The sequence below is a fragment of the Leucopleurus acutus genome, assembly GCF_964270905.1.
Source record: "Leucopleurus acutus genome assembly, chromosome: 1".
Taxonomy (NCBI): domain Eukaryota; kingdom Metazoa; phylum Chordata; class Mammalia; order Artiodactyla; family Delphinidae; genus Leucopleurus; species Leucopleurus acutus.
Genome location: NC_139142.1, coordinates 171,652,457 through 171,793,955, shown reverse-complemented (window position 1 = coordinate 171,793,955; position 141,499 = coordinate 171,652,457). Strand labels below are relative to the sequence as shown.

Below are 141,499 nucleotides of genomic sequence, written 5' to 3'. Positions count from 1 at the left end.
TTGAAAAGAGGCTTAATCTCACTTACAGTAAGAGAGATGCAGGCTGAAACATCTGTGGAAACTTACTTTAGACCTAAATCAGATTGGCCAAGTTTGAGAACATTTGATAACCACTGCGCCAGAAGGACAAACCCTGTGGGGGATTTGGGCACGTGTGTCAGAACCACAGACATGTGTGTGCTCCAGCCCAGCAATCCCATTTTCGGACTTGGTCCTGTATGTGTTCTCACATGCATGTGCAAGGATGTCTATCACAAGGCTCATGGAAGCACTGCTTATGATTGTAAAAGGGTGGAAACAACCTAAATACTAGCAATAATAATATTAATTAAATTATAGCACATCCCTAATATGGAATTATCAGTCATGTTTTTAAAAAGGTGTATATGTAGGTCTATGATATATAGCAACCCTCAAAGTATATAACAGTATACTTCATGAAAAAGAGGAAGCTAAAGAGAGTGTGTGTAGAATCCTTTCATTTGTGTGTGTGTGTGTGTGTGTCTGTGTGTAGAAGCATAGAAATTAATTCCTGGAAGGATACATAAAACATGGAAACTGGTGTCATGGGTTCCTCTGGTGTTTATTGGTGTTACAGGCTAAATGTTTGTTCCCCACCCAAATTCATATATTGAAATCCTAAACCACCACTGTGACGATGCTATTATGAGGTGGGGCTGATGGGAGGTGATTAGGTCATGAGGGTGGAGCTCTCATGAATGGGATTAGTGCCCTTATAAAAGGGGCTCCAGAGAGCTCTCTCACTCTCTTTCCACGACACGAGGACACAGAAAAGGCCACCGTCTGCCATTGGAAGAGAGCCCTCACCAGATCCCAAGCACACTGACACCCTGATCTCCTGCCTCCAGAGCTGTGTGAGATAAAATGCTATGGTTTCTCAGCCACCCAGTCTCTGCACTCTGTTACAGCAGCCCGAAAGGACTAAGGCATCTACAGAAGGGGTCTGGGGTCTGGGGTAGGTGGTGGGAGACCCGTTTCCCACTCTCTTCTCCTTCATCTTGTTTTAAAGTTTCACTCTGGCATGAAGTGCGTTTTCGGATTTTTATCCATCAAAGCCTTGCCTTTGGGAGGCCGCCTGCCCCAACTCCCCTATTGCCTGCTGTGGGCCGGAAGTGGGGTCTGCCTTGCTGCTGGGGGTGGGGTGTGGGGGATGGGGTGAGGGGTGGGGGGCGGGTGTCCACATCACCTGCCCTGGAAAGGCAACACACAGCACAGTCAGAGCCCCAGCAGGAAGGACCGGCCAGACTTGCAGACACTTTTGCAATTGACTTATTTTCTTACCAGCCCAAACCCCAGCAGTTACCTGGAGCATCGCTCCTGGGTCCCCAGATCTGATGGCCAGAGCCAAGGTCCACTTGAGATGCAAAGCGGGTTCATACTGATGTGCCAGGAAGGCTGCTATCCACTTCACAGGTGGAGCTCCGAGACGGAGGCAGCACCCTGAGTGTGGGGCTCTTATGGGGCCAACTCAGAACAGGATTCGGCCTTTTTTCACTCCCTGTCCCTCCAGGAATTAATTCATAAGAGTGCTCATGAGGGGTCTGCATCCCCAGGGTGCAGCAAGTCAGCCCAGGAATCCCTTCCAGAAGGTGCCCTTCCCTGCAGCTCCCTTTCCTCTCACCCTAGGCAGGGTCCCAGTGGCTTCAGGGACCTTCCCTTAGATTTCCACCCCTCTCACCCCACTTCTCCTCCTTCTTCCCCCACTCATTCCCCTGGCTGGGGAGCAAAGACCTGCTACCGACCAGGGTTCTTGGCCTGCTTAATCAATAGAAATTGATCAGAGGTCAGACAAAAATTCAGGCAAGGCTTTACTGGGGCCCCTGTTGCAGCAGTGAGGAGCGAGGACAAACAACATGTTCCCTTGCTTGTCCGCTCCCCGAAGCGGGGCGAGCTGGTTCCTTATACAGGGTGAGGGTAGGGGCGGGTCCAGGGCTCAGGCTGGAGGGTTGGCTTAGGTGGTCTGCCCATCCCCTTGGTGGTGTTGTGTGCAGGGAGCATATGCAGTGCCCTGCTTTTGCTCCTGACCCTTCAGAAGTGGCAGTTGGGTTTTTGGTCTTTTTGTATGTTGTTGTCCAGAATTTGCCCCAACTGCGCATGCATGCAGTTATTTTTATTCCCTTATAGTTTCTTTGTATTTTGTTGCTAAAGGAGACAGACGTTTGTCCAGGTGCAAGCACTGAAGCAAAGGGTCCCAGGTCCCAGGTCCCAGCCTGTCTCAGACCCACCACACCTTCTCCTTAGGAGAAGGACACTGCAACTAACAAATGCTTTTCTTCTACCACACGATGCACATTAAGCTTGTATTTTCCTAAATTAGCATCTGACAATATCCAGGTCGTTAAATGAACCACCCCAAAGCTTAATGGCTTTTCTGTAATACATTTGAAATATGTGTACCCACCGTGGCCACATACTATTCGAGGGGCACAGCTGTGGGAATGAGATGGGCCTGTCCACGTGCCTGGCCAGGCCTCCAGGCATCGGAGGCTCCAGGCAAGGCTTCCTGCCCCGACAGCCCTGGCGAGGGGTAGGAGGTGGGCCAACCTGGGTCACAGCAGCAGGCCCAGGCCCTGCAACATCCCTCAGCATTTCCTGCTGCCGCCCCCTGGGCCCGCCCTCTTCCAGGGGCCTGCTGCAGCAGACAGGTTAAACCGCCAAAAGCACAGAGCAAGGGCTGCTCTGCGAGCCTCACCTTCCGTTGCGTGGTGAACACACACATCTTTCCTACTAAAGTCAGACATCATTTCGAAGGTTGGAGAAGGTAACTTGAAAAGTAGGTGGGTAGACGGCCTAGAGCCTGCTCATCCTTCTTTCAAACTGTCATTAGCCGTACAGGTCTCAGCTGCCGGCTCACGTTATTACCGTTGTTATTTTGCATTTGCACGTGTTTCTGTCCGCGAGTATGGAGGGAGGGGGCCGACAGCAGCCTTTGGGGAGGCTGTGAAACAGCCAGTGCAGCATCCTTTCTTGGCACACTCAGCTGCGTGGATGGGCAGGGGCGGGGACGTGTGGAGGGGACAGCGTTCCCTGGCTCGGTGCACTCAGCGCGAGTACTCCACATCATCCCTGGGTGTGGCTCCTCTTCCTGGGCCTGTGTGGGAAAAACAGAATGTGCACTGGGGAACAGAGCTTGCCCGAGGGGCTGCCATCATGGCGATGGTACCACCGTGACCTCATCTCTACCTCACAGCAACCTCGGGGGAGGGAACCACAGTTACGTCCATTTTCCTGATGAGTAGATTGACATGCGAGAGAGGTGGGGCCGAGAGGAGGAGGCTGGGACCTGAGCACCTACGGGGGGTGGGGTGGGGTGGGTTCTACTGCCAAGAATCAGGCCCTTCCACTCGTCCACTCTGGAACCCAGGAGCCCGGGCAGAGGGATGCAGCTGGCTCTACAGGAGGTGGGATGACATAGGGGTGGTCAAGGCAAGAAAAGGAGTTGATCCAAACTCTGTCTAGGAAGCCAGTGGGACCCCAGTGTTCCTCCACTGCAACCTCCAGACAAACCTGGAAGTTTGTTCTTTGGAGAAATTGGAGAAGGGTGGCTCTGGGCTCAGGGACCCCAGGGACAGAAGAAGGTAGGCTGGGATTCTGGACTGAAAAGAGCTGGGGTATAAGAAGAAAGAATTCACACTAAGAGCACTCACAAAAGCACCTTCCCAACTCTACCCCAGGAAGAGAGCAGCACGACCTCTGCACTCCAGGGAGGGCACATGTCCCTAGAGAAGAGACCTGCAAATGCTTACCTATGAGGTTGCTCAACAAAGAAATCTGCTTTACCCACCAGCCTAAAACTCCCTCCTCCCAACAAATCTTCAAAGAGCACTTTAGTGTTGCTCTCTTGACTATGAACAGGTTGCCCATGATCCCTGAATATGTGAATGAAGCTGCCAGCATAAAGCCAAACAGAAAAAATGCACTCAGAGGAATTAGGGAGAAGGCAGCAGAAGAGAAGCTCGTAATGAAACTATCATAATATTTTCAGGGATATTTGCATCCAAGAGACAAGATCAATATTCTGTAAGGAAGGGGTCATCAAAGCCCATGAAAGAGGATTCCTAATAGATGGGGTAGAAGGTAGGGTGGAGGAAACCTCTAGAAAAAGACAGAGATTGACAATAAGGAAAAAAAGACAACTAGAAGGTTGGTCCAGACGATTCAGTGTCCTACTAATTGGAGTTGCAAAAGGAGAGAACAGAGAAAACAAAGGAGAGACATTTGCAAGAAACAATACAAGAAAATTGCCAACTGAAGGGTGGGAGCCTCCAGCTAGAGAGAGCTCATCAAGTGCCAGGACAAGGAGCTCTTAAAATTCCACACCACGATGTGTTATTATGAAACCTGAAAGCATCAGGAATAAAGGGAAAATCCTACAAACTGTTGGGTTGGGAGCGGGGCGGGTACAGCTTAATACACACAAAGGTTTAAGTATTACAATGGCATTAGACTTCACAACGGTGGAAGATACAGACAATACAATGATGCCTTTGAAATTTTTAAAGTATTTTCAACCTAGATTTCTACATCTAGTCAAATTATCTTTCAAGGATGAGGTAGTATAAAAGTATTGCTAGGTGTGCAACATCTTTACATTTTTACTTTCTGTATATCCTTTCTTAGAGAGATACTAGAGGATGTGCTCCAGCAAAACAAGCATGTAAACCAAGAAAGAGGAGGACATGGGGCACAGGAAGTAGGGCACCTAGCTCAACAGAGAGGCCAAGAGAAGCCCCAAGGTAATAGTTTGTACCACAGACCAAGAGAGCAACTGTTGAGTTCTGAGCACCAAGTCGGACGGCCTGGGAGGGAGGCCTCCAGGGAAGGAAGAGCTGCTAGATTACCTGATGTGTGAGAGCGTTTGAAACAACAGTTGATAGGAGCTTGACAGAAATATGGAAGCATTTGGGGGAAAGTTAGCCATCAGGACATTGAAAATAATGAAAGGCGGCACTTACCTCCAGTGTGGTGGGAGGGGCAGATTATAAGAAAGGAACATACTGGTCATATGCTGTTTGGCTCTGCAATGAGCAATAGTCCTGGTAATGTAAATACTGACTATTAATTTAAGCAAAAATTATGATCTAAAGATACGTTAGGATGATGGGTAAGGGAGGAAAGTGGGAGCACAGTGGAGTACAAGTGTCAAATCCTCCACAATTATAATAGAGAGTCAAAAACAATTTCAAGATATAATACATTTTTTAAAAGCACATATCCTTATTTTTTCAGAAGCAAATAAAAAAGAAGAAAAGCCGTGGTCGCTAGGGAGTGGGACTATGGGATGAGAGAGAGAGGCAAAGGACAGCTGCATTTCATCACGAGCCTAAACTATTTGAATTGTGCACTACACGTGGGGATCAGTTTTTCAAAACTGGGACTTGAAAACTTGGGACTTCCCTGGTGGTCCGGTGGTTAAGACTCTGCGCTTCCACTGCAGATGGTGCGGGTTCGATCCCTGGTCAGGGAACTAGATCCCGCATGCCATGTGGCGTGGCCAAAAAATTAAGGAAAAAAAAAAGAAAACTTAATCCGAAAAGGAGAAGGAGGCTCCCATCGCTGGCCCACTGTCTTAGCTGGTGTGGTACAGAACCGGGTGTGGGGACAGGAGTGGGGTGGGGTCAGCAGCAGGAGGGTGCAGGAGACTGGGAAATTGGGGCATTTATCCAATGGAAGTGGTCTCTGTCTGCTCGGTGCCTAGGGTAGAGCAGTCCTGGACCTGAGCAGCCCGTGGGAGACCTTCCCTGCCCTTTTCTGTAGGAGGTCTCATCAAATTACGGCAGTTGGATTTGTTGGTGGAATATTGCCTCCAAAGAATACGGGCCACTGGTGCTGGGACGCAGGGAAGAGGTCAGGACTGGACAAGGAGAGTGATGGTCCTCAGGCAGTTTGAAGAAAGTAAATGGTGACATGGCTCCCCTGCAGTGAGATGAGAAGGATGGAGGGGAGAAGAGTTCCAGTGTTGGGAAGAGTTAGGAAATGGGGCTGAGCCATGTGTGGAGAGGGGAGCAAGGTCAAGTTTCCTTCTCAGGCCAGGGGTCAGGACCATGAGGTTCCCTGGTTTCCCTGGAGCCTTGCCCTTCCCTCTGTCATGGTCAATGCTGAGCCAGGGTCAGAGAGCTATAGCGGGAGGGGGCGGCTGGTGAGGAGAGAGAAGTGGGGAGAAGGAAGGTGGGTACACTGCTAAGAGAGAACGGAGCTCCCAGCTGACTCAGCAGAGCCAGGAGACAGTCGGCTAGTGTATGAGTTACCTTCTCTGTGTGACAAACGATGACCACACACCTGAACAGCATTATGGCACACAGGTTCTGAGGGTGAGGAATCTGGGAGCAGCCCCCTGGGTGTTGTGGTTCAAGGACCCTCATGAGGTTGCCCTGGCAGTGGTCTCTGGAGGCTTGACTGGTGCTGGAGAATCTGCTTTCTAGGTCGCTCGCTCAAGGGGCTGCTGGCAGGAGGCCTCAGCTCCTCACCACGTGGGCATCTCCAAAGGGCTGCTCACAGCCTGGCTTCTCCAAGAGCAAGTGATCTCAGAGAGAGACACAGAGACAGAGACACAGAGACAGAGACAGACAGAGTGCTCTACCACAGAGGAAGCTGCAGTGCCTTTTATGACCTAATCTTGGAAATGTCACACCATCACTTCTGCCCTGTTCTATTGGCCCTGGCACGGTGTGGGAGGATTCTGCATGAGGGTATGAGCACCAGGGGGCACGATCCTGAGCGCTGTCTTAGAGGTTGCTTCCATGGACGGTAATGGGAGATGCACTGATTGGATACCTACTGTATGGGAGGCTCTGTGCTTTCCAGAAACTGGTTTTACCACATCACAGTTTTGCTACCATGTGGGTTGCCTAAGAGTTAGTCATGGCTCCGCACTGGACACTATGATGCTTCTTAATAAATGTATGGGATTGAAGGCGGTGCCAAAGCAGGACCGCCATATCCAGAGGAAAGTGCCCATCCTTCCTACTAGGCAGGGGAAAGGGAAAGGTTCAGATGATTCATCTCATAAGATGTTCTCGAGAAAATCTATTATTTGCTTACATTGATCCTGCTTTAGACAATGGTGCTGACCCCAACTCAGGGTGCAATGGTTATGAAAGGAATTAGCAAAAGACAGAGGCCTGTTGCCAGAGAAAGATCTGTGAAGGATCGGGCTGTGGCTGTGACCCGCTCTTGAAAGAGACACCAGCTCCCAGGAAACTGACGCTCTTACAGGAATTCCAATTCTCTTTCTCCCCCTGCCCCATACCTAATTTTAATACAGTAAGTCCCTTGCATACAAACCTTCAAGTTTCGAACTTTCAAAGTTGCAAACGTGCCCCCGTATGCCAGCTGCTGTACCGTACTACTGTACTTTTCAAGGTACTGTACTGTAAGATTAAAAATGTTTTCTGTATTTTTTGCATTGGCTTGTTTTTTATGTATTATTTGTGTGAAAAGTATTATAAACCTATTATAGTACAGTACTATATAGCCGATTGTGTTAGGTGGATACCTAGGCTAACTTTGTTGGACTTACGAACAAATCGGACTCACGAATGCGCTCTCGGATGGGAACTTGTTCGTATGTAGGGGACTTGCTGTAGTAGGATCATCAGCTCACATCTGCTTCACCCTTTTCAGCCTTATCTTATTCACATTCCACATGAAAATCCCATGATGACCGAAGATGGGTGGCTTTGTTAACTGCTTGTCACTGCACAGAGAGGCCCGTGCCGTGAGCCCACAGGTGGGGGACAGTGAAGAGAGCTGGGGGCTGTGGGTTCCCCACGCTCCTGACTCTGGCAGTGGCATTTCACTGATGTCCCCGTCCTAGGCTCTGGGGACAGCACACAGAGCTCCAGTCTCTTCCCTGTGGAGCTTATGGTCCTGCGGAGGGGACAGGCATTAGTCCAAGTACCTCACAGATAAATTTGCAATTACAAATGACAAATGCTGATATGAACGAGAGTGCAGGGTGGAAGGAGGTAAAGGAGCCTGGCTTGGCTGGGGGCCCAGGAAGTACCTCAGAGGAGGAGGGCAGGCAGCAGGGCATAATTCCCAGTTGTCACTAGGATCAGATAACAAAGAGGTCCCAACCCTCTCATTTTTGCTCAGGCTAATATTAGCTTCAGAGACGTGTGAATAATTTACTTTTTCTCACAAGTGTTGTTCATACTTAAGGGTCAAGAGTGAAAGATCAAGCCCCAAACTGAACAATAAAGACAACCTTCAGGGATGTATTTCTGCACCAGCCAAGGTGTCTTCTCATGGGAACAGCAGAATCACCCAGAAACAAGCATCTAATTATAGCAGTGCCATCTGTGGTGCCAAAATAAGGATGATTATCAACACTATCTTTCAGGTTTTTCACTAAGTCAGAACAATTTGCTAAAAATAATCTGTACTGTATCCGCAACGCCCCCAAACAATGTGTGTTTTCCCATCACCACGGACCCGGGGACCAGGGGAGCATTAGACGCTGCTGGCGGCCTCGTTCTTTGGTTGGCTGGGTTTCATCCCAGGCTTTATCACTGGGTCAGTGGAAGATGGGGTGGACAGAAAGTTAAGACTGGCTCCCAGCCAGCAGTGGAGGGCCACACTGATACCAGGATGGGCGGGAGACCTCGACTGAAGGCCTGGGCGCATCTCCCAAGGGCCTTCCAGGGGTTTCAGGGCCAAAGGCTGGTCCTCAGTTCCTGGAATCCTGCTGGGTCCAGGGATGTCAATCCCCCACCCCCACCCACATGCACACATAAAGGCTATAAGTCAGACACCAATTCACTTGTGCATGGGAAGTTTCCCTTCTAGGTCTGAACACTTATGTTCCCCACCCAGGGCACCCCTTCCTGGTGTCAGAATTACAGTGAAGTCTATAGTGCCCAGTGAGTACGGGCCCTGAGCTCAGAAAGGCAGGAGTGGTGATCATGACATTTCATCCTGGTCATAGGGCCACGGTTGGCTTGTATAGAACCTTCATGTGAATTAGAAGAGAGGGGACCTAATCTAATCCAGGACCAGTCAGAAGAGTAGGTCATGCACTAGACTTCACACCCACTTGCCTCCTCAGAAGGAAGCCTTTGAGTAGTGTGCAACCTTCATGGCCCCCTGTGGTTGCCACGGATGTAAGACTTCATTTATGCCCCACAGCACAATGGCCTCTTCAAGTCAGAAGAGCCCCTGCCTCAGATGCAGGGAGTCTTTTCCCTGAACAGGGCAGGATGGACACAACCAGTGCTGGCCTTTGGATTTTCTTAGTGTCTAAGCAATGGAGAGTTTATGTTGATTTGTAAGTTTTTAGGTTAATAATTTGCAAACTGTATCCTGGGGCTCTCTGGCATTTCCAGGAGGTGCTCAAGGCTGATTGAGAGGAGGGGCAGGTTGAGCAAAGAAGGTTCTGGACCTCCCATCCCTGCTTCAACCAGGAGCACGCTCTCTGTCTCTCTGTCTCTGTCTCTGTCTGTCTCTGCCTTACTTTTTGGACAACTATGTAAGATTTACTCTGGAAAAAGAATTTCATAGGACAATTGTCTAATTATTTTCTACTCAGGGGAAAAATCTTTCAAGAATGAAGGTGAGGGCTTCCTTGGTGGCGCAGTGATTGAGAGTCCGCCTGCCGATTCAGGCGACACGGGTTCGTGCCCCGGTCCGGGAAGATCCCACATGCCGCGGAGCGGCTGGGCCCGTGAGCCATGGCTGCTGGGCCGGCGCGTCCGGAGCCTGTGCTCCGCAACGGGAGAGGCCACAACAGTGAGAGGCCCGCATACGCAAAAAAAAAAAAAAAAAAAGACTCAGGGAGTTTATTACCAGATGACTCTTATTGAAGGGAGTTCTGAGAAATGTATTTCAAGAGAATGAAAGAGATCTCAGATGGAGGCTTGAGGTGGAAGAAAGGACATGTAAGGGTAAATAAATACAACCATTGGTTTTACCAGCAGTGTGAATAATACCTGGTGGGATTGGGAAAATCAGAATAGAATTAAAGTTCTAGACAGGAAAACACACATGTCAAGCATGAGTTACATGGAGTTCAAGTGTCCAAGGTCCTTGTTCTGCTGGGTGGAGCATAAACATATTGAGTTCAGATTTTTATATATTAAGAATTCACGGGTGAAGTGTGAAATGGTGGGTGAGATGGGTGAAGGGGGTCAAAAAGTACAAAATTCCAGTTACGAAATAAGTAAGTCCTGGGGATATGATGTACTGCATGGTGACTGTAGTTAATCACGCTGTGTGGTGTATTTGAAAATTGCTAAGAGAGTAGATCTTAAAAGTTCTCATCACAAGAAAAAAAATTGGTAACTCTGAGTGATGATGGATGTTAACTAGACTTACCATGGTGGTTATTTGATAATATATACATATGTTGAATCATTACATTCTACCCCTGAAACTAGTGTTTACTTTTGTTCACCACACGTGAATACGAGTTGGTCCTCCTGATGGGTATGGAAAAGATGAAATTCATCAGGTCAATAGCTACAGGCCGCGGAGTGAAGGCTATATTAATCTGGTTTCATAAAGAAACTCCAATAGGGGACAGTGGCTGCAGTTGGACTATTGCGTGGTCAGTTTGCGGTAGCCCACTGTCACCCACCTGACCTGGGTGGTCTTTGCAGGGAAGATACTAGTGATTTAAATTCTAGTCAATTAAATTAAACACTAGTGAATTAAACTGGGGTGGTGATGGGCACCACCACCTTGAAGTTTTTGAGTGGCACTACCCTCTGATAATCCTCCTTTCCACCTCACCCCCAATGTAGTATTGTCTCTGAATTAGTATCTTACCTAGAGGGGGCCAGTTCCAGGGCTGCCACTTGGCCTTCCCACATAGCCCCTATTCTACAGGACAAGGAACAATTTGTGGGTTCTGCTCACTGTTGAGTGAGTTCATTCTAGTCAAACATTCAAGAACTCGGGACATTAGCAGACGGTTCCCTGGGCCCAGGGAACACACTATGATGGATTTGAGCCAGGAATCCATTTGTTACCTAACTCCCATGTGCCCTCACCCTAACAGGAGGGCCTGACGGCACTACAAGTAGCAGTATCACCCCGGACCATATCCCACCAGCCTTGCAAACCTGGTTAATCCCCTTTCCCAGGACGCAGTTCCCAAAGAGACGGCCACAGGCCCTTTCAGAGAAGGACTGAAGGAATCACTGCTGTCTACACTCACTGTGGGACTCAGCCTACTCTTCAGTTGATGGGGTCTATATGTGAAAACCAGCTCAGGTCTGGAAAATAGGCAGAAGACCATGACTTTCCATAGCCTTCTGTGAATACATCTCTTTTCTTCTTGAGATATAATCCATACAACATCCAATTCACCATTTTAAAGTGTACAACTTAGTGGTTTTTAGTAATTCACAAGGTTGTGCAACCATTGCCACTATCTGATTCCAGAACATTCCCATCACCCCTGGAAGAAACCCTGTACCTGTTGGCAGTCAGACTCAGTTCACCCCCTTTACCACCCCCAGCAATGATTAACCTACTTCTCTCTGTATTTGCCAGAATACTGGGCATTTGATACAATTGGAATTATACAATATGCAACCTTTCATGACAGGTGTCTTTCCCATTGTGTAGCATGTGACAGTATGACATTCCTTTTTACGGCCAAATAATGTTTCTGTGTGTGGATATGCCACATTTTCCTTATCCAGCTGATAGACATTTTTTTGTGAATCCATTTTTGACACTTGTGATTATGCCTGTTCAGCAGTACCTTAGATGGTTGCCCGTCTGTTTTGCCCCTAGGAACACCTTGTGCTATAAGCCATCTCCATTGCATGGACCTCTGAAAGTAGAACGTCACCCCCTTCCCCCTCATTCTGACCTCGTAGCCCATTATAATAATTATGGTCATCACACCCACTTGAAGAAACAAGTGCTGCAGTTACGGGCTGCTGCTGGTCCTTGCTGTTCCAGGGGTCTGTCACCCCCACTGCTTCTAGGAGCCCTGTTCTGTGATCACACCTCCTACCACGAGCCCTGGCTGCCCTGCCGGAGACAGCCTCCACCGAGCTTCTTAACGTGGCCAGCACCTCCCCCCACCAGTGAATTCCTTACCATCTTGGTAAGTGTCCTCCAGACCTTCCAAGGAGCAGAGTCAGATACTGGGTTTTCCAGTCTCATAGAGTTGACCAATTCTTTTTTGTTTAGTTTTGTTTTTTATTGAAGTATAGTTGACTTACAATGTTGTGTTAGTTTTAGTTGTACAGCAAAGTGATTTCATTATATATATATATATATATATTCTTTTTCAGAGTCTTTTCCTTTATAGGTTATTACAAGATATTGAATATAGTTCCCTGTGCTATACCGTAGGTCCTTGTTGTTTATCTATTTTATGCATAGTAGTGTGTATCTGTTAATCCCATACACCTATGTTATCCCTTCCCACCTTTCCCCTTCGGTAGCCCCAAGATTGTTTTCTCTGTCTGTGGTCTTGCAGGCTCCTTCCCTGAGCTTTGATCTTTCCTCCACAGTCTGCTTTGCAAGTTCTGGCATTGCTTTCCCACTGCCATTCTCTTTAAAAACTAGGCCATTCACGGCTTTTCTCAAGCTTCCCAGAGCCATTCCAGAAGGAATCATTCTAGGACGCATTCCAGGATGTTGAGTTCTGTGTGGTGGCCAAATGCTCTCGTATCAGTGGATCTCTCTAACCTGCTTACACTTTTGTCCCCTCAGATGAACCCCCAGGTCTGTACTAGGCAGGTTCAGCAGCTACTTTGGTGTATAATTCGTCTCCTTCCTGCACAGGCCAGCAAACATCAAGGCCCAGATCAGAAAGGGCAGGGGCTGACAACTGGGATAGGGAGATTGGGACTGGACAGCCTGGAGCCCCCAGAGTCCTCTGAACTCCTCCAGGGCTCCCTCGGGTTTCGCTCCCACTCGCCGAAGACAGAGTCCCCGTCCGTTGCTTGAAGACTGCATGCACCACACAAGTGCCTTTTAAGATCATGCCAGCTTCCGGGGGACCAGCCCCACCTCCCCTCCTGGGCACCAGACCAATAGCTAGAGCCTGGCAGCAGGCAACGCAAACCAACTGGCATGACTCAGCAGAAAGGGCCTTTACTAGAAGGACACCAGGAAGCAAGGCTGCAGAACCAAGCTTGGAAAACTCCCAGGAACCAAGGGAGCGTGGAGTAGGCACACGTGCGCAGCCGAACTGCAGACCGGGCCAGTCAGGGTGGTGCTGCTGCCCTACCATCTGGGGCAGCCCACTGCCCGGCTGGGTACCAAGTCTAGGCATCCCTTCATGATGTCGCCTCTCACGGGGAGCCCAGGCCTCATGCGGGAGCATCCCCCGGGTCACAGGCCCGTGTGCCCTGCTGGGTGGGTGGGCTGGTGAGGAAGGATGGTCTTGCTACTTTGGCTTCAGAAGTCACCTCCCACCAAACTCCCACCATGGGGCACTCCCTGCCAGTGCAGGAGGAGATTTGGGTCATGGTCAGGAAAAGACAAATGTCCCTTACCTGCGGTTAGGTGAGAGGGACGCAGGTTCGGGGTGCTGGGCTCTTCCCTCAGAACTGCTGTCAGAGCACACGCGTGTTGGCAACACCAATTTTTTAGAATATGACCCTTCCTTGGGAGAATTTTGATTCAGTGAGACCATCCGAGATGTCCTCCAAAGGAGTGAAGCTCTATTGTTACAATGTGGGAATCCAGCCAGTGGGTGCAAAAGGCTGTGAGTGAAAAATACCACCTGCCGTATCAATAAACACACGACGACGTTGCAGCCATCAAGCCATCACATTACAGCCTCCCAGATGCTGAGCCCTGAGGGAACTCAGGATGGAAAGAGAATGCCCACCATCAAACCATCAGAAACTGCAGCCACCCCTAACAGTGCACCCTGAGGGGGTTCAGGATGAGAAAGCAGAGGATACTGGCCCCAGATAGCTGAGGTGCACATCAAAGGAATGATTTCAGTGAGCCCAGACTCTTGCCTCTTCCCATACACAGACAAGCACTAAATTCCTTAACTTGAGATGCTGGTTTTCTTTAATTAACAGTAACCTTTTGATGTTCTGAAACTTGGTCTTTGTTGCAAAAACTCCTATACATCCTGGTTTCCACCCCACCTCCTGCCCTTGCCTCTTTGGAGCAGTTCCTTAGATTATCTGAAATGCTGGGTCCCTGGCTTAAGTCCTCAAATTTGTCCACCAAATAAAACGTAACACTCAACTTTTAAGTTGTGCAACATCACGGTGCTAGCAGGGCTGTGTTCTGCTTCTCTCTCCTTAGAATGTAGGCGAGCATCTCCTCCCTGAACCCTCACATGGTCTTCCCTCTATGTCTGTGTTCTAATCTCCTTTTCTTACAAGGACACTAGTCACAGGAGATAAGGGCTCACCTGAGTGACTTTGTTTCACCTTAATTACCTCTTTAAAGTCCCAATCTCCAAATACAATCACATTCTGAGATCCTGGGGGTTAGGACTTTAATAGACCAATGATGGGGAGGTGTTGGTTCACCCCATAAAAATGTAAAATTCAATTGTGTCCTTGTAAAAGGAATATTGTCGAACGGTTCATCTTGCATCTTCCTTTCTGGGCTCCACACTGTCTGTTCACTGAAGCTCCCTTGGGCCTTCTCAGACAGCATTCTTCCCTCCTTGCTACACAAGTTCACTACCTACTCATGGTCAGATGCAGCGTGGAGATATTATTCTCACTAGGGTGTGAGGGGTTGCTAAATCTTAGTGCATGCTCCCTTTTGCTTTGGAGGGAAAGAGATAGCATCTAGAGAATGTAGTTTTAGGACCAGAGGGAGGTCAGACTAAGGAGGTGAAGATGGTCTTCAGTAATCCTCCACCTTCCTGCCTTCAGCCACTGCCTGGATCTCAAGAAAACAAGTGGGGTTTCTCTGGGAAGCCTTTCTCCTCACTCCTTCACCACTTCACCTTTCACCCACGCCTGGCTCTGAACACCCCAGGCAAGGCACCAAACAGTGTGCTGAGTAGAGAAGCTTCTGGAATGCCTTACCTGCCCTGGGCCATTCCAAATTGACCTTGCAAGGCGAGGCAGAGGCACAAGCTGGCTGCCCCTGGGCTGCTCTTGTGTAGCCCCTGTAGTTTTAAAATTAGCTAAAAGTGAGAAGTTTCCATATTTAAGAAAATTGGTTTTCTAGACTGACTAGAAAAACTGGAAGACTTGGCGTTCCCACAGGCAGCTACTGGCAGAAGCCCTGGGACAGAAGTCCCAGATTCAGCAGCAAAATTACCAATACTTTTAATTTTATGCTGTTTCGAGGTGGTTTATTATACGGTGATAAATAAATGATACCACAACCAAAGCTGTCTAGAACCACCCTCCCCCAAATCTTGGCAGGTCAGGGGTGACCCCTCAAAGTGCCCCATTCGTGTTGGGGTCTGCCGAACTCCCCATGCAGTAAAAAAGCAATGACAACATCTGCCCTGTGATCCACCAGCCAGGAGAGAAGGAAATTAGGGTGGGCAGTCTCCACTCCAAGTCCTGGGCTACTGCAAGGCTTCTAACTGGGTGTGGGTCCCTGCCTTCCCATGTGAGGGGTCTGATGGTAAGTGACCCAGAAACACCCACACCCTTTTTCTCCCCACCCCAAGCCTGCATAGCCAGCTCTGAGCTGGGCTCCTGTGTTCAACCTAGTTCCAGGGGCCGGCAGGCACTCTCCTGTCTCTCCTTGCCGGTTGTGATCAGTTCTCCAGCAGCACCATCAGGCCCCGCAACCCGAGGTGTTTGCAGCTTCCCAGCCCTAAATTGGTAGAGGCCTGGTCCAAAGGCACGTCCGTCTTTCAGTACAGTCTTTGCTGTACTGTCCCCTTCTGGAAGGTCTCGTGTGGCCTGTCCACCCCCTGAATGGATGTAGTTGTGAAATCCAGCAGAGCCCAGTGTGCGGGTTCCGAGGTCCGGATGCTGGACCCACTGGTCCTCATTTGGATGGCGGTGCTTCTTCCCTATGATTCTGGCCAACACTGCACCTGCGGGGCTGCGGGGCTGACACATCTGAGTGTGCTCCTTCTGTGCGTATCCGGTGAGACAGAGCTTAGAGGACGCCAAGAAGTGAGCACCAGGCGATGGCCTTTGTTTCCCTCTTTTCCTGCAACGACTGGTGTGTCCAGTACCTCCAAGGTCCGGGCCTCGTTCTCCAGTTCTCAGCTCCATCCCATGCCCAGGACCGAGGCCACTCAGGCAGCCTGGGGCCACGACGGCAGGGTGGCCACCTGCACCCACACCCATCTCAGATCCTGAGAGAGAGGACCATGCAACCTGCTCCCTTGGGGCAGAAGTTGGGCCCCGTGGCAATAGACAACCTCAAGTCTCAGGCTCATGGAGCCAGTCCTGAGATGTGGGTTTCTCTCCGTACTGTTTTAGAAACAGTCTATTTTTTTTCTCTTTATTTTAAAACTGAGATATAATTGGCATATAACATTATATTAGTTTCAGGTGAACAACATAATGATTCGATATTTGTATATATCACAAAATGATCACCACGAGTCTAGATAACATCCATCACTATACGTAGTTACAACTTTTTTCTTGTGATGAAAACTTTCAAGATCTAGTCTCTTAGCAACTTCCAAATACACACCACAGCATTACCAACTATAGTCACCATGCTTTACATTACACCCCCAGGATTTATTCATATTATAAGTGAAGCTGTACCTTTTGACTCCCTTCACCCATTTTACACACACCCCGCACCCTGCCTCTGCCAACCACCAATCTGTTCTCTGTTTCTATGAATTTAGTTTGTTTGGGGTTTTTTTTTTAGATTTCACGTATGAGATCATAAGGCATTCATCTTTCTCTGTATGACTTATTTTACTTAGCATAAAGCCCTTAAGGTCCATCCGTGTTGTCACAAGTGACAAGATTTCCTTCTTTTTTTTATGGCTGGATAATATTCTGTTTGTGTCTATTGAATTTCATACCATGTGCACATGTTGTCTATTCAAAGAGTTTTCAAAATAAATATATTTAAAGTCAGATTACAATAAATGCTGGAGAGGGTGAGTAAAGAAGGGAACCCTCCTACACTGTTGGTGGGAATGTAAATTGGTGCAGCCACTATGGAGGACAGTGTGGAGGTTTCTTTTTTTTTTTTTTTTAATAAGTTTTTTTTGGGGGGGTTGTGTTTTTTAAATTTATTTATTTATTTTTGGCTGCGTTGGGTCTTCATTGCTGTGTGCGGGCTTTTTCTAGTTGTGGCGAGTGGGGGTTACTCTTGGTTGAGGTGCACGGGCTTCTCATTGCAGTGGCTTCTCTTGTCGTGAAGCATGGGCTATAGGTGCCCAAGCTTCAGCAGTTGTGGCTCGCAGGCTCTAGGGCACAGGCTCAGTAGTTGTCACGCACCGGCTTAGTTGCTCCGTGGCATGTGGGATCTTCCCAGACCAGGGCTCGAACCCCTGTCCCTTGCACTGGCAGGTGGATTCTTAATCACTGCGCCACCAGGGAAGTCCCTGGAGGTTTCTTAAAAATCTAAAAATAGAACCACCTATGATCCTGCAGTCCCATTCCTGAGCATATATCTGGAGAAAAACATAATTCAAAATGATCTATGCACCCCAATGCATGGATAGTAGCACTATTTACAATAGCCAGGACATGGAAGCAACCTAAATGTCCATCAACAGATGAATGGGTAAAGAAGATGTAGTATATATATATTGGGTTGACCAAAAATCTCGTTTGGGTTTTTCCATAAGATGTTACGGAAAAACTTGAATGAACTTTTTGGCCAACCCAATACAATGGAATATTACTCAGTCATAACAAAAAGAAAGCAAGAATGCCATTTGCAGCAACGTGGATGGACCTAGATATTATCATACTAAGTGAAGTAAGTCAGAAAGAGAAAGACAAATACCATACGATATCACTTATGTGTGGAACCTAAAATATGATACAATGAACTTATTTACAAAACAGAAATAGACTCACAGACTTAGAAAACAAACTTATGGCTACCAAAGGGGAAAGGGGGGGGAGAGGGATAAATTAGGAGTTTGGGATTAACATATACACACTACTGTATATAAAATAGATAAAAAACAAGGACCTACCAACTAGCACAGGGAACTCTACTCAATATTCTGTAATAACCTATATGGGAAAGGAATCTGAAAAAGAATAGATACATGTATACATATAACTGAATCACTTTTCTGTACACCTGAAACTAACACAACATTGTAATCAACTATAAATCAACTATAAACCAATACAAAATAAAAATTAAATTAAAAGAATAAAAATAAAGTCAGATTTTTACCAACTACCAAACTCTGCTTAGATATTCCTAAAACGAAGGGTTGTTTTTTTTTTTTTTTGATTACACAAGTTTGAAGAACTCAGCTAACTTGTGCCCTTCCTGGAGTGTCACATCAGCGTATTAAACTACTGAGAAAATCTCAGAGAGTTAAAAAATCATGTTTAAGGTGCTTAAACCCGAATTTTCCAAATTTGTTCAAACAAGTAACTATTTTTCCATAAATTCTCTATAAATAGTCCTGGCTAGAAATAGCCAGCTGTGTTTTATGCCACAAGGCTCAGGAATAGCCCCTTGACAACACAGTGCCAATCACACATCCTCAAATACCAGGCGCAGGTCCAGACGTGGAGGACACACTGGGGCAGGGAGGGAATCTATGATCTTGGGAGTATGGAAAGAAGATACTATGCAGAGAAAAAAAAAAACCCAACCTACCCCCAGTCTTCCCAAGCGCAGACCTCTCATTCCTTCATTCCGGATTCAATCATTCATTCAACAAACACAAGGTTTACGGCCCAGGTGCAAATAGGGTACATCCTCTGCCCTCAGGAAACTGTCTCCAGTGAGGAAGATGTGCAGAAACCAGCAGCCTCAAGGCACTGCAGTGTCGTGTGCTTAGCAAAGCCTTCCGCAGAAAGCTGTCCATGAACCCCACACAGAGGATGAGCTAGGACACCAAGTAGAGGGGTGTGGATGGCGCCCCAGCCCCTCCGGAGAGCAGCACTTCATGCAGCTGAGAGCGGACCCATGGGCACAGGTGGGCAGTGCTGGCAAGTGCGTTCTGAGCTCTGTCCTGGGCTCCATGCCCACTGCGTCTGTGTTGGTCCTTCTAGGAGGCCCAGCTGGAGCTCAGAGGCAAGAGGGAAGAGGAAGTGTCTGCTTGGGTAGGACAGCAGTAGTAGCAGCAGTGGTCAGGTGATTATGGACCCCAGGACCCCTGGCAGAGGCAGCACCTTCACAGGAATTGCAGCCCTGGCCATGAAGGGGCCTCCACCCAGACCCAGGACCAACATCCCCAGCTTCTCCCCCAGCCCCAGCTTCTCCCCAAGCCCCAGCTTCTCCCCCATCCCCAGCTTCTCCCCCATCCCCACCTTCTCCCCCAGCCCCAGCTTCTCCCCCCAGCCCCAGCTTCTCCCCCAGCCCCTGCTTCTCCCCAAGCCCCAGCTTCTCCCCCCAGCCCCAGCTTCTCCCCCAGCCCCAGCTTCTCCCCCAGCCCCTGCTTCTCCCCCAACCCTCTCCAGTAGGGCAACAGAAGGTGCAAGCTCTGGGCTCTAGCCTGAGGGTATCAGTGTTTCTTTTAAATTGTTTTTAAATTTTAATTTTTTAGCAAACAAAGCAATGTGTCTTTTAAAAATTCTAATTTCTACAAGTATATATTCTGCCATATTTCTGGCTCCACATCCAAGATTGTAGTGTCTAGAAGCACACTGAGTCCTTGCAGCTTCCTTTCACAGAGCAGTGTGAGTGTGATGTCCAAACGGAAGTGCTTTGGCTCCCGCTACCCAGACCCCTGCTCTAGTGGTCATATTCATTGCATAGAATATTGAATGATCTGAAACCATAAATTATTTCATGAATGTGGCTTCCTAATATATGTCTGTGAGACATAATTGTTCTTTTCTGTCACTGTTTCAGCCCCTTGTACTCTCACTGTGAACCAAACTGGAGATAATAACATTGAATCTATTCACTTTGCCTAGAGCTGTTCAAAACAGCACACGTAGTCACCCCAAGACAGCTAAGTGCCTGGCATGTGGTTCTGTAACTGGACGCACTGCAGCTCACCAGGCCGGTGAAGCTTACACCCAGCATCTTCTCTCAGACAGAACAAATCTGGCTCCTTTCGCCACCCACAACTCCACTCCTTCGTAATTGAACATCACCCTTAGCTACTTTTTGAAGGCGGTGTGTGCCATCTGTCACGTTGTGAGGCATGATTTTTGCTTCTTGCCATCATCTGGGGGATGCCAGAGCTGGGGGATGCTCGGCATATTAAAGGATGGAGAAACTTCAGAGGGAAATCTTTTCATGTGTTTGCTGTGAGCACGTTCATTGGTTAAGAATGCTCATACTGTGGAAAGAATTCCCAAGAGTTATTGGTAAATTCTCAGGTATATAGGAGCTAAAGAGATTCCATCGTAGGAGTCAAGTCCAGTTCAAAAACAAATATTGTGGCTGCGGTACTAGTGCTTTTTATACCTGATACCATCCCTTCTGCCTTGGGTTTGCTGGTCCTCTCTTTCTCCCTTTCACTCTTCCGTCCTTCCACGCCTTTGTAACCAGTTCTTTGTCTTACTTTCCTCAGTGGCAACTACCTAGAGTGGTTTCCGTTTTTCTGACTGTACCCAGGCTGATTCAGCCAAGCCCTCCACGTGGGGTCTGTGATGGGGTTAGTCACCTGTCTGAGCTTGAATACAGGGACAGGCTCACTGCAGGTGGACAATGGAACACTTCATCGCACCATATTGGTGGTACTCAGTCATTGCCCAGGGCTGCCTGGGAGGAGCACCATTGAAAGTTAGGCTTGGAATAGGACAGTGCCACGGTGCTTGGCCATATGGTAAAATGGATGTCTACAAGGACTGGGGGCATGGCAGTTCCCTGAAGAGATTACAAAGAGGAAGATGAAGATGAGGAGGAAGGGAAGAAAGGAAGGGGAAATGGATAAAGCAGGCTGACTATATTAAAATGAAGCACTGCTGTTCAAAAGATTCCATGAGAGAGTGAAAAGGCAAGTCACAGCTGTGAGAAGATGTTTGCAACACATATATTTGACGAAAGACTCATAGCCAGAAGACATAAAGAGCTCCTAGAAATCAACAGAAGATGGCAGACAATCCAACAGGGAAAAGTGGTTGAAGGCTTGGGGGGCTGCACTTTACAAGAGTGTGTCCTAGTGGCCAATAAACATATGAGAAAGTGCTCAACTTCACAAGTCATCAAGGAAACACCAATGAAAACAGCAGGGCTTCCCTGGTGGTGCAGTGGTTAAGAATCTGCCTACCAGTGCAGGGGACATGGGTTCGAGCCCTGGTCTGGGAAGATCCCACATGCCATAGAGCAACTAGGCCCGTGAGCCACAACTACGGAGCCTGCGTGTCTGGAGCCTGTGCTCCACAACAAGAGAGGCTGCGATAGTGAGAGGCCCGTGCACCGCAATGAAGAGTGGCCCCCACTTGCCACAACTAGAGAAAGCCCTCGCACAGAAACGAAGACCCAGCACAGCAAAAATAAATAAATTAATTAATAAACTCCTACCCCCAACATCAAAAAAAAAAAAAGAAAGAAAGAAAGAGTATTATTTTAAAACAATAAAACATCAAAACCAAAAGAAATGCCCCTTCACACATGAGGATGTCTGGTGGGAATGCAGAGAAATCAGAACTCATATACCTTGCCAGTGGGAATGCTAAATGATGCAGACACTTTGGAAAAGAGTCTGGAAGTTCCTCAAAAGTTAAATATAGAGTTACCATTTGACCCAGCAATTCTGCTCTTCAGTATCTACCCAAGAGAAACAAAAATATATGTCTACACAGCAATTTGCATATGAATTTCAGAGCAGCTTTATCCATAAGAGTCAAAAAGTGGGCACAGCTCAAATGTTTTAAAATGGTGACTGGATAAACAAAACACAGTCTACTCATGCAATGGAATATTTCTTGGCCATAAAAAGAAATTAAGTACTAATACATGATATAGCATGGATGCACCTTGAAAATACCAAGCTAATTGAAAGAAACTAGTCACAGAAGACCACATATTATATAATTCCTTTTATAGGAAATGTCCAGAATAGGCAAGTCTTTAGAGACAAAATAGATTCGTGGTTGCCAGGCGCTGGGAGGCATAGGATGTCGGGGGTGATAGCTAAAGAGTTGGGGCTTCTTTTGGGGTGATGAAAATGTTCTAAAATTGTGGTGGTGACTGTATAACTGTACGAAGAAACTAAAATCTATTTAATTGGATACTTTAAATGGATACATTATATCTCAATAAAGCTGTGCAAGAAAGAAGAGAGAGAGAAGTGAAAAAAAAAACAAAAACAAAAACAAATAAACACCTGCACATCAAACAGGCTAGAATGAAAAAGGCAGATTCCTGAGCATTGCTGAGGGTCTGGAAAAAGCAGAGCCCACACACTCCTGGGAGGAGTAGAATCTGGCATCATCACTTTGGAAAACAGGTGTTTATCACCGAAGCTGAGTACAGACACATCTACCACCCAGCAGCTCCACTCCTAGGAACGTATGCAACAGAAACGCTTATGTATGTCACCAAAAGACATGTAAGCAGCACTTGGCAATAAGCAAACACGGGAAACCACCCAAATAACCATCACCAGTAGAAGAGATAAGCAAATGCTTGTATCTGCACAAAAAGAACCTTCACAGCAAGCAGTGTGGGCAATCTACATACAACACACAACGTCGATGAATCTTATACACACTGAGTTGAATGAAAGAAGCCAGCTCCTACCTTAGAGTATAGACTGCACGAGTTCATGCAAATGAAGTTCAAAATAGGCAAAACCCTTTGGTAGCAGTAGTTACCTTTTGGGGAGTGGGCCCTCAGGGAAGCGTCTGGGTGCTGGCCATGTTCTGTCTTTTTTAAACTGATTAATTGATTTTTATTGAAGTATAGTTGATTTACAATGTTGTGTTGGTTTCAGGTGTATAGCAAAGTGATTCAGTTATACATACACATATATCTATTTTTTTCAGATTCTTTCCCTTATAGGTTATTACAAAATACTGAGTGTAGTTCTCTGTACTATGCAGTAGATCCTTGTTTATCTATTTTATATACGGTAGTGCGTATCTGTTAATCCCAAACTCCTAATTTATCCCTCCCCCACATTCATGTCTTGATCTGGGTGTGGATACACAGATGTCTTCACCTCTGTGCCCCTGGCTGTACACTTGGCGTTTGTGTACTTTTCTGTATTTATGTTATAGTTCAATAAAAAGTTTACCAAAATTTTAAAACTAGGAAAAGGAGGACGGAAAATAGTCTATACACAGCAAACAAGAAAGAGCATGTCCCATGGCAGCTGGTTTCCGTTTCCATAACTAGTCCTGAGGCCCTTTGGTGGCCAGGACCTCCCAGGCTCCAGGGCCGCCCAGGTCCACACCGCAGCTGATGGAGCCCTTCACCTGGGGGCTCGCTCAGCTTCAGCTGGGAAGGCTTGTCTCCCGCTTTGGTTGTGGTTGGACCTTCTGCCTGACTCTACGGTTGGACAGGGGGCCCTGAGAGGCGCCCCAGAGCCTCCCGAGACTCCCAGACCGGTTCTTCCTGCCCCTTGGTGATCAGGATGGATACCCTCCAGGCAGTAGAAGGTCCCCCTTCTTCGCCTGTTGGTGAAGGAGCCTGAGGATTCCAGCACAGCCGGTGTCCGTCTCCACTGCCCACTCAGCGGGACTCTGGTCTTCTGTACGCGGGGAGGGTTGCCCCACCCACCCCGGGGACCGAGGCTAGCAAACCAACGATGCTGCAAGTTGCAGGGGTGGGCAGCAAGCACTCGGCGAGGGGCTTATTTGGTGTTACACTTTGAGGAGTCCCCTCCCACGCCCACCCCTGGATCCCTGGGCTCGTAGGAGAAGCAGCAACACACACGGCTGCAGGGCATCCTCAGGACAACACCGGCCCCAGAGATGTGGGTTCCTGCTGGTGCCAAAGCTATGTCTTCAGCAGGCTGCTCACCATTCTTCCAGGCCAGCTGCTTCTGGAGTTTTCTATGCATTTGCCTGGCACTTTCTTTCAGAAGTCCTGAGCCCCAGGAACCCTCTCAGTCCCAGCAAACCAGAAGGCCGGTCACCCTAGATGCCTTCCAAGCCAGAGTCCCTCCGGGGGTAGGACCAGATCTTGGTGGTCTCTGTGCGCCCTTTGCCTGGCCCACTGCAGGCGCCCAGGCTCGCAGGGGGAGCAGAGCAGCTCTGCCGCTGGGTCTGAAGAGTCAGGAGGGCCCCCCGCTGGTGTGACCCCGAGGAGTGGCAGCCGTGACACGTGTCTTTGCAGGACTCACGAATCAGGGCACCAGCCACCTCTTGTGTTTCAGGGTCGTATTCTGTGCATTTTGCTAACTTGGGCGGTTGCTGTAACAGGAGAAAGAGAAACGAACGTTTGAAAGGTGATTTGCAGACTTTGCAGGGCTTTCCCCGGCATTGTCTTGGATGTGACCCCAGCTCTGTGAGATGAGCAGTGTTGAGGCCAAGAAGGGTGACACAATTTTCTCAAGCACCCCGAGCAACCCCCTACCCACCCGTGTTTGAACAGTTTCCACCGCCTTCTCTGAGACTGGGCCCAGAGCCCCTCCCCACCCTGTGTGCCCGGGGCCCTGCACACAGACCTGCTAAACACCTCTCTGTGTAGGATGAGTCTGCCAGGGCTGCAGACTCGGTGAATTAAACAACAGAAATTAATTTTGTCACAATTTTGGAGGCCGCAAGTCCAAGAGTAAAGTGTCAGCAGGGTTGGTTTTCTTGGCTTCTTGGAGAAGATGGCCCGTCTCCTCCCCGTGTCCTCACGTGGTCGTCCCTCTGCGCGTGTCTGTGTCCTAATCTCTCCTTTTCATAAGGACGCTGGTCAGATTGGATAAGGCCCACTGTGGTGACCTCATTTAACCTTAATTTCTTCTTTAGAGACCCCATGTCTAAATACGATCACATTCTGAGGCACTGGGGGTTGGGACCTCAACCTCTGAATTTGGGGGGAGGAAACAATTCAGTCCATCACAGCCCATTTGGCCTGTAACAGGCCCGGATAGCACAGCAAGCTCAGGGGACTGAGGGTGCAGCCGTGGTTGCAGAGAGGGAAGGGCCCTCTGGGAAGAGGGAGCTGCAGGTGTCTGGAGATGCCAGGAAGTATGGTCTTGGGGGGAGTTCATTCATCGGGGTGGGGGAGAAGGATGAGCGCAGTGCAAGGCACCGGGCAGGACGGGTGTGTCACGTGCAGAACTGACTCATCTGTGAAGCTGTAGGCAGGCTCTTGACGAGCAGCACAGATGTGGCAGACAGCGGCCCAACCTCCCTACCTAGGCGTGTGGCATGTTTGCACAGCACGGGGGCTCTTGTAGGATTCCAAGCAGGGAGAGACATGGTTAGAGTCAACTAATCCGGACGACGCACTCACCGTGTGCACGAGGTGACTGTGGATGGGACCCAGGGCTCCGGGTCTCCACTGGGCACTGACAGCTCATGCCACTCCGGACGCGGTACTGCAGAAAGTGAGGGCTTTAGAGTCGTGAGCGTCTGGTTTAAACTTCCTGCTCAGCCATCTACCGGCTATGCGACCTTGGGGACTTGATCTGCTCAGGCTCTGGTCTATTCGTTCATAAAGATGTGGGTTATTGTAGGGATTCATTGGATAATGTAAGTGACCTGACACATAGCAGAAGAGCTGGTACCGTTTGCCTTATTTTCCTTTCGCTTCTCTGCAAGTTGTTTCCTCCGTCAAACTGCTGGTTCATGAGAGGACCTGCATGGGCCAGTGGCGGTAGGAAACCAGGGGACCCCTGACTGTGGTCTGTGCAGCTGGCCCAGGGAGGGGCGAGCTCTGGGCCCCTAGGCCTTGCAGGAGTCCAGGCAGAAGGAGGCTTCTGGAAGGGGCAGGGATGGAGGAGCTGTCAGCCAGCATACTAGGCACATCCTTGACTCTGCTCACCACCAGCCCCTCCATTTGCCACCCAGAGCAGACCCCCGGGGAGGCTGGGGTGCCCCCTGGGACCCAGGAGGTGTGCACTGTTGAGGAGGAGAGGTGACAGCAGCCTGGGGGAGGAGGGTAAGCTCTGTGTTGAGGGAGGGAAGACCTGTTTATTTCTCAAATGGGCTCTGAAGGTTTGTTTGGGGTTCATGGAGGGAAGGAGGTGAGCACGGCAGACGCTGAGCGCCCTGGTGCCCTCTGCCTGCCGTCACCAGGGATGCCCCCGGCATATTTAGTTTCAGGTAAGATTTTGTTTGGGGGGTAAAATAGTTCTGCTTGTAAAGACAGTAGTGTCCCCGGTGTGACTTTGCCACCGCACCAGCCCCACTGATTGGCCCAGGAGACAGGAGCCAGACCCAAGCCAGGACCACCAGAGCCCCTCTTCGGGAGGATGGAACTGGCCCCAGGAGACCCCAGCTCATTTTGCAGAGACGTAAACTTGAGGGAGATCTGGGGGCCGTCATTTTGTACAGTGGAGTCTGGGCAGACCACGCCCTGCAGAGAGAGCCCCTCTGAAGGGGTGAGGAGACCCTGTATCCCGAGATGCCCCAGGCCGAGGTTCCCGAGGCTGCTGCACCCTGCCCTTGGGCTCTTAGAAACTCCAGTGTGACTTTCTTGCCTTAAGTTCCTCTTTTTGTGTAAAGCCAGCTAGAATTGGTTATTTGCAAAAGACCTAAATCGTGCATAGGCTTTTTTTGTTTGTTTGCAGAATTTCTCTTGCTCTAGAAAACCTGGCCTAAGCACGAAGACCTTGGGGACTGTGGAAATGTTTATCCCGCAGCTCATTCTATAGTGTCGGCGGCATCCCTCACCCGGCGAGATTGAGAACCGGGGATTGCATTTCCACTTATAAGGTGACTGTCCTCCCAGGATCTCTTCACTTACCCCACATTGACTCCATCACTCAGAAAGGCCCACGTGAATCCTCCTAGAAGGCCATGGCAATCCCGCCTTCAAATGCTGCCAGCACCACTGGTGCAATCTTCCCGGACCTCTGGCCTGTGCCTGTCACCCTCGGCTGGGGACCTGAAAGGGTTCCTTTATACGACATAATGCTCAGATTCCTGCCCTGCACCCTCCGAGCTGCAGCCACCCTTTCTGCACCGCTCCTTCTCCCTCCCCCCACCCAGCACAGCTTCCTGCCCTCTCCAGGCCTCCAGAACTTCCCCCTGCCCTCAGGCAGGCTGGAGATCTAGGAATCAGTTCTGTCCCGTGGCATCTGGCTCCCGTTCCTCTTGGCGCCACTGTCCTGGCACGGAGCCGAGGTTCCCCAAACGCTGGCTGAACCGAAACCCCACTGTTGTAGCAGGTTTCTGAGCTGTTCTCTCCTCTGGTTCCATCTCCCAGTCACGGGTGGGATGGAAGATGATGGCCCAGGTGGCGTCTTCCCAGCAGACCCTCCCCGGCTGGTCGGGCGTTCTACTGGGGCAGCACCTGGGCTCCCGGGCAGCCCCTCTCTGGGCCCCGTCCCATGGCTACCTTCAGGAACCCTGCATGGGGCAGCCTGAGGCTTAAATTTAGCTGTAGGCTTAGGATCCAGGGGAAGACCCTGAGGAGTGAGACCCAGAAACTCTGGGCTTTGAGAAGGAGGGAGAAGGGGGCTGTGAGGTCCCGAGCTTGTGGTGGCAGCTTCAGGGAGCCCCTTGTACAGTCCCCAGGCCTCCAGCAGGGGCGCCCTGCCCTGGACAGAGCACTAGGGTGGGGTCTCGGAGCACCGCAGGGAAAAAAATCCTGTGGGTGACCCTATGTGACACTGGGGGAGGAGAACCGCACATTTCAGGAAGTGCTCTGCACCCTGGCTGGTTACAAAGAACTGATACTGAAGACTCCAGCCCAGCTGACTGCTGCAGACCCACCAGACCCCACCTTCTCTCTCCCTCTTTGCAGACTCTGGGCCAGAGGGGTTGACAGGGAGAGAGTGGCAAAGGGGCTTTTGGAGGCCCGCACAGGCTCAGAGAAGACACCGCTCAGATCACAGCCCGTGGGTTGCGTGCACCCTCGCTGAGGAACTTGCCCTCTTGAGGCCATGGGAACAGGGGAGCAGGGGTCAGAGGATGCTGGCCCCCTCCTCTGCACTCCAGGTGCTCTGAGCAGTCAGGAATGCATCCCCTGCGAGAGGCAGACAACCTGGCGGAGGCTTAGGGAAGCTCTTTTCCTCGTAGCAGGAGGCCCCGGCAGGCGGCCGTGGCAGTGGTCCAGGCTCCCTCTTTCAGAGCATCCTCCAGGCCTGTCTCTCCCACCAGTGAGGACTCCAGATCGGGCCCACAATTGAGGAGTCAGGGAGGGGATGGGGCTGTCCAGCTGCGTGGCTCTGCTTCTATCAGGAGGCCAAAGACTCCCCAGAGACTGTGGTTAGTGTCCCAGGGCCGCCCACTGTAGGGAGAGCTGGGAAAGTGGAATCACTCAGAGCACAGCCACCCTGAACAACACCTGGCGTGGGCCAGGATGCTGGGTCCATCGCAGTGTGGCCCCGGGGCCACAGCCGGGCAGGGAGAGGTCTGGTCGCGGAGCTGGAAGACCTAGAGAACCCTGGGGACCTGCGGGGTGGGTAGGGCAGCCCCAGGGAGCCGGCAGGAAGGTCTGGGCCGAGGTCAGGAGCTGCCTCCCAGGCAAAGAGGACACCCTCTCCTGGTGTGGGAGCCCCTGAGGGCCGGCAGGGACGCAGGTGTGCAGGGAAGCCCTCGAATGGTGCCAGGAAGCTCATCAGCCCTGGGTGCTGGGCCCTCTCCACAACTTCCAGCCGCCCTGTGGTGACCTCCCCAGTCTCAGAAATGAGTCCACAGGTGGTGAGCACCTGACACCTGGAGGGCCTGCCTCCCTGGGGGCCCCCCGGGGCCGGGGGTGCGGTGAGGGATGAGAAGAGGAAACAGGGCAGGGCTGATTTCCAGGACACCGGAATGGGGGCCCCGGGCAGCCCGGCCTGGTCGAGGAAAGGGGGTGCCAGCCCAGAGCCAGGGTGCCTTCTCTCATGGAGACGCTGGTACCATGCAGTAGGTGATAAATGTCTCTCCCAAGAGCGCTGGCCGCTGTGATTGGCGTTCACCATGTCTTAATCTTTCTAGAACCCTGCTCAGCAGCCTCCCCCTCTGCCCAGTGCCTTAGGAGGACACTGGGGTCTCTCATTCCTTCGCTATGAACAGGCCAGGAAGGAGCCCAGGGACCCAAGGGCTGGCACGGAGCCCCCTCCCAGCCCCCCAGTCCCCCCACCCATCAGACGTGTTGATACTGCGGAGAGAGGCCTGGGTTGGTCGTTATGCCAAGAAATGAAATATTGCTTAACCCCAAGGAGAAACCACAAGAAGAGAAAAACAGCTGCAGTTGGGCCCGAGGCTTCAGCCTTCATATCGCTGCGTGCGTGGCAGTTTTGTTTACCTTAAAGGCGAGGAGAGAAGGTTTGCCAGGGTGGTACTGCTTTTCAAGTCCCCAAAGACCCCCGTCTGATGGGAAAGAGTGTGGACCACGGGACGTGGGCTCTGTCCTCTGGCTGAGGCCGGAGAGGGGTGGGCGGCAGAGCGGCCCCAGGGGTGCTGCTGACGTTTCACCACGGGGCGCCTGGGTGCACTGGGGACCCGAGGCCGCTATTCTTGAGAGCAGAACTGGGTCCCCAGGAGACAGGACACACCCGGCTGGTGGGGAGGTGGGCAGAGGCGGCTGCAGAGGGTGCCCCAGAAGACAGAAGGTCTGGGAAGGAGTTGCTGGCACGTCCACAGAGGCCCCTGTTTTGTGTTCGTCATCGGTGGTAGGGCCCCCCATCTTTTATCCTGGGGATCTATAGGTTGTTGGGGTCACCAGGCCAGGCTGCCGATCACAGGCTCAGCACTGGCTCTCCTCCTTCCAGAAGGAGGCCTTCTGGTTCATCCCCCTGCCCACTACCACCCTCCACCCCAGGCTTGGATCCACTCTGTTTTCTGCAGGAGACAACGTTTCAGGAATCGGGGACACTAGGGGGGGTGGGTGCTGCAGGCGTGTTGAGGGCCCAGCCTCTGTCAGGACGAGGAAGTGAACCCCAGCCTCCCAGGGAGGAGCCAGGCACCAGAAGACCCCAGCCCCCAGGGCCCCTCGTGTCATCTTCTGACCTCTCAGTGATGCCAGAACAGCTGTCCCCTTTCCCAAGGCCAATGTCTGCAGGCACCCCTCCTTTCTCAGCCCTGCCCAGACCCCTGAGACCTGGTGGCCACCCACCATGCAGAAGCTGCACCGCGCACACCCCAACATGAACATACACGGAAATGCACACACGTGCACAGGGGCACACACACACACACGCACCCGGGGGCCTTCCCTCCCCCGAGCTGTCTATGCTTCCCCCACCACAGAGGCTCACTCTGGTGGGGTTGGCATTTGTGTTTCCATATTAACATCTCATGTCCGCAGTCATTTAAGCTTACGGTCCCCAAGAGTGGTGGCCCCCCAGGTTCCCGGCCGAGTTTGATCGGATTGACTCCCTGCCCTCTGCCCCAGGTCCCCTCTCCACTGGACACCTTCAGTCTGAAGCCTGGGGGTCAGAGGTGGTGAGGGGAGGGGGCTTGCCCACCCAGGTCTCCAGCAGCTTGGCCCCGAGTCCGGCTGCCGTGCGTGCGTGAAGGTGGCCCTGATCTAAACTCACGCCCCGAGCTACAGACCCGGGAAAACCATGCCAGTTCAGGAGACTCTTATCAAACGCCTGCTTCATGACAGATTCAGGCCTGGAGGGGTGGAGTCCGGTCCTGAAAAAGTTTTCTCTCTGCGGAAAAAAAAAAAAAAAAAAGGAAAAGGAAAAATGGCACTTTAATTCCAGGAGCATTTTGTAAGAGCACGAGGGCACTGCGCACTGGGCCTCGCTGCGCTTCCCTGGCCCGTGCCGGGAAAGCGCCCATCCCACCAGCACGCCCATCGCGTCGCCTTCAGTTCCGTGACCGTCACCCGTGACAAAGCAGCATTCTTTTATGTGTCACCAATCCTTGCAGAGACTACTTAAAGAGGGGAGCAGGGGACACCCGCAGGATGCGTGCAGGGAACAGTGAGAGTGAGACCCCAGCACCTGTCTCTCCCCCCACCCCCGGCAAAGATAAGCAAAGCCGGACCCAGCCAAAGCCAAGGCGGGGGATAGGCTTTGTTCAGGAATAACTATTGCAGAAGGCAAGAGGGCCCAGAGTAAAGGGAACTCAACTTCGGCGAAACGAAGGGCAGATTTTTTAAAAGCTGGAGTGTGTTGGGGCAAGGGCCCAGGCCACTGGGTTTGTTAGCTGGTGCATCTCCGGGCGAGAAAGGAATTTCTTGTGTCTTTAGGACTAGAGGCAGCGGTGCAAGTTAGAGCAAGGTGCCCACCCACCGAATGGGACGCTTACCCTCCCAGACAGAGGGCTGGCAGGGTGAGGTGACTTCCTGAACGTTTGCATTCTCGAGAGACAGCTCCCACATCCTGGAGGGGAAAGTCCTGGGTGGTGGGAGGTGGACATCTCAAAGGGCAGGACAATCATTGTGAAGTAACTGCTCTCACAGCGGGTAGGGGCCTCTCTGTCTATCACCAGGGTTTGACCGGGAGAGACCGATTCTCCTGGGGGCACTGAGTTTTCTCAGGCAGGAACTTGAGGTCTCATCCTAGGCTTGCAGCCTTGAGCTGAGGTTTGGTCAAGTCTCTTAGTGTGTGTGACGGTGGGGAGAGTGGGCAAAACTGTGCTGAGAGGGCTTCCCTGGTGGCGCAGTGGTTGAGAGTCCGCCTGCCGATGCAGGGGACACGGGTTCGTGCCCCAGTCCAGGAAGATCCCACATGCCGCGGAGCGGCTGGGCCCGTGAGCCGTGGCCGCTGAGCCTGCGTGTCTGGAGCCTGTGCTCCGCAACGGGAGAGGCCACAGCAGTGAGAGGCCCGCGTACCACAAAAAAAAAAAACAACAAACCTGTGCTGAGAGTCTGCAGTTTCTATGGGCCACAGTTAAAGCCCAGTCAGAGCGGCTGGCTGGGCTTTGGTCGGGGGGAAAGTCTTTGTCACCTCCTGCGGCTGTTGTCCCTGTGGCCTCCTCCCCTCCAGGGCACTGTCTCGCTTGCTGGTCACCTTCTGGGCCCCACTGCTCCTGCCAGACATGTAATGGTGCACAGGAGCCCGTGGGGAAGCTCAGAGAGCGCTGTCCCAGGCATGTGCATTAGTTGGGCCCCCGAGACTGCAGTGTGGGCCCCGATGCTGGATCATAAGCTGAGGAAATGATACCTTTACGCTTCACCTGCAATCCTGCCCTCTCCCTCAGCACCCTCCCCTGCCCTTGCCAGGGCACACACACACCTTTGCACACCACCTGAGAAGCTGGGCCGCCCCGAGGCTGCCATGCTGTGAGGAAGCCCTACCCACGCAGACAGGCCACGTGGAGACTACCAAGAGCTGAGCGGTGGGCAAGCCTTCTCGGCCCTGCCAGCTCAGCCCCACTGCCAAGTGAACACTGTCAAAAACGGTGATCCCAGTCAAGGCTAGGTGACTGTTGCGGCTCACGGAATCCCGAGAATAATAGAGAATTGTTTGGGGAGGTGGACTCTATGCAGCAGAGACATTGCAGTCAGGTGGTGTCCTCTGGGAACGTGAAAAAGGTGACTCATCTCCACGCCACCTTCCAGAGAACTCTGTCCTCCATGAGACCAAGGGGCCACTCTCAGGGCCACACTACAATCTTGGCTTTTTTTTTTTTTGTGGTACACGGGCCTCTCACTGTTGTGGCCTCTCCCGTTGCGGAGCACAGGCTCCGGACGCGCAGGCTCAGCGGCCACGGCTCACGGGCCCAGCCACCCCGCGGCTTGTGGGATCCTCCCAGACCGGGGCACGAACCCACGTCCCCTGCATCGGCAGGCGGACTCTCAACCACTGCGCCACCAGGGAAGCCCCCAATCTTGGTATTTGAATCAGAAGTCAGCTGTAAGGGAGAAGGGGGAAGGGAGAGCTGGGGAAGAGGAGCCTGAGCAGGGGATGGAAGTGGGATTCCCTAGAAACTAGGGCTCAGAGATCCTCGAAAGAGGACTGGAATAATGATGCTGGAGTCGGGAGAACTCTAGAATTCCCGGGAAGCTGGACAAGAATAAACACTGGAGCCTCAGCCTCGGAATGACTCAGGAAGGCAGTCCCAGACTGTCCCCAAGCACAGCACGTTCCTCCCCTGACCCAGGGCCCCATACGGGGGTGGGGAGAGGAGCCGGCTCAGGGCCCAGGCAGGCGCGACAGGAAAGAGGACTGGCTTGAGGTGTGGAGACAGCTGGGAGAGCCAGAAAAGAGCTGGCGTCATGTCCAGACCTGGAAGCACTTAACCAGCAGACAGCTCCACCGCCAGTTCATTTCCAGCCCGGAAAACAGATACCACTCCAGTTATTTTCAGCAGAAGGGATTTAGTGGTGGGAATTGGTGACGAAGGTGTTGGAAAGGCCAGAGGAGCAAATAGGTGACAAGCGTGTGTCACTCAGAAATCCGGAAGCTGCTCCCACCCAGCACCTGGATTTGAGCTTCTGGAGGTGCCACCTCAGCCCCTGAGCAGTGACCCCCAGCCCCCATCATCTCTGTGGCTCAAGCTCCTGGGGCCACTGTCAATGTCACTGCAAGGAAGCATCACCCACCGCCACCATCGGAGCTGCAGCCAGCAGCAAGCCGGCTCCTCTCTGCCTCCCACTTTGTCACCGCCTTCCAGGGCCTCCCATTGGCAGCTCCTAACCCAAACTGGCTGCAAGGGCGTCTGGGAGTTGTAGTTCCCTTGAAACACTGAGGGGGCACCAAGGGCAGGAATAGAGCCCACAGATCCCCCGGCACAACGGCTGTCAGTTTAACTCAGTGGCCCTTGATTTCACGTTGACATTCTCTCCTCCTAGCTGTAGATGACCTGTGCCCTTGTATTCCCGTGCACGGTCAGAACAGGGCCGGGCACTCTTGAAATCGCAAGATGAGTCTGAGTTCCCACCCAGCGGTGCTGGAAAGCTCCAGGGTGGTTGTTAGTGGACTCCTCACGGGGCAGGGGTCTTCTGTTGGGATGTGAACTTGGTGCGGGCTGGAAGCTGGTTTAGCTCTCCCAGAAGACACTAAAACCATTTAAGTCTTGCGAGTCGATCTTCAGAAATAGAACATATTTAAGAACTCAAAGGTCCTTACTTCTTGGGAGAGCAGGCTGCTGAGAAAATGAACTTGTGACCTGGCCGAGGTCGAGGCACGTCTCAGGCTGACGGTTCAGCACAGGGGCAAAAGCTGTGCACGCAGCAGATGGCTGTCTGAGGTGTCCCCCTGGGCGGGGCTGGAACTGACGCAGGCCTTGGGGTCATGGGAAAGAGGCAGGCAAGATGGTTCTAGAACGGACCAGATGCTTCGCCCTCTGTGACGGCACAAGGCTGAGGCCTGGACCGGCTCCTCCTGGTGATGGTCTGATTCGAGGATATTAAAGCATTACCGCCTGCCTGGCCCTGGCATCTGCCGTGGGGGGTGGGAGGGTGAAGGCACCCTCTCTGGAACACCTAGCCCCGCCCACCCTGCTCCCTCAGTCGTTGCTGGTCAGTATGGGGAGGAGGGCGTGTCCATGTCAGCTCCCCAGGCCCTGAGCCCCCCCGGCCCAGGGCCTGGCAGGGAGCTGCAAACACAGGCGCGCCGACCTCCAGGTCATAAAGCTCAGTCAGGAGGCCCAGATGTGGCCGGGCTGGCCTGAGAACAAGGGACTGGTGGGCTGCTCACCGGCTTCACCCGCCAGGATGGCCCTGGTGGTCCAGGTTTCAATCCCAGCTCCAGCCTTCCTAGTTTTCTGCTTCAGCTTCAGAAACCCCAACTGCAAAATGGAGCTACTAACAATACCAAGGCCAGTTTGGAGGATGAAACGGCCTACAGGCCCTGCGGACTCCATAGCAGTGGGCACGGCTCGAGAGGCTGGTGCCGCACCTGTGATCCCCGTCCTTTGCAGAGGGTGGGAGCAGGGGGCCTCCCAGGGAGGAGACGGGCCAGCTCGGAGGCCGGTGGGGTCGGGGTTGGGGTGCTCTGCCTTCCAGGAGCTGCAGCCCATTCGGTTTGGCAGAGCTGGGCAGGCCCAGGTTCCGGTAAGAGAGCTGGCTGCCAGGCCGAGGACTTTGCACTTGCCGCTGTAAAGGGCAGTCTCAGGAGACCTCCGCAGAGGGCTGGGCTGTTCCTGGCAATGGAAAGAAAAATTAAAATTAAACCGCAGTGCTTGGGAGGGTGTGGCTTTTGGTAGAAGTCCAGGAAGGATCCGGACGGTGGGGCCGCCCGCCTGGGTGTGGCCGGGGGTCAGGAGTCCCGTGCATCCTGCCCCAGGGCCCCTTCCCTCCTGAGCCCTGGACACCAGCTCACTCTGGTAGCTTCCAGACATGCCCCACGGCCCCAGGCCCTGCCCTCACTGGTGGGGGAGCTCAGAGCCACATGTGGCGGCCAGAGCTTTGGCTCTGTCTAGGAACCTGTGTGCACGCAGAGGGGCCTCACGCAGCTCCCCGCCGAGGGAAGGACACCCTTTGGGGTTCAGGACCAGTCTGGAGGAGCCTCTGCGGCCGCCCTGGAGCTCCCTCTGCTCTGGGAGGACATGCAGGCCCTGCCCTGCCCCCTCACCGCAAGCTGCAACCCCGTCAGACGGTCCCTCGGAGCCCAAGCGCTGTGCTGTGCTGCACTGTGAAGCCTGCCCGGGCCGCCCCTCTCTGGCCAGGCCTCCGGCTGGGCTCCCGAGCCCGGCAGCTCTGCTCAAACAGAGCCCTCCTCCGGGCAGTGGCTGAGAGCCATGGTTTTGTTATCCTGTTTCCTCCTCACGAAACCCTGGGGTGTACGTGCGGATCCTGATCCCATTTTCTAAACCAGGAAGCTTCGGTTTGCAGGAGTTACCCCAGCGTCCGTCCAGCTCCTGAGGCCCATCAGCCAAGGAACAGGGATTTGGACCCAGACCCAGACCCCATCCTCAGCCTCCAGAGCGGGAACTGCCTCCCAGGCCTGATGGAATCTGGATACCTTAGAAGGGTGGTGGGCGAGGTGACCCCACAGTGCCGAATCATGTGCTCTCGGAGGGAAGAGAGGACCCTCCCCCGCTGCCCTGACCGCTGGACTGGGGACCCATGAGGGTCACCCTTCTCTGCTGCCGGTCCTGTACCCCTGTGCATCTATGGGCCTCAGCCCTGCCCTTCGTGCAGATGCAAAGGCCCTGCTACTCCCCCCAGAGACCCTAATTCTGTCTCCAGGGCCACCCGGGACAGGGAGCCTTCCCTGCAAACCTGGGGTGTGTGAGGCATCCCTCCCACCCGGGGCTCTCCCTCATCCCTCGGGCTGTTCTTCCCAGGGCTGCTCAGGCCACGTGGGCTCGTTGCCCCGGTGATCTGGGACGTCTTTCCAGGATGTGGCCACTCTGAGCCCTAAGTGTCCAGGACACTACAGAGAAAATGCTGGGCAGAACCCCTGAATCTTTTGGATAAAATGAACTCGACGCCAATGTGTGAACACCAGGGAGTTCCCTGGTGGTCTCGTTGTTAGGATTCAGCGCTTTCACTGCCATGGCCCAGGTTCAATCCCTGGTTGAGGAACTGAGATCCTGCAAGCTGTGCAGAGCGGCCAAAACAAAATTAAGTTAAATTAATAAATTTGCAAAACAAAAAGAGTAAAAGCTGACATTAAGGAAACATGCATCTATTCATTCTTTTAATGTTTACTCTAAATTTCAAAAGATCTCCCTCTAAAACAAACAACAGAAAGGCATCCTGGGTGCAGGGCCTGGTCCAGGGGCGCTGGGGCCTGGAGCCCTCCCCTTGCAGGGCTGCCGAGCGTTTAGAACTGCCCTCTGTCAGCCGCTGCCTCCTTGGTCTCTCTTGGTCCCTGGCGGCCACAAGGCCCCAAGGACCCCACTAGACAGGAGGCCAGGCCTTCCCAGTGCCCTCACAGGTGGGGTTTAAGAGGGCTGGATGGGTTTCTCATCCTATCCTCACTGCACCTTATGAGGTGGGGTGGCAGCTAGAGGCCTGGCAGGAAGTGGGGGCACACGCGAGAGGGGATTCCAAGAGCGTCGCAGGTGGGGTGCAGAGGACCAACGGCCACGCCGCCCCCGGGGCTGCCACAGCCACAGGTGATGTGAATGCACTGCGATCCCTTCTCCCCGGGCACCTCCTGTCGGGGGGGCGCATTCGGGGACAGGGTCCCAGAGCAGGTGGAGAAGGAGTGGTGGAGGAACTCCTCCTCAGTCAGCCTCATCACCCCTGCTTCTCAGAGCCCTGAGGCCTGGAGGCTGAGGCAGGTGGGTGGGCTCCCCGCAGGGCCGGCCACTTCACCACACCCCGTGCTCGTCGCACCTCCTGCTTCGTTCCCAAAGGAACAGGTAGAAACAGTTTCATTATCCTAATGTCTGGCTCTGGAATTCCCCACCGGAAGATGCCATGGCCTGATGAGTCCCAGGCTGCCAGGCTCCTAGCTGCTCTGAGCCACCTGCAGAGTGGTGGGGGAGGGCGGTGAAGGAGAGGCTGGTCCCCCCACTCCCGAAGGCCCAGGCCACAAACAGGTGGGGCAAGGAGGCTGGGAGACCTGGGCGGGGCGGGGCAGGAATGCTCAGCGTGAGTGTCTGAGGCCCTGTGGGCCCAGCCCATCCATCACATCCACGCTGCTTGGGGCTTGTCACGTGAGGGCTCGTGGAGGAGAGGGGCTGCTGTTCCCATCTGCGCATTTATAGGCAGCAGGGACAAAGCCGGGCTGATGACAGAGGGGCCCAACAGAGCACAGGTCCTGGGACCTCAGGAATGTCTCAGCGTCAGCAGTGAGCTCCAGGCTGTGCTCTCATGGGGCGCCTGGCATGGGTCTTGGTTGCCACTGTACAACCTGAGTCCTATAGGGACCCTCCGCGTGGGGCCTGTGCTCCGAGATCAGGCTCTGGGGCCCACACAGGCAGGGCCCCATTTCTACTGGCTGTAAGAGCGTGGGGCTCCGCCCAGCTATCATGTTCAATGCTTCCCCATCCAAATCTGTCCCCAGACCCCCTGGGGTCTGCCTGGTGGATCTGCAAAGTGTTCCCATCTGCAACCAGGCCCCTGCTCCCCTGCCAGACAGGCCTCCACGCCGCCTGCCACTGGTGCTGTGTGTTCAGGCCCTCACACGGGGACCATCTCCAGCACCCCTTCCTCTCTCCCGACCTGGGGCTGCTTTCCCATCGCTGCCTCTAGTGAGCAGACTGCCTGGACCCCTTCGCCCTTCCTGCAGTCCCAGCACGCCTCCCCCCTCTGCCAACTCCCACCCACCCCCGGCATGAGTGATTTTTATCCGTTTTTTAGATTAGCCAAAAACAACGGACTCTATTTGTGATGAGCTTGGAGGACAAGCCGTTTGTAAGAAGAACTCAGTGTACATGAATAGTCCGTTCATGAAATGACCAGACAGCCCAGGCCCCTTTGGATAAATGTGTACTGCTGTCCACCCAACACAAATGCGAAGTGTTACTGAGCCTCCCCTCGCAGGAATGGAAAGGACCACATTCCCAGCACTTGAACAGTGTTCATCTCTATGCTAGACCGGTCCTCTGACCTGCTGCTGCTTAAAGAAGTTGGGCTTTCATGGACTAGAAAGCTTGGGCTGCTCTAACGGAACAGCACAGACTCTCAGCTTAAACAAGAGAAATTTGGTTTCTCTCATTCTGGAGGCTGGAAATCCAAGTTTAAGGTGCTGTCGGGGTTGGTTCCCCTGAGGCTCCTTGGGTTGTAGACAGCTGCCTTCTCACTGGGTCCCCACATGGCCCTGCTCTGAGTATGGGCAGAGGGAGAGAAATCACTGGTGGCTTTTCCTCTTATAAAAATACCAGGGGCTTCCCTGGTGGTGCAGTGGTGGAGAATCTGCCTGCTAATGCAGGGGACACGGGTTCGAGCCCTGGTCTGGGAGGATCCCACAAGCCGCGAAGCAACTAGGCCCGTGAGCCACAACTACTGAGCCTGAGTGTCTGGAGCCTGTGCTCCACAAAAAGAGAGGCCGCGATAGTGAGAGGCCCGCACACCACGATGAAGAGTGGCCCCCGCTTGCCGCAACTAGAGAAAGCCCTCGCACAGAAACGAAGACCCAACACAGCAAAAATAAATTAATTAATTAAGAAACTCCTACCCCCGACATCTTTTAAAAAAAAAAAAAAATACCAGTCCTCGTTCGACCTTGACTCCCTCCTTAAAGGGCGCATCTCCAAACACAGTCACGTGGGTGGTTAGGGCTCCAACATAGGAAGTTGGGGGTGGGGACGGTGGGTGGGACACAACTTAGTCCATAACATCGTGATAATCTACCATCATAGATCTAGTTTTTTGTAGCTCCACACCTGTGAACTAATGGGGATATGACAGGGGCCACCACCCCTGAATTACTGGATTTTTTCGAGAGTGGCACTCAGCTCTGCCATCCCCCTTGGGACGTGGTACTATTTTTGATCTCCTATCCTGGCCAGGGGAGGGAGCGGTTTCAGACGCTTCCCCTTGGCCCTCCCCACTCTGATAGCTCTTGCCGAGAGATTAAGGAACCCACATGGAGGTTCTGCTGACCACCAAGAAGCTGCATCTCAACGATCCGATCAGGATGTGGGGAAAGACGCAGGGGACCGCCGGGAGCCTGACCTGAGCCCTGACCCCACCTGCTCCTCCCCACAAGGGGGCCGTGGTGAGCCCCCCCAGTCTCCATTCGTTAGTATCAATTCAGAGCCTGTGTCCAACAGTCCTAAAAAGTCTCCCGTGTTCCCCTCCTCCTGGGCGTGGTCCCCCAGTGAAAGACCGGGAGTCGCCACTGCCTACAGCTGCTGTGGGGTGGCAGGGCCTCCTGCACAGAGCTGGCCTCTCCTTCAGGCTGGGCTCCAGGTCTGACTACTGGCTCAGGCATCATGGTGTGGCTGCTCCTGGCCCCCTGATTGTCCATCCCCAGTGTTACTTACTCTATAAATTAAGCAGTACCCTCGTCGACTGCCCATCCCACTCGCCTCTGTGGGTCATGCTCGGCAGGCCCCCAGCTGCTGCTCTGATCTTGGAGTCACTGAGGTCACTGCCTTCCCCTTGCTTCTGACCCCACCATCTGTCCTCTGTTCCACTGAGACCCTCTCGTTCCCATCGCTGTGGGGTCCCTGCAGCAACTTCCACCACCAGCCCTGACCCACAGGGAATGCACACAGCAATGCGCTGTGCCCCTCACCAGCGCCCTGCTTGTCACTTTGGGTCTGTCAGCCCCTCCTGGGTTTTCCAGCCTCACTCTGAGCCTTTGGTCCCGTGCGCACAGCCATGTGAGCCGTCTTCCCTCCACGCCTTCCAGGAGCCATCCCAGGGCACAGTGTAGCACTGTCTCCTGGGGTCCTCGCTAGGGCACGAAGTGCGAATCTCAGTGTACCCGCATGGACGGCTCTCCCTATCCGCGTTCTGCCCTCCTCACCCCTGCATCCTCAGGACCCAGTCCTGCCAGGTCCCACCTGAGCCTGCATGACTTTGGCATAAATCCCCTCCCCGCCCATTCTGACACCTGCTCCAACACGGATGAACCTGGAAGACATTATGCTTAGCAGAGATAAGCCAGACATGAAAGGACAAACAATGGATGATTCCACTTATGTGAGGTCCCCAGAGCAGTCGAATTTATAGCGGAAAGTAGACGGTGGTTTCCTGGAGCTGCGGACGGGGGTGGGGGGGTGGGGGGGTGGGGGCGGGTGGGGGCGGGTGGGGGTGGGGAGGGCAATGAGGGGCCTGTGTTTCATGGAGACAGAGGTTCAGTTTTGCAAGATGAAAGGGGTTCTGGAGAGGATGGGAATGATAGTTTCACAGCAGTGTGAATGTACTTCACACGGCTGAATTTTACACTTCAAGGTGGTTAAGATGGTAACTTTATGCTATATGTGTGTTTTACCACAATAAAAAAACTAAAATTAACAAATTCTCCCCTCCCTCAGCAGGTCCACGCCTCCCCAGTCGGGCTGCACTGGGATTTAACTCTGCAGTCAGGTTGCCAGAGGGAGGGAGGGTGGAGGTAGGTCCCCAGGGAGCCATTGTCTGGTGAGACACCTGCCAGGCGGGGTGGGCCTCTAGCAGGATGGGAGTAGGGGTGAGCACTTCCTCCTGCAAGGGAGGGGTCGCTCACACAGTCCTGCATGCTCAAGGGATCTGCAGTTCAGGTTCTCCTCTGTATGTACCCAGACCTCTCCCGCCACAGCCGTGACCTTGCAGAAGTCTCGCTCCGAGGCCGAGAGCTCCACCACTCGTAGGAGGAACTCCTGAGCCTCATTCATCCTTTCCTTTATCCCCCAAACCTCACCACCCACCAGATCAGAATTCCTGAGATGCTCCAGGGAGGCCCGCCGGCCTTCACGTTTTGGGCTGAATTGGTCTGTCATGTCTCTCTTCCACAACCAGTGGTCTCAGAGCAGCCTGCCCCCTGCCCCTGTGTCCCTCACACCCCACCCAGGCAGCCAGCAGGTCCCATTCCCTGGACTGCGTCTTGGCTCACCCTTGGTGAAAAGGCTGCGGCCCCTGGGCTGTGGCTTGTTCCATCCACCGCCTGCGCCCGAACCATCTGTGCCAGGCATCGGCAAGTGATCCCATGTAAAGTCTTCTTACTGGGAGACGTACCCCGAAAGTGTAAAGAAGGGAAGAGGGCAGGACTGGGCAGAGGGGCGAAGGACCCAGGATGTCATGACACCTGAGGCCTCAGCGGGCCCTACAGTCACCCTGGGGCCTCTGCAACTGCCCCAGACGGGGAAGGGGGCTGGCTTCTGTACCCACTGTGTCAGCAGGTCATTGGCCCCGGGGGCCATCATCTTGGGTGGTTGTTTTCCCAGGGAGTCTGTTGGTTGGGGGCTCTCCAGAAAGGATCTGGACAGAGCTCCCTGGTGTGTGCTCCCATCCCATTTCCAGTTCAGCACGGCTTTCCCGCCGCCTTGAACTTGACTCTCCATGCTGGTGTGGACTTGACTCTCCACACTGGTGTGGCCGCCTCGGGCTGCCTGGGGTGAAGGCTTGACCCAGACCCAGCAGCCTCCCAAGCAGGGCGCCCAGCACTCTTAGTCTTAGAAAGGCCCCAGCAGACACAGCCAGCTGGGAGGGTGCCACCTCTGCACAGGCCCCGCACTCAGAAGGGGCCATGCTTAGGATTTAAGGCTCTGCAGTCACCCTTTAGAAATTCTTTTATTGTTTTAAGAAGATTCCAATTATTTTATTTATTTATTTTTATTTTTGGCTGCGTTGGGTCTTCGTTGCTGCTGTGTGCGGGCTTTCTCTAGTTGCGGTGAGCGGGGGCCACTCTTCGTTGCGGTGCGCGGGCTTCTCATCGTGGTGGCTTCTCTTGTTGCGGAGCACGGCCTCTAGGCGTGTGGGCTTCAGTAGTTGTGGCACGTGGGCTCAATAGCTGTGACTCACGGGCTCTAGAGTGCAGGCTCAGTAGTCGTGGCGCACGGACTTAGCTGCTCCGCGGCATGTGGGATCTTCCTGGACCAGGGCTCGAACCCGTGTCCCCTGCCTTGGCAGGCGGATTCTTAACAACTGTGCCACCAGGGAAGTCCCTTGAAATTCTTCATAGTTTTATCCTTGAATCTGCATTTTGTAAGGGAAGTCAGTGGGGGTTCTCAGCTGCCCACTCTCCGGGGGGCCCGGATGGGGTACAGGGAGGGTCAGGCACACACACCCCACACACAGATGTGCAGGGCAGAGCCTGCCTGGGCAGCCCCGAGGGTCTGCACTCACTCCACGAGTGCAAAGTCCAAAGGAGTACAATAGTAAAGAGAAAATGTTAAAAACCTATGACAGGTTGAGAGACCTGGAAGAAAGGCTAACGCTCCCCCCCACCCCGCCGCGTCCCGTGCCTTTTTTTTTTTTTTTTTTTTTTTGCGATACACGGGCCTCTCACTGTTGTGGCCTCTCCCGCTGCGGAGCACAGGCTCCGGACGCGCAGGCTCAGCGGCCATGGCTCACGGGCCCAGCCGCTCCGCGGCATGTGGGATCTTCCCGGACCGGGACACGAACCCGCGTCCCCCGCATCGGCAGGCGGACTCTCAACCACTGCGCCACCAGGGAAGCCCCCGTGCCTTTTTGAACAAAGGGCCTGCGCTTTGGTTCTGCGCTGGGCCTGCTCTCAGCTCTGCCCCGCAATCTTCAAGTCCCACGCCCTTTCTCACCACCAGAAACCCAGGCTCGCTCTGCAAGCTGCCAGATGCCGTCAGCAAGGTCCCCACACCTGGCCAGAGAACCTCATCTTCTTTCCAGGATGTTCCCTTCTTCGTCTGGAAAAGGTGTGGACCCTCTTAATTCTCTGAGCCCCAAACCTACGAAAATGATTCCAGGGCCCAGTGCTCTTCACCTGGGGAGAGCGGGCTTCACTTGAGCTCACCAAGGATTCCTGGGCCATTCCAGGACAGTACGGATGACTGATTTGGGAAACCTTGCAGGGAAGCCAGCCGCATCCCACCCCACCAGTCCTGTTCCTGCAGCTCCAACGGTGACCAGATTGGTGTCGACACCCCCATGCTACCCCCGCTCCCGCCCAGACATGCTGTCACGGCAGTGGGTGCCTACTCAGAAGCGGTCTGACTGTCACCTACTCCCTGCTCACGGAACTGTGTGTTTGTAGTTCATCGACTGTGGGTGTTTCCCTCAGGGTGTGACAGATGATACGTAGCCCCCCCAGTGCCAGAAATCCAGACAGGGTTGGACTCTGCCTGGAGCTCAGGGAGTCCTTAGGACGTCCTCCCCACCCCCTTCCCCATGTACCTGCCGCCCAGCACGCAGAGCCCGCAGGCCCCTGGGGCCCCATCTACGCTGTTTGTTTGGGTGAGAGCTCTGTGTTTGTAGGGCCAGCCGTGCAGCAGCTCTGAGCAGAGAAGGCGGTGCCAAGCGGGTAGCCAGCAACAGCTGGGCACACGCTCCGGATGACACATGCCAGGAGGGGGTGGGGGCAGGGAGGCAGCCCCGCTCCGCTGTCCTTGGGGAGCCTCCTCCCCAATCATCCCTCCCTCTGCTCCCCCGGGAGGTGAGAGAACACAGGACGCCTGTCACAGATCATGTGCTGGGGAGAAACGCCCCCGCCCCCCCAGACCTGAGGCCGGGGAACGGGGGCGATGAAAACAGCCTTTGTCCTGGGCCCTGTTCCCTGCACACTGGGCTTGTGTTTCTTGCCTTATGACAATTGGGTGAAACATTAGACTGGAGCATCAATTATTCAGATTTCACTGCAAGGTCAGAACAGCAGCCCGGCCTGCCCCCGCTCAGAGAGATGGGATGCGAAAGCCCAGGCAGTCAGTTCCAGGAAGGAGTCTGTGAGGCTTCAGACAGACTCGGGCTGGCTAGGTGTCTGAGCCCCTGCACCACCAGGTCTTAGCCACCCACCAAACCCCACCCCTGTCAGCTCCAACCTCCTCTGCCAGCACCCGCCAAACTGCCCGTCGGCTTCTCTGGGCATTTGGGTGGCAGTGAACTCCAGAAAGCATGATTCCATCTTCAGACTCAAGGGGCTCAGGCCCCAACCCCCCAGCCCCCCGCCAGGCACTGACTCACCTGTCTGGTTCCCTCTGTTTGCTCAGGGCCCCGTGCCTAACCCCTCACTCTGCCACACGGCCCATCCTGTGTCATCTTTGCCCCTTCCCAAAGTGTCATGGATACAGGTGTCACCCACCTGTCTCCTTTCTAATCCAAGAATTTAAAGCCCTCAGTTTCCCTCAAAACACTATTTAACTGTATCCTGAGATTTTTGATAGGTTGTGTTTTCACTATCATACCATCCAAAAGACTTTCTAATCCTCCCTGTCATTTCTTCTTTGACCCATGGAATTTTTAGGAGTATCTTGTATAACTTCCAAGTATGTGGTGATTATCCAGACATCTTCAGGCCATTGATTTCCAGTTGAATTTCACTGTGGTCAGAATACTGCACTACTGTACTTCTTCCAACCCTCTTAAGTGTACTGAGATCTGGTTTATGACCCAACACATGGCCTGTTTGGTGAATGCCACTTGTGCACATGAAAATAACGTGCCTTCTACAGTTGTGCGATTAAATGTCAATTAGGTCAAGTAGGTTGATAGCATTGTTCAAGTCTTCTGTATCCTTAATGCTTTTCTGGGTATCTTGTGTTGAAATCTCCCACTACAATAAGACACTTCTCTATCTCTCTTTTCAGTTCCATGCGTTTTTGCCTGGTGTGTTTTGAAGCTCTCTTATTATGTGCGTATGCATTTAAGATGCTGCCTTAGTTGGCTGGGCCTGCATCATAAATATCATAGACTGGGTGGCTTAAACAACAGACATTAATTCTGGAGGCTAGAAAGTCCAAGATAAGGTTCAACAGGGTTTGGTTTCTGGCAAAGCCTCTCTCCTTGGTAGTCTTCCCCTAGGCTTTTTATGTGCCAGACAGACAGACAGAGACAGAGTTCTGGTCTCTTCCGCTTCTTATAAGGTCCTATTGGATTAGGGCTCCACCCTTATGACCTCACTGAAACTTAATTGCCCCCTAAAGACAATCTCCTGATATAGTCACATTGGGGGTTAAGGCTTCAATGTATATATTGGGGGTGGGACACAGTTCATCCATAGTAGATGATTATGTCTTTTTGATGAATGGATATCTTTCTTAATATGAAATGTTCTTCCTTATCTGGTACTAATTTTCTGAAGTCTACCTTATCTGGTATTAAGGAAGCAATTCAAATTACCTATGATTAGTGTTTGCATAATACGTATTTTTCCATCCTTTCACTGTTTACCTCTCTGGGGTTTATATTAAAAGTATATCTCTTATAGATAACAATATTACTTGGGTCTTTTTAAAAATTCAGTACAACATTCTCTGCCTTTTAATTTAGTTTCTTCTTTAAAATTATAGTTACGGTTGGCTTTAAATTCTCCATCTTGCTATTGTCTTCTTTTTGTCCACCTGTTCGTTTTTTCTTTCCCTTTTTTAGATTTGTATTTCTAACTATTCCATTTAATCTCTTCTATTGGCTCATTAACTATACCTATTAGCTTTATCCTTTTACTAGTGACTTTAGATTTATAATGTCCATTGTTAACTTTTCAAGTAATATTCTAATTGCTCAAATAAGATGTAAACCTTAAAATCATGGACACTCATCTCCCCCTTCCATCCTTTGTTAGCAGATACATTACTTCTACATAAGTAATAAATCTCACAACCCATTGATATTATCGTTGTAAACTGTCAACTCTCTTCTGAAGAAATTTGTTCTGCGCCAAAACGTTAACACTTCCCTGGCCCCGAGCACTTTAAAGACATTCATTTGACTGTCTTCTGCCCTGCATTGTTTCTCATGTGCATTATAAACTTTGTTCTCTGTACGTAATGTGTCTTTTACTCCTGGTCGATTTTAAGATTTTCTCATCACACCTTTTTAGTGATTTGGATGAAATGACCTTTGCTGTGATTTTCTTCGTATTGATTCTTCTTAGGTTCCATTGCATGCTTTAGATTTGTGTGTTTGTATTTTGCATCAAATTGGGAACGTTTTCCATCACTATTTCTTCATATATCTTATCTGCCCACGCCCTCTCTGAGGATTCCAATTAGAGGTAACTTTCACTCCCTGATATTGCCGTACAGGTGAGTGTGTTCATGTCCCTCAGCTGTTTTTCTCTCTGTGCTTCAGGGTAGTTTCTGGACTTCAAGCTCACTACCTTTTCTTCTGCACGTTTCATCTTCTGTTAAGACCATCCAGTATTTGTTTTTCAGATTTATATTGTTAACACTAACACACAGTAAAACGATCTTTTCTTTTCTTGGAGTACAGTCCTGTGCATGTTAATACATGTGTAGATTCGCTTAACCACCACCTCCAGGATACAGAACAGTTTCACGTCCCCCCAAATTCCTTTATGCTGCCTTCTGTGGTCAGAATCTCTGCCCACACCTAAATCTAGGAAACCCCTAGTCTGTGCTCCTGCCACATATTTTTGTCATTTCTAGAATGTCATATAAATAGAATCACACAGTATGTAACTTGTTTGCACTGGCTTCTTTCACCCAGATTAATACCTTTGTGGTTCATCAATGTGGTTGCATGTATCTGTAATCTGGCCTTTTTATTGCTGGGAAGTATTCCATTGTAAGAATGCTTATCCATTCATCCACTGAAGTATATTTGGTTGTTTCCAGTTTTGGGTGATTAAGAAAAGAGCTGCTGTAACATTTTGTGTACAGGCGTAAACCTAAGTTTTTACTTCTCCAGGGAAAACTCTTAGGAGTGGGATTGCTGGGTCATATAGTAAATGTAAATACTTAAATATATATGAACCTGCTAGACTGTGGCTGAACCACTTTACAGTCCCACCAGCAATGACTGCATCTTCACCCACACTTGGTATTGCTCAGTTAAAAAAACTGGGTTGTTTCTTAGTGTTGAGTTTGAGGGATTGCTTTATATATTCTGGATATATGTCAGAGCTGTCACTTACAAATATTATCTCTAAGTCTGTAGCTTGCCTTTTCATTATTTTAATAGTACCTTATGCAGAGTAAAAGTGTTAACTTTTGGTGAACTCCAGTTTACATTTTTTAAATAGATTATGCTTTTGATGTCATGTCTAAGAACTCTCTGCTATATTTACTTCTAAAAAGCTTATAGTTTTACATTTAGATTTATGATCAACTTTGAATACATTTTTTACAACATGCAAAGGTTAGATTGAGGTTTATTTTTGTACACGAATGCCCAATCGTTACATTATTATTTGTTCAAAAACCTACTTTTTTTCATGGAATTGCCTTTGCACATTTTCCAAAAATCATTTGGAAGAAAATTTGATACATGTGCAAATATATGGAAACAAAGCAAAACACTCTTAAATAACCAAAGGGTCCAAAAAGAAATCACAAAGGAGATTAGAAAATACTTTGAGATGAATCAAATGAAAGCAAATTATACCAAAACTTATGGATGTCATGAAATCACAGCTTAGAGGGAAATTTATAGCTGTAAGTACCTATATTTAAAAAAAAAAAGAAAGATGTCAGATAAGAACCTAAACTTCCACCTTAAGAAACTAGAAAAAGTGGAGAAAACTAAACACAAATCAGGCAGAGGAAGGATATAATAAAGATTAGAGCTGAAATAAATTAAACAGAGAATAAGAAAAACAATACAGAAAATCAGTGAAACCACAAGTTAAATTCTTTGAAAATATCAACAAAATTATCAAACTTTTAAATACGCTAGTTCCCCCCCATAAAAAGAAAGATAGAAAGAGGAATTAAATGACTAAATTAGAAATAAAAGAGGAGATATTACTACTGAAATTGAATTTCTATTCAGAAATAGAAAGGGTTATAAGGGAATACTATGAACAACTGCACGCCAACAAATTAAATAATCTAGGTGAAATGGACAAGCTTCTAGAAAGACACAAACTATTGAAAACAACTCAAGAAGAAATAGAAAATCTGAATAGACATACGTATAACAAGTGAAGAGATTGAATAGTAATCACAAAACTTCCCACAAAGAAGAACCTAGAACTACATGGCTTCAGGGATGAATTCTACCAAATGTTTAAAGAAAATTAGTAGGAATCCTTCACATACATGTCCATAAATTAGAAGGGGTGGGCACACTTCCCAACTCATTCTATAAGGCCAAGATTACCCTTATTCCAAAACCAGAGACAGCATTGGTGGTTCATTGGTAGAATTCTCACCTGCCAAAACCAGAAGTATTATTGGAAAAGAAAAATAGAGACCAATATCCCTCAGGAATATAGATGCAAAAATTCTTAACAAAATACTAAAAAGCCAAAGGTAGCAAAATGTAAAAAGAATTATACACCACGACAAAGTAGTATTTATCCCAGGAATGCAAGATTGGTTCAACATATGAAAATAACATGTATTAATAAATAATAATATAGTAACAAACTATATTAATAGAATAAAAGACAAAACCACATGGACATCTCAAAAGATGGAGAAAAATCATTTGATAAAATTCAACACTCTTTCATAACTTAAAAAAAACACACTCAACAGACTAGGAACATAAGGAACATTCTCAACTAACAAAGAGCATCTGTGAAAAACCCACAGCAAACGTCACATTTAATTATGGAAGACTGAATGCTTTCCTCCTAAGATGAAGAGCAGAAGGATGTCTACTCTGACCACTTCTATTTAACATTATGCTGGAGCTTCTAGCCAGGGGAATTAGGCAAGAAAAAGAAATAAAAGACATCCAGATTGATAAGGAAGAAGTAAAACTATCTCTATTTGCATATGGCATGATCTAGTATTCAGAAAATCATAAAGAATCCCCCCCCCCAAAAAAAACTCTCACAACTAACAAATGATCTCAACAAGGTTGCAGGATACAAGATTGATATAGAAAATCAATTGCATTCTTATACACTAGCAATGAGCAATCTGAAAATGAAATTAATAAAGCAATTCAACTTATGATTGCATCAAAAAAATAAAATACTTAGGATTAATTTTAACAATCCAAGTGCAGTACTTTTTCACTAAAAACTACAAAACATCATTGAAAGAAATTAAAGAAGACCTAAATAAGTGGGGAGATATCACATGTTCATTGACTGGAAGACGATATTATTAAGATAGCAGTACTCTCCAAATTGATCTGCAGGTTCATCACAATCTCTATCAAACTCCCAACTGTAAGGGATTGTGTAGAACAGAAAAATTGTTATTTGAAAAGCTCAATAAAATTAATTAGCTGCAAGCCAGATTGACAAAGAAAAAAGAAAGTACAAATTACCTACATCAGTACTTAGAGAGGGGATATCATGACACACCCCACAGATATTAAAAAGACCATAAGGGAATTCTATGAACAACTCTATGCAAATAAATTTGATAACTTAGATGAAATGAATCAAGCCTTTGAAAACTACAAACTGTCAGAACCCGGGTTTTGTCATTTGAAAAAATGGAATTTGCAGTTAAATTTTTTTGAAAAAGGATCTCCAGATCCAGAGAGTTTCATTGGTGAATTCTACTAAACATTTACTGAATCCCTACCTTTGGGTTTATTACAAACTGCATATAAAAAACAAGCGTTCTTGTTTTTTATTCCATTTTGATAACCTCTTTTAATTTCTGTGTTTACATCATTTACATTTAAAGTAATTTTTGATTCATTTGGATATAGTTCGCCATTTCATTATTTATTTTCTGTTTCTTCCCATTATTTTTTGTTCTGGTATTTCCCTTTTGTCTTCTTTCATTTAGATTATTTAAATATTCTTTAGTGGGACTTCCCTGGTGGCGCAGTGTTTAAGAATCAGCCTGCCAATGCAGAGGACACAGGTTCGATCCCTGGTCCGGGAAGATCCCACATGCCATGGAGCAACTAAGCCCGTGAACCACAACTGCTGAGCCTGTGTGCCACAACTACTGAAATCCACGCGCCTAGAGCCCGTGCTCCACAACAAGAGAAGCCACCGCAATGAGAAGCCCCCACACCACATTGAAGAGTAGCCCCCGCTCGCCACGACTGCAGAAAACCTGTGTGCAGCAGTGAAGACCCAATGCAACCAAAAATAAATAGAATCGATTCTTAAAAATAAATAAATATTCTTTAGTATTCCATTTTAATTCTTGAGTTTTTTACTCTTTGTACTTTAAAAAAAGTGGTTGCACTACGTATTACAATACACATTCTTAACTTTTCAAAATCTACATAGAGTTAATATTTTATCACTTCAAGAGAAATTTTTAAATCTTAGCATGCGTTAGTCTCCATATCCTCCTCTACGCTGTAGTTGTCATATATATCATATTTACATACATGGAAAATCCCATCTGACAGTGTTACGCTTTGTACTTTCAGAATTTAAGGGGATAAAAGTAACCTGTTATGTCTACTCAGATATTTGCCACTCTGTACTTCCTTAGTTCCTGAAGTTCCCAGTTTCCCTCCGGCATCATTTCCCTCACATCTAAAAACGTTTTTTAGAATATTTTTTAGGGCAGGTCTACTGGCAACACATTTTCTTGGTTTTTCTTTATCTTACAATGTCTTTATTTCACCTTCATTCCTGTAGGATATTTTCACTGGGTATAGAATCTTGGGGGACAGTGTTGAGGTGTTTGTTCATTTGTTTGTTTTTTCAGTACTTTAAAAATGTTGTGCCATGATCTTCTATCTTCCATAGTTTTTGATAAGAAATCCACTGTCATTCAAACTCTTGCGTCTTGACTTGTGTCATTTTTCTCTGGCTGCTTTCAAGAGTTTTTCATCTGTCTTTACATTTAGCATTTTGAATACGATGTTTTGGTCAAGAATTTATTTGAGTTTGGTATGGGTTACATTTTGGTATGGGTCACATTTCTCTACCATTTTTGGCATGTCCAGAAATTTTTATTGAATGCTGGACTTGAGAATATTATACTGTTAAAGTCTGGATTTCATTGTCTTTCCTTACAGAGTGTTGCATTTTGTTCTGACAAGCACTTAATTCCTCTGTGGATCAATTTGAACCTCTCAAAATATGTCTGGAAATTTTGTTAAACCTTATCTATGGCCATCTCAACCCTATTTTTTTGTTGTTGTTTTATTGAAGTCTAGTTGGTTTACAATGTTGTGTTAATTTCTGCTGTACAGCAAAGTGATTCAGTTATACATATATATATATATATATACACACACATGTACATATACATATATATTCTTTTTAATATTCTTTTCCATTATGGTTTATCACAGGATATTGAATACAGTTCCCTGTGCTATACAGCAGGACCTTGTTGTTTATCCAGTCTATATATAAGAGTTTGCATCTGCTAATCCCAACCTCCCACTCCATCCCTCCCCCAAACCCCTCCCCCTTGGCAACCACAAGTCTGTTCTGTATGCCCATGATTCTCTTTCTGTTTCGTAGATGAGTTCATTTGTATCATTTTTTAGATTCCACATATAAGTGATATCATATGATATTCATCTTCCTCTGTCTGACTTACTTCACTTAGTATGATAATCTCTAGGTCCATCCAAGTTACTGCAAATGGCATTATTTCCTTCTTTTTTATGGCTGAGTAATATTCCATTGTATATATGTACCACATCTTCTTTTTTTTTTTTTTTTACCACATCTTCTTTATCCATTCCTCTGTCAATGGACATTTACGTTGTTTCCATGTCTTGGCTATTGTGAATAGTGCTGCCATGAACATAGGGGTGCATGGATCTTTTTTTTTTTAATTTATTTATTTATTTTGCTGTGTTGGGTCTTCGTTTCTGTGCGAGGGCTTTCTCTAGTTGTGGCAAGCGGGGGCCACCCTTCATCGCGGTGCGCGGGCCTCTCACTATCATGGCCTCTCCTGTTGCGGAGCACAGGCTCCAGATGCGCAGGCTCAGTAGTTGTGGCTCATGGGCCCAGCTGCCCCGCGGCACACGGGATCCTCCCAGACCAGGGCTCGAACCCGTGTCCCCTGCATTGGCAGGCAGACTCTCAACCACTGCGCCACCAGGGAAGCCCTGCATGGATCTTTTTGAATTACAGTTTTGTCTGCATATATATGCCCAGGATTGGGATTGCTGGATCATATGGCCGCTCTATTTTTAGTTTTTTGAGGAACCTCCATACTGTTTTCCATTGTTCAGCCTTATTCTTAAGGTGTGGCCTTTCTGGAGTCTTTGTTGAAATAATGCAGGATGCAGTGAGGACTACCCGCTCTGGCTGGTCTGAACTGGAGCACCTCCCACCCAGTGAGCACTCAGGACTCTGATACCTTCAGCGTCTTGTGCTTGTCTTGGTCCAGCCCATCCCCCCTTGTGCAGGTCCACAGTGGTGCCCATCCACAGACACAGAAGGACCCTGTGCAGATTTCTGAATTCCTTTTCTGCCTGGATCTCTCCATGCAGATCTCTACCTCACAAATTCCAGCTTCCTGAGCCTCCCCAAACTCCAGTCTTTGTCTCCTCAGCTCAATGGGACTGCTGTTCTCTGCTGGGGTCTCCTCTCTGCGCTGGGCTCCAGTAAATGCCAGCAGGCAAGAAGCCAGGTAGATTATGGGTTCGTGGTGTTTGTTTAGCTTCTCTGAGGGATCACATTCCCTCACTGCCTGTTGTCCAATGTCTGCAAACAGTCGTTTTATATATTTTTTGGTTTTGGGTTTTTTTCCCCAGTTTTCAACTTATTTGCAGCAGGAGGGCTAGGCTGCTGCCAGTGCTCTGTCATATTTAGAAGTGAAAATCTGTTTATTTCTCCTGGAATGATTGACTTATCTGACTGCTTTGATGTCATGTAGACAAAGCTCTAAATAGCTTTTTAAATGTTACCCAGTGAAGGAGACAGAGTCAGAAATCCAACTGGAGTAATTTTTGTGCAGTTGGATTGCATTTTAAGATAAATTTCTGGCTTATCCACATGGAAGTGTCTTATGAAGATCCAGTGAAGCTTTTGGTTAGAAAAATGTTGTCATGCCCTGAGAAACTGCTCTGTAATAGTATTTGCAAAGGGGCTTAAGAACAAACTTGTATTCTTTATTGTTATTACAAAAGTAATACTTATTCATCGTTGAAAATTCAGAATGGCAAGTCAAAAAAATAAAAGAATCACCCATAATCCTCATCATTTAGCAATTGTCACCCTTATTATTATAATAAGCATATGTACCCTATCCTCTATATATCCTCACAAATAATTTTATATTAAAATTGACTCCCTATGTATGACTTGTGCAGACATTATTGTTGAGGTTTTCTAGTAAGAAGGATCTGATGGAAGAACTGGGGAGAAGTCTGTCAACGATGCAAACGGGCAAGCAAGTTATCAGCACTGACTTGAAGTGGGCTGTCCCTGCATCTGGGTGGTGGCTGGTTGTTTGTCAAGAGTGGATGCACTGACTGAAAAGCCACCAGGATGGAGGTCACAGGGGTGGCAGGGGAGTGCCTCTTGTTTCCCCTGGGCGTGCAACGAGGCACAGAGACACGATCCATAATCGTGTCAGCCCCACCCCCATCCCTACCCCCCAGGTGGCAGGATGGCAGACAGGGACACTTAGGGCCCATCTGTCCTCTGGATTCACTCATTTGTGATAAGTTTATACTCATTTTGCTTAAATAATAATAATGTGGCGCAGGTAAAATTCAAATCAAATACACAAATTCAAGAAAGCTGTATGGCACAGATCATTTTTTAAAGGCAAGTTATAAGAAGACAGGATAATTCTACTAAGAAACTTTAGACAAAGGTTAATTGTTGTGAATAAGTTTAATTATTTAAATCTGACCTTCTTGGCAGCCAGGGCAAAAAAGGAAAATAAACATGTTACAAAGTTCCTGCTATTTACCACAGTCCGTTGAGTCCTTACCAGAAGCCCTTGGGGGAAGAGGTTTTTCTGAATTCAGAACATTTGCATTTTAGACCAGGAAAAAAGTGCATATACTGCATGTCAACACCCTTACAAGACTCGAGGCAGCAACGCGTTATCAAGTGCATTTATGTTTCTGCGGTGAAATGGGTAGATATTCACTCTAAGACTTTGACAATCCTTATATCTGACCAGGGCGGGTTTTGCCACCAAATGAGTCAGCCACTAATTTACAGGAAAAATTTTGGTTTTCAGAAATATTTAGATTTTGGAACTGTGCATAGAGACTGCAGACCTGTAATAGAAGCTGCTAATTAATCTCTAGGGAGAGAGAAATGTTTTCCCAGCTCAGAAATCTAATATCACATGGATCTTGAGGATGTTGCCCAACAAAACAGGCAGGTTCACCCGTGGACATTTTTACAAGAAACGTGTTGTCCCAGCAAAGTCTTTCGAACACCACTGGAGGCGTCTGGCCTGCAGCCAGCACGCGGGGGCAGGGGTGGGTGAGGGCATGGCGTGGCGATGGGCAAGAGGTGACCTTTGCCCTCAGGGATGTACTGTGAGGGCTGAACACCACATGAGGGGCTGATCCTGGGAGGGGGCAGGGCTACTACCTGCAGGGCGTGCATTGGGCTGCAAGTGACAAAGACCCAGGCTCAAGCTGGACAGAGAGTCCGGAGATGACCATGTCGTGGCAGGAAGTCCAGGGAGAGGCAAGGACAGCCATGGCCACCTTATGCCAGGCTCGAACCTCCTCAAGGTGTAGCTTCACCTTCAGCTGGTAAAATAGGTGACATCCCGACATGGCAACATCAGTGAGGCTATCTTATCAGAGAGGAAGCCTTCCCCGGGGACTCCCATCAGACTTGTGCTCCCATCTTATTGGCAGGACAGGAAAGGGGATGAGGGTTAGGAAGACTGATCCCCAAATCATCGGGGAGAAGAGGGGAACCCGAATCAAAATTGGCCTCAAATTGGATGGGTAGGCAGCCCCTGTGCTCTCCAGGAGTGGGGAGAAGAGAGTGGGGGACCAAGAGGGAGGTCACTTCTAAAACCTGGAGGACTGCATGCAAGGGCATGGGGTCAACGTGCCCAGGGTGCATGGGGAGGGAGGAGGTGGGTGCAGGGGCGGGATCCGGCCCCAAGTATCCAGGCTGGAGCTGCTCCTTCTGTGCGCAGAGCCTCTGGAAGGAGCAAGGTCTGGCCTCATGTCAGCATCAGGGGAGGAGGGCTGGCGAGTGCAACGCGCAGCTCAGGCAGCAGTGCCCAGGGAGGGGACCGATCTGAAAGCCACCGGCCAAGGTGTCCTGCATGCCTGCCGGGCAGAGCACTGAGCGAGGCCAGCTGCCCAGCGTCCCAGCGTGGGAAAGTGACCAGTCAAGCCGGACACACCATTGATGAAATACCTTCTATCCACTCACCTTGACATACAACCACCAGGCCAGGCCCAAACGGAGTGTCCTAGATGCCCAGGTCGGCCCAGGGAAGCAGCCTGGCCAGCCCACCTGCTCCCTTCACACCTACTCTCGAAAGCCCGGGAAGCAGGTGGGGACAATTGGCAGGGAACTTGCAGGTCCCAGGTTCTGCTTTCAAGGGGTGCGGCCTCTGGGTGGGCGTGTCCACCTTGGGGAGGGGCCCAGCTGGAGGAGGACTCTGGAACAGGGTCCTCTTGGGGCTCTGAGCGGGGCACTGGCCCCCATACGGTGTGTGACAGAGGGATGCAGAGAACAAGGGGAGGGAGGATCCTGGGGAGGTGCTAGGCCAGGAGGAGGGTAGTGGTCCCTTCACCAAGATGGGGTCTTCAGAGAAATAGCTGGGGTCTCTATGCTTTTCATATTGGTTTGGGGTCTTTTGTAAGTATTTTTTCAACAGTGGAATATTCCATGGTGTAGAAGATGTTTCAATACACCAACCGTTCCCTTGTCATTCGGAGTTTGGGAAGGAGAGGGATGCCGCGGTGGACGTGCACACGCTGGGGTCTGGAAGACCCTCTGCTTTTTGGTCGGGGTATTTGGGCTTGGTTTGTTTTTCAGATGGTGAGAGCCCCGAGCAGATCTGGGGGCTCCCTGCAGGAGTCGGTGGACGTGGGCAGAGCGGTCTTGCTCTTCTCTGTTTTGTGTGGAAGCCGCACTCCTGGGGTCACAGCTGGGGCGCTGGGGCTCTGTTTTCTTCCTGGCTGCCAAGTGTGGCACAGGCTGGGGGCCCCATGTCAGAGACCCCGTGCCCTGGGAAGGGAGGATGAGTGTTGGCGGCCCTGGGCTGGGGGCAGGCTCGGGCCCACAGTGCACCCTTGCCCGGGGCCATGGCTCTGAGGATGCTGGACCCTGAGGTCCTCTCTTGGAGAAGGTGTCGGTGACAGAGGGCAAAGGACAAGGCTGGGATGAAGTCCAGGCCCAGGTGCTGGGCAGGCCCCAGCAGGACCCCAGCTCAAAGACCCTGGACAAGGGGCCTCCCCTAGGGTATAACAACTCTGTGTTTTCTTCTGTCCCCGCGACCCCCCAAACCCTGTCTGGCCGGGCTCCTGCTTTGTGGGGTCAGATGCAAGGACGGGGAGCCCTGGCCAGGAGGAAGGCGGCGGGGCGCAGCCGTCCAGCCCACCGCCCACCCTCTGCCGTCATGTGCTCACCCGCCAGGCGGAGGCTCACAGTGCTCCTTTGTTTGGCAGCTGGCTCAGAGCACAGGCCGCGTGTTTGGGGCAGCCCTGGCCGGCCGGCAGTGCCAGCCCTGGAGGCCAGAGATGCCAGGCTGGGGAGGGAGGATGCGCCCTGCTCAGTCCTCCGAGCCCCGGGCCAGATGCTGTCCAGAAAACACCTGGGCTGGCCTCACTGCTTCCCAGGACCCCTGGGACCCTGGAGGGCTGTGTCCGGGGAGTGGGCAACCTCAGCAGAGACCTGGCTGTCCGTCCCCAGCTAGCAGGGCCTGCACGGTGCCCTGGCACCACCAAGCCACCCCGCCAGGCCGACTCAGAGCCCCCTGGTCTCAGGTAAAATGAGAAAACGAGGGCAGCCTGGTCAATTTGTATAAAGCTGAATGTATCTATTTTTTTAAATATTTTTTTCAGATGTAAAAACATTCTTTTTCAATGAAATCTTCATGGTAGGTAGAGGCTGTTTTTGCCATAACGCCTTTAATTGACAACATAAGAAGTTGGCAGGGAATTCCCTGGCCACATACTGGTTAGGATTCCGTGTTTCACTGCCGAGGGGTTGGGTTCGATCCCTGGTTGGGGAGCTAAGACCCCCACAAGCCGCGCGGCCAAAAAAGAAAAACAAACAAGTTGGCAAGTCTATTTTCATCTCTTTAAAAAAAAAAAAATTTGGTTCTTGGAGGCCCTCAATGCTGACTCCACAGCACTGGCCGGGCCTTGCTGGGGTCTCAGGAGAGGTCTGAGTTTCCAGAGCTGGCACTGGGGCAGAGGCGGAGGTCTCCTCGGGCCCCGGGTTTTCTCCCCTCTGGACCGGGGAGAGCGCTGACTGTGAGGGTTCCTCAATGACAAGGCCGGGTGTGGGTGAAGTGTGTGCCCAGCGGGGACAGTGCCTGCTCTGCTCCCGTCCCGCCCTAGTCGGTGTCCTACCCGTGTGGGGCAGGTCTGGGTGCCGGGTCACAGCCGGGGCCTGGATGTCCAGCCAGCCCGGCTCTCGGGAGCACCCTGGGAGGGAAGACCCCTCCTCATTTCTTCCCTTAGAGGTCAAGGGCAGTGCTGGTGAGCTACCCACATTGTCCCCCTCCCCACTTGCCTGGCTGTCCTCTTTAAGTAGAGCATTCAAGGGGAGGGGAGCTGCGTCATGCCTGAGAAACTTGTCCTGGATCTGAGAAAAAGAGCTGTCCCTGGTCCAGTGGGCACCGACTGTCCCCTGCCTGCTGGAGATGAGTCCGCAGGGCCTTAATAGGACCAGACCCACTGCCTGAGATCTTATCAGGCCTGAGTGCGTCCCCACCAGATCAGGCCTTCTGGAGGGAGGGTCCAGAGCCCAGCGTTCTCCATAAAAGACCTCACAAGAAAATGGCTTTTCATTCACTGAAATGTTTAGGAAAGAAATGCAGGGGGACATCTGTTTTGGTTCTACTTTTCGAATGACATCGTAACATGTCAAACTTAATTTAAGAAGCAGCTCCCTCAGATGTTTATTGGATTGGATTTTCATCAGGCTTTTTAAAAAATGCAAAAAAAGGCCTTTCTACCTGGGCCTGCCTCTCCCAAAGAGTTTAACTCATTTCAGTTCTGTGGATGATTACATGGGACTGGTGGCTGAGACAGACTTTCCCAAACCAGTAGAGAAAGGCCCCAGCCCTGAGGGCCCCCCTACACCCCCAACACCATAGCGACCCCCCTAATCAAGGTGAGGTAAGTGGAGAGAGGCTTCTGGATTGGGGAAATCCATCCCCTGGCCAGTCCAGACTTTTCTGTGTGCCTGGGGGAGGGGCAGGGATACTGGGGGACGGAGGCAGCAGGCACGCCCTCTCCGGGTGCCACGAGCCCTCTGCTGAAGAAGTGACAGCCTGGGAGGAAGGCCGGAGGGCAAGTGAACAGAAGCAGCCCCAGTGTGCGGGTCGCTGGGAGAGGGTGTGGGCAGAGAAGGCCCCAGAGCAGAAACATACGCCCAGGTGTGCCGTCTGTCCGGGCCAGGCTGGAGGGTCCCTCATCCCTCCCTGACCCAGCAAGGGTCCAGCTCCGGGATGAGCTTCTGCAGAACGGGATTCCCTAGGTCCTCCCTGGGGTGTGGCCATGGAGAAGCTGCGGGCCAGGGGAAGGGGGTGAGGCCAGCAGGTTGGAAGTGGGAACGGGAGGCCCAGGCCGCCTCTCAGAGCCAGTGTTGTCATCTGTGCCGTGGAGACCCCTGGAAGGAGTCACTGGGGCCTGTGCTGGGAAGGCAGGGAGCAGTAGGAGCACAGGCCTCAGGGCGGTCCCTGCTTGGTCCCTGGCCCAGAGATGAGACGAGCATGCTTGTTTCTGGACCTTGTTGCTGTAGGTTCCCCGGGCTTCCACTGTCATAGCAGGGAGGGAACCTCTGGCACCCTGTTTGCGCCCCACAGCCATTGTCTAGAGAAGCCATCATGCCCTCAGGGCCTGGTGGAGGTGAGGGGTGCCTCTTGCTCTCAGGGCCTTGGGGTGGAGCATCTCTTGTCCTCAGGGCCTGGGCGGGAAGGGGCGGGTGTCTATGCCCTCAGGGCCCAGGTGGAAGGTGAGGGTCTGAGCCCAGCCCCTGGACACTCAGACAGGGCCACCGAGGCCCGGAGAGATCGAACACTCGTCCCCAAAGCTGCAAAGTGCCCGTAGGCTGGCACTGCCAGGTGGCATTTCGAATGAAAGGAACCTAATCTTTAAACAGGTTCAACCTAAAATAGACTCTTATCTCTAAATGACAGATGCTTCGCTTCTCACAGTATTTCTGTCATTTGGCTGGGGCAGATCTTCTTGGTTAGTTCAAGACTATGGGGGGATGGTTTTGTGCTTGTACAGCGTAAAGGGACCACACCCCCAAGCACGACTGTGGGCAGCCCGGACCCCAAGCCAAGCCCGCAGGAATCACCCCTACCCCAGCAGCGGTTATGCCAACAGCCCAGAGCCCCGAGCCTCACCAGGGCCCACCTGGCTGGGAGAGGGGCGTCGGGGTCTGACTCCACCTGGGGGAGAGGGAGGGGCAGAGGACCTCAGGCTCCCCCAAGGCCTTGCCATTCAAACCACTCTCCCCCCAAAAACTCCCTCTGCAGAAGATAAAACTATTCCCGTAGTGATGGGGATCACACACTAGCACAGATGTCTGTGAAAGACAAAGGAGCATCAGTTCACACCTTGGGGGAGGGGTGTCTCCAGACCCATCCCCCCGCCAGCTGAGAGTGAGTAAGACCCAAGAGGGCCTCCTGCAAATCTGTGCACAAGATGTAATTTGACCTAGAACATTGCGTGGATTTTCCCCGTTATTCGTGATAAGCGTAGTAGCTGTTGCACACCAGCTGTGCCCCACCCTCCCTGCAGCCCCAGGACAGAGCTGGAGCTCTAAGCCCCTCCTCGTTGCAGCCCCTGGTGCCTGTGTGAGTGGAGCAGGGTGGGGTATAAGGGTAGAGGCTCTTGACAGGGCTGATGCACAGGTTGTGGGGTGTCAGTGAGACAGCCATGGAGAAGCAGGGACAGGGAGGCCGATGCCTGGAGCCAGCCTGGTCTAACCAGGCAGGGGCGGAGGGGGCAGGGCACCCCCTGGAGAACCTGCAGGAGGAGGGAAGCAGACAGGACACCCCCAATATCCTTGCCTGTTCCTGCCCCTGTATCCATCTACACGGTGTCTCCACAGTGGAAAGAGCCCTGTGTGTCCCGGTCCCATGTGGACAGAGGAGGGGCTGCCCACTGGACCGGGGTCGCCACGTCCAGAGGTCAGAGATCCCCTGCAGCCCTTCCCAGAAGGGTGAGGCCTGGGAGATGCTGAGCACCAGAATCAGACCCCCACCCTCACCTCCCTCATAGCTGGTGATGTCCCAGGGGAGATTGACTTCAGGCCAAGGGGCGAGACCAGCAGTCGGGGTGTGGTGGGGCCTTCCTGGGGAGCCAGGGGTGGTAGGATGACTTTGCAAGCAGGTTCAAAGCTGGAAGGGTTGGACTCCCCTGGTGGCGCAGTGGTTAAGAATCCACCTGCCAATGCAGGGGACGTGGGTTTGAGCCCTGGTCTGGGGAGATCCCACATGGCACAGAGCAACTAAGCCCGTGCGCCACAACTACTGAAGCCCATGTGCCTGGAGCCCGTGCTCCACAACAGGAGAAGCCACCACAATGAGAAGCCTGCGTAGAGCAAAGAAGGGTAGCCCTGGCTCACGGCAACTAGAGAAAGCCCGTGTGCACTGCAAAAAATAAATAAACCTGAAAAAAAAGACTGGAAGGGCTCGGGTGGGGGCAAGGGGCTTGGAAAGCAGGCGGACGGACTGGCGGGGACTCACTCCTGGGTTCAGGCAGCAGCCCCTGTGGGCAGCGTGGCTGGGAAGCCCCGTGCCCAAAGGAAACGCAGTCTGCCTTCTTTCTTTTCTCTAGTCGTTATTAACTTATCTGGAAGATGCTTTGGTGACAGAAATTTAGGGGTGCACGCAGCCCTCTCTAATGAGGGCGACAGGGAACAGAAGAGAGATGAGGCCGTCCCTCTTGGCCGGCCATGGGAGGCTAACAGCCTTTGCATCAGTGGACCCCTGTGCCTGCTCTATCGCATGCTCCCAGCCTTTCCCTCCATCTCTCCTCCCAGGCCCCGAGGTGCAGAGGCCTCACGGGTCAGATCCTCATTTTACAGACGGGGAGTCACACTGCTGTGGCCACATGCACACCTAGGGTGACTGAGGCACCTCCCAGAGGCAGTCCTGATGGGGGCCTGTAGCCTCTTGCTGTGCTCGGGGCACTGCCCACCTTCTGAAAATTACAACTGCCTGTTGTTGCCATGGTGGCCGGTTGCATCACCCCATCCCCACAGTGTTGTGTGCCACCACCTTGCCCCAAGACAGTTCCTTTCTGCAGGAGAGAATCTCTACCTCCAGGCGTGTGTGTGTCCACTACCCTGGCCCTGCATGCCACCCTTCCTGGCACACCCTCCCCCTCCCCGGGCCAGTGGACCCCAGGCCCCTGTGATGCTGGGCCTCACTCCTTTCCTAGGGCACTGACTTTGTTGCGCAGGGCCATGTTTACCCCTTGCAGCTCCTGTGCGATCAGGTCCCCTGTACCAGTACACAAGGGCATGCTCATTCTTGTTTCAGCTGAGGAGGACTGTTAATGGGAATTCCCTGGCGGTCCAGTGGTTAGGACTCCGTGCTTTCACTGCCCGGGCCCAGGTTCAATCCCTGGTCCAGGAACTAAAATCCCTCAAGCCACGCCACAGGCCGCTCCCCCCCGCCCACCCAGAAAAAGAGGACTGTTACATGAGTGGACAGGTTATAATCTATGTGACCAACCCCTGGAGATGGACAGCTGGGTCATTTCCAATCTCTGGCTGCTGCAAACAGACCTGTGAAGAATAACCTTGAATGTGTGTCATTTTGTACATGTGAGGACATTTGTAGGATAAATTCCTAGAAGTAGCACTATAGGGAAATGGGTGTATGCATCTCTAAGTTTGACAAATATTGCCAAATGTCTGTCCATCGCTATCAGCCATTGCGTACCTGTTATGTGCTGGGCACTGAACTCAATATTTTTTCTGGATTATCTAATTTCATTTCACCAGGACCCTGTGATAGAGGCTACTCCTATCCTCGTTTTCCAGACGATGAAACAAAGGCTCAGAGAAATTTGCTAACTCACCCTCCAGGCTAGTGTGTGGTGGGGCCGGAAGGGTGCCCGACTGTGTGGGGTTCAGGTCCTTTCCTTCAGAAGCCCAGGAGTCCAGGGAGGAGCCTTCCTCACACCAGCTAGTCTCCTCCTGCAGCTGGCCAGCCACATCGGGGCCTTGGCACTACCTCTGCCTACGAGGCTGTCCACCCCAGACGCTGTCCCCTGGCCTGGCCAGCGTGGCCTGAGTGCCGTCTGCACGTAGGAGCCTGGTCTCATCCTTCCCAGCTGGTTGTGCAATTCAAGGTTGTCCTCTGACTCCACTTCTTTTCTCTGGTCCTGGCATCTCCTGCTGAACTGAGAGTCCCGGAGGGCCAGGGCCGGGCCAGGCCAGTGCCGGGTAACAGTCATTAAGCCTGGCTGGGGAGGGTGGTGGGGACAGGCAGGAACGCCCTGCAAGTGCCGGAGGCCTTGCTCCATCTGCATCACAAAGTGGCTGGGACGGGGCTGGCTGGGGGAGCAGGCTGGGCCCCTCCTGCCACATCTGCATCACAAAAGTGGGGCCCAAGGCCGCACTGCGCCCCACGCCCAGTGGCTTTGTTGAGAGCTTGCAGCCGTGCTCGGGCGAGCCTGGGGAATTGTTCCCCAGCCCAGGTCATCCTGAGCTCCACAGCCACCCCGGCTGACAAAAGCCACAGTGCGGGGCCAGCAGCAGCTGCCTGCGTCTGCTCCCTGAGCCGCCGCCCAGGGGCCTCCGGGCTCCACGGGGCAAGCACGGCCCTTGCAAGGGACACGGCCCGGGTCAGACCCAGAGGCCCGGGGCCGGGGGAGGGGCTGACCTTGCCTGGTGAAGTGAGGTCTCCAGGTCACCAACAGTGACACTAGACTCGAAGGAGGGAAAAACACTGCCCGGGGACACGCACCTGCTACGTGGTGGGTGCCACACCCAGGCTGGAGCATTGCTTTTTTTTTTTTTTTTTTTGTGGTACACGGGCCTCTCACTGCTGTGGCCTCTCCCGTTGCGGAGCACAGGCTCTGGACGCGCAGGCTCAGCGGCCATGGCTCACGGGCCCAGCCGCTCTGCGGCATGTGGGATCTTCCCGGACCGGGGCACGAACCCGTGTCCCCTGCATCGGCAGGCGGACTCTCAACCACTGCGCCACCAGGGAAGCCCCTGGAGCATTGCATTATTTGATGCCCCACCCACAAAGCAGCTTTTTTAGCTGGGGAAGCAGGCTCAGAGAGGTTCACTAGCCAGCCCAGTGTCACACAGCAGAGCCGTGGACCCAGCTCCTCAACATATGATCCTCTCAGCTGCCCCAAGGCTCCAGGCCCCTCCTCCTCTTTTTCTTTCCTGAACATCTGAAGCTTCTCCCTTCCTCCCTTACCCATCCTTCCTTAGGGCATCCAGCTGCCTCGGCCAACCTGTGCATTCCCCTCGGAGCCCCCCGTGGGCCCCTGCCTGTGTCGGGGACTCCCCAACATATGACCCTCTGCCCTTGACAAGCTCCTAGGGCCCTGTCATCAGCAGGCGGCACATGCCTCTCGAAGGGCTCTTCTCCAGCCGGTCAGACTTCCTGGCCCCTGAGCACGCCTCATTGGTCCTGGGCTGCCTTTGCCATCGCACCCCAACACCCTCTCTTCCTTGGTGGACCCGCAAACCCGGTAGCCCACCCACCCAGCCCCCCGCACATGCCTCACCTTCCCTGGAAGCTCCTCCCGGAGGCTCCCCAGAGCTCGGCTGCCTTCTCCTGACTCAGGGCCTCCTGTCCTGGCTGTGAGCATCTGCGATCTGGTGCCCTGGGTACTTAGCCCAGAAGCCACACCTCAATACGTACAATCAGCCAATATTTGTGGAACTAGATCCACTTTACAACTGTATTCCAGTGGGGAGCACTGCAGTTACCCCGGCTTTCGGGAGAAACATTTAACCCTGTATGTGTTTCCAGCTAACCTGGAGGGGCAAGGGTCGGGCTGGCCACAGATGCAAATGCGCCCACATGCCTGGGGGAGCGCATGTGACCTTGACAAGGATGCTAGCAAGTAGGGAAATCACAGGGACAGGGCATCCCCTCGGGGAAGTAAGAGCAGGCGAGGGGCCATTACCATCCAGGGTCCTCATGGGGCAGGCAGGCAGTACCTGGAACCGGGAAACAGCTGAGTGGAAAGGGGTTCCTTCAAAGCCATGACCTGCTCCCAAGGGACACAGCCCATACATAGACCCCAGGGGAGGGCCCCTCCTCCTCTCTCCCTGTGATTTCCTTCTGGGACTTCCCAGAGTCCAAAACTGACCAAAGGCCCAAGGAAGGTGGAGGGTGCCTATGATCCCCGGTGGGGCAGGTGGGGGGCCCTGCTGGAGGAGCCCAGGAGCACAGCCCCCTCTGAAGGCCTGAGCCCAGCACAGCTAATGACAAAAAGATGCGGCCACAGGCAAGATAACTCTCATGAGCTGGGGAAGTCAGGGCTGAGCCCGGGCCTCAGGAGGAGAAATGGGGGCCAGAGAGGAGCACAGGTGAAAAAGGAGGCATGTTGGGGGGAGGCTGTAAGGAGAGGCTGCAGGTAGGCTGGGCCTGGAGGAGAGAGGGCTGGCTGGCTAACTGGGAGTATTGGGAGGGGCCTGGTCACCCCAAGACTCAGTGTCACAGTGCAAGGGCGGCATTTAGGGCAGCCTGGCCACTGGACCAGGAACTGAGCCCTTGCCAGGGCCACCCACTTTACAGTGATCCTGTGTGACATCATTTATCTTAGCAGGAGAAGGTAGAGCCATGATGCATGGCTGGAGGAAGAAGGACCTCCAGGGGATCCCCCTTCCCGCCTGCGAGGAGGCTCCGTGGGGTCACTGCCACCTTGACCAAGCCCATGGTGCACTTGAAAATCCCTCCAACAAACAGGCCATCAACCCTCACCATGAAAACCCTGGAACATTTTAGAGACGGGCCAGAGGTATGGAATTAGAAACACCCCGTCTTCTGCCCCTTCCCACTAGGAAAACAAACACCACACACCAGAGCATGCTCATTTGCTAGGGATCCTATGAAACCTTACAGGGCACTGTGAATTTCAATGACTTCCTGGACAGTCCCGACTTGGCAAACACCCCGAGTCAGAAAGCAGGCTCTGTTAACAGGTGCTGGGTGGGTTGGGGGGTGAGGCGACACGGGACATGCCCCAGAGAATTGCTTCATCAACTACTCAGAGACTGGCATGGTGAGCTAAGATAAAGCAGAAGTCTTCTGGGAAAGCTGCTGCTTCTTACAGAGGGTATAGGTCATGTTCTTCTGTGTTTCCCCCCAGCCCCCCGATGCAGCTTCTAGCTCCAGTTGCAGACCTGGAGCTGTGGCCAGTGTTTCTAGAGCAAAACACCAACATTTAAAGATGGTGAAGGGGTAGGGAGAAGATGCTGGGCCCCCATGGGCACCCTGAGCACTTCTCCAGCCCTGTCATCTTCTGAGGGGAGATCCCTGTTTATTTAAGTGACTGTTGACTGGGTTCTGTTACTTGCAGCCCAAAGCATTTCCAACTGATCAGCTGGGCTTGGAATCTGGACAGGGCTGCAACCTAGGCCCTGGGTGTGACTTGGTGTGGCCCCTACGCCTCTCAGAGAGGGAGGGCTTCCCCTGTGCAGTGGGAAAGTTATCCCCTCCTCACAGGCTGCCTCAGTCAGCTCTGGTTGCTGTAACAAAATCCTGTAGGCTGGGTGACTCAGACAACAGACATGTACTTCTCAAAGTTCTGGAGGCTGGGAATCCAAGATCAAGATGCCGACAGATTCAATATCTGGTGAGAACTCTCTTCCTGGCTTGCAGACAACCAGCTTCTTGCTGTGTCCTTACTGGGTGGAGAGAAGAAGCTCTGGTGTCTCTTCCACTCCTGATAAGGACACTAATCCCATCATGGGGGCCCTACTCATGACCTCCTCTAAACCTAATTACCTCCCATCGCTTAATACATTGGGGGTTGGAGCTCCAACAAATGGATTGAGGGGGACACAAATATTCAGCCCATACCATGGGGCCATGGTGGGGACCAGAGAATAGAGCTTGGTGTCATCCGTGAGTGGACAAATGTAGACTACTGATTTCTTCCAGACATAATCCCCTTCCTTCTGGAAGGCAGTTTGAGGGAGGGGATGGGTGTTCTTCTCTATCTTTATAAGAAGGAGTGAGATGGTGACCAGGTGGGGACAAGGCTACAGATGGCTGGGGGCCTGAGGGCAGCCCTGTGGCTTGAGATAGCCCAGGTCTACAGTCTAAAGCCTTGGTCTAAAGACCAAGCCGCTTAAAGGCAGGAAAACCCATGGTGCCTTTGTCAGGGCTCAGCTCCATCCCTTCAGGGCCAGACCAGGATAGCAGGGGGACAGTGAGATATCCTGGTCCCTGGTGACTCCCTCACCACCCCCCACCCAGTGTCAAGGTGGGCAGGCTCCATAGAGATACCTAAGGTAGGGCGTGTTTGAGTGAGAGTGTGGCTTTCTCAGTGTGATTGATAAAGAAGAGATGTGTGGCTAGAAAAAGAGCTTAAAAGCCATTGCAAAAAATTTAAATATGGTTTGCATAGTATGTAATTGTCATAAAAGGACGATGAACCTCTTAGATGCAATTATGGCTTTGTGGCTTCTCAAGGAGCAAATCCTCATTTTTGGAAATATTTAGGAATAAGGTGTCGTGATGTTAACAACATACTTTCAAACAATTCAGGAAAAAATAGATACAGAAAGATCTATGGAAAGAGAAATAAAGGGAAGCATGGCAAAAACTCAACAACTGGTGAATCTGCATAAAGGGTGTTCGATGCATTCCTCTTTCAGGGTGAAAACTTTCAAAGTAAAGTGTTGGGGAGAAAAGCAAGAGCCGTTTGACCCTCGGTGGTGCCCCCGAGTTTGAGGGTGTCCGGGACAGTCCAGGCGTGGTTCCACCCACACCCTGCCCTCCTGCCCCTTCTGCTACCACTGGTGGCTGTCTCCCATGGGTGGGGCATCATCTGGAGCCCTTTCTAACACTGGGGTGTTTATCCTCTGATGGAGGAGGATGCTTCTGATTATAGGATGTGGACGCCAGGTGGTAGAGGTGGTCCAGCTGGGTCTCCAAACCAGACCCCCCTCCCCCTCTGCTGGCTGCATCTAAGAAGCCCCCTGGCTCCAGCTACACGCTTCTCCCCATGCTCCCCCTGCAGCAGGGTGGATCCGAGATACTCAGCGGGGCAGCTGCTCTGCTGACCAGGGCCCTCAGGAGGCCTGCTGTGTGAACCACCCGCCAGCAGGACTGTCCCTCCATCCATCAGGCCTCCTCCTGGGGCTCTGTTCCCTGGAGACTCTGTGCACAGCAGGTGGAGAGAAGCAGCCGCAGTGCCCACAGAAGGAAGGACCCAGAGGACGTCCAGGCAGCTCTGCTGTCCACATGTCCCACTGTCGTGCTTCCCCAGGCCTTATCCCTCCAGACCTTCCCACAGGAAGCCCCGGCACACACGGCGAGCAGAAGGTGACAAGGGTCCACCTCTCCCTGTCCTGGGGTTTCTGGGATGCCATATCTCCATGGGCCCCCTAAGATCCCATTGGGATCCTCCGAGGGAGGCTGGGAAGACCAGAGATTAAATTTTCTCCTGTCTCTCCTGCAAAGGCCCTGGGAGACACATCCAGGGTGCAGCAGGGCTCTGTGGGGGGCATTCTCAGCATTCCCTCTGGGAAGTGGCCTTGGGTACCATCTCAGGAACTCGCCCTCGGACTGCTGGAGCCTCTCTCCCGCTGGGGCCAGATTCCACAGTGACCACAGTTTGAAGTGGAGACGTATCTCACCTTGACACATAAAATTATAGTTTATCTTTAAAAGAAAATAACACCTCTTTTTCTCAAAAAGAGCTTCGGTTTCCCGGGAGGAGGGAAGGGAGATAGCGCTGTGGCTTTTCAGGCCTCCCCGATGTCCTTATGAACTGCTGTAGAATTAGACACCATCCCACTTCTGCATGGAAAGGCCTCTGGCACCCTCACTCCCTATGGCAGGTTTTATTTCCTAAAAAATGCCACAGAAATACATCCCATCCCATACACTCTTCTAGAACCTTGCTACTCGCCCATCAAGAGGTGTCCTCCCTGAAGCAGGGAACCTTGTGACTGCCCCAGCCCAGAGAGTACTGTGGAAGTAAGTACTGCCATGTGACTTCTGGGTGCCAGGTTTTTAAAATGCTGTGCCCAGGGCTTCCCTGGTGGCGCAGTGGTTGAGAGTCCGCCTGCCGATGCAGGGGACACGGGTTCGTGCCCCGATCCGGGAAGATCCCACATGCCGTGGAGGAGCTGGGCCCGTGAGCCGTTGAGGCAGATTCTCCAGCCCCCATTAGGCCTTTAGATCAGTGGTCCCCAAACGTTTTGGCGCCAGGGACTGGTTTCATGGAAGACAATTTTTTCATGGATGGCGGGTGGCAGGGATGGTTCTGGAGGTAATGCGAGTCATGGGGAGTCATAGGGAGAGGCAGATGAAGCTTCGCTCACTCACCTGCCTCTCACTTCCTACTGTGAAGCCCGGTTCCTAACAGGCCATGGACCTGTACTTGTCTGTGGCCCGGGGGTTGGGGACCCCTGCTTTAGATGACTGTAGTCCCAGCTGACGTCAGGACTATAATCTTGTGAAAAAAGACCCCAAGCCAGAATCCCCCCAGCTTAGCCACTTCCAAATCCATAGAAACTGTGAGTGATAGTAAATGTTTATTGCTATGTTGAGCCACTGAGTCGTGGGGCACTTTGTTATGCAGCAGTAGCAGAGTAAGACAGGAAACAATTAACAATGATTGTCACAATGAGTAAATAGAGAAAACTGGTCTCTAGATGGAAAAGATGACAGAAAAGAACAAAGAAGGGATTCATTTCCTGGAGAGAATGGAGATTAATAACAATTTTTACTTTTTAAGCTTTTGAATATTTTTCAAATTAAATAATGTTACAGTAAGGATGCTGTTGAAGGGACTTCCCTGGTGGCACAGTCAAGCTCCCAATGCAGGGGGCCTGGGTTCAATCCCTGGTCAGGGAACTAGATCCCACATGCATGCCGCAACTAGGGAGCCTGCCGGCGGCAACTAAGACCCGGGGCAACCAAGTAAATAAATAAATAAAATAAATATATTTTTTAAAAAAGGATGCTTTTGAAGCCTGGAGTTTTAGAGAGTGTGTCACAGGGGCTAGGCCTGGGACAGCCCTAGTCCCAATCACCTTCCTGAAGACGAGGCTGCTGCAAAGACCCCAAATGGGTCATGTGCCAGATAGAGGTGTGTCATGGAGATGGGTCCCCATAACAGTCTCCACCCAGCCTCTCAGAGGAGGGTCTGAGGGTCTCGCCACTTGGGGTCTCTCCCTGAGCCGTGAGGGGAGTCTCAAGTCAGTCTCTAAGTCAAACAGAATAGGTCAAGTCCCTTGAAAATCCCTCAGCTCACGCGTAGAGTCCAGACCTCAGACCCAAGCCCACCATCTTGGTCTTTCCCTCCCCAGGATCAAAAGACATCCCTTTTCTTTGATCCAGACTAGGTCAGTCATTTCTTGGTTTAACCCTAAATGTGATAGCCTAGAGCAACAACCATTGTTCTGTGGATCACGAATTTTGATGGGGGCCCAGAAGGGATGGTTTGTTTCTGCTCCACTGAGACTTGGGCCTCAGCTGGGAGGTCTGGAGGTGGCAAGACCTGAGAAACAGCTGCAAGATGCTTCTTCACCCACAGGCTGGCTTCCAGATCAGGGTGGTTGCAAGTCTTACATGGAAGCTCAGGGCTCCGAGAGGGAGCCTGTGATGGGTGCACTGCAGGACAGCCTGGGGAGGCTGCTGCCTTTTAGGACCAGAGGTCACACCACTCCCCTTGCGCGGGGCTCTATGGGTTGAAGCAGTCGCCAGCTGCCCAGAGTCAATGCGAGCATTATCAAAAGGTTTGCAGCCATTTTTAAAAACTGCAACAATATTTTAAACTGCCTTGTGATAGTACAACAATTTCTGACTTGAAGAGTGAGCTCCCCTTTAGCTTGGCAGCCTCAGGGGATCCCCAGGTCCCTCCCATTTGCCACTGTGTCCCAGGCACGCTGAAACTGTAGGTAGAATTGTGTGCATCACTGAGATGGTTCAGAGGAGCCTGGCTCCCTCCCTCTCCCCACCCAGGAGTCTGGGCTGCAGTCTCTGAGTCAGGCTCTCCCAGCCTGGGAGTTACTGCTTCATAATGACACGTGGGTGGATGAAGGTCTTTAAGGGGAGACTTCAAGGACACGGCAGAATGTGTAGACCCATTCACTGAGGACCCATTTCCTGAGGGGCTGCATGCCCCGAGGCACTGAATGTCACAGAGCACTGTCCAGTGGCTAGCCCAGAGCCAGGGGCATCCTTGTCCTCTTGGAGAGGAGCCTTTGGAGGACTTGCCTCCTGGTGACCCACCAGAGCCAATGCAAACCGCTCAAAGGGCCTCCGTCAGCCGTTTGCAGTGGGAACTATTTCTGGACTTTCAGGAAATGACTTCTGGTTAGAGATGGCAGCCTCTTGGCTGCTCTCAAGTTACCTGAAATGTGATTAAAACTAATTCATTTTCAACTTCTCCTTTCCTTTTCCTTGGGGGAAAACATTACTTTTTTTTTTTTTTTCTCCCTGGAACATCAATAGCCCTGGTTGTGCAGTTCTCTGCTTTACATGCGAAAGAAGTTTCATACCAAAGACCAAATCCCAAGTCAGAAAGCTCCAGTTCAAAGAGCCTCGAGTAGAAAGAACCAACTCATACTACATTTGGAAAAAATTTTAAATCCACTAGTTGCACTGTAAAATCAGGTCTAATAGCTACTGACTCTCTCAATGTACCATCCTACATAGGAAGCCCAAGCCCAGAAAACCAAGTGAATGTACGAGGATGTGATCCGGAAGGTGACCACAGACCCCCGGTGCCCAAACCGAAGTGCCCACCTGACTGGGCATGACCCAGCCCCACTTTCTAACTCCCTTCATCACTGACAAAAAGAATACTGCTTGCCTTGTGTCCTGTCAATCATCCTTAAGTTCTTCACTAAGTCCTACGTGCAAACAGCCAAGAATTAGTGTCTTTATCCTACATCGTTCATGGCAAATCCACCCATTCCCATTAACGGGAATACTTATTAGACAGGATCCCCATGAGAGCCCAGAATGGACTTACCTGGCTCTTATTTAATGGATCTGATAAATCCCCACATTAATTAGCTAGCTTCCCAGAGGTTGGGGATGCAGGCACCCTGGTGAGGCCAAAGAACCCGTCCTCTGCATCTTGCTAGGTATGGCCTTGGGGAATTCTCTCTGCCTGACTGAGGCTCGGTTTTCTCACCTGTAGAGTGGGAAGGAGTGGCCCCTTTCTTGTGCCTTTTCCACGTGTGTCAACGTGTCAGGGGAGCTATGAAGCATTACCTGAAGGTTGGGACTTATTGTCCTTGACCGGTGCTGGGTAAGAATCTCAGAGTCAACTCCAAAGGATAAAACGCAACATCTGGCCCAGAGCATCCACCAGGGAGGGGATTACGAGTTACGAATGGCAGACTACTAGGGGTTTATTGTCGGGGCAGAGGAGGCGGTTCACAAAAGAACAGACAATTACCAATGAGACCAGAGACCCTCCCAGATCATCGTGAAGTTGGGGGGGGGGGTCCCACATCACTTGAGCTCAGGAGTGGGAGCCATCTGCTCCAGCAAGCCTGGAAGGGACTATCCATCATTTTAACATGCTTTCCTCATACATTTGTTGCCGACCCTGTAAATATCTCTTAAGTCTTTGGATGGCTGGGTCTCAGAAGCATTTCTGGTTTTAATCTTTCCCCATGTAAACGTGCACCAGATGTGAAGCTGGCTTTCATCATTTGGACCCTGATGAATTATTCTGCACTCCAGGACCACTGGGAGACAGGACGTGGAAAAGGGTTTCTGCTCCACCCCCATGTCATACAACAGAGAATGGCTTGTTCTCCTATTAGCATGGCAAGCCATCAGTGACTCCCTGGGAAGGAGGAAGGATGATGCCCAGAGCTGGCAACCCTGGCTGCCACCAGGAAACCAGCCCCAGAGAAGAACATTATAGCACAAAGCACAGACCTCACTCCACATGCCACCAAGCCCTCTCCTCATATGCCTTCTTCTGTTGTTTTCCTTCCATCCCCTCCACCCCCTCCCACCTTTGTATTAGTGAAGGTAGGCTAAGCTGCAGTAACAGGTAGGCCCTGGATTATTATGGCTCAAACACAGTGACCATCTGCGAGCACCCTGGGCCAGATTTCTGGGTTCCAGCCTCCTCTATTTCGTGACTCCATCATCCCCTAGGGCTTTGTTTACATAAGCATCCAGCAGGCAGAAAGGAAAGGAGAAGATGCAGGAGAGAGATTCACTCTCTTAAAAGCCCACAGCCCCTCTGCTCATAGTCCTGCCCTGGGACCTAATTACCTGGTCACACCTAACTGCACAGGTGTGTGGGAAGTATGGTTGCTCACTGCTGTGGAAAGAGGCGATGGATTTTGTTGATGTCTTAGTCCGTTAGGGCTGCTGTAACAGAATACCATAGACTGGGCGGCTTATAAACAGCAAATATTTATTTCTCACAGTTCTGGAGGCTGGAAGTCCAAGATCAAGGTACCAAGCATGTTCGATGTCTGATGAGGACCTGGTTCATAGGTGGCTGTCTTCTCACTATGTCCCCACACGCAGAAGGGGTGAGGGAGCTCTGTGGGCGTCCTTTATAGGGACACTAATCCCATTCATGAGGGTCCCACCCTTATTACCTAATCACCTCACAAAGGCCCACCTCCTAATAGCATCATTGGGTGTTAGGTTTCAACATATGAATCTGGGGAGGACACAAACATTCCATTGAAAGTAATTGGGAGGCTGGTAGTCTCTGACATGATCTTTCAATTTTAGTTTTTCCTTACATCAAAGTTCTACCTGCAGATAGCTTAAAGCTGCAAGGTTAGGAAACATAGCCATCTCTAATCCCTTCCCTTCCCTCCTTCCCCCTCCCCAGGGACAATCCTACTTGCCTCTTTTACCTGATCGTTTCCACAACTCAAACAGTATATGCATTTGTTTCCTTTTGCTGCATAATAAATTGCCGCAAGCTTAGCTGGAAACACAAATTTATGACCTGCGGTTCTGTAGGTCAGAAGTCTGGGCATGGTGCAGCTGGGTTTTCTGTCTCAGGCCAAAACCAAGGTATTGCCTGAGCCCATGTTCTCCTCTGGGGCCTGAGGCCCTGTTCCAAGCTCAGGTGGCTGTGGCAGGATTCTGTTCTTTGTGGTTGTAGGACTGAGGCCCTCTATTCCTGACAGTCTGCTGTCAGCTGGAGGCCACTCCCAGCCCCCCCATGTTCCTTGCCATGAGGCCCTTCTACCTTCAAAGCCAGCAACAGAGAATCTCCCGTGCCTCAAACCCCACTCCTGCTTCCAATCTCCCTGACCTCCCTGTCTCCGACCCTAGACCCAGATGAAAGGGCTCATGTGATTGGGTCAGGCCCACTCAGATAATCTTCCCCATCTTAAGGTCAACTGATGTGGCACTGAATTCACATCTGCAAAAGCCCTTCACAGAAACACCTGGGCTGGTGTTGGGCTGACTGGGAGGAGGTGTGGACACCAGGGGTGGGGAGGTGGGGGGCCACAGTGGAATTCTGCCATCACACAGAGTCACACTGCCGCCTCCCAAGGTTTTGGTCTGGGGTGATGTTGGTTGATCTCCGAGATGTAGGTGTGGACTTGGCTCCCTTTCCTCCCGCCGCCTCTGCCCACGTGGGCATCTCTGGGGGCCTGGTTCCTCCATTAGATCAATGTTCCTTGTTTACAATGATCATTATGGAAATACTGTCTGCAGCTGAACCAAGTGGTCAGTGACAATGGACTTTCTTTTGTTCTCTCTGGAGCTCTTGATTATCTTCCGTTTGCTTAGTTTTCTATGTCCTTACCATTAATCCATCCCCAAACTCTTTGCCAGTTTTCTCAATAGCCTCTCAGGTCACATCAGGTTTTGTGTAAACCATTAACGCTTTCAGCACAGCTCAGCTCCTTGCCTTCTGGGGACATCGTGGGGCTGCCCCTGGCTCCCTGTGGGCAGGATGGTCCATGTGACTAGCTAAGAGCACAAGTGATGTGCGTCATTTCTGGGCCAAGCATTTAATTGCCAGACCTTCCTTCTTCCCTCTGCTGTGGTGACTGTCAGTGTTCCAGAGAGGGACTGCTCTGTCCATCTGGATGCTGGGGTGGGAATGATCACGCCACAGAGCAGAGTGCTCAGCCAACCCTCCAGGTACTAAGAACTAAACTTATGGTATTTGAAGCCACTGAGTTTTGGAACTATTTGTTACTGAAGCATAACTTAGCTGCTCCTGACTGGTACAGAAAACGGTAACCAGGAGTGGGGCATGGCTGCAATGGAAAACAAGGCATATGACATTGGCATAAAGGCTGGTCCAGTGGGCAGTGAGGACACTGATTGTGGAGGTTGGAAGGATGGTCATCACATAGCCAGCGGTAGAACGTGGGATACATTGTCACCTGGGATAACTTAGAAGTTTCAGAGACTAAAGAGACTTGAGGGTGTTCCTCTACATCAAAGACCAAGAGGCTGAAAGAAGCTGCAATTCAGTTGAGACAAATATGTCTTGTGAGGCCCTTGAGAGTGGCCATTGACAATGAAGCAAGCTGGAATCGAACAGATTAGGTAAGACATTAACTAGAGTGTTGAGGAACTAGTAGGGCAAAATAAACCATGTACAAGCACTAATACAGTTTGTGGCTGGAACTTAAGATGACCCTTCATCTCTAACCTTCTACAGGCTGAAAGTGGGCTGGGGAAACTGCTCAGCCTCCAAGGAGGGCATATTCCCATGGCCCCTCTCCCGCAACATGCAGCCAAGGGGGATGATGGTGGAGGAGGAACCCCGCAAGGTGGAGCAGGGCCCGTAGAACAATTGGGTGGCTGGGACTCCCAGGGAGCGAGACTGGGACTATTCACCCAGTCACTCCAGGATGAGGGGCAAAATCTGCCCAGCAGGGTCTCAGAATTGCTAATGGACACTGTCTGCTGGGATCTCCCCCTCCTCCTCTTTCTGAATTGGGCTGTTTGTTGTGTCATTCTGTCCCTCTCCATCACTGAATGTTGAGATTGTGTATTGGAGCTGGGAGTGGGGTGGAGCCGCCTACAGAGGTCCTCGATCTCGAGCAGGATGCTACCTCCCTTGGCCTCGAATCCCTGTTTTCCTTCTCATCTCCGATTTCCCTGTCTCTGGCCCCTAGGTCAGGATTTAAAAGTTTTCCCACCTGGGGAGAGGGACAGTGTATCTTGTGTGAAAGAAAGCATGAGGGACACCTCTGGGTCCCTCTACCATGGCGACCGGCATGTTCTAGACAGAGGCTGCTCCATCGACCTGGGTGTCCCCAGGCAACTCACGATGGATGTGTAGCACGGCCAGAAAAAAACCTTTTTTTTTTGCGGTACGCGGGCCTCTCACTGCTGTGGCCTCTCCCGTTGCAGGGCACAGGCTCCGGACACGCAGTCTCAGCGGCCATGGATCTCAGGCCCAGCCGCTCCGCAGCATGTGGGATCTTCCCGGATCGGGGCACGAACCCGTGTCCCCTGCATCGGCAGGCGGGCTCTCAACCACTGCGCCACCAGGGAAGTCCAGAAAAAAAGCTTTGAGATTTGCAGGTGGTTTGTACTTTGGGCCCAGCTTCTCCTGATGGGTACAGGGATCCTGTCTATTTCACCTCCTGAAGAAGTGTCCATGGAGCATTTGACCTGCTCCAGCCTGGCCTGGTGGCCCTCTGCACCCCTCCCCTCCCTTCTGCATTGAATGCCTCCTTCCTGGATCACATGCCTCCCTCTTTCTCCATTGGCTTCTTTATTTTGGTGAAGAATTATCTCTGGTAGCATCCTACCATGAGAAAGAACCCATGGGTAAAATTTTTCAGATCTCATTCATCTCAAAGTACTTGGTTAATATTTTCACTGGGTAAAGACTGGAGAGTAATTTTCCTTTAGATTCTCAAGGCTTTGCCTCTCGCCTTCTGGCTCCTGACCGTCTCTGTGTGACCTACTTCTAATGTCAGGACACTTTGGTCCCCATTATTCTGAACTTCAACAGTGATATGCCTTGGGGTAGAACTATTTTTTCCCGTTGAGCTCCCTGTGGGCCCTTTCAGTGCATGCCCCTGAGTTTTAGAGATTGTTTTTAAGGATGAATTAAATGATGATTCCCCCCCACTTCCACCCCCTGCCACCCGTGTTTCTCTGATCACTCTTTTGGGGTTCCTATTATTTGATCGATGGACTTTCTGGATGGTCCCCCTTTATTGTTTTCTCTCCTGCTTCCCATTTTTGGGGTTCCTTTTGTTCTTCTTTCATAGAGATTTCCTCAACTTTATCTTCCAATCCCTCTCTGGAGGTTTTTTTTTTCATTTCTGCTACTTCAAATTTCCAAGAACACATTTTGTTTGTTCTCCGAATGTTTCTTTATATGTGGCCTTGCTTCATGGGTTGATATTTTCTCTGATGACATTATTGATGACTACGTTGCCATGTACTTCTCTCTGCATAGTCTCTGTTTCCTCCAAGTTGATTTAAAAAAATCTATTGGGGCTTTAGGTTTCATGACACAGGCTTTCCTGAGATGCTGGGTCAGCTTCGGCTGCCTGTGAAACCCCGATTAGAAGCTCTGCACACGTTGGGGCTCATTACTTGCGCCCTTCCCTCTAGGGTGGTCTGGCTGCTCCCTTGGGCAACCACAGGTGTCAGAAAGTTTAGGTGTTGCCCTCAGCCTGGTCTAATGCCCCAGGAAAGACCCTTTCAGCCTCCTGGCTGCGGCCATTCTGAAAACCCAGAAGAGGGGATGGGGCATGTTCTCAGCATCTAACACCTATAGGTTCATTTAACCCCTCTGTTCCTATTACGGAACCTCTGCCCTTAATTGTGAATGGTATCTCTCGGCCCAAGATGTGTCCTTTTACCTTCTTTAGATGACAGACATCCAGTCTTTTATCAGGATGGGGAAGGCAGCACAGATCTGGTGAGAGGATCTGGGCGCTTCTTAAGCAGACTTTATGCCAGCTATTATCTTAGCCTCCATTCACGCCCGCATCCAGAGGTGCCTAGTGCCATCCATTGGTGAACCTTCGGGGGACTCCAGAGTTTGTTCTTGGCTTTCCTTCCTGGCTACCATTTCAAGATTTCGTTTTCTCAGGCCTGCTGAGTATTTTAGCTTCAACAACCCTGTTGCAGTTACTTCTTCCCTTGCTTGCCCCATTCTTGCCAATTTCTGCCTTAGAGCAAGCAAACTTACTCCTGTCTCAGGAGGCTCCAAAAGTCAGAGTCAACACATACTGTCAATCCACCACCTCCAGCGGAAACCTCAGCCCCCTTTCCAGTCCAGCCTCTTCACTCCAGACACATCCCCATCCACTTTCTCTGGGCTGATCCTCCCTACCCTGCTTTTGTTTATCCTGTTCATTCCATCTGACACTAGATCCTCACCCACCTCATACGTACAGAAGCCACCTCTGTCGAAATCCTCTTAAGCAAGGAAAACACGGGCCCGTGGCTATGGCGAGATTTTCCTCTGGGGAAGACAACTATATGTATCTGGAAGATACTCCCATGTGGGATTGGGGTAGTCTGCTGGGCCCTGGGGCCTCCTTCCATAAACAATCATTTATTTATTTTATTTTATTTTGTAAAACATTTATTCATTTATTTGGTCGCACCGGGTCTTAGTTGCAGCAGGCGGGCTCCTTAGTTGCGGCATGCATGTGGGCTCTAGCTCCCTGACCAGATATCGAACCCGGGCCCCCTGCATTGGCAGCATGGAGTCTTAACCACTGGACCACCAGGGAAGTCCCCATGAACAATCATTAAAGGCCTGAGAAATAAACCAAGGGGCTGAGTTTTGCCTCCAGAATGCCACAGGGGCACAGCCAAAATCCTCAGGGAGGCTGCATCCAGGCGGAGGCCTGTGGGCTGTTTCGGTCTGTGGATGGGGGTGGGGTATGTGTCAGTGCAGATGACCCTTGACCCAGGCCTGCCTCCCCTCACCCAGGGCAGGTGTCTTGTCAATGGTCAAAGCCTAATGTCTAGAAGGGTGCCTACTCCTAGGTGTGTGTCCTAGGCTGGGGTGTCCTGAGGGATCATGGAGAAAGTGGAGAGATGTGGTACCTCGAAGACTTGGGCAGAATACTGCTGGCTGGAGAGGGATGGGGAGGGGATGGGTGGCTGGTAAGTCAACGTAGGGCCAGCTCCATCCTTAATGAAGTGACTGATTGTGACATGTGGTGAGACTGCAGGAACATTCTGAATCATTATTTGGTCAGAACACAAATCTCTTAAATGTCATCAACACAATCTGCCTGGGAGAAGAATGACTACTTCCTGCCAATAGGAGACCATCTTAGAGGAACCTGACCCAGCTGTCTGGTACAGAGTCCCCCCCCAAAATAGCATGCCGTGTGGTCTTCCCGGGGGCACGGACTCCACCAGTGAGAAGGAACTTTAGGGTTTTAGTCACAGATACCCAGGGCGCCCAAACGTCCACACCAGTTTACAGGTCACCATGACATGCAACGCAGAATGCCTGTCTCCGTTCCTCCTTAGTGACCTGGAAAGAGATTTTTCTACCCAGGCCCCAAATTAATTCTGTGAGAATGGCTGCTATTAATTTTGTGCGCAGAATGACTTTGTCCCACCCACCCCTCTTCTCCGGTCCGCAGGGATCCAGTGCCTGGGCTGCCCTCCCTCTCCAGGCTCCCCGCGGGCAGCTGACATGTTTGAACGTCCATTAAGAGCTGCAGACGCCGGCCAGTCTCCCCGGGTCAGGGGCTTGCTGCGATCGGTTCCGGTCTCTACCCTCTATGGTGATGGCCTAGGCCTGTAGCAGAACGGCGGGGGGGCGGGGCCTAGAGAAGAGTGAGGGTGAGGGCGCCGGTGAGGGCCAAGGGCAAGTGGGCGGGGCGGGGCAGGGAGCATTTCCTCCGCCAGGCCCGACAGTGGGTGGGTGAGGCGCGGTGGGCGGGGCCCTCGCAGCCGGTGGCTTTTGAAGCCTCCCCGGCCGAGGTGGGAGAGGGGCAGCCGGGAGAAGTTGGCAGCGGGCCTGGGGAGGGGAGGCGGAGGAAGGGGCCCTGCGTTCCCTAAGCGGCGGCGCCGACGCCCCGGCACGTAGTTCACTCCTGCGAACGCAAGACGCGGTGGACACATCACCCGCGCTGCCAGGCTAACCACCAGCTTGGGGCCAGCCGGGCTCCGGATGACCCGGGCTCAAGGGCAGCGCGGCGCGGCTCGATCCCCGGCCGCCGGACGGTCGGGGAGCTCCGGGTCCCTCCGGCGGGAGTGGCCGCTCCCCACCCGAGACCCCGCTCCTGGCCGGGCAGGGCCGAGCGCCGGACTCAGCAGGGGAGGAGCGTGCAGAGGGCGAGCGATCTTTCTCGCGGCGAGGCCGCCCAAGAACCCGGCTTCGGCGGGGTGCGGCGAGGTTGTTCCGCGCCGGCTGGAGCGGACACGCCTCCTCGCCGGGCACCTCACTCCGGAGAGGAAAGGGAGAAGCGGAGGCGAGCCCCGCAAGGCGAGCTCTCCGCCGCGCCCAGCACAGGCGGGGCTAGAGGGACAAAGGGGCGCCCTTCAGAGCGCTCGTCTCCGCGCCGGGGTTCAAGGCTGTCACGGTACAAAAGCTCCGACAGGAAAATACCCCGCGGGGTCCCCGCCGCAGAAAGGAGGGGGCGCGGCCCCGCCCCAGCCCGCCGCCCTCGGACGTCGTGCGTCAGCGTGCCCGGCTCCGGGCTCCAATTTCCGCCCCTCCTCCCGCCGGCCAAGGGGGCACGCCCATCGGCACGCGCACGCCCCGAGGCCGGGTGGGCGCCTCTCTCTGTACGGATTGGCCCTGCCGCGAACCTGAGGGCCAATGGCGTCCGCCCTTGTCCTCGGCCACGCCTCCTCCCCAGGCGTGGGCGCGTGACCGCTCCATCCCGCCGATGCGCGCTCCGGGATCCCCGCCCCCTCCGCGTGCGCAGCTCTCCGCTGCCGCCGCCGCCGCCTGTAACCTGCGCCGCCAGGATGTGGCTGGGGGCTGACGTCGGGTCCAGATGTGGCCCCGGCCCCGCCCACCCCCGGGGCCGGGCCGCCCACACCGAGCCGCGGCGCGCGCGGCGGCTGTCCCGCCTGCCACAATGCGCGGCGAGGCTGCGGCCGCGACTTGGCGCGGTCGTCCCTAACGTCGCCACTCGGCATCCTTAGGGCAGGCCTCCCCTGACGCCCCGCGGGGACCCCACTCGCCCGCGCCCCCCATGCGCTCACTCTTCGGTGCCCAGCCAGGCGGGCGCCTCGCAGACGCGGAGCCGCGCGGGTGACGGCAGAGGCGGCTGCGCGCCCAGCCCAGCCCGCGGAGAGGGCGCGCCGCGCCCCCGCCCCCCGCCAGCTCTCCGGAGGCCGTGGGTGCGGATGCGCCGCTGACGACTCGCAGCGACCAGCAGTGCCGCCCGCCCGCCGGCCGGAGCCCGCAGCATGGCAGCCGCCGCCTATGTGGACCACTTCGCCGCCGAGTGCCTCGTGTCCATGTCGAGCCGCGCGGTTGTGCACGGGCCGCGGGAGGGGCCGCAACCCGGACCCGAGGGCGCGGCCGCTGTCGCCGCCACGCTGCCCCGCGTCGAAGAGCGCCGCGACGGCAAGGACAGCGCCTCGCTCTTCGTAGTGGCGCGGATCCTGGCGGACCTTAACCAACAAGCGCCAGCGCCCGCCCCCGCGGAGCGCAGAGAGGGCGCCGCGGCCCGGAAGGCGAGGACCCCCTGCCGCCTGCCGCCCGCGCCACCACCCGCCTCCGAGCCCACCTCCCCCGGCGCCGGTGGCGCGGCGGCCGCGCCCCTCAGCCCGGCGTGGAGCGAGCCCGAGCCCGAGCCCGAGCCCGAGGCGGGGCTGGAGCCGGAGCGAGAGCCGGGGCCCGCGGGGAGCGGCGAGCCCGGCCTCAGACAAAGGGGCCGGCGGGGTCGAAGTCGCGCCGACCTCGAGTCCCCGCAGAGAAAGCACAAGTGCCACTACGCGGGCTGCGAGAAAGTTTACGGGAAATCCTCGCACCTCAAGGCGCACCTGAGAACTCACACAGGTCAGTGGGGCGGCCCGGGGCCAGTGCGAGTTGCCCGGCCACGCCCCCGGAGCCGCCGGCGGGTAGCGAGGGGAGGTCGGGCCGGGAACGGTAGGGGCCTCGCCCCTGTCCGAGCCGCTTGGGGCTGCGGGCGACACCCCGCGCACCGCGCGAGGCGGGTCCCGGCGCTGGGAGCCGGCGCCCGCCCGGCGACCGCGCCCCCGCCGGGCACGCCCCCTCCCCGGGCGCGCTCGGGCGGGGCCGCGGGGGCGATCGTCGTCATCAGGGCCGGGGCCGGGGGCGGGGACCCCGCCCAGGCCGGGGGGCGCAAGGGCAGGTGCCGGCTAGCTGGGTGGGGGCCGCGGTTGCCGCCCGGGGAGGTGGGCGGCCCGGGAGCCGCGGGGGAGGGGTGTCCTCGCCCGGCCCCTCCCCCGCCGGCCGGGCGCGCGCTCGGGTGGGGAGGGGCCGGCCCGGGCGCGCGGCGGGCGGAGTTCACGCGGGGACAGGGCTGCCTCCAGCCACTCGGCACATTCTTCGCTCTTCTCTTCCTGTAATTTTTCCAGCGCTCTAAGGTTTAATTTGTCGAAACCAGAGCCAGCGGCGGCCGACGCGGGGGGCGGTCCCGGCTCCTCTCTCGCGGCTCTTTGTGGGAGCCCCGCCCATCCGGCCGGCGGGGGCGCGCCGGACCCGAGGGGCTCCTGGGGCCCGCTGCGCTTTCTCTCGAAAGGAGCGCCCTGCCTCCTGCCCGTGGGTCTGCGCCGCCCTCCTCCCCGCCGTGCTCTCACCTGCCGGGGCCGGATGCGGGCAGGCAGCACCTGCACGGGGGCGGGCGGCCGGAGCCGGCAGCCTGGGATCCGCGGACCGCCGCCCGCCCCCGACCCCAGGGCAGCATTTCCCTTCGCGCGAGTCCGGGACTTTGTCGTTGATTCCTCTGTGGTGGTTTTTTGTTTTTTAAACACAAAAGTGGAAACAACCTTTTAATGGGTAAACAACCTTTCTTTCCCAGTTTGGTTTAAAGAATCGTGTATTTCATCTGAGCTTACGCGAACTCTTCTGGACACTTAGGTCTTCCACCTTTGGGACAGTTTTTAAGCCTTTATACTATTAACTTCGTGATCAAAGGTTTCATCTTCTCATTTGTAAAATAACTCACAAACTGATTACATGACTGATTTAAAAACCGCAGTAGTCTTCAAGAACCTAGAGCTGAAAGGCTGTTTCTCCCGGTACATTTGGAACTGAGTCGGCCCAAGGTCTGCGGGTGTCAGGTACCGTGGATCTCACGACCTCTTCCCCCCCGAGGCTGTCCCCGCATTTCTGGTCCCACGCTGTGGCCGCTCAAACCACGTGGCAGGTGGTGGGGTCGCGGGTGAAGGCGGGCCGTTTCTAGGCTGTCTGAGTCAGAGTTCGGGCTGTGTGGACTCATGAGGGGGGTGGGGACGTTACTGCAAGAGTGGGTGTGGTCGTGGGGGAGGGGCGAAGCGAGGTTTGGAGCCTGGTGGACCCCGAGTACCCGGGGGGGGCCGGGGTTTGGGGTGCGGCTGGGGTTGAGTACCTCGTTGAGGCGAGGCCAGTACTGGGTAGGGAACTTGATTGGAAAACCTTTCTGCAGCCTCTTTTACTGTGGCCTTCCACCCGGCAGCACCCGGTAGCCAGCTTCGCGAATTGCGGAGGGACTGGCCCGGGGCGGGGCTCGCCCGGGCCTCCGCCGGGGGATGCCTTCCGGGTTGCCTCAGCCCCCCTGGTCCAAGGTCCATGTGCCCTGCGCAGCACAGGGCAGGATGGCTAGATGCTTGAGTCAGGGGCGCTGGGAACCCGCGCCTTCACAGTGGGGTGGAAGCCAGCCTCTCTGGGGTGCCTGTAAGCCCAAGGCAGCCAGAAGAGGATGGATCCGTACTTTGCCTGCAAAGTGCTGTGTCTGTTCTTAGAGCAGGAAGCCGGCCCCAACCTCCAGGTGTGCAGAAACTCTGGAGCTCCACCTCCAGAGCAGTTGTAGACCTCCAAGTCAGGAGTGCACAGGGTTCCCTTGGGGCCTTCGGAAATGCAGATTTCCAGGTACCAGATGTTGACTGCAGTTTAAGGGGTCCCCCAGGTGAATCTGCTTATGAACCAAGAATCTACCTCTGGTTCAGGGCACTTCCAGGAAGCCCATTTCCAGGCTAAGCCCAGGTGTGCAGAGCATAAGTCACTGGTGTTCATAGAGGGGACAGAGGTAGCCCACAGAAGGGAGAGGAAAGGCAAGTTGGCTGCAGGGGGTGACCGAGAGGTGACCCTGGGAAGACCCGAGCAACAGCCCCTGGTTTGTGGGCTCCCAGAGTGTTCTGTGGTGGGAGGGGTGGTCTCTGCAGGCAGTGGCTCAGGTCGTGCCAGGCCTTTCATTAGGGACCCCCCTACTCCCATAGCGATTGTATGGTGGGGAGTGAATACCAAAATGCCCTGTAGCCAAGGAGGCAGTTGGCACCTTGCTCTGCCTAGCTTTGTGACCAGGGACTGGTTCCCAGGTCTCCCTGCAGCTTGGTGATGTCTCCCTTGACCACCTGGAAGGTTTGCGGGAAACGAGGATGTGTGTACGTGAAATTACTTTGAGAGTTCCTAGGGTCATGGTTTTTTTTTTTTTTTTTTGATGTGGACCATTTTTAAAGTCTTTATTGAATTTCCTACGGTATTGCTTCTGTTCTATGTTTTGTTTTTTTGGCTGCGGAGCATGTGGGATCTTAGCTCCCCAACCAGGAATTGAACCCTCACCCCCTGCATTGGAAGGTGAAGTCTTAATCTTTGGGCTGCTAGGGAAGTCCCCTAGGGGCATCTTTGACTCTGGGGGCACCTGGGCTTCCTGGCTCTGCTCTGATCTCCCACCCCCACCCCTAACCGACTGCACGCAAAGAGCTGCTGCTTGTCCTGGTTAGCTCTGTGGCCGTGTGGTCCCCCAATGGTCATCCTAGGAACTCATGACCCTCTGTCACATTTAGGTAACTGTTGATGTTATAGCAAGCTCATGATAAAACAAAACAGAGACACAAACGTCTTTGCAACTTGAGCCCCTTGTTATTTGCTTGTTCGTAGCTTCCCAGCCCAGACCTGGGAGGTTTGCTAAGACTCGCTTTGGGGACTGCCTAGACCAGGAACAGATTTTCTTGGAGGCTGAAGGGCTTTGATTTGACAATTCAAGGACTTAGAGAAGGGAAGCTCTGGACCCCTCTGAGGGCAGACTCCCCGCCCGCCCCCCGCAGCTGTCCAGGTCGCACATATTGGAGGAGGTTCCTGCCTGTTGTCCAGGATGGGGCGGCGGGCAGGGGGTGCTTGGTGAGCACCAAGCAGAGTGGCCGCAGTCTTTCTAGGCAGACATATCACAAATACATTCCTACCTATTTGTTCCCACAAAGGATTGTTTTCACAATGCCTCTGTGCCCTGTTTTCCCTCCAGCGCTAATGGCAAAAACCTCTCCTTGCACCCTGGGCTGGGCCCGTCTCAGCAGCTCTGGGGGCCTGGCCAGGAAGGTGAGCACTGTGCTGGACACAGCCCCTCCCTCCTGCAGCCCCAGAGAGATGTTCCCAGCCACCTGGCCCTGTGTGGGGTGGGGTGGAAAGTAGGGTGAGACTTCACTGTCTCAGCCATTTCCTGTGATAATTTGGGGCAGGATTTCTTTGAAATTTACCCTGACCCACTGAACGAGGGATTCGATCCCCAGTGAGATTACTGGGGCAAGGATTTAGGTCCCCTCCCCCAACCCAAACTCTGGCTTTAGAACATGGTTTCCAAGCACACTGCCCGCCCGGACCCCTGGCAGGTGCTCCCCTGGGCAGCTGCGTTGGAAAGGCAGCCTGTCAGAGTGGAGGGTGGCTGGCCAGGATCTCCTTCGCCCAGAGCAAACCAAGCTGGCAGAGGGCCAGCACTTTGTCTAGGACACGGCCAGGCCAGCAGCTCCCGCCCCTGCTCGCCCACAGTCGCAGGCTGCCAGTGGGCCTAGTTGTGAAACTCTTCAAACAGTGCAGAAGTGTGTAGACAGAATGTGCAACCTTCCCCTCCCCCAGCTAACCACTGTTGCCCTTTACTGGTGCATCCCTTTCCAGACCCTTCTAATGGATCTTTGTGTATACACGCAAGCACGTGCATCCATGGAGTAGGTGATTTAAAAACACACATGTAGGATCCACCAGACACATTCCACCGAGGCTTTTGTCCTGTGTATTTGCTCAGTGAGGCAGCTTCGTTCTTTTTCCTGGCTGCGTAGTACTCCAGGGTGCGGCTGTGTGGCTGTTTTGTCACTTACCCAGTCTCTTACCTGCTGGAAGCACAGCTGCGCTGCTCTTCTTGTTTGTGTGCTGTTAGAAGCCATGCAGCAGTAGACTCTGGTGCGTGTCCTGGTGTCCAGCTGGCATTCGTGTGGGATTGAGACCTGGTGGTGGTAGTGACGGGGGCATAGGCAGCGTTTAAATGTGTGGTAGAGCTACTCTGTTGACTTAAAGGACACATTATGTTTTGAAAGGAAACAGGCTGACAGATCTTGGTCTCCCCGGTGCTAAGTTTCCTGCTGTGTCTCTGGCTGACTTTTTTTTTTTTTTAAAACTTCTCCCAGTTCTCCTTTTGTACACGTGAAAGCATCATATTGAGAACATTTGAAACAAACTCAACAAAACCATTGTCACTCTTGCATCCCTCACGACCGGCTGTCCTGCCATCCTGACTCAGCTTACCCGGTGGCCCGCAGCTCCTGCCGCAGTCAGGTGTGCCCCTGGCGGCCTCCTGGCATGGCCTGCACTGGGCGGGTGTGGGAGGGCACCGATGTGATGCCATTTGCTCCCCCCTCCCCTGGCTGAAAGCGGATTTGAGGCCCTCCCTCCTGTGTGAGCATCTGATTAGGACCACGCTTCACTTAGCCAGAGGCCCTGTGTGTGTGGCTTCAAGCCTCTGGAACCAACAGGGTTGGGGGCTCTGCCCCTTCAGAGAAGGTGCTGCTGAGTCCACTCGTGGCGGCCCCCACGCTCTCAGGGCGTGCCTGCTCTGACAGGCTGAATCCTGAATCCCGGTGGTTGTTTGATTCCTAGACGTGGCATATCAAAAGGGCAAGGGTAAGATACGTTGCTGGTGCCTAAAAGCAAGGGAGGAAGCAAACCAAAGGGTTATCCACATGCACGCATGTGTGTTTAAATATATAACTTGAGAAACCCCACAAAACCCCACAGCACTGGAGCAGACCCAGGGCATCTGCAGAGGCTGCAAGGTCCTCCCTGCCGTGCCCGGGGCCTGCGCTCCGTGACACCTGACCTTCCCAACAGAGATCTGGAGCTGTCAGGGCACTGTTAAGGTGTGTCTGGTTTGTACCCTAAGAAGGCAGTAAAAATAGTTTTTAAAATAAAAACTTGTAGAATGACGCACTCAGTGCTCACGCTGTGTCGTGCACATCCACGCGGCTTGCCAGGGGCTGGGCCTTCCCTTTGCAGTACTTTCCAGTACACTGTTTCATCTTCACAAGGACCCTATGGAACAGGCACTGTAATTATTACTAGGTTTTAGATAAGGACACTCAGGCTCAGATGGGTTAAGAAATATGCTGGAGGTTGCACAGCAGATGAGGGTGGAGCCTCCCCGCTTCGGGGTGTGGGTGTGCCTGCGTGCCTGTCTCCACCGGGTTCCAGGGAACGGCAGATGAGCAGGGCCTCAGGGTGTTAGAAGCCCAAGTGCCCCTCGCACACCGTTTCCCCCACAAATTCTCATTATTTCTGAAACGTTAAGGGATTGTACGATGAACATTCAAATACTCTTCTCCTCGAGTCATTAGTTAATATTCTGTCACACTTTTTAAAAATCCTTTCTTCCCTCTTTCCCACCTTCCCTCTCTAAATATTATGTTTTCTCCCTCCCCTGCCTCTCATCTCTCTAAATATTACATGTTATCTAACATACAGTCCATATTGAGCTTCCCTAGTGACCCTCCCAGGTGGCCCATACAGGAGCCGGGATGCGGTTAATCACACATTGCGTTTGGTTGTCCTGATTCTTTAGTGTCCCTCAATCTGACACTAAGGGACACTAGTGTGCCCCCCCATCTTTTGGTCTTTGGTGCATTGGCATTTCAGGGATCCAAGCCAGTTGACGTATAGAACGATCCCACAATCTGCATTGGTCTCATTGTTTCCTCCTGATTAGATCCACTTTAAACAATCTTTGGTCAAAACTACAACGCAGGTGATGCTGGGCCCTCTGTGCACCACAGTGCTGGATCGCGGGTGAAGGGGTGTCTGCCAGGCTTCTCTGCTGTACAGGGCTGTTCTTTTTTGACAATAAGTGACACTCTGAGACCGTGGCTTTCCAGAGGGCCAGGGTAGGGTGCTGCTGGTCCTTCGCGGAGCCAGGTACCGTGCTGGGGTGCCGTCTGCTCACCTTTATTCAGCCCCTTCTGCCCAGTCCACCTGCCAGGCTTCTGTTCATCCTCCAATGTCCTTGACTGGACAGGTGCTGGGTTTTTCAGGTTTGTTGTTGGAAGTCTTTTTAAAGTAAAAGTGCAGCTCAGGAGAGTCTTAGGAGCTCCTTCCCCCAAACAAACCAGATCCCCTGATTTTACGTTGAATCAGATGTTTCCAGATGGTATTTGGAGCAGCTCAGGAGGTGTTCGTGGGCATGTTCTTCTCAGTCAGCCCACCCACACCTCGGCTCTGTGCCTGCTGGTGACCTGTCTCCCAGGCCTGGGCGGGCGGGGCCTGCAGCCGGTGACACACTTAATTTCCTGGTGGGTCTCAACATGCTTTCCAGAAAAAACCCAAATACGGATCTAAGTCCACACACCTGAGCCTGTTTTCCTTTCCTTTCACAGCCCCAAATGGGATTATTTTCTTGAGAAGTCAGTGTCCCGTTAAGATGGGAACAACCTTCTGAGTGTTCGCCTAGCCTGGCGGGTCAGAAGCAGCTGCTGCAGTGTGGCTGGGATGGGGCAGTGGGGACAGAGGCCCCCAGAGCCGAGCACTGGGCTCAGAAGGCCTTGGCCACTGCCCTGGGCCAATACAATGGAGGCTGGAACTCTAACTTTCTACCCTGCAGGCAGTGATTTGACACGAGGCACTTAACGTAGGACAGAAGGACTCCTCACCCAACCCCGAGTTCTGCCACACACACACACGCACGCACGCGCGCGCGGTACCCTGTGTGTTGTGGCTGACCTGAGCATCCAAGGCTGGAGCGTGTTTCTGTGGAACCTGTGACTCCCAGTTCCACGGTCAGTTTTACACGTCGGAGCCCACCCTCCCCCCCTCCAGCGTAGAGGCCCTGCAGTGAGGGGGCTGCGTCCCCTCGCTCCTCTGGTGGCTGGGCTCTGCCGTGTCCTCCACCTGCTCCCGGTCCCCTGCTGAGCCGGGTGGGCTGGGGCATCCCCGTTTGCCATGGGCCTCGTGTGTGTGGTGCGGGCGGCCTGGCCCAGAGCGGCATCTGTGCTGACATTGTTCTGAACGCACAGCACGGGGCACGCTCCAGGTTTTAACTGTGATGTGTGTGCGGGGGGTGGAGGTGGGGATCTGTTTATTGTTCTCCTTTTTTGAAGTTCATCACGCAAAAAACAGTTGCTAACCAGGAACTTGGCCACACTCTGTGGCCATTGGCCAGTCTGTCCCAAGGTGACCTGTTCGGAAAAGTGCTGAGACTTGATGCCTCAGTTTAAATGTCCCTGCGCTGCTGCCACAGGGGCGTGGCCTGCCTGCACAGATGGGCGACCCGTGGTCCCGGAGCACAGGGCCCAAGCCTGGCTCCTGGAGCCAGAGCCCAGGGCGCGTGGTGGGAGAGCTTTGCTAGTTGGCAGTCACTCACCAGAGAGCGCGTGGCTCTGCCTGTGTCAGGCTCCTGCCTCGGAAGGGGCTTCTGGCGCGGGCCTTTGTCCTGCAGACGTGGCCAGTGGGAAGGAAGCTCAGGTGCGGAAGAGGGTGAAGCGGTCTCAGGAGCTCAGGGGGCTTCCTGCCCCCACCCGGGGAGGGGCCCCAGCAGGGTGCTGGCTGGGCAGCCAGGCAGGGACCTGGGGCCAGGTATGGGGCTCCTCATGCCCTTGGGTTAAGTTGACGCAAGGTCATTCTCCTCCAGTGGGAGCAGTACAGGAATTTCCTCCTGTAAATTCCTTCTCTGAGCTTTTCACTTGTTTTTAACTCACTTTTGTTGTATAAATGCTCACTAAAAAAAAAAAAAAAAAAGGATAGAGAACTTGTTTGGGGGCCAGAGGAAGAAGCTAAAGTTAATGGCCGATCAAAACTAGAGGTTTTTGCAAGAAAGTGTTGGGAAAGAGAGGAACCAGAAAAGGCGCACACGAGCCTCAGCCCACTAGGAGGGGCGGGGCCGGGCCCCAGGGGCCCAGGCGTGTCCTTGGTGGGAGTGGTATTTTGCCTGGGCCTTTGGCTGGCTGAGTTGCTCAAAACCAAGTCCGAGATCAGGGAGAGGGTCTGGGAGGTGGGGGGTTGGCACCGTGGGTGCTCCCTTATCAGCAACAAACCTCACAGGTTTTCACTGGAGGAGGGACAGTGAGTGTGGATGAGTCACGTGGTTGCCGCTGATACCGTCACTGCGTGATGGGCAGTCCCACGTGCTTCCCTAACTTCTAACCATTGTCCTCCATCCCCAACCGGCCACTCTGGTTTGCCCACTGGCTGTGGGTGGTCCTCTCCCACTGGGCATGCTGAGTGAGCGTGGCAGGGCGGCGGGGCGCCATCCACAGGTCCCCTCCACCCATCACTGAGGTCTTACCCGAGTCCCACTCTGGAAGGATTTCCCCGTGTTTGTTCATCAGTTGCCATTTTTGTCACTGAGCACAGGCGTTGTGGTGTTAGGAGGCCCCCAGGGACTCCAGCTCCTGCAGCCCTGGGTGCCAGGGGTGGTTCCCCAGGTTTCCTTGTCTTTTCCAGAGTGCCCTCTGTGGGCGGCTTGCATGGCAAATCCTGTTTTCAAAAGTTGCCTTGGGAATTCCCTGGCAGTCCAGTGGTTAGGGCTCTGCACTTCCATTGCAGGGGGCCTGGGTTCGATCCCTGGTTGGGGAAGTAAGATCCCACATGCTGTGCGGCACAGCCAGAAAATTTTCAGAAATAAAGTTGCCTTGTTGCTTGGCCTAAGGCACTGGGGGTATTCCCCCGGGAGAGTCTGAGGGCCTTTGCAGGATGCCATCTTTTATGATGATGAAATATCTTTTAGCATTTTCTCCGAGCCCTCTTCGAGGTGGGGCCCCCCGAGCGTTCACAGCATAGGCCTCGTGATGTCGTATTGGCGATCAGGGTGGTTGCCCTAAGTTACTGTCAGGCCTCTGGGGTTTGCAGGAAATTCAGCCTTGGCTTCTTACAGGTGCTGATTTGAAGCTGTCCTTCCCTGATACTGGGCTGGGTGTTCCGTGCTAGCATCCTGCTTTGGACAGGTTGCGTCAGTCTTAAGTTCACTCACTTTAGCCTTTGGAAAACGTCACCCTTTCTCTCCCTTTCCCTGCTGTCTCCCTGACTTACGAACCAAGTGTTTTAACTCCTTCCCATATTCAGCTCCTCCCATCACGTGTTCAGCACTGCACGGGGCCTCGGGAGGCAGACACGTGTGTGCACGTGTGTGTGTGCGGGCATGCGTACCAAAGCTCAGGACAGTTGTTTCTGTGGAAGGAAGCCCATCGGGAGGCCTCTGGCCAGGTGGCTCCTGCTGCGGCAGGCAGGGGGCTTGTCATGCCGAGGCTTGCCCTGCAGGAGCCAGGAGGAAGGCGCAGTGTGTGTCCAGCTGAGGCTATAGGGGCAGCGCTGGCCTTAGGGTGGAGCGGGCATCCTGGAGTCGAGCTGGAGGTTGTGAATTCCCGGGCCTCAGTGGGGTACTTGTTCTGGGGCCATTCTGCCCTCGATCGGGGCCAGCAGCCTGGCATGGGGGTCTGGCTGTGGCTGGCTGGACGGACCTGAGCTGAGCTCTGTGGCTGCCCAGTGGAGGGTGCAGCCTGGTCCTCGCATTTCCTCCTCCCCTTCTCCCTCCACCCGCCTCCCTCCTCCTCTCCTCACACCTGGGGTCTAAGCACATTTTTAACCTGCCCTCAGGGGTTTCCAGTCCTCGGCACAGGGGAGGGTCCGTGTGCTGGGGAGCAGGGCCCAGGAGGCTGGGGAGGCCTGGAGACGCCTCTCCTTTGTTCTGTGGCCTGGCTCAGCCCCGGAGGAGACCGGAGACCGATGGGCAGAGGTCTGGGGTGGGGCTGTGGCTTCCTCCTCCGTCGTCTGGGCCCCTGGGGACACCCTGGCGGCCCTTCCTGTGGGGTGTTAGAGGCAGTGGCCTAGCTGTTCCTGGTAGGTCAGCATCCTCCTACACAGCAGAGGGAGAGGTAAACACTGGGTCCCCTTGGCAACCGGCTGAGCTGCGGCTCAAAGTACTTGTGGCAAGAGAAGCTCTCGTTGTCTCATGTTCCTAGGATGGGCTTCTATTTTGATTTTTTTTTTTTCTTTAATTAGCTGGAGTGACTAAGATACCAAGATGCCTGACCTGGTTCCTAGAATTTCTTAATAAACGTTTATATTCCCTTTACAGGAGGCATGTTTCTTGCAGTGATTCATGGGCATTTTCTTTTAAGCTGTGGAGAGGCCCTGGCGTGGCAGGGCGGGGGTGGCACAAAGGGCCCCCACTGCTGACAGCTGGCACGGTTGCAGGCCGGGGCGCTGGCAGGATCCCGGCCCGGGAGTGCTTGCGTAAACACTGCCCCGGGATCGTGTGGACTTGGAGGTTGAGGACGCTCCGTCGAGTTTTGGGGAGATGCCTCTCTCATCTCAGGGTGTCCAGAGCCCCATAACAAGCGTCCAGAAGTCTGTCTGAGCCCAAGCAACGCCCTCCCCACCACATGCCAGGTCCTCCTGGGAGGCCACGGTGTGAACTAGTTTATACCTTGGTACAAGGTGACACTTTGGTGTTTGATGTTAAGCTGTAACTGCTCTCGTCGGTGGCTGGGCTGGATGTCCCATCTCAGTGGGAGTGCCTGAGAGGGTCCGGGCCAGGACGGGAGCACCTCTCTGTGGGTGAGACTTGGCGGCAGGCCTTGCCCTTTACCTGGGGCTGCCTTGGGCTGCCCTGCTCCATCCACCTGTGAATTAGCTCCTGCAGAGGCGTCTGCCCCCACCGAGGAGGTGCCAGGTGAGTCTGCAAGAACGCTGACCTCACCGATTTTACCATGAGTGGAGCCGACCCAGGAGGCCGTCTGCAGAGGCACGGCAGGTTTGTGTCCAGGGGCCCGTCTTCACGGGGGGTGTGCAGGCCCCTTGGCTCCCTACCCTCGGCACAGACAGGGCTGCCCCCTGGGCCCCCACTCCGGCCTCCCTGTCGACCCCACGCGGGTAGCTGCGTGGGAAGCAGCTCCCTGCGGAGGGGTCTGTTGGGGTCACCGGGGCAGGGTGTCAGGGGTTCTGTCTGGTGCCTGGTGCCCTGTGCCCTCTGTAAGTCCTGACCGTCTGGACTGTGGACTTGGAGTCCCGTGCTGTTGCTGTGCCTTGTCCCGGGCTCATGGAAGCTTGACTCCACGTGTGCTGTGTCTTAGTAACCTTGGTCAGGAGCCTCTCGGTGTTTTGTTTTTATCAGAGAAAGGCCTTTTTGTCTGATTGTGCACAGTCATTTAAACAGAGGCAAAGTGCAGTATTGCTGAGGACGCCTGGCCTTGGAGGGAGAGCAGATGGAGCCTGGCTCCAGGTTCTCAGCTGTGAAGCAGGCTGGGCACGCTGACCTCTGTCCCCTGAGACTGTGTGTAAGGCACCCATTGGGAGGTGTGTGTTTGTGTGTGGTGTATGTGTAGTATGTGTTGTGTGCATGTGTGTATATGAGTGTGTGTGTGTTTAACCTGTGGGAGCAGAATTTCAGAATGGACAGACAGTTTTGCTGACTTCTCTTTTGGAAAGAAACAGATGATTCAGAACTACTTTTTTGAAGCAGGTGCCAGCTCATGTCTCAGGGCCTCCTGGAGCTGCCCTGTGGCTCTGCATGTGGGTGAGCTGTGTCCCAGCCTCAGCTCCCGCCTGTCAAGTGCCAGTCTATCCTGGGCCACAGAAAGGCAGTGCAGACAATGTGGCTCCCAAGGCCTGTTGCTATGGAAACCTGCTGCCCAGAGGCTGTGCTTAGGCTAGGGAGTGGTGCCCATGCAGGTGAGCCTCATTTGTTACCAGGCACCAGCCGCTTGGCCCTGGCCACACTCTTTAAAGACAGAAGCCGCTGAACTGGAACCTTTTTTTAAAAATTAATTAATTAATTTTTGGCTGCGTTGGGTCTTCGTTGCTGCGCGCGGGCTTTGCCTAGTTGCAGCGAACAGGGGCTACTCTGAGTACATTGCAGTGCGCGGGCTTCTCGTTGCAGTGGCTTCTCTTGTTGTGGAGCATGGGCTCTAGGTGTGTGGGCCACAGTAGTTGTGGCTTGTGGGCTCTAGAGCGCAGGCTCAGTAGTTGTGGCGCACAGCTTGCGGGGCTTAGTTGCTCCGAGGCCTGTGGGATCTTCCGAGGCCTGTGGGATCTTCCCAGACCAGGGCTCAAACCCATGTCCCCTGTGTTGGCAGGAGGATTCTTAACCACTGTGCCACCAGGGAAGTCCCTGAACTGGAACCTTGAGGTGACAGCCCAGGCCCCTATCCCCAGAGCAGCTCTGGGTGTGCCCGCGGCCTGGGGTAGAAGTAGGGGTGGCGCCCTCCACCTCCTCTCTGCTGGGCGTCGCTGGTCTCTGCCGTCTCATGGTGATGAGTGGCTATGCCATTCCTGCCAGATGACCCCACCCGGATGGATGGGGCACTCTGGGTGGGGCTTCCAGAAGCCGGCCGTCGTTGGGAGGGGTGCCCACCTCGGGGAGGCTTTCGTGACTGGCAGCCTCTTCGGTCGGAAGGCTAGAGATCTTGTTTGCAGTGGAAGCGGCCCCTTCAGGTAGAGCGCGCCGTCCCCGGGGCCAGGGGACCCCGCTCAGGACTGGCAGGCGCTGTTTGGCGGGCCCCGGGCTGCTGGTCTCAGTAGCTTCCCACCTCTTGTTTGCAGGGGTAGTTGCTCTCAGCTTCGGGCCGTCTGTGGATTTACTCCCCCTTTCTTCTCTCTTTTTTGGGCCACAGCTTTATGTTTTCAGATACGAGAATTGTTTCCCAGAGGGAAGCATGAAAGCACTCTTGAGGCTGGCTTTTCAGCTGTGGAACCACAGCTCGTGCCCCTTTCCTGCTAGGTTTTCACCCTCGCATAAGTGCGTTTGGCATTAAGATGCTTCCTGTGTGGTCTGAGGGGACGACATTGAAGGAGTGTGAGAGCTGAGGGCCTGTATCCTGAGGTGACACCTGGGCACCAGCGTGGCCGTCCTTCCTCTGTCCTGGCGTCTCGTTTCAGAGGACATTTGTGAGTGCCCCAGCGGGGCAGGGGCTGTTCCAGGGGTTTGCTCGGACGGAGGAGGGTGCTGAGGACCCGTGTTCCTCCCCTGCTCGTGTGGGCTGGAGTGACCCGGCTCTCGATGTGGAGAGACCCCTGAGCCCGGCGCACCCAGCACTCCCGTAGCTTTGTACCTGCAAGGCCTCACCCTGCCCTGCCACGCCCAGCGACACCTGAGCCCCTCCCCACTCCTGCCCTCAGGATGCTCGCCTGCTTGGGAAGGCAAGGAGGCGCGAATGGGGTCCAGCCTTGTGTGGGGACCACAGCAGGAAGGCGCTTCTGCCCTCACATGGGCCCACCTGTGCCGGCAGCACTCTGCGCCGCAGTGATGCCAACCGGGATTCATGTGTTAGGGTACGATTTCCAAGCACAGGAAATGACCAGGGAGGGTTTTTTGCTCATATAGCCCAGAGCTGTTAAGAGCCGGCCAGCCAGGTCATGGGATGCTCTCTGGTTTGCAGGCTCCAACGGTGGCCCCTGCTGACCCCTTGGAGGATGGAGTCTCTCAAAGCCTGGGGCGGATGGCCCGAGGGCGCCTTGGCTCCCAGGCCGGGACCGGCATCTCTTGGTCCAGGTTCCGTCTGCTTTTCCATCTTCCTTGGGGACAGAGTTGTCCCTCAGGGGCCCCTCCCTGCCCACTGTGCCTGGTGCCTGCGAGGTCAGGTCGGAGCCTGTTACTCCTGCCCCAGAGGCAGGCCTCGCGCCCCTCCCTCCTGTGCAAACGGGGAACCCGGTTTGTCCTGACATCTGGTCCACAGCCCCCCCACTCCTGCCCCCGGGGCTGGGGGGTCAGCAGAGTGGTTTCCTGAGCGTCTTCTTCACTGCCCTCACCCCCATTTTCAGGCTGGGGCCGTAGCACAGACGTGTCCCGTAAGTCCAGCTGGGCCGCTGGGAGCAGGCTGGGAACTGGCCGCAGCCGGGTGCTCGGTATTTGGGGTGGCCTGCCCCTGCCCCACCGATGTGGGCCTGGCTCATGGGGGGTCACCCCCTGCTCCGGAGCCTGGCCTGAGGGGCATGTTTCCACCCGTGAGAAGGGAGAGCTCCGGGAGGCCTGGGCTGTCCTTCAACACTCCTCCTTGAGGCCAAACGCCGGGGTCACAGGATCTGTCCTAAGAATGTGGAGAATGAGTCCTGGTTCTGAGGCTTACAGATTTTTTTCCCTAAAAGCAGTAGAACCTTTCTGTCAGCACATCTCAGTGGATTCCAGGGCAGTAAGGAGCCGGAAGGATGGCCGGCAGGGGTGGGGCGGGAGGGGCTGTGGTCAGGGCCCCTCTGCACTCCTGGAGGATAGTGCCGGCTGCCCCAAGGCTGGGGCAGGGTCCTGCCTCTACACGGGGGGCCGAGGTCCAGCGCCCGAGGCCGCAGGCTGGGTGCCCCGACGCTTGGGGCCAGGCCGGGGAGTTGGGGCCTGTGGTCTGGGGCAGGTGCTTCCTCTTGGGCCTTTCACAGGCTTGCGGTCGAGGAGTCAGGGATGGGACCCGGGCCACACCAGGGGGCAGGGTCGGCCAGCCAGGAGGCACGTGAGGCCACACGCTCCCGGGCGTTGAGGTCCCGGCCCCCGCTGCAGCCCGGCCCAGGAGCACTGGGCTGTCGAGGAGACAGAAGGGCTGCGGGTCAAGGTGACAGGACCAGGGCTGGGGGCTGGCCTGGCCAGTGGCCCACACGGACCCACGTGTGCAGCTGTGTTTGTGGGGTGCCTGGACAGTGCTGGAGCAGGGGGCGGTGGGGGGTTCTTCACGGTCCCCTGAGTGCCGCCGAGACCCTGCCTGTGGCTGGCATTTCTGTCCCTAGAGGACTTGGTGTTGCACGGCCAGCGCCATGCGGCCCTGTCCCTGTGAGCTGCCCTGGGCCTGGGAGGCCTGCGCCTCTCCCACCGTGGGGCCCTGTGCACAGCGTGTGGTGAGGGCACCCTGGGGTGAAAGGAGGCACTGAGTGAGGGTGAGGAGTGGGTGGGGTCTCAAAAGGCGGAGAGCTGAGCTGCTCCTGCTGCCCCCGCCCCTTCACCGATGACAGTGGGGGGCCTGATGTCCCCGCTGGGCAGCACCCGCCTGGTCTGGGGTTGTCGCTGCCGTGAGGCCGAGCTGAGTCCCCGCAGCAGGTGCGGGTGGGCGCCTCCCAACACAGGACACCGCTGACCCAGGGCACCCGCTCAGCTGGCTGGTGGCAGGTCTCCGTGTTTTATCCGTACCTTCCCATGTATGACTGGGAGCCCTCCTGGGTGGGCCTCAGCCCCCACTGGCTCGTCGCCTCTCCTACCCTGTGGGTGAAGTCAGTGGTCACCGACTCTGATCCCACTTCTAGGGGAAGGGCGTCGGAGGACAGGCTTTCCTCGTGCCGTCCCGAGCACCCGAGTGTGCCCACAAGCCCCAGTCCTGGCAAAGGTCCCCGCCGCCCAGCACCCGGGTGAGCCTCCAGCCTGTGTGTCCCCACAGGAACCCGACCTTCCACACAGGACACCAGGTCGATGAGCTGGGCTCCACTGCTTCTGGGAAGATCACCCATCTGTGGTTGCAGAAAGTATCCTCTTCCTTTTCCTGACCTCTCCACCCCACCCCACCCCGCCGCCCCCCCCCCCACAATCTCTCTCTCCCTCCCTCCCTCTCTCCCCCTCTCTCTCTCCCTCCCTCTCTCAGCTCAGAGCGCCTCCTTAGCACCAGCTGCCTTTCCTCCCAGGCTGGTCCCCAACCCCTTGGTCTCACATTCGGTCACCCCTGGGCCACCTTCCCCAGCTGCAGCCTGGCTCCACTCATCTCCCTGGGCCCGGTCCTCCTGGAGCCCCACTGCCACCTCTTCCTTTCCCCTCTTCCTACCTGGACCTCGGCCTCGGGGGCTTCCAGGCCAGGGGTGAACCCTGCCACCCTCACCCCGGCCTCTGCTCTAGGGAGGGGCTCCCATGAGGTGATGCCCACATTGTCACAGCGGCTCACTTCCATGCCTCCTCTTTCAAAGGCATCACCTTCAATTGAAGAAGAAATGAAAGCATCACCTGTTCTCCGAACCTTTCAGTTCCCAGACAAGGATGGCCCGGGCCCCCGGTCGTCGGCCCATGTGGTCAGTCCATAGGTGGGCTGGTGGCCCTGCGGCGCCGGCTTCCCCGCCCACCGCGCCACAGCCCCTGCCATCGGGGAGGTACCTACAGGAGCAGTGGGTTGGGCGGCCGGCAGGGGACGGGCCCTGCCCGTTGGCCTTCAGCCAGGGCTGTGGTGGGGCCACACTCAGGAGGTGGGAGTGCCCGGGGGCTAAGAAACCGCTCAGAGAGGCACAGAGCTGGGGCTGTGTCTCCCCGGCATCACAGGCATCCCCCCAGAGCTTCTCTGGCAGCACCAAGGCTCCCGAGGAGAAGGCTCCTGCAGCCGAGCCTGGGGACCACTTGGGAGACCAGGGTCACCAGAGTGCTGGCTCCTGTGCCGAGGCCACGCTGGACTGGCGGAGGTTTGAGAAGCGCCATTCTTGGTGCTTGTGGGTGGGGAGAGGGGAAGGGCGGGGTCTTTCCAAAGCTACGAGCCAGTTTCCTGTAAGGGAGGGGGGCTTGGGGGTGGGAGCAGAGAGGCACCGCCCAGCCACTGGGGGGTGGGGGGCAAAGGGCAAGTCAGAGGGGCTCCTCTGGAGGCAGGTCTGGGCTGGAGGGGTGTTGCCTTGGTGATGAGAGCCAGGCCCAGACTGTGGGCATCCAGGGGTCGTGAGGGATGGTGGGAAGGGGAGTCCTGTGCGAGCTCCTTACCAGCAGGGTCTGGCTGGGGGCACCAAGGGAAGGGAGAGAAGGGGGGCGGAGCGGCATGACTCAGGAGGCCAGGGGAAGAAGAAAGGAGAAGTGGGTGTCACGGTGCTCTTCGTGTCCCCCGGCTTCTGGGCCTCAGGACTGCATGTGTGCCCCTCCCCTCCATGGGCATCTTTGGGGGAATGCACAGCCCCCGCCCAGGAGGAGGGAAGGTGTGTTCCTAGCAGCCCTTCTCACGCTCGAGTGCTTGCAGCCCGGCTTTCCTGACGGCTCCCCGCGGTCAGCCTCAGCTCTGGTGGCTTCCTCCTCCTCTTGCTGGGCACCCCTTGTCTACTTCTGAAGGCAAGACCCAAACCCTGGGTTTCTCTGCTGGTGAGGAAAGTGAAGAAAAGCGCACAGGACTTGGCAGGATGTCAGGCTGCCCACGCGAGGGAAGAGAAGAGGATTCGGCGAAGCACACTGGAGTGGCTGGTGGCCCCTGCTACCCTCTCCGACTTGGTTTTGCGCTAAAGTGACAGCAGAACCCAAGGGTCTGGCTGTGTCAGCCCAGCCCTAGTGCTCTCTGGGAGGAGGAGGGCCACGCATGGCACACGTGCACACACGTTCTTATTGAAAATGATACGTTAACTGTAAATGATTTGGGAAATTTCAGAAAAGCTCAAAAAAGAGAGATTATGTGGCACCCAGTTGTACCTCCCAGAGCAGTTGCTTGGCCCTGTCCTCGCCCTTGGGGGACAGTTCACCAGTGTTCAGCCCCGGAAGCCCTCCTGGCACCCGGGCCTGGCCGCGAGGTCACAGCCGCACAGCCACCTGTCCGGACATGACTGCTCGCCAGCCTCCACGCCTTGGGCTCTGCTTTGCAGCCGTGGTGGCCACCGTGGGCTGTTGGTGGAGGCCTGTGTTCTGTCTGGAACTGAAGTGCAGCTGTGGGGGGGAGTGGGGGCCTACCGCCCACCCACAGGGGCTTTGGAGCATCACAGTGTGCGACTGTCATTCCACTGGGGGCATCCCGGGACCCATGGAAGTGCTGCTGCCCCGAGCCCTCCAGGGACCCACCCACGGTCTTGACCCGGGCACTCTGTTCCCAGAGCAGCTCCTGCCCGGCCCCCGTGGGAAGTGTGTGCCCGTGGGGCCGCGGTGGGAGGAGTAGCCCTCCGGTTGGTTGAGCGGCCGTCGTCCAGGGGGCCGGGGATTTCGGGTGTGCTTGCCTTGTGCTTGCCCAGCCCTGGACCCCGTCTCCGGGCCTGGCCGGTGTCAGCCTGTCAGCCCTGGTTGGCCACCTCCCCTCTGATGCTTGCCCTGGCCTCTTGCCGCGTGAGCCTGTGGGGGTGCCCACCAGGTGGCTGAGGAGGAGATGGGGGCCCAGCGGGAGGATGGGAGTCAGAAGCGCGGGTGGCAGGAGGGGGCTTCAGTCCCTCCAGGCTGCGTCCCGACCCTGTCTTGGGCCTGTGGGGCTCCTTGCGGGTCGCAGCTTCCGGCGCCTCTCAGCCCGTGTGAGGTTGGGTGGGAATTAACTAAAGCAGACGAGGCCGAGCGCCCCTAGAACCCCATAAAGCCGGCGGCAGAGTCAGCAGCCGGCCGCGTGGCCTTGGCTGAACCGGGAGCACTAGGGGAGTTGCCGAAGCCACCAGGTCCTGGGAGAAGCCGTCACGGAAGTTGTGGCCGTTCCTCTGGATGGTGTGGCTCTTCCCTACTGTGTGAAGCCCTTCAGAGGGTCCCAAGGTCCCCGAGCTTTCAGAGCGGTCTGGCCTGTGGCCTCTGTTTTGAAACCGGTATGCAAGTTGTAGGCCAGAGGGGAAGGGTCTGCCTGAGTCACAGCGGGGAGTGGGCATGGGGACCCAGTGATCCTGGTGTGGGGGAGGGTCGTCCCATAGGTGGCCCAGGCTCTTCCACGCGTGGACGTCTGTGAGCTTCATCTCATTACAGGTCTCGGGGGATGTATGTGAGGTTTCAGGCAGGGTGCCCCCCTTAGGTCCTTGCTTCACCCACTCGTGTTTAGAGAAAGCAGTTGGGCGTGTAAAGAAGCCTCCTGGCTGACTTCAGGGGGCCCACAGGGTGGCTTTGGTGTGGGGACAGCCTTCTAGGAGGGCCTCAGGGGTGGTCCGGGCCAGTGCAACAGGCGAGGCCCACCAGGTTCTGAGATGCCCCGCAAGCCGGGCCAGAAGCCAGGGTGCTGGTGGGGCTGCAGCAGTTTTGAACTTGTGAGGAGCCCAGCTTTGAGGACCTTTCTGCAACAACATGAATAGTGATGGCAAGACTAAGGACACCAGGAGGGTGGACAGCTACGCGGAGAGCTCCATAGTGTCCCTGGCAATGACATGCCTTTTCAGATGACCCAAATCCACCATCCCTGGACCGGGTGGCAGCTTCTGAGTTGGGTCCCATCAACAGTTGGAAAATGTGTGCTCCACCCATGTTATGACTCGCTCTTGGTGCTCTGGGACCAGGTTAGATGTGAGAGTGTTCCTATTTCTCGTAAGAAGTTGACTTTACTGGAAGACTGCAGTTTCAGTGCATTGCATTTGTTTTTATTTCTGATTTAAAAAGTCAAGCATGTTCGTGAAAGAGGATTTGGGAGACAGGAAAGTATTGAGAGAAAACTTAACAAGGAGGAAAAGCAATAACTTTAATCCCACGAGCTACTACGTTAACAGGTCAGCCCGTGTCTATTTTAACATTAAACGTGGTATCGTCCCACACGGTCATTTTACGTTTGGCCCTTTCCCACTCACTGTAACATTCTGTCATGGTCACATCTCCAAAGTGCCTACTGGCTCTTGGACCTGGCCTTTCACGGTTGCCCAGTGCGTCCTCATCTGTTCGTCCCTGGTGTCCTAACCGGGCCCTGGGTTGAGGAGCTGTGACACCTCCTGTGACTTGCTCTTCTGTCACCCAGGTTGGGCTTGTCCTTGTGATTGTCCTGGGAGCCAGCAAGGGAATGTGCATTTCGGGGCAAATTGCCTTCTAGAAAGGAAGAATGTGTGTGAGAGCACCCAGCCGGCACCCTGGCAGGAAGGGTGTTGTTAGGTGTCCAGGGTGATAAATGGAATATTTATAAATGGAATGGAATATTTATAACTGGAATATTTCCTGCCATATCAATAAACAAAGGATGTCACAGTCACCAATGATTGCAACTCTCCAAGGAGAGCCGGTGAGCCCTGAGAAAACTCAGGGCTGAAAAGAATACCTGCCTTCTAGCAGTCATCAGACTGCAGCCACTCCCTGCGGTGAGCCCTGAGGAGACTCAGGATGTGAAAATACAGGCCCCAGATAGCTGAGGTGCACATCAAAGGAAGGATTTCAGTGAGCCCAGCGTCTTCCCACACACAGAAAAGCGCTAAATTCCTTAACTTGAGATATCTGGTTTTCTTTATTTAACAAAACTTTTTGACGTTCCCAATTACCTGCTCTTTGTTGCAAAATTCCTATGTATCCTGGCCCCTCCCCTCCTCGGAGCAGTTTCTCAGAGCTATCTGAAACGCTGTCTCCTGGGCTGCAGTCTTCATTTTGCCCGAAATACAACTTAACTTGGAGCTCTCGCGTTGTGCACATATATATTTTTTAAGTCGACAGAGGGCTTTGCAGGACTTGGCTGGCTGGGAAGGCCCCAGACCCACTCTTTACCCCAGGACGCTCAGACTGCCCTGTCGTACACCCCACCTCCCGGCCCTCAGGGCTGGAGGGCGTGTGGTTTGGCCTCAGACGTCACTGTCTCTTGGCCCTGGGAAGGCGGCCGCAGAAGCTTTGCTCATCTCTGGGGCTCAGGCCACGCCCAGAGCTTTCCATCTCTCCTCAGCGCTGGCGTCCGCCGGGGACTCTCTGCCTGGACTCCGATTCCACCCCTCAAGACCCCCTGGCTCTCTGCTCTGAACACATGGCTCTGGTGGCCAGGGCGGTGGCCGGCCAGGCCCTGGTCAGCGCTTCTGGAGATGTAAATGCAGCCTTGGCCGGCCCCCCCCTCCCGGGGGAGTGTGGGTCTGGGCCCTCCTGGTTAGGTGTGGGCTGGCATGCACCCTGCGGCAGCTTCGGTGACTGAGATGAGTGCACGTGTGATAAACGGAGTCACACACGGTGGCTCCAGCTCCTGGCCCTGGGCTGGCCCCGTGGAAGGGTCTCCGAGGGCAGTCGCTGTGTCTTGGGGACGAAGCCCCATCCTCGGGGCCAGGGCCTCCCCGTGGCCTCTGCGTTCCAGGCCCCTGGGGGCTTTAGCGAAGGCTGTGCATCGAAGGGCCAAGCCGAGTGCCCTTAGAAGGAAGGGGGACGTTGCTTTCCAGGTCCCAGGACCGCTGGGTGCGACCTCTAGGGGAGTGCAGCTCCCTGACCGCCTAGTGCTGATGAGGCCGGCTGCCCTCCCTTTGTCCATCTGCGGCCACCGTGCGGCCGGCCCCCCTGGGGGCGGTCGGGAGTCAAAGCGCCCGCCTCCTAGCCACGCCCTGTGTGCTCAGGGCCTCTGCCTCCCCCCCCCCCCCGCCTCCCCCCCCCCCACTCCGCCGTGTGACCTGGCGAGACCCTCGTTGGGCCTGATTTCCGGGTCTGTCCCCAGACAGTTTTACTGGGTCAGGTGAAAAGGCGAGTCCCCGTGGAACTAGGCAGGAGCTCGGAGGCCTGGCTTCACGGCACAACCACGGGGGGTTTACAACCGCTGAGGCCCGCCGCCCACACCCGCCGCCCCCCCCCCCCGCGCCTCCACAGGAGAAGTCAGCCAGGCTAGTGCCAGGGAAGTCACCAAGGCCGTGGGGGAGAAGGCCCGCTCGAAGGGCGGCAGCAGGAAGTCCCCGTGGGAGGGAGGAGGGGAGCCCCGGGAGGGGCCCTGCTGGGCAGAGTCCCTGCCAGCTGGCTGGCCCACCCCGAGCTGCCCCGTGTCTGGCCTGGTCCTGGCAGGGGTTGGGCAGCTTCCAGATTTGTTTTCATTTTCAATTCCCTTTATTGCTCAAACCACCTCAGGGCCACAGAAAACAAATCGTTATCCTCAGCCGACCTCAGATTCCTGGCCTCAATTGTTCGCCGTTTGCTAATTTTAGCTTCTGATCATTTCCACCCTCGTCCTCCCCCCACAGGGAGACACACACCAAGAATAGCGCCAGGAAGGGGGGCGGCGGTGTCTGTGGCCAGAGTTCCCGCAGCCATCTGGCCGGGAGTGGGGGCGGCCCGCGGCCTGCCGCGGGGACCCCCAGGCCCTCTCAGCGGGGACCCTACACCCTTGGGGCCACGGACGTGAGGAAGAGAAGGAGGGCTCTTCTGTTTCTCCTTTTAAACAGAAACCAGGCTGTTTCTGGGGACGCTCCCACTCCCCCATGGCCCTTCCTGGCTCTCGGACCCCTGGAGGCTGCAACTCCCCAGCCTCCCAGCCTCCAGGGCCAAGGAGACGTGGAGAGTCTGGGGCCCAACGCGGCGCTTGGCTCGGCCAGGCCTGCTCCCCAGCCGGGGCCCAGGGCCCCAGCCCGGCCTGCAGGCCACCACCCTGGCCTCGAGAGGGTGGACCCGGAGCCACTGACCAAAGCCCAGCCTGGGGTGCAGCGAGTGGGCCTCGGGGACCGGGGGAAGGGAAGGTCCAGCGAGCAGGGTGGCCTCCTGGCCAGGCCTGCTGGACAAGAGAGCAGAGCCTGCGAGCAGCACCCCGCAGCCCCGCCGCCCTCCGTTCTCTGCAGGGGACGCCGGACACCCCCTAACGTGTCAGAGCGCCCCCATTCGGAAACCAAAGTCTAACGTGTCTCAGGCTAGAGTAGCGCCAAGTAACGTGGAATAAAGACAGTTGAAGCCCAAAGCACGCTCCGCCCCCCCCACCGGTGACCACGGAGCTGGGGAGTGGGGAGGGTCCCCCGCCTGTCCCTGTGCCCACCCACCGTCAGAGCCGCATCACGGGGAGCAGGCAGCTCCCAGGACACAGCCACCTGACTCCTGACCTCGGTACCTGATGTGCTCCTCTCTCCTTGGAACTGTGGGCGCGGTCTCAGTCGGGGCTGCCTGGCCCAGGTTCCGGTCCTGAATGTGGCCTCGTCATTGCCCGCCCTGGATGACGGCCCACCTCTGTGTCCTTGGGCTCTCTGGGCTCCTTTACCTGGATCCTTCCATTTTCTTACTTTTGCTCTCTTGTCATCCATTTATTTGTCTTTAGCTCTTTTTCTGTGAGACTTTCTCAGTGTTCTCTTTGCAACCCTGAGATTGAGATTTGAGTCTCTGCTGTATCCCCCTGCTGTGTTCTTGCTTTCAGACCCAGTTTCTGGGTCTCCTCTCTTTAAGGAGCATCCTGTTCTTGCTTCACAGACACCATATCTTACCTCTGAGCATGAGTGACAGCTCTGGAAGTTTCATCTCCGCCCCTCTGCATCCCCTGGGCTGCCTCTTTCTGCTGGCCTGTTTGGCGCTCTGGCCCGCCCGCCCACGTCAGAGGCTCTTCTCAGATGTCTGATGGTCGGTGGTGACTCGGAGTGCTGCCCAGAAGCCGGGAGCTGCCTGGGGGTGTACCTGCCGCAGCGCTGGGAGGGAAAGCCCCTTCCCATCGCAGGTGCCACTGCTGCCTCTCGGGCTGTGTTGTCCAGCCCGCCAGCCAGGGCCCTCCTTTTGTCTTTGTCTAGAGATGTTATCCAGGAAGGACAGCCAGAGCCCCACCCAGCCAGCGGTCTTCTTAGGGCAAACAAGAAGGCAACTCTGTGGGGAGAGGAGAGGGCTGCCCCAGAGGGTGGTGGTCGCATGACTCTGCTGGTCCTGCAACATTGGAACTCACTCCGGGCTGGGAGGACTCACCTAGGCAGGGGGGACTGGCTCTGGGTGGGGAGGACGTGCCCTGAGGAAGCATGAAAAGCAGAGTTGATATAGCCCCCCTCATCATGAAAATACACCTCATGGTTCATCCAGAACTCATTGGCCAGAATCAGTTTTCAAGGCCCGTCATAGCTGCAAGGGAGTCGGGCAGGAAGCATTTTAACCTGGTGGAATGCTGCTGCAAAAGCTAAAGTCATGTTGTCTGGAAAGAGAAGACTCTAAAATACAAAAAAAACAAAACACAAAAAGAAAGAAAAAGAAGACCCAGACAGTGGGTGCTGGGCCAGTGGGCACTTAGCTGTTTCTGCCACAGTCACCAAGCAGCTCCTACACATTTGTCCTTGGAATGGGCAAGTGTTGAGCAGGGAAGTGTCTGGCTGGCAAAGGTGGCCACTGTGTGAGCCAGTGCTAACACATCTGAGGAACCTCGGAAATCACTTACTTTCACCAGCATTTGCTTTTTTACCCAAGTGGCACTGTACTAGCCCTTTGCAGGATCTAAGAAGTACTGACTTATTGCTCAGGAATAAGCCACATGGTTACTGCTGTCATGATCACAAAATGTGAGTGCAATGGGTTTTCCATAGTTCACTATTTGAACTATAGCTGTCAACTCTCTTTAGGCTTCTCTTGGCTGGGACAGGTTCCCAGACTTTCCTGTTTCCCCTGACCTTGACAGTTGTGAGAGATGGTAGCCAGGGATTGTGTAGAATGTCCCTCAATTTGTATTTGTCTTGTGTTTGTCTTGGGGTGAGACTGGGTTTATGGCTTTGGGGGGAAACTACCACAGAGGTGAAGTGCTCTTCTCATCACTTCATATCAGTAGGAGAGTGGTACCCACGTGACTTACTGCTGATACTTATTTTGTTGCTCAAACGTTCCAGCCTTGGGCAGGGACTGGGTCAGGTTAGCTCCTGTGTCCCTTGGAGCTGCCCCCCACATGTTGGCTTCTGTGCACTTCCTCACTTTCTGGCCTCACAAGCTGCTTCAGGCTCGTCTCGTGTGTTTCCCGCTCTAGTCCTAGAATGAGCCATTCCTCCACAGATCCCTGTTTCCTTCTACTGGAAAGTGGTATTTAGAAACCAAGATCTGGGTGCTGTGGTGCTCCTTGCTCCCAGGGTGTTGCTGCTTCTAGCCCTTCCCGGTGGACAGAGCCAGGAAACATGGATGAGTCATAGCCTTTATACCGTTACTCATTTATCCCTCTGTGTGCACTCGGGTCTAAGCATGGGTTCACACTGTCTCATGAGTTAATCACATCTCAGACACCAGGGCAGCCCCCCAGGAAGGGCTCACTGGCCTCCCCCTGGTTCAGCTATAACCACCCTCTCCAACAGCGAGACACAGGCTCCCACCACCCACTGTGCGTTCACCTGTTTGTTCAGCCCCAGCATACGTGTGAAGCATTTCGGGGATGGTCTACCCTGGATTCTCTCGTGAGAAGCTAGAGCTTTGTTCAAGTGCAGTTCCTCCTGACGGCTCCTTGTCCCTGCCCAATCCCCCACCCCCAGAGGCCATGCCATGTGTTTGTAATAGGGCCAGAGTCTGCCGTCCCAGTCTGCCTTCCATCCTGGGATCCCCAGCCGCCTTTACAGACTAAACATTTGCAAATATTCAAGCGCATTCATGGTGAAGTACAGCTTATGGGTTTTGACAAATGCAGGGTCTTGTATCCACCATCCCAGCACCAGGCACAACAGTTCCAGCGCCCTAAAAATGCCCCTGTGTGGTCAACCACTTCCCAATCCTTCAACCCCTAGAACCCCTGGTGTGTGTTCTGTCCTTGGTTTTTACCTTTGGTGTGAGGTCATCTGAATAGTCACACAAGGTGTAGATTTTGGGGTCTAGCTTTTTCGACTTCGCAAGACGCATTTAAGGTGCATCCGTCTGTGTGTGCAGGAATCAGTGGTTCCTTTCTTTTTATGGTTGAATTGTGCTCCGCTGTGAGGATGCAGCTCGTGTTCATCCACTCACCTGCAGAAAATGCTGACTTCCAGTGTTGGCCGATTGTGAATAAAGGGTCTTTTCCCGTGGCGAATGCCTAGGGTGGGATTGCTGCCTCGTCTAGTGAGTCTGCGTTTAACCTCATGAGAAACTGTCAAACCGTCTTATAAAATGACTGTCCCACATTGCATTGTCGCCAGCAGCAAACGAGAGTTCCAGCTACTCCACCAGCATTCAGCACGGTCACTTTTTTGGATTCTAGCCACTCTCACCTGTGTGTAGTGCCATTTCATGGTTTTACCTGCATTTCCTTGATGGTAAATGATATTGAGCGTTTTTCACATGGTGTTTGCCATCTGTACATCTTCTTCAGTTGAGTTTGGGTCTTTTGTTCAGTGCTACAATCAAATGTTCACTTACTGTTGAGATTTAAGAGTTCTTTATATATTTTCGACACGAGTTCCCTTTGCTTTTGATCAGCCTCACGTGAAGAACACTTTTATCAAGTAAATAAACCTGGATCTTTAGTTTTGGATTCCAGACTCATGTCCTTGCCTTTCTGGGGTGTTTGAGAAAATCTCTGATGAGATAGCCTGAAAGGCCTGAAATGTCCCTCCCAGGCTGTCAGCGGCTACCAGGGCTAGTGTGCAGCAGATAGATCACAGATTCCCGGGCAGGGGATGTTCCCCCCAAGACTGCAGTCAAGGGGGCCGGGGCCTTCACCGAGTCGCTCCCCTCAGCTCGGGGAAGATGCTTGCAACTTCTCTCTGGAGGCAGTTAGTGAAGTGACCATCAAACAGAGAGGAAAGAAGTGGAAACATCTGTGTCTGTTCTTGGGGTTCAGCTCACGAGTCGCTCAGGGCGTTCAATCACCTGGAGAAAGTCCCTTGTGGGTAGTAGTCCGGGATCTGGAAGCTTTTGGGGTGGGAGCCGATATGCCTCTCCCTGCATGTCCCTTTAGGAGAAGCATGGGGTTGTGAGCCAGTCGTGTGTGTGTGTGTGTGTGTGTGTGTGTGTGTGTGTGTGTGTGTGTGTGTGTGTGTGTGTGTGTGTGTGTGTGTGTGTGTGTGTGTGAGAGAGAGACACAGAGCCAGACTCCAGAGCCCTTTTCTGGAGTGGCTGCTGGCCACCTGCTGGCAGAAACCATTGGTATTTTCTTATTGCCATTTGAAAGGGGACCTTGGGAACGGAAATTTTCCAATGTGTTTTGTAACCCTTAGCAAGCACAGGGAAAACACCTTTCTGAAATTCCTGGCATGTGGTCCTTTTGACCTTTGCAGGCATGTGCGCCCGTGCGTGTAAATGAGCGCTGCTCCCTCAGCAGAGGCCAGGGGTGCTGGCTTCCATGGAAGCAGGCCCATTCAGCTGAGCTGGAGTTTAGTGAGACTGTTATTCTGTAACAGAAGTCTGTAATATCTGTATACGTATATAGATATGTATGGACGCGTATGTATACGTCACTGGTGTATTGCATTCTTCCTGACTGCAAAAAACAGTGCAGTTGAAAACTATAGGAATTCAGAAAGGACGTGTGTGAGTCCCGTCTTCCCTAGATCACCCAAGATAACCGTGCGCCCTTCCTGCAGTTATAGCTCTGCAGCACGTGTGTCTCCCATGTGCACAGGACAGTGGGGCTCAGCCGCTCTGTGGTCTGTGTTCCTGGTTGGCCCGTGGGAATGGAACTGCGTGTGTAAGTGGACCCCAGCCTGTGGTTTGCGAGAACATCAGAGAGACAGACGGCCGGCTCCATGCTCACCCGCCCCACCCAGCACGTGAAACCTGGTTCCGGTGACCTTGGGGGCGACTCCAAGGAGCACCATCTCGGGGTCCCGGGGGGAGGAGGAAGCTTTCACTGGCCCTCCCTAGGCATTAGTCCCCTGCGAACCTGTAGAGGAAGGGGTCGCTCCAGCCCTGAGGTTTCTGGGGGCACTGCAGGGGTGGGGATTTCAGAATGGCTTCTGCTTTTCTTCCTGGCCCGTGTCCCCAGGGTCAGCTCCCTTGGACATCTGCTCCAGGCTGGGCCGGAGGAGGGCATAAGCACAGGTGGAGGACCAGGTAGGATGTGAGGAGAAGGGCAGGCCCTAGCCAGGCCTGTGACAGGGGAGGGGCCGGCCTTTGTCCCCTGATCTGGAAGGCCCCCGAGAGTGCTGTTCTCCCCTGTCAAAGTGGGCAGTGCGGATCTCTTCAGGTGGGGAGAGCACTGGGTGGTGGGTGGCCCCCCTGCGCCGTGTGTGCAGCCCGGGATGCACGGAACAGCACCCAGGTTTGCTGCAGGGCAAGGCCTCCAGCCTACTGCTCCAGCATCTGCTCTCCACAAACAAAACTGGGTATAAACTGCTCCAAGTGGCCGAGGCTAGCCGGGCACTGGTGGATCTGGTGACCTGGGCTGCTGAGGGTGGGGCCCGGGAGCTTTCCTGGGCTCCTTCCTGGGTGTCTGGGGTAGGTCTTCTGCATCTTCAACTGTTGTAGCAAAAGTAGGTCAGTGACTGAGGTTTTTTTTTGCATCAGCTCCCTCAAAAACCAAAGGCATTTTAGGACTATAGTATAATGGCTTATTTATTTTTATTCTGATTTATTTGCTTTACGAAGTCAACTCTGAAAAGTCCATTGTTCGGCTCTGTTTTGTTTGCGCCTCGTGACTCTTTCCCTGAGGGAAACAGGGCTTGCTTCTTGAACCTAGAACAGGCCAAGTGTAGGTGCTGGGCCTGGAGGCGGGGTGCCGGGCTCTGGTTTTGAGGGTGCTGCCTCTGGGCGCCCAGCCCTTGCAGACAGGCCAGCCTCTCAGGAGAGAGCCGCCCGGCACTTGGCACACGTTGGGTGCAGGCAGGGACACCCCTGCCCAGGCTTGGGGGCTGCTGGCTCCTCCCTGGGGAGCCGAGGGGGGGCATTCTGGGATGAGTGGGGAGGGTGGTCTCGGCGGCAGGTGCCGGCCTCTGGGCCCCATCTGGGTGATGGGCCAGTGGCCTCCAGGGTTTCCTCTCCTGCTCTCACCTGGGACGTTGTGGCCGAGGTCAGCATGAGCAGCTGGCCACAGCCGAGCCCGGTCGACGGTGGGAAAGGAGGAAAGCTGGACGCGGGCCAGCCACGCCTTGTGTGAGCTGGGGGAGGTCACTCTGACTTTCGACCTCAGTTCCCGTCTCTGAGATGGTCCGTCCTGACCCCTGCCTGCGTCTTGGGGTGGGTGGGGTCCCAAGTAGCGCACCTCGAGAGTACACGCCTGTGCGCCGTGGGGTCCCTGCCATCCAAGCCTACCCGGCAGGCACAGCAGGGAGGAACTGAGGGCTGGGGGAGGGGGCCCAGGAAGAGGAAGTGGGGCCAGAGTGGTTGCACAGGCTGTGTGGAGAAGCGGGTGAGAGCAGGGCGCTGCTGTGTCCGTGGTGAGTGGCACAGGAAGGGGGTCGCGTGGCCCACCGGACCAGGCCCTCTCCCAGGGGCCCCGGCTGACCTTGAAGAGTCGGCTTCTTTGGGGCGGGGGTGGCCAGGTTGGCCAGGGGCTTGGCCTGCGGTCTGGCTCCGGTGTGAGTCTCTTCGGACCTCTCCGTGTGGCCGCCGGTGACTATGCCACCCCCGATGTCCCAGTCCCACGAGGCCCCAGAGGCTCTTCCACGCTGTGCCCGCTCCCCCTGCCCCGCGCACACCCTGCCCTCATCCTGGCTTTTTATGGTCCGAGAGGAAACCCTTTCCCAGTAGCCTGAACAGGACCCCCAGTTCCTACCTCTTCACCGAGCGCTGGCAGAGGACACCGATTCTCCTGCCTGGAACTTGGGGTCTGCGTCCTGACAGTGGGGTGAATTCGCCTGGGCTGCAAGGGGAGGAAGGGTGGCAGCCGGCGCCTGCCCCGTCCACCTGGGCTGGTTCCAAAGGGTCAGTCAGTTGTGGGAGGGTGAACAGAGCGACTTTTATGACAGGAGCCTGGGGGACCTCCAGTGCATGATTACAGCCCTGGGTCTGCTGCTGTTAGAATGCGTCACCGTGGTCTTTTAAGTCAGGCCAGGTCTGTCAAACTCTTTATAAGGGAATGCCTTCCAACCCCGTTTGCAGTGGGCCCAGGGGCTCTGGAGCCCTGGGGTCCTGCCCTGGGAACTCCTTCTAGAAAAGCAGATTGGACTTAATTGCTGTTCCTGAGTTTCTCATGCTCTCAGGCCCACCCCCCTGCCAGGTTCTAAGGGGAGCCCTTGGACTGGTATCTGTGGCAGTGGGATTTGGGATGTGCTGTGGAAACAGCCTGGCCAGGAATGCGAGCGTTGTTCATTTAACACCCGCTTTTCAATTTGTGTTATTTGTGGCTACTGTTTCCTAGTTTGCTACAGATTTGTTTTTAATTTTTTGAATAGGTAAATGCACTGTGTGTTTCAGAATCCGGGGGTTTAAGTCATCTCCCAAGGAAAGTTCTCCAAGTCCCCCTTGCCCTCTGTGCGCTCAGCTCTCTGCCCCCACCATCCTCGGCTCCAGGTTCTCAGATGCCCGCCCAGAGCACCTCTGCAGACACAGGCAGACGTGCATGGGTGTGCACGCAGTACTCAGCCTCCTGACCGCGCGTTCTGCTCAGGACCTTGCTTTTCTCACTCAGCGCTGTCCCTCAGAGACCTTTCCGTCTCAGTTCAGAACGTGTTCCACTCCTTCTTCACAGGATTCTGTCTTACGGGTGTCTGTTCAATTTAGGTAACGGGCCCTGGAAGGGCATGAATTGTTTTGAGGCTTTTGCTGCACCGCCCCGTGTAGTCAGGCACACATCCCATCTTGCAGGCGTGCAGGTGTGTCTGTAAGATAGCTCCCCCGAGTTGTGAGTTCAGAGGATACGCACATCTGTCACTTGGATAGTTATTGCCAAGTCGGCCTCCGTAGACTTTGTGGCAGTTTGTACTTCCATCAGCAAAGTGTGGGAGTACCTGTTCCCACCGTCTCAGCGCCCTGACAGGTGAAAAGTCAGGTGTCTCTGGGGGTTCATTTATATTTGTCTCCTGATGGGCGATGTTGAGCATCTTGTCAGATGTTCAGGAGTCATTGTACCTCCTGTTTATGAACTGTCAGCCACAGCCCTTGCCCATTTTTCTATTGAGTATTATGTTTTCCTTTTAATTTCTGTGAACTCTTCCTGTATTGGAGATTAGCCCTTTGTAACAAGAGCTGCAGATACATTTTTCTCAGTTTGTTATTTATTTTTTGGCCTTTCCTTGTGACTTTCTCTGTGGAGACATATTTTATACTTTGTTGTCAAATTTATCAATCTTTTCACTTATGGGTTTTAGACTTTGATTCATAGAAAGAACTTCTATCTTAGCATTTTAAAGGAATGTTCTCAGGTTTTCCCCTGTGGTTTCACTTTTCCCATTTAAATCTTCGACCCCTTCAGAACTTAGCTTGGTTTAAGGTGTGAAGCATGGACTGGTTGTTACCTAGTTGTCCTAAGACATTTTTGGACACTGCCCTTCTGCCTTGCCTTAGGTGTCACTGCTTTCTGCTACACAGTTCCTATGATCTTAGAATCTGGTCCAGGCATTTCCGCTGTGCTCCACTGCCGGTCAGCAGCTTGTGCAACGCCATGTTGTATCTGGTGGTCCAGTCCCCCCACCTCATTCTTCTTCTTCAGCATTTTTCTGGCTGTTTCTATGTGTTTATTTTTCTGAATGAATTTTAGGATCAAGTTATCCTATTCCAAAACAAAGCAAGGCAAAGCAACAGCCCAAAACGTCTTCTTTTAAAAATACACCTGCATCCATTGTACAAACGTGGAGACACACGCATCTGCAGAAGGCGGATTTTCTTGTTTAACCCGTGCCCCCAGGCTGTGTGTAGCAGTCTGCAGCCAGGTGCCGCCTCCTTTCATGTCCTGCCAGCCCTGGCATGTGCGAGAGTACACAGGAGCGTGTGATGAGCCACACGCGTGCACCACAGCAGCGGTGGAGGAGAGCACCCAGGGCAGGGGCAAGGCCAGGGCCAGGCTGTTTCAGCAGAGATGAGCACTGGCTGGTGTCTGGCTGGGGACGCTCCCAGGAGCCCCGCCAGTGATAACAGCATATCTCCTCTGAGCACCTGTGTGTTCTCCCACTTAACCCTCACAGTTACTGTGAGATGCGGCCATGACAAATGAGTAGGAGTGCAGGAGTCGGGGAGGGGCAGGCGCTGACCCCTGCAGAGGCTGCTTCCATGCCGAAATCGCCTCTTCTGCCTGCTGAGTCCTAGGGTGAGGCGGACCCCACGGAGTGGCAACTCTCTTTCCTGGGCCTCACCTCCCTCACCCGTACAATGGTGGGTAAGAGCTTGCAGCCTGGACTTCGCAGGAGATGGGGCATCTGTGTGTCGGCTCCATGTGGGTCCGTAAACCACCGGCAGAGTAGTCGAATGTCCTCCTAAAGAAAATAGGAAAGTCAGCCTCCCCCTCGGAGGACAGGCCTTTGTGCTGACCCCGACCAGCTTGGCTTTCCTTAGAGGCTGGAGGTTGATCGGCCCCAGTGGTTGGCCATCTGCCGAGAGGCCTCAGAGTGGGAGGGAGAGCGGGCCTCCCAGGAGTGAAGAACGTGGCCGTTTTGAGGTTGGGAGCTGGAAGCAGCCCTATGCTGGCGACCACAGATTGGAGCTATCTATTGATGAATGACAGGCCTCTTGCTAGCAGCGAGTAGCTGGGGCCTGGGAGCCCGGGAGCAGCTGTTTCTCTGTGGAGGCCTCTCCCCGTGCCACCCTCTGACTCTCTGGACCAGCCCTGCCTCTCACCATCATCCCCCCAGACACACACCTGCACAGATGCCTGGTGCTCACTGAGTTCTGCTCTTGCAGGCCTGGGTACCCCTGCACCATCTGCTTTTCTGTCCCAGGGCCCCTGGTCAGAGATGCCTCTCCCCCCTTCTCCCTTCCACGGAGGGAAGCCCAGCCAGGCTTCCCCGAGCCCGGGCCAGTAGAGCCCGGCACTCACCGCCCAGAAGGGGCCCTGTTCTGCAGATGTTGCTGTGGTCCTGGCTCAGGGCACACCCCCCCCCCCCAACTCCCCGCCCCTGACTGCCCACCAGAGGCTCACAGACAGAAAAGAGCCACGATGGTCTTTTTTGTAGGTGCTGTTGGAGCCAGCACCTCCCTTCACCCTGTGGAGGCTGGCAGTTTGGCCGAGGCTGGATGGGGCGAGGGAGGTCACCGGGAACACGCCCTTGACGAGGGCGAGCAGGAGGCGGTCTGAGCCGGAGCATGCGCACTAGTGAGCCCAGCTGCACCTGCGGGGGGCGGGCCTGGGGCGGGGCCAGGGGGGGTGGCTCCGCGAGGAGCCTCTTGCGGCTTCTCGGAGAGAACATACTGTTCCCGCCCAGGCTTGCGGCTTGGGCAAGAGTGTGGGACGCCCTGTTCCCTGATAAGATGAGGCAACTGCTCTCGGCCGCCTCGCAGGGTGCCAGGGAACATTTATGTAACCCCCGCCCTGCCTGCCCCCGGCCCGCCCGCACGACCCGCTACCTGCCTGCGCCCGCCCCCAACTATCCACCTCCCGCCACTGCATACCCCCAAGCCCGGCGCCCCAGCTCCTCCCCACACTGCGCCCCCAACGACCAGCACCAGCAGGTCCTCGACCTGCCCCCACCGTTACCCACACCCCTCAGTCCTGGCTCCTTGGGGCCTAGCACCTACTGGCGGGTACCCACCCTCCAGCCCCCGGGTCCCCAGCGCCTCCTACAGTGACCCTGGCCCTCCCTCCTCCCTGTGCATCCAGCCCCCATTCCTCCTTCCCTCACTAGGCCCTCTCGCCATCCTGTCCCAGTGCCCCCTACGCCCACACACCTGCCGCCCTCCTGGCTTCTGAAGGGGGGGCGGGCAGAGCGACCTGTGCGCACCCCAGGCTTAGGCTCCAGGGAGGCTGCAGGAGGCCTGGGCCCCCTTCAGGGGTCTGGGGTCTGGGTCCCTTGTGCGCTGGGCTTAGCTCCCTCCAGTGGCAGCCCCGCGGTACCGCTGCTGTTTCCCGGTCGCATCCCAGGAGGAGGCAGGTGCGGAACTTGAGCCTGGCCAGGAAGAGGCTCGGCTTTGTTTGGTGCACGGGTGCACGCCCCGCCGGTCCCGGACCTGCTGGTCCCTGCCCCGCTCTGGGTGCAACCGCCCCTCCCCTAGCTCAGCTCAGCCACGTGCCACCTGGGGTGAGTCCCTGAGCGGCAGTGGCGGTTTTCAAAGTGAGGCCCAGAGACACCTGCAGGGACTCCAGACCCTCCAGTTGAGGTCAGAACTATTTTCTCAACAATAGCATTATTTGTCCTTTATTTTCTCAAAAGAATACAGTGGAATGTTCCAGAGGCTGCATGATGTGTGATGACATCATCCTTCTGACAGCTACTGGAGTATGTGCTTGAGTTTAAATGTTTTTGTTTTAATTTCTATGATAAATGTCAATGGGCATAACCCAGGTGAACAAAAGCTCCCCGGGTTCCTTACTAAAAGGGTGAGCAGTGCTGTTGTGGAGGTCTCTGGTCTCTGTCCCCCTGTACAGGCTGCCTTTGCCCCATCCATTCGCAGTTCTCCCGCTGCCCCTGGTCAGCCTCCCCGGTGCCGCTTGAATGTCACCACTCAGAGGCCAACCAAGCGAAAGCCGGTGGTGCTCCTCGCCAGCCTGCATCATAACTTCTGAATGGTTTATCCGTCTGTCTGTGGACCAGCTTATTGGCCACCTGGAACGGGCTGACAGAAGAATAGAGGACGGACCAGGGAGAGCCCTGTCTGTCGACATCACACCCACGTTCCCAGGGCTGGGCACTGCTTTTGTGCTCCATAAAAGTGTCGTGCTGCTGATGCCCCAGTAGGCCAAGGGCTGCGTGCCGGCCGAGTAGTGATGCTGGGCTTTCCCCACCTGCCATCGGGCTGCCGGGCACCAACATCCCATCCTGTTGGATGCTGCCTTTCGCTGCCGCCCTGGGGTCATGCATCCCGTCTCTAATTATATACATCTAACGCGCCTCCCAGGGTTGCAGCAGAAGGACCCTGAAAAGGACAAGCCTCCCAGTGAGGACACAGGGTTTCTTAGGAAGCAAGGCTGAGTGTGGCTTTGGGTTGGTTCTGTGCCCAGCACCCCCACCCCCTGCCCCTCCCGGCAGGCCCAAATCCGAGGAGACCTAGTTGACAAGAATAATAGATAAGAGCAAAAATAACATCTCGGGAGTAAGCACTGGGCCTGTACCAGGCGCAGTGCCAAGGGCTGGTTGTGTGCAACCCTGTAGAATCCCCACGTGGACCCCACTGTGAGGATGGGGCACTGTGTTCATTTCCTGTGGCTTTTGTAACCAATTAACCACAAACTGGGTGGCTTAGAACAACAGAAGTATGCTCTCTCACTGTTTTGGAGCGCTGAAGTGTGAAGTCAAAGTGTTGGCAGCGTTAGTCCCCCCTCCCAGTGTCTGGTGGCTGCCCCAGACTCCGAGTCCCCTGGCTTACGGGTACATCACTCCCTGGAGTCCTTCCCCCTTTTCTTCCAGTGTTTGTGATCTCATCTCATGATCCCTACCTTCATTGTATGTGCAAAGACCTTTTCCCCAAATAAGGTCACATTGACAGGTTCCAGGGGTCAGGACTTGGACGTATCTTTGGTGGGGCCACTATTTACCGCCCCCCCTGCAGGCAGTGAGGCCTTTGTCTGAGGCCACGCATCAGTACACCACGGAGAGAGGAGCTGAGCCTCATCTGTTGGACCTGGTGCACCGAAGTCTTGAGTGCAGCGCCGGTCACGTGAAAGGACGCCACTGTATTTCGTGCTGGACCTTTCCAAACACTTAAATGATAACTGCACTGTGAATCTCCTAGGGTGGGATTAGTGTGCGGTATTTCTCAAACTTTGTATTGATTCTTCCCCCCGCCCCCAGAACCGATTAACAGTTTTAAAATTCTGACTTGGTGTTGGGCTAGATATTTAAAGAATTACTTTTCAGCTTTCCTTTTTATTGTTATCAAAGACATAAATGCATATGATTTTTTTTTTTTTTTTTTTTTTTTTTGCGGTACGCGGGCCTCTCACTGTTGTGGCCTCTCCCGCTGCGGAGCACAGCCTCTGGACGCGCAGGCTCAGTGGCCATGGCTCACGAGCTTAGCCGCTCCGCGGCACGTGGGATCTTCCCGGGCCAAGGCACGAACCCGTGTCCCCTGCATCGGCAGGCAGACTCTCAACCACTGCGCCACCAGGGAAGCCCCATATGATTTTTTTTAAAGACACATAACACAAAAGAGTTTGCAGCAGCAAAAAAATCCTCTTCCCAGTCCAGCCTTATTCTCTAGAGATCAATACTGCTCTGATTTTAGTTGTCTTGGTGGTTACTGCCATAAATAAAACTGTATGATTCTATTAGTTTCTCATTTTATCAACTTTAGATGCCATCCGTTACCTCCCTACCCTGAAATTTAAGGAATTACCTCATTCCTACCCCTCCCCTACCTCCTCCCGAATTGATGGTTATATGATTGTTTTTAATTCTTTTGTTGATTATCCTTATAGCTTTTAACCTCATTTAGAGATTTCCTTTGACTGCACATGGGTGTATTCCTACCTCTCCCTTAAACCCACATTCTCTCCTGGGGCCACGAATCATTGGTATGGGCTTTGTCTATAAGATCGATTCTAAACACTGACAAGTAGTGCTGGGGTTCACATGATCACGACTGTGTGAATATTGCTTCCGTATGCCAGGGCCTCTGTTTGGAACTGCATTCCCTTCTGCCACCTCATGGGGTTGTTGTGAAGGATAAATAATACACAAAAAGCCCCTAAAACAGTGTTTGGCTCGGAGCTCTTCCTTCGTTGCTCGTAATCATGTGGCATTTTAGTTTGCTTCTAATTTAGACAATTTTCTTACATGTCTTCTATTTTTCCTGGAGTTACTAATTGCCTCTCTTTTTTCCCTTTAACCAAAGAATAGTATGTGCCTTGGCCGTGTCCTGAAATGTGTTCAGCCTCTTGATCATGCTCTATGGTACATGGAACTCCCTTTCTTCTTGTAACCCTCCCTCTGTGATTCCTGGCCCACAGCTCCAGTGGCCCACCAAGTCTCCCTCACTCTTGTCCTGGGATGACCCTTCATTGTTCGCTTACTTCCCTGGCTTCTCAGTTTTTTCTTATTTTTGCTAGAGTGTGCAAGGTAAACTTGGGAGGCTGTGTTTCTCTGTCATCTAGCAGCTAGTGTAACTTACGAGAAGTCTGGTGTGTGTCGCAGCCTTGCTCCCTTCCGGACGACCTGCTTCTCCCCTTTCTCTCCAGTAAGTTTTGGGATCTCTTGTTACCTAGTGTTCTGACACTGCAGATATTCTCACAGCAGGAGCCTTTCCTCACTCCTGGCCCGCCTCTGTGCTAATAACCCTTTCCATGTTAGTTTCCTGTCTCCTTTTTTTACTCTGACAGATACTGTTCTATTGTTTCTTTGGTAATTTCCTCTTCTCCATTTTTTTGTTCTTTTCCTCAGTGTCTTCTGTTAGTTAGATGTCGTACCCACAGGATTGATTCCGTGAGGCTGAACTTCTAGCTCTTACTGTTAGTAACAGATGGGAAATGATGGTTTGCTCTCTTGCTTGATTGTGAAACCACCCCGCCCCACCCTGCCCCCCCCCCCCATAACAGAAAATCAATAAGGAGAGCAAACAGAGCCACACACAGCTCTCAGCCTCAGCATTGCTAGGAGACAGAGAACACTGCAGCATTCACGTTTTCTAGAGCTGTTTTTTTTTGTTCTCTTTTTCTGGGATATTTCCTTGAGTACTGTTTCCAGCTTTTCTATGGAATTTTTGTTTGGGCAGCAACACTCTCAACTTCTAAACACTATTTTTTGTTCTCTGAACTTCCTTTTTATCCTGTTTGCTTTATGCATAAAATTTTATCTGAAATTTCTTTGAGAATGCTAATTAGAATTTTTAGCTTAATATTCTCTTCTGTTTCCCGGCTTTACCCTTTTTTCCTCTGGAGTCAGTGGTTTTGTTGCTCTTGGCCTTTCCCTTTCATGCCACTGGTTTTCCTTGGATGTCTGGCCATCTTTGGGTGTCTGTTTATATTTAAGGTTGATGGGCTCATTTGGAGTGGGCGGTGTAGATTTCCTCTGCTGAGCACTGGTGGACCAGCTTCAAGGGCTGGCTCTCAGCTTCAGGGCCAGAGTCCGGGAGGGAGGGGGAGAAACGGGGCAGGAAAGTGTACGGTGTGGCCACCCCCAGTGCCAGAGGGCTGCATTCTGGGGTGCTAGAACCCCCTGCTGGTTCTCCCTTGCGCAATTGATGTCTTTTGTGTGTGTGCGTGGTTCAGAGTTTGCCTGGGTAAAGGCTGGCCTGCCCCTTGCCCTGAGCAGGGGATGGGAGGGAGGGACGAGGTCCTGACCGTAGCCAGCCTTCCTTACCTCCCTCTGCTAGGTGTCACCCCGCAGCCTCCTCCTGTGCTGCCTGTTGGCCATGTTGGAAGATCTTTGAGAGGAGGAGCTGCAGACTCTAGTTGGAGCCTGTTGCGGTAAACAGACACCTCGGTCACAGACTGTCAGGCCCTGGAAATAGTCCATCCTGACCCATTCATGTTACAGATGAGGAAACTGTGGACCATCTGAATGGTGGCTGGGCGCTGGCATCAGCAAACTGTCTGCAGGCCCTGCAGGGCTTGGGGGCCCTGGAGTAGGGCTCCTGGTGGGGCCAGGGTGGTGTGGCCAAAGTTGCAGGCCTGCGAGCTCTCCCTGACCCCTCCACCCTCTCCTCCTAGTTTCCCTTCTTAGAGCCCAGGGACCGGCCTGTGCTCCCCGCCACCGCCTAGGGACAGCTGACCCTGCAGAGGGTGCTGCGTGGCACGCCGTGCCGGGTACTTGAGGGGGCCGCAGCACCTGGCATGCTGCCATTTCCTCTCGGGAGATGTCTGCTTACATCCACCCTGCGGACAGGAGGGCGCTGGCACCCACACCTGTACCCTGAAGGATTTGTCGCCGAGGCTGTCAGAGACGGGGCACCGAGGGAGGTGCGCAGGGAGGGAGGGGCAGGCTTGGGGTGTGGGCTGTGACTGACCCTCCCTCTGCCGTGTCGCCCACAGGGGAGCGCCCCTTCGCCTGCAGCTGGCAGGACTGCAACAAGAAGTTCGCGCGCTCTGACGAGCTGGCGCGGCACTACCGCACGCACACGGGCGAGAAGAAGTTCAGCTGCCCCATCTGCGACAAGCGCTTCATGCGCAGCGACCACCTGACCAAGCACGCGCGCCGCCACGCCAACTTCCACCCAGGGATGCTGCAGCGGCGCGGCGGGGGCTCGCGGACCGGCTCACTCAGCGACTACAGCCGCTCGGACGCCAGCAGCCCCACCATCAGCCCGGCCAGCTCGCCCTGAGCGCCGGCGGCGGGGCGGGGTGGGGCGGGGCCCGCGGCAAGCCACGCCCTTCCTTGCCACGCCCACCCTAGGCCCCGCCCAGCCCCGCGGCCCCTCCTCCTTACCATAGCCATGAGCAGATGCTCTCACTTCCTCCCGTGATTCCGTGTCGTTTCCTTTTGTAATCAGAAGAGAGAACTTTATGAAGTCAATGACAACAAAAAAAAAACGTTTTTCTTCACCTCAGGTGTCAAATTTGTAAAAAAACAACGAAAAAATTCCAAAAAACACCATCCACGATTGCACAAGAGACATACCCACGAAGGTGATTCAGCGGTGTTGAACCCCCCTTTCTCAGGGATGGACATGTTCCACGAGGTCAGTGAGGACACCCCCTTCCTGCCGCCTTACTCTGTACATAGATTTGCACTCTGGAATTTCCTTTTAGGTTTGGGCACACACTGGGGGCAAGGCAGTGCAGGTGAAGCTCAGCGCAGGCGGCGGATAGGCCGGTCGGTTAGTTTGGAGCCGTGGTCACCGACCTTGTGCTTTCAGGGCAGACCCCTAAGCAGGGCCCGCGGCTCCCTCTTCCTGCCCCCTGCCCAGCTTCAGCCTCGCCCCAGCTGGCAGTGGGCTCAGAATGCAGACGGCTCAGAGGGACGCCTTAAGCCGTGATGGGTAAGGGGAGCACTCCCCAGGGAGACTGTAGGGGTCCTCGCCTCCGGGACCCTGCCCAGGTCCCCCTCGGAGCGCCGGAAGCAGAGATGCAAACCCGTGTTGGGCAGCCGGCCGCACCATCTGATGTCCACATGGCCAGGGCCCCCGCCCGCTGCTGTGTCCCCACAGAAGGCCCCAGGACCTTCCACTATTACACCACGTTCTCTGACTGGCCTCCTACAAGGGTGTCCGAAGGTGTCATTGGTGCGTCCAGTTCCCACATTCTCCCCGACCGGCCCTGCTCTTGGGATGCCTTTGTTTGACACGATGGGTAAAGCGGGGCCACCCGGCCAGACGCTCTGTGTGTGTGGCTTGCTGTGGCCGCGCTGGGCTCTTCACAGAGACTGTTCCGTAGCAAGAGACCGGAACATTGTGACTTGGAACGTTGGGGGGTGGCGAGGCGGATGTCATGGGAAATGCAGTCGGAGAACGTGCATTCTCTTTCCTCCCTGGGGAGCACCGGACGGAAGTTGTGGGAAACGCTTTTTTCAGACCCACCGTGTCCCCAGCTCAGAATTAGCGAACCCTCAGCTTCTCCATGAGCCCTGTGTCCCCTGGACTCCTCCCTTCACCTCCTACCTGGGAGGCCCCGGCCTGTGGGGCACTAGGGTGCAGGGCCCCCACCGCCAGCCTTCCCGTGCTGACGGGGGCGGGCAGAGAGTCGGGGACGTCTCTCCCGGAGCTCTGACCTGGGCAGGTGGGTCAGGCCGGGCTCCAGCGCACTCCTCAGTGGAGAGCTGAAGCCACCACCTGCCTAGTCACCTCCCTTCCCTTCCTCCAGGGAGTCGGGGCCTGTAAATACAAGTCCCCAGGACAGTGTGTGTGTGTGTGTGTGTGTGTGTGTGTGTGTGTGTGTGTGTGTGTGTGTGTGTGTGTGTGTGTGTGTTGGGGCAGGGAGTGTGGGTTTGGGAAGGACTTGGGGTATCTTGCAGAGACCTCTGTTCATTTCGATGAGGAGGGATGATCCTTGGGACCTCAGAGGGCCGTAGAGGGGCTTCCCTGAGCCCAGAGTGCCTTGGTTGTGGTCATTCTGCTTCCACCCCGAGCCGGTCACGGCGAGGGATGCAGCACAGAGGAACCCAGGAGACCCAGGCCCAGCTGGTGCTCGTAGCCCCTGGGCGGCTCCAGAGCAGATGGGCACCCTCTGTCCCTAGCAGCCAGGGGCAGGCAGGCTGCTGTCTGCAGCGCTCTGGTTGCCATCTCTAACTCTGCTGTGTGTCAGCTGGGATCAGCCAGTGGTGTGGTGGTGGCTTCTGAGTGGCGTGGTAGCTCCCGAGCTGTGCGGGAGCATTGCTCTTGCTATGGGTGGGAACCAGGCGGGAATGGCGTGGGGTGAGGGGGTGGCCCCACCCTGGCTCTCGTTGGGTTGTGTGACAGCCCTGCTCGCATTTGGTCCAGGAGAGAGAACGGGACGTGCTGGCCACCTGGACGGAGCCGCGCCCTGAGCACCTGGGGTGAGAGCTCTTCACGCCCGGTTCCAAAGTGAGGCCCGGAAGGGCCCTCGGAGGTCCCTCCCAAAGTTGTTTCTGGGTGGGGCAGAGAACGCCACACTCCGAATACACTTCATGTCTCAGGAACTCACATTCCAGGTTCAGGAATTTTATTCCAAAGTCCTTTGGTGTGCTCGCCCCGCACGGGTCCCTGAAGGCAGGGAGAAGCCACGTGCCCCGAGGGGCCGCGCTTCCTGTGACCTGCCCGCAGCATCGCGGAGCAACAAGGGTTTCTGACCCCCCTGCTCTCTGCATATAGGAAGGGGGCAAAAGGACTCTAAACCCAGTCATCGTGGAATAAAAGAAGAGTGGTTTGTTTTAGAGGCGGGGTGGGGGGGTGGGGGAGGGAGAGCGGGCGTTTGCTGTTTCCAAAGAGAGCACTTAATTTAATGTTTCCTCTAAGTGACCCAGGGCTGTTCCGTCTGATAGATGGAAGGGTGACATTGCCTTAAAACAGAAATATGCAGGCGTTGGCTCTTTTCGGCAGATGAGTGTGTCTTCGTTCCCAAAGTAGTTCTCGTCTAATGGCAGGTTGCGGTCCTTCTGAAGTGGGCCTGGTCGGGAGACAGGCCACTGTTCTTCTGCCTCGGGGCACCTGGAGGGAACTCCCGCCCGGCAGCCCCAAGCACTCGGCCTGGGGTTCCAGCCAGCAGGCAACCTGACTCATCTGGGGCTAAAATTCATCTCACTTGAAGGGTGGGAAAAATCCATGTATCTCAGGCTAAGTTCGAATGGGCTCTTGCTAGCATCTCATCATCGCGACACGTGGAGTGCGTGTGGAAAAGAAGCGTGCGGTGGCAGGCCCCGGAAGGCCGCACTCACTCAGACCCCCACGGAAAGCAGTTACACGGTTGGCGACCCTGCTGAACAGCCTGTATTTTTTTCTAAGATGTAGAATTGTCTTCCCGGCCTGGGTTTGTTTCAGGGTCTTTCATTTTTCTGGTTTATGGCCATGCTTGCTGGCTTCAGTGTGACTGAGGAACCCCCAGGACTCCTAGAAACAGTAGTGAAAACTCAAACCTTTCTTTTGTGGCCGACTCCAGTGCTTGCAAGGCCAAGGGGGCAGAGATCTCAAAACAAAGGTTGCCTGAGTGAAGGGAGAGTTTCCCTCCAAAAAGGCCTACAAGTGACCCTGGACTCAACCAGGGGGTTGGTGTTCAGCCCATGTCCCAAACAAGGAAGTCCTCTTTGCGTCAGCCATATTAGGGTTGTCAGCTCCCCATACACCTACCCTATTCTGCAGCCATCGGGAAAAACGCAGCCCCTTCCACAAAGGGCCCTGGGGTCCTCTCCTGTTGGGTGCTATGTAGGAATGGGCAGTGATGCCCTCGATGGGAATGTGGTCCTGGAGGTGCCCTACCTACATCCTGCTGCACCCCACCCACGGCACTCGGGGTGCACGACGATCCCCCTTTATTCTGAGGCCACGCATCCGGGCAGGTGCAGGATTCGCCAGGGTGCAGCCTCCAGGTGCAAACTTCAGCAGCACTGGGGTCCCCAGACCTCCCCATGCCCTGGGTCACAGCTCAGACCAGGGAAGGTGATTCGGAGGTAGGGACAGACAGCTGGGCCACAGGTGGCCCCCAGCCCTCTTCTGGGGACACACAGACAGGGCTGGTGGCTTTCTGGGGTCCAAGTGAAGTGCGGCAGAAGTGGGGTCTCCTCCCCTCCCCCCAGCCCAGTGTCTCCAGAAGACTGGCCGCTTTTCTTGCCAGAAGCAGGTGCTAAGGTGGCTGCCAGCGTCCAAGCACGCCCCAGGGACTCGCCCCTAGAGCTCAGCAAACGAGAGGGCCACCGAACAGGGAAGCGTGATCTGAGCAATAGCGTCCCCTCATTTCTCAACTCCTGGTTTCGGCTGTGTTTACAAGGCTACCTGATGTTTTTGACTTCTGACAGCTATCACTTTTTTTTTTTTCCAAACCCTTTTTCCAAAGTCATTTAAAGACTGAGTGCTGGAAGGTTTGAAGGGCCTGTTATATCCATCACGTTGTAGCCGGTAAGAAATGCTTTGCAGGTCACCCACATCTTTCTGTCCAAAGATTCCACGTGCGATTCTGGTGACCATATTTTCCAAAGCTAAAATCAAGGGTGTGGGCTGACCCTTTTTGAATTCAGGATCACCCTGGGAAAAGCCAGGTCCTGTAACTGATTTTCCCGATTCTGAGGCTGAGTTTTCAAAGGTTTGTCCCAGACACATCCCAGAGAATTTTGTACCAGAATTCGGATGCACAGTCCAACTTACTACTGATTAATGCCTGAACACCGTTTAGGGAGAGGCCCTTCCCCCACCTGCTACTCTGTCTCTCACCAGTTAGAAGAGTTGGACTCGGTGGGAGGCGTGAGCCTGGGGCCACACTTGGTTTCTACTGACCCCCATCGAGGTATTGGACTTGCAGTGTTCCCCCGACCCCACCCAGCCTCTCCCCTTCTCATGCAGCTTTAAAACCTTACTCCTTTTATTTAAAGATGAACAGGATGGGAGAAAGTGGCTTCCCCTGCCCTGCGCATCATGCATTCCCTGCGGGGGACACAGGATGCATGGGGGTCGGCGGGGCCGCGTAAGCAGCTTTCTCTCAGGGCTCGGGACGTCTTCCTAGTGACATGGCGACAGGCTGCTGCACGTGCTCGTTTGGAAACCAAGCTGAATGCCTGCCCGGCAACCACAGGTCTGGGTGAAGGCCGTCTCTCCCACTCAGCCCAGGGCCGCCTGTCCGAGGCCAGGTGCCTCCCTCCCCAGCCTGCCTTCCATGGAGCAGGGGGCCACTTCCCAGTGTGGCTCAGACACCCGGGGGGAGGCGCCCATTCCTGGGTCGGGGTGCCTGTCTGGGTGTGGGTGGAAGGCTTCGCTCCCTCACCTCACCTTGGAGAGTCCCTTGTGCCAAGTGCCGAGGACCCTGCGGGCTGGAGGCGTCGCTCTCCCGAGCAGCTGTGGGTTGTCGGGCGCGGGCCGCTGTGGCTCCCACGGGGCCGGGAATTGCTGTGTGGGTGGGCTGGGTGCACGCCGGGTCTCTGCACAAGGGGCCCCTCCTCCTCCCAAAGCCATCGATGGAGCTTCTCTGGAATTGTTTGCCAAAATCCCAAGGTAGAATCCAAGGGTCCAAGACCATTTCCATCGAGCACACGTTTTCCTTTTCCATAGGAACTTTCTTTGTTGTTTTTTTTAACCAGCACCACACCATGCTTCCGAAGGCCATGTTTCGTCTTTCCTGGATCACTACAGTGAAGTATTACAGTTGTACAGTTCCCAATCTGGCCTTGGCTTGCTCGGATAAAACTTTGTATGTATTTTGTAAGGCATAGATTCTATATTGTAATGATGTCCTATGCAAAAAAAAAAAAAATTAACTAAATTGTAAATTTTATTGTTTTAACGTGTATGCATGTTTAGTGACGTTTACATTTTGAAATAAAATTTATGATTCATTATTTGCCAGAGCCGGTCCTTTGATGGGCATTGGAGAGGCTGTGGGAGGGGAGGGAACTGAAATGACCCAGCTCAGGCAGTTGGATGTGGTTGGCTGAGGGGCGCACACCAGCCTGGAACTGGCAGGCCTTAACACTGGGAGAGGGAGAAGGCTTTGCAGGGGGTCAGTGCTCTTCTGGCTCTACCCCGGGGCCCTCGGATCATCACATTCCCCCTCCCACCCCACAGAAAGCTTATCAGCCTCAATCCCCAGGAGTGCTGAAAAGAAAGGCAGGTTCCCGTGCAGGGCATAGCGCTTGTCCAGAAAATGCCCTAGATGCAGCCCACCTAGGTCCCCCAGGCCAGCCTTGGAGACTGACCCCGAACTGCTCTGCCACGGGGGCCAGGGGTCCCCGGGATCTGGGGGGAGGGACAGCATCTGTTGATGCCAGAGTCCACTTGAAATCTCCCATGGTCATGAACTGCCCCAGCCGCTCTCCGAAGCAGGGCCTGTCCGAGACGGGCAGGGCAGGGAGAGGGCCTGGACCACGGCTGTGCTTCCGCCCCACGGTCGCAGCTCTACCAGGCACAGACCCAGGACTGTGATTCTCATCACCTCTTCATACATAGGCTACGTGAAAACCATGAAGAAACGTAAAATAGCAACAACGGAAGGCCTTGCAGTGGACGAAAGATGCTTTTTCCTAAAGCTCCATCCACACCGGCAGGCGTTTCCTGATGAGAGCTTGTTTTCTGCGTTACAGACGAGGAGGAGGGGTGGGAAGGGAATGGCCCCCGGCACACACTGAACTGTCAGGGAAACAAGCATACGTTTTCAAACAAAAGTCTTTCTGGTGCCGCGACGTGTGGAGCCAGCCCGGTCTTGGTGGGAGCGTGTTCCCAGGACGGCCGTGATTGCGCCTTCTTGGAGACGGTTCCTGGTTGCTCAGAACTCCCCGGACAGCAGCACGCGAGATGGAGCCGCTTCCATAAATAATTGTGTGCTGAGAGCCCAAAAGCTTCAAAAACATTGATGGGGAAAAAACAGCCATCCGTCCTGATGTCACGGCAAAGGTTTGAAAGAGGTCGAGGGCTCTGCTGGGGTTCCTTTCCAAAAGATGGGGGTGGTGCCTGGCGTTCAGGAAGCCTCCATTTCAGGAACCTGGGATCCGTAGAGACCCAGAGAGGCCCCCAGTGGTGTAGAAGGAAGAAAATAAACAATAGGTTTTCCCGGTGCTTGAAAAGCAGATTTACTCGTGCGTGTCCACAAACAGAGCACGTAAGCAGTGTGGGGGAGGGTCTGTGGGGACAGGACCTCAGCCCTGGGCAGTGACCAGGTGTCAGATTAAAAGGTCAAACTGAAGGCAGTTAGGTGCAGAGCTGAGGGCGCGGGGGGAGTTTGCACAGAGGCGTGGGGTGCACTGGGCAATGTATTGGTTAACAGAATTGAAAACAGCCAGCAGGCCAGCAGGACGACAGCAAGTCCCTGACCAGAGCTGACAGTGGGCATGTGCTGCTCCCGGCTGGGACAGACCCCTATCACCGAATAAGGGGGAGACCCCTGCCGGGCCAGCCTGGCCTGCTTCAGGTCTCCCGTGATGGGGATGACCAGAGAGCTGCCTTTGCACAGGTAGTGGGGTGGCATCTGGTGCAGGGCGTGTCCTCCCAGAGGGCAGAGGCTGGCTGAGCATTTCCCATCGCATGGCACTGGCCCGCAGGCCGTGAGCGCCCCGCTGCGGGGGGCGGGGAGGGGGGTGGCAAGGATCTGCATTCTGCAGGGGAGCCTGATCAGGAGGCAAAGGGGGGGCTGCAGTATTTTTCAAGGGGAAATCGGCAACTATCTCCCCACGGCCTTGGCAGTCCTGTTGGGGTGTGGGCTGGCCTTCGGTGAGCTGGGCTCGCGGCAGAGGGCCTTGAGTAACAGGTTAGACTGTGTAACTTATTCTGGGGACGTGGGTGGCTCAGTGCCCCCAGTCAAGCCCCTTCTATCTATGATAAACTTTCAGCCATTAGCACCACTCCGAAGGCTTTCCAAGTGGAAGGCATCTTGACCCAGTGACAGCACCCGGCTGCAGCCTCGTGGAACAGACAACCTGCAGCAGCAGCCCCAGGACCGGCAGGTGTTGATGGAGACGGTGCCGGAAGCACAGGGCCCTTGTTAGTTTCACATCGTGGTCACCCACATTCACGGGAGAGAGAGGCCCAGAGAAGCGGTGCTCTGGGCTTAGCCTGTAGCCCCTGCCCCCATCACAGTGTCTTCCATCCCCAGCATCAAACAGTGGGGCAACGAGTTATTTGTGAATTCCACTGGAGTCCTGGGTGAGTACCAACAATGAATACCAATATGATTTGCATAATCAACAGGCTTCCCCTTGGACCTCCCAGGAAGTGTTGTCAACACATGCACAAGTCACACAAGGGCTACTGCTTAGTGATCCATTACTCCTTCGGGAAAATAGGTACTGAGCTCGGGCCCTGATGAGCGGAAGCTACTCCCCTCGCTTGTCCTGCTCTTTCTAACCATAAGCACGTTCCAGAGTGTTAACTGTGTGGACCCAGCCTGGAGGGTGGCTCATCCAGGGCTCCGCAGCTCTCTCCCAGCCACAGTCTGGGGAATTTCTTACGTGAACCGTCCACTCTGGGAACAAAGCTGCTAGTGTGTGGCCTTTGACTGCAGTGGAAGTGCACCCCTCAAATTCTCGGCGGTGGGGTACACGGGCTGGGGAGGCACACACAGCAAACGTCGGCCATGATGAGCCCTCACTGGGGTGGGGGTCGAAACTCACACTTCCATTACATATATTATGAATGCAGCAAATATTAAATAATAATAAATAACAATAATAAATAAAAATGAATAATAATAAATAATAAAAAAGTTAAAGTTATCTGTTAAAATTACCAAAATGTTTAAAATAGTATCAATTGGAATAGGGGGTTAGTTAAATGAGCTATGTGATGTCCAATATGCCCAATATTCACTATATTATTAAGTGAAAAGGCAGGTTATAAAACAACATGCAAAATAAAATGACGTTTTTTTTTTCTTTTTTTTTGGGCTGCGTCACTCGGCTTGTGGAATCTTAGTTCCCCGACCATGGATTGAACCGGGGCCCTTGGCAGTGAAAGCACAGAGTCCTAACCACTGGACTGCCAGGGAATTCCACACATTTTAATTTTAAAAAATGTTCTCTAGGGCTTCCCTGTGGCGCAGTGGTTAAGAATCCACCTGCCAATGCAGGGGACACGGGTTCGAGCCCTGGTCTGGGAAGATCCCACACGCCGTGGAGCAACTAAGCCCGTACGCCACAACTACTGAGCCTGCGCTCTAGAGCCCAGGAGCCACAACTCCTGAAGCCCAGGCGCCTAGAGCCCGTGCTCCACAACAAGAGAAGCCACCGCAACAAGAAGCACACGCACCGCAACGAGCCCCCGCTCACCGCAACTAGAGAAAGCCCGCGCGCAGCAACAAAGACCCAATGCAGCCAAAAATAAATAAATTAATTAAATAAATTTTTTAAAAAAACTTTTAAAAAATGTTCTCTACAGCTATATAATTGTAATTACATATTTATATGCACAGAAAAAATACTGGTAAAAGACATAAAAGTCAAGCAGTTGTTATCTTTAGGTAGTGAAAAATAGACTATTTTTGCCTACTTATTTTGGTGAATTCTCTGAATTTTCAAAACTCAGGTATAATGTTTGAAATTAAAATCACAATAGCACTTGTGTGAGGCTGAAAGCTTGCCGAAGCTAAGCTGGGGAGCATCCCATCCCCACCCCCAGGAGGTGTCCACCAGCATTCATGGCAGTGCCTTCGGGGAGAGCAAAACCCGGACACGCCCAAAGGCCCCCATGTGCGCCCACGTGAGAAAGGACATGCCCAGTGGCTGCCTGCACATCCGTGCAATGGCGCCATGCAGAACTGAGGGCATTAACCTTACGATATCCAAAAACGGTGCTGCACAAAGAAAGCAAGCTGCAAACAGGAAGGCTTCCATAGCATCACGCTTGTAGAGCCGGGAAACACGTGGAGCAATGACCCTGTTCCTCGAGCATCGGTACCCACTGGCCAGGAGTACAGAGGATGCAGGGAGGACAGGGTGGGGTGGCTCAGAAACGCCCAAGAGGCTTTCACCAGTACCTTCAACATAGCATTTACTTAGGATTAGAACTAGGTAGTGGGACCTCTGGGGTTGTCTCTTTCTCCGTATTTGCTTCAGGTGTGAAACGCTGGACAATTTTACATCGTCCAAGGATGGGGCTGGCGTGAATCATCTGGGCTCCTCCAGGCAGGCCTGCAGGCTGTCCCTGCACTGGGTAGATCTCTGCTCCTGAATTAGGGCTGCTGCCAAGGAGCCTGGCACCCAGAGCACAGTCACCGGCTGGGACATAAGCCATATGCAATGACCAGAAATAAAAATAGAACTGCTCTGGCCGGAGGGGAGGAGGGGGGCCGAGCTCTTTGCTGGGAAACCTCTGAAACAAGAGAAAGATTCATTGATCTGAGACTACAGAGGGATGTGGCCATGAGTGCAGGGAGGGGTCCCAGTTACCTGCTCTGGTACCTGGAAGCATCCACTTGGGGGGTAGGGGTGGGGAACTGTTATAATTATTGTTATTCTTCGGCCACCCACCCACGCTGCCCCCGCTGGCACCGTGCCCTTAGGTAAATATTTGAAACTGGTTTTTTTCCCCTTCTTGTATACAATAGGCTAAAGGATGCATGCTCTGTATACATGGGTTGTAAAACTAATTGAGAAAGTGCCAATGAAAATACTTTACAAAGTAAAACAGCGAACTGTGTTTACTATAGGGATTGTCCAGTCATGAACTTTGTGGACTTTGGAAGTAATTTGATCACTGGTTTCATGTTTAACATTTACGAATTTTAATCAAAGTAATACGTATGAACAAGGTTAAACAACCAAATAATTCCCCCCGAAACGCAGTGATAAAATGTCTCTTTCCTCCCCCTCCCACCCCTGACCTTCCCCCCGCAAAGTTCCACCACTCCAGGGCTAGTCCTTTTTTTTTATCATTTCTGTTTTTAAATATCTTGCTGGTTATTCCCTGAAGCCTCAGTGGAATGCTTATCCGTCCTTGGGTCTTGTGATTAATGGACTTCCTGATATGAAGGCTAAGTCTTCTCTGTGAACCTACAGTCACCCTCACTTCGGACCACTCCAGGAAGATATTTTTAGCATCCAGGGCCAGTTGGGTGAACACACTCCCTCAGTAGCTTAAAATCCTATCTCATTTTCGTTTGCCTTACATTTGAAACTTCATCTGTAGTATACATGTTTTTCCCTGTAGCTTTTAAATACCTTTCTTCCTTCTTGTTAGTAAACTAATCAGGTGCCTCTCCCAGAGCCTCAATTTCTTTGTTCCCAAAGCTTCTCCCCAGCCCGCTCCCTGCTCCCGCCTGCAGAGCTGTCAACCCTGGGACTCCCCTTACCGCCCCCAGGAGGGTCATTCTAGAGTCCAAATAACATGTGTTTCTCTTAGTTTTCTTTCTCATTTTGCTGAAAAACATCAAGTAACTGTCCAAGAAAGGATGCATGGGAGGTGTGTGTTTTATTGAATCCTTGAAGGTGTGAAAATATCTTCATTCTGTCCCATACGTGACTGATAATTTGGCCAAGTACAGGCAGACCTCGCTTTATTGCACCTCGAAGATATTTTGTCTTTTACAAGTTGAAGGTCTGTGGCAACACTGTGTTGCCAGAGGACAGCATTTTTTAGCAATAAAGTATTTTTAACTAAGACAATGCTATCACACACTTAATAGACCACAGTATAAACGTAAGTTTTATATACATTGGGAAGCCCCAAAATTTGTGTGACTCACTTTATTGCAGTATTTGCTTTACTGCGGTGGTCTGGTCTGAACCCTCAGTCTCTCCGAGGTCTGCCTGTATGGAAAACTAGGTTCAAAATTACTGTCTTCGTAACACCCATTGCTACCCACAGGAAGTCTGGTGCCAGTGTGATTCTCACTCCTGTGCAGCGAACATTTTGCTTTGACCCTCTTTGGAATCTTTCAACCTTTTCTTACACTGTTGTCCCGGACTTTCATGCAGATATTTCTAAGGGCAGGTCATTTTTCCTTCATCCTGCATTCCGTAGACCATTCCGTCTGAAGACTCTTTAGGACTGGAAATGTTTTCTTCTTTTATTTTATTGCTAACTTTCCTCCCTCCATGTTCTCTCCTTCTTTGTTTCATACTAGTTGAAGGTAGACTTACTGAAGCAACCTTCTGTACCCCTGACGTCTCCTTACACTTTTTCTGTCCTTCTGCATTGTCCTTGGATTTATCTTCCCTTTCCTCCTGATCTGCTCCCTGAGCTGGAACAGCCTTCTTTACTCAAATCTCATGCTCCTCTGAGACGCCGGCCACACTGGGTGGTCTTCCAGTCTCTCCTGGCATCCCTGTCCCTAGGCAGTGCCCACGGTCCCTCAGCCAGAAGCACCTGCCCTGACTCTTACCGGGCTGCTGAAACAGGCACGATGAGCCTTCTCTACCAGGTGGGGGCTTTGGGGGTTGCGGCGGCTGTGAAGGGGGTGGAGGGGCTCTGGGGCTGGGAGATGGGACTATGGGGTGGGGCTGTGGAGGAACTCTATGGGGGGCTGTGCGGAGGGGGGCCGTGGGTCACTGCCCTGTCCAGGCCGGCAGGGGCTCCTAGTGGGAGGGACGGAGTGAGAAAAGGGCTGGGAGGGAGGGGCGGGGGGCCTCTCTCGCTTCCCAAGCCTTCAGGAAGTTCCTGGAATTCACGATCTGCTCCCAGAGGGGTTTTCTGGAGAAACCAGGAAGGCTCGGGATTCCCGCGTGTGCGGCCGGGTGTGGAACAGTCGGCACCGGTGACAGCAGGGCGCTCCCTGCGAGCCGGACCGCCGGCCTTCGCGGCAAGCTCCCGAGGATCTGCCCTCGCAGCTCCGCGGGGCTCCCGGGGAGACACCCCCCGCGCTGCGTCTCCACCGCCCACCCCATCCCCTCCCGCGCCCGGTGTCCCCTCCCACCCCGGAGCGCCCAGCCCCCGGCCTCCCTCGCCCCGCCCACTTCCTGGACCGTGCGGGCGGCCTGGTCCCCCCGACCCCAGCCCTTCGGACTACCCGCGGCTGCTCCTGCAGCTTGTATTTCTAACCCCCTCAATGTCCCTCAGCCTTCTGGCTCTGAGGATATGTTGAAGCCACTCCAGAACACACACCACACACGCACACTAATTATATGATAGAAAAACGATGCCATAGTCTTGGGTAATAATGACGTAACCCTCTCTTGCATTGTTCTTTGCACTTTGTAATTTCAAGGTGCTTTTACTCACAGGAGCTCATCTAATGCTGAAGAGGATCCCGAAGAGAGGGAAGGAGACCATCCTTCTCGCTTCCGGGGGCGGGAGAGGGGGTGGTTCTGAGGCTCAGCTGGCCACGTGACTGGCTGCCCGTCGGTCCTGACCGAGGCCCCAGTCCTCTCCCCACGACCCCACCAGCTCTTTGTAACCAGAATCGCCCAGGCTCCCCTGGTCCTGGCTTCCCTGGACCACAATCCCCTGGGCTCCACCAGCTCAAGTGGTGCCCAGCTCCCCGCCGAGACCTGCAGGGTGTCCCAGACGCACTATCTCTTCCACCCCCTCATGCCTGTCCTTTGGGGCCGTTGATGCTCTGCTTCATCCCGTGAGGGGCCTTCCTCCATTCTGGAGCCCCTTGGGGCCATAGTGTCCAGAGGACCCCCAGGGGTATCTTGGGGAGGACCCATACATGGGCCACAAAGCAGAGTGGCTTGGGCAGGTGATGTTTTGGAAATTCAAAGAAGAGTCTGGTCATTTCAACAGTACGGGCTCTGCACGGGCCCCAGACATGGGTAGGGTTGGGCCTGGGCCAAGAGTCATTGACAGGCCACATACAGACCGGGGAGTCTCGCACATCCAGAGGCAGAGGGACAGGTCCTTTTCCGATGAGAACCTGTAGATGGCCCCTTTCCCACTCACGGCAGCGCTGGACCCCACCTGACCTGGCACCTGCCTCGCTCCCAGGGCTTTGCCTGGGCGCCCCCTGCAGTTTCTGGCGACACAGCAAGTGGGCCTGCCCGGGCCTTCACACTTTCTGACCTCACGCTGTGCAAGCCTCCACTCAATGCTCAAGAGACTGGCCTTCCCTGAACCTGTCTAAAGAGAGGGCCCAGGGGACTTCCCTGGTGGCACAGGGGTTAAGAATCTGCCTGCCAATGCAGGGGACACGGGTTCGAGCCCTGGTCCAGGAAGATCCCACGTGCCGTGGAGCAGCTAAGCCCATGCACCACAACTACTGAGACGCTCTAGAGCCCAGGAGGCACAACTACTGAAGCCCACATGCCACAACCACTGAAGGCCGTGCACCTAGAGCCTGTGCTCTGCAACAAGAGAAGCCACTGCAATGAGAAGCCCGCACACAGCAATGAAGAGCAGCCCCTGCTCGCCGCAACTAGAGAAAGCCCATGCGCAGCAACGAAGACCCAACGCAGCCAAAAATTAATTAATTAATTAATTAAAAAAATATATAAATATATATGGCCTTCTGTGTTTAGCTTCTTACACTTAACAAAATGTATTCAAGGTTCATCCATGTTCTAACATGTATCAGTTCTTCATTCCTTTTTATGGCTGAATAATAATAATTGTATGTATATACCACTTTTTTTTAATCCATTCATCGACAGACATTTGGGTTGTTTCTACCTTTGGGCTATGGTGAATGATGCTTCTATGAGCATCTGTGTACAGGTTTTTGTGTGAACACGTGTCCATTTCTTTTGGGACTACACCTAGGAGTGGAATCGCTGGGTCATAGCTAAATCCATGTTTAGCCATTTGAGGAACTGCCATACTGTTGCCATCTGCACCATTTTCCACTTCCACCAGCAGTGTATGAGAATTCCAATTATGCCACATCCTTGCCAACACTTGTTATTGTTTGTCTTTGAATGCACTGGGCCGGCTCGGTGGGTGAGGTTGTTGCCTGGAGGCTGGCTCTGGGCGGGTGCCCATGGCTGGTGGGTGAGACTTGCTTTCCACACACATGGGTACTCTGGACACCTGGGGGTGCTGGGACACGCCTGTTGTCCTGTCTATGCTGCCAGACATCTGGCTGGGGTGGGCTGGGGCTAGTGGGCAGCACAGCCTGCTTGAGGCCCGTACACTCTGGTTAGGAGAAGATGGCTGGGGCACAGTGCCCCATGTGGCCAAGCAGCCACAGTCCTGTGTCACTGGGTTGGGAGGGAGGGAGCCAGATGCATTTTCAACACCTGCTGGCTCTGCTGACAGAGAGGAAGACCTGAAAAGGAATCCAGAGCTGAGTGAAGGGGTACTTGGACCAGTTAAGTGTGGAGCCCCCAAGGTGGAGACTGCAGACTTCTGTGAATAGAGGCAGGAATTAGGTGATGGGTCATCCGTGTCTAGGGACTTAACTGGGAGGACTCACCCTTTCCAGGATGGGAGAAGAGAATGGCAGAGCAAACTCACACAGCCTGCGGGCAGGTGGGCACCGGGCAGGGCCTCTCCGGACATTAAACATTCTGGCCGCCAAGAACGCAACCCAACATTCCTTGCAAAGGTAACTCTGATATTGTTTTGGATGACAAAACTGTAGAATTGTCCATCCAAGTGTCGACAAGAAGCTAACCCACAGTTTTAACATTGTTAAGCAGATGCATTTGGTCTTTTTGCAGCTTTCATATTTAAGATGATCTGGTCTGGCCAGCCTTGGAATTAGAATTTAAGGACATAATTGAGTAATTTAGTCTTGACATTTTTAACTTGAAATCTAAGTTCTTATGCAATATTGAAACACTCAGAAAATGTGAGTCACTGCACTTAACGTATTAGATTTATAAAATAGTACTTGAGAGGGGTTTTTGTTATTGAGGATATTGAAATACTAAAAAATCAAATTAAAAATTAAATGTACAGATGTAATGCAATGTGTTTAAAGGGGTTTAATTAACAAAATATGTGGATGGGCAAACACAAATCAAAGGCCCTCCCCCACAAAATGATGGCTCAAATTTGCCAAGCTTATGTGTAAAATGAGAACATAACTTGAATTTAAAAGCTCAAGGAAGAACTAGGCCTTTATACCTGTGACTCTGTTCAACCGAATATTTAAAAAATTTTAAATAAACTCTCCATTTTGTTCATAACACGTACCCTTTGAGGATAGAAAAAAATCTCCCATAGAATTGGAATGGAGTGAAGAGAATTCCACTCACTGCTCTGGCACATGGGGGCTGAGGAGGGTCCTGAAACTGAGCAGGACCCTGTGGGGCTCCTGGGCACAGAAACCTTTCTATGTCCCCTGTTTCTGGTTTGTAGGGAATAGACTCCAGCCTCCATGACCTTCCCTGAGTCCCAAAGGGCAGATTCGAACAGTTTCTAATCAGGGAAAGGAGGGGATACAGAGACAAGGGAGGAGACCACCTGAGGCCAGATTAAAGGAGGCCCTGCACACACCCTGGTCCTTATCATTAACCCCACCCTTGAATCACTGCTATAAAACTCCTCACCAAATCCCTCTGGGTGGGGACACACAGTTTTTGAGGCACCAGCCCACTGTGTCCCCCTTTGCCTAGCCCAGCAATAAAGCTATTCTTTTCTACTTCACCCCAAACTCTGTCTCCGAGATTCAATTCGGCACTGGTGCACAGAGGCCAAGTTTTCAGCATCAGGCCCAGGCTGATCTGGGCTGCCCCACGACCCGCCATCTGTCCACTGTGGCTTTGTCCCAAGTCTATCCCCACCGCAGCAGAGGCGCTATTCAAAAATGTCACTCCTGCTTAATCCCACCAATGCTTTTCCATCACACTCAGGATGAACCCCAGCTCTGCACGCTGGCCCTGCCGCCCTCTCTGGCCGTCTGCTCTTCCTGCTTGCCCCCCGCCCCCCCCACCATGGCCATCCAGCCTCTCTGGCCTCCGGTCTGTTCCTCAAGCCACGGAGGGCTCCTGCCCAGAGTCCGTGCCGCTGGAGGTCACCCTGACCTTGGGCCCACCAGCTCCTTCTCATCTTTCCTCTCCTCCGCAGTCTCCCTGACCCCCAAGGCTGAAGGACCCTGCATCCTCTTTTCCTTCTCTCCTCACTGCCATTTCTTTTCTCTTTTTTTGTTTGATGTTCCTTGTCTCCTCCATAAGACTGTTGAGTGTCCAGGAGATGCCTCCTTGGTGCCTGGGACAGTGTCTGATACAAGAGTAAGTGAAGAATACATGTTCACTGAGTGCACGTATGAAGAAGGAACGTGTTGGAAGCATCACTCGACGGATTGAGAAAACAGGCTTCTGGGCTCACTTGGCCAGTGTCACCCTTCCTCCTCCCCCTGCCCCCGCACCACCGGGTGGCGGGCGGTGGAGGGGGGGAGCTCACTGGGCCTCCTCCTTCCTCCAGTCCATGTTTTTCCTTTGACACTGCTGCAGGGACAGCCCTGGGTTCGTTTCCCACAGGGATTGAAATTGACAAATCGCCCAGGGTCGGGGAGGGTGTTGAGGGAAGCCAGGGCCATGAGGTCAGGTGGGGCAGAGGTGTGCTTGGTGGGCAGGTAGGCCACCCGGCACTGGGTCCAGGCCACGCCCAGTGTAATTACCAGACAGGAACCAAGCGAGCCGCGACCACGCCCATGGGCCTGCCCAGCCTAACGAGCAGGGCCCAAGGCGTGGCGCCTCCCCTCCCTTGGGGACGCCACGGTGGCTGCCGGCTGAGAGCCCGGCCCTCCAGGGAGGGGCGCTGGGGCCGCCCTGTGGGCCACATCCCACATCCCACACCCTTGTCTGTTCTGGAACATTCCTGGGCCTGGTTCCCCTTTAGGGCAGGGGCTACTTCTGGGTTTCTGGCTCTGACAGCTAGGCAGTCACTGACATCCTAGGGCCTCGGTTTCTCCATCTGACAAAAGGACGGGTTTGTTGCCAGGATTAAATGAGCTAATCTGTGTACAGCTTGAAGCCAATTTGATTAGTAGCTTTATTATGGACCAAACCCAGTGGCCAGCAGTTCCTGGCACATCATACATGTAGAGGGATGAACTTTACAGATGAGGAAGTGGGGGGCAGAGTTTGGGGGCCAGTGTGGGGTCTGCAGACTCCTCGGCTCTTCCTGGGGTCCCCACCCCCTCTTCCGTCTGTCTCCCTCCTGCCTCAGCGGGAGGCCTTTTGGCAAGACTCCTCCCAAGGAAAATACCACCTTGGATCTGCCGTCTCGGCTAGTGCCGAGATCATCTTAGTTTTGTGCAGTATCGGGGCCGCGGGGTCCTAATTAACCTAATAAGGAGCCTGCCGCACACACGTCTGCGCCTGGGCTCCGCTCCGATGGCTACCCGGTGATTTGCCAAAATAAGGCCTTTGCCTGGACAGGTCCCACCAAGAAGCACGCCGTGCTCTGGTGGGGTGGTAACGATGTTGTTTTCCATGCCTCCCGCCCCTACAAGTGTGGGAGCCCAATCCTAGAGACACGACCATCTCCCTGAGGGAACAAGCCTCAGGGCTGCGTGGGCAAGAATGACCAAACATGGGCTCGTGGACATGTGACATGGGGAGGGGGAGAAACACCCAACACAAAGCCAGCCGCTGCCATTGGTGTGTGCGGCCGGGAGGTGGGATGGACAGCAGGGAGCTGCCCGGCTGCAGGGCCAGCCCGCACCCTGGCTCCCATCCAGCGCCTGTTCTGGGGACGTGCTGGGTGCTGCTTCCCCCGTTCCCACAAAGGTACCAGGAATACCCCTGGAGCAAGGTCATACCTGCTCCACGTCCCCTGGGCCCAGCCCAAGCCCCTCCGAGCCACCTTTGCCCAGGGGTCGCAGCGCCAGGTCAGTAGCCTGAGGTCCCCAGGCCTTGGAGAGACCAGGCAGGAAGCCAAGGCTTAGGAAGCTGCGAAGCAGGAGGACGGGACCTCGCCACAGCGGCCATGTCCCTTCCTGCCCAGGGCAGCAACAGGCTCCCCGTGGGAGGAAGGGTGCTGAAGCCAGGTCCGGGAAGCGCAGGGCCAGCCCCGGTGCCTACAAGATGCTCGCTCACTTGGCCCTTTGATCCACCCGGCTGAGCAGGGCTGCAGGGAGCCCTGCAGGGAGTTTTCCCCAGAGACACTGCTGGGGGAGGCTCAGCCCCACCCTGGCCCAAGCATCCTGTGTGTCCCTTCCTGTGTGCAGGCTGCCCTGCAGGAGGTGGCAGCAAGCCCTTCGGCCGCTGTGCTCACCCAATCCTCTGCGGGGGCAGGGCTCCCTCTGGAAATGGAAAGGGGTCCTCAGCCCAGCAGCTCCTGAGGAGCTGGGCCTGGGGAGGAAAACTCACCTGGCGGGGTACCTGCAACCCTGCATTTTCTGGAGTCCGCACTGTGCCAAACCACCAGAGAATCGGGCCTGCGCAGGTGCTGGGCTAGCCCCAGGGGATCTTGGACACCCACTGCTCTGGCTCCAGGCCCAGGCCTACTCCCTTTATTCCCAGATCGGGTCCAAGGTGCTGAAAACCGCGCTGACCGCCATGTGTGGACTGGATGCCTGACAACGGGTGCGCTCTGAGTCACAGCTGGCTGGCCTGGGTCGGGGGGCTGCGGTGGGCTTGCCGCACGGCCGAGAGGCACCGGCCACTGTGAGGCAGGGTCCTGAGGCCCAGGAGCTCTTCAGGCCTCAGGCCTGGCCTGGCCAGCCCGCCAGGCAGGGATGAGCTGAGAGCCTGGCTCTGGGCCTCACACCTCAGTGTCTCGTCCTCTCCAAGGCCCTTTTCCTGGATGACCTTCGCAGCTTTAGTGACCCCTTTCGTTCCACTCTGCTGCCCGTGGGGAGGGTCACTCGGACCCCCAGGCTTGCATCAGTGTGGCCTGGACCCACAGAGGCCGCAGTGAGCGGTTCGCAGTAAGCTGCCAGGGCTGGTCCTACTCTCACAGGCCGTCCTCACCCTCCCCTCCCTCTGCCTGGCGCTCCTGCATGGGAAAGGGGCGTCCTCACATACATTTTCTCCCAGGCATCGCTGGCGTGAGGGCCGCCTTCACTTTCATGCTGGTATTTTAATTGGGGGAGGAGCAGTAAACACCTAAGCACACGTGTCAGGTGGTGACTGGGATGAATAGAAAACAATGATGGAGGGAAGGGGTCCCCGAGTGGAGGGGCTCTGCAGCTGTCAAGGGGCTGATCAGGAAGCCTTCCTTCAACAGGTGACCTTTAAACAAGGACCTGAACAAGGTGAGCTAGGGAGCCTGGCAGATACCCGGGCAGAGTTTCCAGGCAGAGAAGGGCAAAGGCAAGCTCAGGAGGTGGAGGACCCTGGCGTGTGGGTGGGAGGAGGGCAGAGGGGGACGGGCCCTGTGGGATAACAAGTAATGTATCTGGTCCTGTCCCTGATTCCTAGAGCAGAGCTCCTAAACCCTTGGAATTTCCCAAGTGATAAGAGCATCTTCTGTTCCTTCTAAGGATCCCTCCTGAGCAGGAGTTTATGCTAATGAGGTAACTTAGGGTGGGGCCCTAGATCCCCTCAGGGTGGGGCCGGTCACCAGCAGACCAAAGGATTAGAAGGTTGGAAGTTTCAGCCCCATCCGCTGACCCCCCCCACCAAGGGAGTTGGGGCTGCAGATTAAGTTCCATAAAAACTCATGAACGAGCAGATGGGATGAGCTCAGGGGTTGGTGAGCATGTCCACAGACCAGGTTGTGATGCACCCCAGTTCCATGGGGACAGAAGCTTCTGCACTCAGACCCTTGCCCGATGTACCTCGTCATCTGTATCCTTTATACACCAGTTATATGAAACTGGTGCTTGTAGGTAAATGTTCCTCTGAGTTCCGTGAGCTGCTCCAGCACATTAATTGAACCTGAAGAGTGGGTCTTGGGAACCTCCAATTGACAGCCAGGTGGTCAGAAGCACAGATGACAGCCTGGGCTTGGGACTGGAGTCTGCAGTGGGGGCTCTCCTGTGGGAGTGAGCCCCTAACCTGTGGGATCTTGTGCTTCTCCTGGTAGATGACGTCAGAATGGAAGTAAATTTGCTGCAGGAAGACCCCTTCCAGGGCCTGAGAGTGGACTCCTGTCGAACACTCGGAAATGAATTGTCCGAGGAGACACACGTGCTGACAAAGCAGGAGACTTTATTGGGAAGGGGCGCCCGGGCAGAGAGCAGAGGGTAAGGGAACCCAGGAGGACTGCTCTCCACGTGGCTCGCAGTCTCGGGTTTCATGGTGATAGGGTTAGTTTCCGGGTTGTCTCTGGCCAATCATCTTGCGTGGCCCATATTTGGTGATTCAGGGTCCTTCCTGGTGGTGCGCGCATCTCTCAGCCAAGATGGATTCCAGCACAAAGGACTCTGGGAGGTTGGTTGTCTCCTCCCTCTTTTGGCCCCTCCCAAATTCC

At 54.0% G+C, this 141,499-nt stretch overlaps 1 protein-coding gene across 1 annotated transcript; it reads left to right on the top strand.

Moving 5' to 3' along the window:
- The first annotated feature begins 80,558 nt into the window (after positions 1 to 80,558).
- On the top strand, positions 80,559 to 126,165 carry KLF13 (KLF transcription factor 13). The gene is made up of 2 exons (XM_082853026.1): positions 80,559 to 81,522; positions 120,267 to 126,165. Exons 1-2 carry the CDS (start codon positions 80,928 to 80,930, stop codon positions 120,554 to 120,556), a joined length of 885 nt encoding a protein of 294 aa, XP_082709152.1. The 5' UTR covers positions 80,559 to 80,927; the 3' UTR covers positions 120,557 to 126,165.
- The last annotated feature ends 15,334 nt before the right edge of the window (positions 126,166 to 141,499 follow it).

Excerpts from the sequence above, each read along its gene's own strand:
- KLF13 (XM_082853026.1), top strand. The coding sequence starts at position 80,928 with ATGGCAGCCGCCGCCTATGTGGACCACTTCGCCGCCGAGTGCCTCGTG. Across the intron at positions 81,523-120,266 it reads GCACCTGAGAACTCACACAG|GGGAGCGCCCCTTCGCCTGC; the intron begins GTCAGTGGGGCG and ends TGTCGCCCACAG.